Source organism: Helicoverpa zea, chromosome 14, assembly GCF_022581195.2.
Source record: "Helicoverpa zea isolate HzStark_Cry1AcR chromosome 14, ilHelZeax1.1, whole genome shotgun sequence".
Classification (NCBI taxonomy): domain Eukaryota; kingdom Metazoa; phylum Arthropoda; class Insecta; order Lepidoptera; family Noctuidae; genus Helicoverpa; species Helicoverpa zea.
Genome location: NC_061465.1, coordinates 1887241 through 2030502, shown reverse-complemented (window position 1 = coordinate 2030502; position 143262 = coordinate 1887241). Strand labels below are relative to the sequence as shown.

At 35.7% G+C, this 143262-nt stretch overlaps 3 protein-coding genes across 3 annotated transcripts; 1 reads left to right on the top strand and 2 right to left on the bottom strand.

The window, feature by feature from the left end:
- Positions 1-36237: 36237 nt before the first annotated feature.
- On the top strand, positions 36238-85706 carry LOC124636626 (fatty acid synthase-like). Its single transcript, XM_047172793.1, has 40 exons — positions 36238-36384; positions 36600-36792; positions 37470-37590; positions 38145-38348; positions 38691-38807; positions 39642-39808; positions 40856-40992; positions 43435-43638; positions 44254-44440; positions 44994-45156; positions 46802-46971; positions 47843-47994; positions 48387-48570; positions 50054-50202; positions 50570-50751; positions 51239-51358; positions 52246-52358; positions 52738-52928; positions 55013-55173; positions 61385-61642; positions 62230-62347; positions 63311-63571; positions 63992-64280; positions 64591-64736; positions 67051-67194; positions 67527-67630; positions 68098-68248; positions 69693-69864; positions 70584-70696; positions 71008-71172; positions 71682-71869; positions 73037-73189; positions 73496-73738; positions 74604-74739; positions 75017-75158; positions 82133-82283; positions 83455-83605; positions 83974-84144; positions 84637-84739; positions 85100-85706. Exons 1-40 carry the CDS (start codon positions 36238-36240, stop codon positions 85660-85662), a joined length of 6984 nt encoding a protein of 2327 aa, XP_047028749.1. The 3' UTR covers positions 85663-85706.
- Positions 85707-91079: 5373 nt separating this feature from the next.
- LOC124636348 (odorant receptor 4-like) lies at positions 91080-104446 on the bottom strand. Its single transcript, XM_047172415.1, has 9 exons — positions 104188-104446; positions 103643-103795; positions 101617-101805; positions 98642-98810; positions 98190-98286; positions 94179-94283; positions 92685-92773; positions 92522-92588; positions 91080-91142 (listed from the first exon to the last, which is right to left on the bottom strand). Exons 1-9 carry the CDS (start codon positions 104444-104446, stop codon positions 91080-91082), a joined length of 1191 nt encoding a protein of 396 aa, XP_047028371.1.
- A 5858-nt stretch (positions 104447-110304) lies between these two features.
- LOC124636625 (fatty acid synthase-like) lies at positions 110305-141957 on the bottom strand. The gene is made up of 39 exons (XM_047172791.1): positions 141805-141957; positions 141279-141349; positions 140214-140396; positions 132737-132940; positions 131862-131978; positions 129510-129676; positions 128960-129096; positions 128378-128581; positions 127427-127613; positions 126826-126988; positions 126225-126394; positions 125704-125855; positions 125215-125398; positions 124830-124978; positions 124389-124570; positions 123784-123903; positions 123479-123588; positions 123087-123277; positions 122803-122963; positions 122423-122680; positions 122218-122335; positions 121914-122141; positions 121390-121833; positions 121166-121312; positions 120951-121054; positions 120716-120866; positions 120047-120227; positions 119476-119582; positions 119023-119187; positions 118383-118570; positions 117807-117962; positions 117467-117718; positions 115681-115816; positions 115204-115369; positions 114167-114317; positions 113752-113896; positions 113215-113391; positions 111349-111451; positions 110305-110901 (listed from the first exon to the last, which is right to left on the bottom strand). The coding sequence occupies exons 1-39, from the start codon at positions 141955-141957 to the stop codon at positions 110330-110332; spliced, it is 6954 nt and encodes a 2317-aa protein (XP_047028747.1). The 3' UTR covers positions 110305-110329.
- Positions 141958-143262: the final 1305 nt, after the last annotated feature.

Genomic DNA, 143262 nt, shown 5'->3' with positions numbered 1-143262 from the left:
GCCATGCGTTGCGAGTTCCTGCTTCTGAGTAAGATAATTAAATTTTACATTCATATATCATATTTGCCTTCATACTCAGTGCTGTGGTTCAAGGATTGTAGGTATAAATTAATTTAATAATTATAATTGATATTTAAGCTTTTATTATTTTATTCTTTCTTACTTTTATAATTTAAAAGATATAGGAAGACAAACCACATCATTTTGGATGTTTCGTTTCATAACCAAATATACCAGACTAAGAACTGCTAAGTTTAACCACTTTACTGTCCACGATGCAGACTCAACAATAGTTAAACGATAGGTGTAAATCACATAACATGAACCATGGGACAGTTACATTATTAAAATAGCAGCCACCATCTACAAAGGAAGACAATATGCTTAACCTAGCCAAACCATTTTATTTAACCAAACATCTTCTAATATCTTAGCTAACATTCTTACCAACAAAATCCGACCCTGTAACCACCAAACGTGTCATCCAACAAAAATATTATGCCGTATGACACAAAAAGTATTTTATTTTAACCGCTTAATCTGGTCTCATGTGAATTTTAAATGTGACGCTTAAAAAGCTTGTTCCTTGTGTCTCGAGTGCCATGTAAATTTTACTTCGTCGGCGTTCGTTATATTGTTAGGACATATTTTAGAGTGTTTTGGTGCAAGACGATGAATTTGAAGTCGTGGTGGCCTAGTGGGTAAAGGACCAATCTCTCAAGTATGAGGGCGCGGGTTCGATCCCAGGTCAGGCAAGTACCAATGCAACTTTTCTAAGTCTGTATGTACTTTCTAAGTATATCTTAGACACCATTGGCTGTGTTTCGGATGGCACGTTAAACTGTAGGTCCCGGCTGTCATTGAACAACCTTGGCAGTCGTTACGGGTAGTCAGAAGCCAGTAAGTCTGACACCAGTCTAACCAAGGGGTATCGGGTTGCCCGGGTAACTGGGTTGAGGAGGTCAGATAGGCAGTCGCTTCTTGTAAAGCACTGGTACTCAGCTGAATCCGGTTAGACTGGAAGCCGACCCCAACATGATTGGGAAAAAGGCTCGGAGGATGATGGTGCAAGACGATGAATTTATGGGACTCAAAGAAGACGGATCAAAATTGCCCCACGTCCTATAACTATGTGACGTATCTCAAAAAAAAGATAAAAATGTTAAAAAAAATATGGCATACTCTCTAATTCATTTTTTTACACCTTCATACGAAAAAAATGCTTTAAAAATTGTTCAGGCGCTGTTATGAAAACATTGTTCACAGAACTATTAATGGACTATTTTATTAAATTGTTTTTTTGTTTGATAGGGTATACCTCACAGGTGGTCCCATAATCATCAGGTCAGGATCTGATGATGGAAACCCTGAGAAATCCAGGGCAACTTTTGAAAGTTGTAGGCATGCGCAGGATAAAAACTTGACTATAAGGTGTATGTCTTATAACAATATGCAACAGTGAAGGTTTGGAGCAGATCTGATGATGGAAACGAAAGAAGGTCGAGGGAACTCGACAACTGAATATATACACTACCTCGTGTTTGGGCTTGTATTATTTGTATTGAATAGACCTTTGCAACAGTGAAGGTTTGGAGCTGACCCGATGATGGAGACCAGAGAAGGGCGAAGGAACTCGACAACTGAATATGTGAACTACCTCGTGTTTGGGCTTATATTATTCGTATTGATGAGAACTTTCCACTTATGCGGATAGTGACAACTGTGCTTGTCACTGAGAAGCCAAAAACTTTTTACAATAAAATAAAACCGACTCCCATAAAAAACTAATCTTAGGAGCATCGGCCTAGAAGTCGGTGGGGAAATAAACTTAGGTACATCCATTAGACACCGACTTCTGAGGTAGTTTACATATTTTGTTGTCGAGTTCCCTCGACCTTCTCTGGTCTCCATCATCGGATCAGCTCCAAACCTTCACTGTTGCAAAGGTCTATTCAATACAAATAATACAAGCCCAAACACGAGGTAGTTTACATATTCAGTTGTCGAGACCTTCTTTCGTCTCCATCACCAGGTAAGCTCCAAATCTTCACTGTTGCATAGTGTTATAAGATATACACCTTATAGTCATGTTTTTATCCTGCGCATGTCTACAACTTTCAAAACTTGCTCTGAATTTCTCAGGATTTCCATCATCAGATTCTGACCTGATGATTATGGGACCACCTGTGAGGTATATCAGGTCCCTATCATCCTCCGAGCCTTTTCCCAATTATGTTGGGGTCGGCTTCCAGTCTAACCGGATTCAGCTGAGTACCAGTGCTTTACAAGAAGCGACTGCCTATCTGACCTCCTCAACCCAGTTACCCGGGCAACCCGATACCCCTTGGTTAGACTGGTGTCAGACTTACTGGCTTCTGACTACCCGTAACGACTGCCAAGGATGTTCAATGACAGCCGGGACCTACAGTTTAACGTGCCATCCGAAACACAGTCCATGGTGTCTAAGATATACTTAGAAAGTACATACAAACTTAGAAAAGTTGCATTGGTACTTGCCTGACCTGGGATCGAACCCGCGCCCTCATACTTGAGAGGTTGGTCCTTTACCCACTAGGCCACCACGACTTTTTGGCTATATCAGGTCCCTATCAAACAAAAAAATAATTTAATAAAATAGTCCATGAATAGTTCTATGAACGATGTTTTTATAACAGCGCCTGAACAATTTTTAAAGCATTTTTTTCGTATGAAGGTGTAAAAAAATGAATTAGAGAGTATGCCATATTTTTTTAAACTTTTTAATCTTTTTTTTGAAATACGTCACATTGTTATAGGACGTGGGGCAATTTTGTATGGATTGTGATCCGTCTTCTTTTGGTTAGGTCAGGTAAAATGCATTTGTTTTTTTTTCCTTTTTGCTACACCCTGTAAGTGTGAATAGTGTGTCAATTGAAATTGAACTGTATTAAGGGGACTTATGATTGAATTTACAAGTGTTACGGATTTCTGATTAGGGTCAATTCCCACTGAAAGAGCAGCTCTCGGCCGGCAGCGGCCGTAAATGCAAGTGATTGAGCGCGAGCGCGGCGGGCCGCGCGGCGCCGCGCGGGGCCGCGCCGCGCCGCGCTCTTACATTGTCCGTGCTTTTACGGCCGCTGCCGGCCGCTGCTCTTTCAGTGGGAATTGACCCTTAATCAGCAGTTTGATATAAATATTTACCCGGAAGAGTTTGTCAGGCACGGTGGAGTGATGACTTGCGCAAGACGGCTGGCAGGAGCTGGATGCGAGAAGCCGAAAATAGATCTCAGTGGCGTGCACTTGGAGAGGCCTATGTCCAGCAGTGGACTGCGATAGGCTGATGATGATGATGATGATGTTTGTCAACCTATTGCAGTTTTGATATTCGTAAAGTGCTGATACTCGAGATGATGAATTTTGATTTGATTTCATTGTATACATAGGACAGTTTGATTAGCAGGGTTATTAATTAAATAGCTTCAGAATGTAAATAAGATAATAATTGCTGGCAATAACAAATTTAATTAAGAGGTGAATGGATTGAAATTAAATAATTTGTATCAGCAATAGTATCAAGATAATTATTTATTTGTAAAATATTGTAGTGGAGTTAGAAATATATTAATAGAGTAATTCATCATTTATTTAAAGACGTGCTGAAGTAAGACTACGCTGTTATGGAGTACATACTTCAATAATTTAACATGACATACTTTATTTACACGAATCGCGTGATTCCCAATATCAGTTTGATTTCCAAACTTATAAATGTTGTTACCTTCTTAAATCATCCTACATTGTATATGTTAGTAAAGCTATCTCCTAAGAAACCACATTAAAAATACCAAGGTTGAATGTATATTTTTAAAAGAAAAATATCTCCCCTAATCCACCATATTATTACAGCTTCACAATAGTTGTAAATCACCAATAAAATGTGTGGATCATAAACCTTAGTTTTACGAGCTGCTGACTCGCGATGTTAGAAGCCAATCTCTTATAACGTGCGAGGGGTGAACTGCAAACATACACGGTTTTTGATATCATAGTCAGGTGTTTTTGTGTAGTACATAACAGAATAGTTTGATGGTGTTAATGTTTTTCATTACGAAAAAGAAATTGTATTAAATTGAAAAAAAAAAAACAATTCTGATATTGACTTGTGCATGAGAATGGCTGTCAACTCCCCTGTTTTCAATTATTACAAGGTATAATAGTCAGTTCAAGTAATTAATTTTCGTTTTTAATGAGAAAAGGCGTTTAGTCAACTTTGACATCTGTAATTTTGCTGCAATTGCTATAATCCAAAAAAACGTCTCCAAGCATAACTTACCTAAAACATATTTTTCTATTCTTCTAGTAACCACAAGTAAACTGAAGTTTCCTCACAATGTATTCTCTAGTTCCCGAGTACTTCGTTACGTACTTAATTTGTAAATTCTTCCTAGATTGAACGTTTAATTTTCTTATACAAAGTTTGAAAATTAAAACTAATTTAGTCGAGATTAAATGAGAGTTTTACACTTTTATTATGTCTACAAAGAAAATCTGTTTTCTTTTAATACTCCGCAGACGTATTTAAAATAAATTGTTCATGGTAAGAGCAATTTTAAATTAGGTTTTTTGCTGGCATCTTAAGTATCCGCTTTGAAATAATACACACTAAGTTTTGGTTTATTAAAGCGGCCATTTTTTTGTTTTAATTTCATGAAAAGCACGGTCGTAGTAAACACGGAAGCGAATTTAATAAATTAAATTAAATCTGTAACTTTTGAGGTATATAGAATGATTCATTGCACTTGCAAAGAACTCCAAAAGATGGTCACTTATTACTTATAACTTTAGATATGCAAACAAAGATATTCGATATTTTTGTTATTACTTTCAAGTTTTGTTACCAACATTTATTCCGGAAGAGTTTGGTATCAGTTAGTTTAGCTTAGATTACAAAAGTTAGGTGCATCGTCAATTTGACCAACTGGGGTTGTGATGCGGTGATCGGTATAGTTACATTGTGAACGGACCTTTGACAAAGCTTGACCTCAAAATTACATAAATAATTATTACTAAGTTTATTATGGTAGACGACCAGACTTTAAAAAGGGAAACCTTAATATCAAGAAGGATATAATGAAATGTACGTCGACAATATGCATAATGTCGAGCACACGTGTTTTGTTCATGAGTTGAGTTATTGCTGCATAACGTGCACCTAGTTGCGGGGTTTCACTGTCCTAAATTATGTTGCTGGGTAACAAGATTTTGTTGAAACAAAATGCAGGAGTGGAGGTGAATTTGGGCATCTTTTGTCTGTATTCAAAGTAAAAGGCAACGTTCAAAGTGATATTATTGATATTAGACTAATTATATTTTTAACCACTTCACCGTCTACGATATAGACACAATAGTTAAACAATCGTTGTGTATCACATATGACTCATGGGACAGGGAAGTTATTAAGTTGGAAAGACTCGTGAAAATTAATTTCGCAAGGAAGATAAATATGCAAGTACAAACCCTGTTTCAAATGTATACCCCAGCATTTATTAGAATGCTTTAGTTAATGGTATTTCAAGTGAATTTAATCAAATTCAGATGTCGATGAACTCAATTATCAACACATCAATATTCCGTCACGGATGGTTGAACACAAAATGCATACAATTATTTTATTTTGTTGCAATAAAATATCATCATCTGCCTAGCTTATTCCCAACTATGATGGGGTCTGCTTCCAGAGTAACACGAATGCAGCTGAGTACCAGTGTTTTGCAAGGAGCGACTGCCTACCTGAACTCCTCAACTCAGTGACCCGGGCAGCCCAAAACCCCTTAGTAAGACGATTGCCAAAGACGTTCGAATGATAGGAGGGACCTACAGTTTATCGTTCTTTCCGAAACACGGTAATTGGTGCCCAAGATACGCTTAGAAAGTACAAAGATAGAAAAGATGCATCGATCGCTATTTGCCTGACTTTTAATTGAACTATCCTACTTAAGAGGTTGGTTCTTTTCCCACTGGGTTTCACCAAAACAAAAAAAAAACTAAAATTAATAAGAGATAATCCAATTTTAAAAACCAGTCTCGTCCCACTTATATTTTCTGTAGAACTTTTAAAACAATTGTACGTTTTTATTAAAGTTAAAGCTTGCGCACACTACAAATTATTAGTTGGCCAATAGTTGATTCGGGCTCATTTGTTCGGTATCAGACCGAATAAAATTTTTGAGTAAATTCACGATTTTCTAAAAAAAAAAATAATTGAAAGAAAAATACGCTGTTCTTGTGTTGTCAACAAAACTCAGAGCGTGTACAAAATCTCATCCTAATCGAAGACCGATGTGGGTCAAATTAAGATTTTCTTACATACATAGTTACAAGTGAAGCTTTCTTACATACATAGTTACAAGCGACAGTCGGCCAACTAAAAGTTTGTAGTGTGCCCACGCTTTAAGAATGAACGTTGCTCGGTCAGTCTCGATGCACGTGCAATTTCAGGCTTTTAGGCTTTAGTTCAAACGTTAAAAGGAGGAACACCGCTTGTTACTTATTTTTGTTTTATTTCTACGGTTGCGGCTTTTGTTACTATTTCTACTATTCGTGTCATCACTTGTAGGTTAGTCAGTACTTTTATTTTGTTGGTAGTATTGCTAAAGTCTTATGATGGTAAATTGGTGAATCCAGCTATTTTTGATTAACGCGTAATAATGATTGATGATTAGGTTCATATAAACGTAATTAGGTATATAAAAAAGTTTGAAAATTTAAAGCATGATAATAATAAATTATTATGATCATTCACTAAACCAACAAAATTAATACCATAACTATCCTTGGAAAGTCTTTTAAATAACTTAAACTTTTAAGCACATAAGAAAAAAAATCTCAGTAACAGTTTAGTTTCAGGAAATTAAAAAAAATACCACCCTATTTTCATCTTGCTTACTGAAAAATAATCCTCTACCTAATTACAATCTTAAAAGGTATTTCCCTTGCTGTCTTTCACCTCAACATTTTCAAAAGCTATTTTTCAGAGTCCGTCTGTCCGTTCCGTTTCACTCATTAATCTACTGGTTGGACAGTCTGTGACGAACAACTGGATAGATGGGTTGAATGATGTTCAAACTTACTGGAATAACCTTTTTTTAAACATTTTAATAGCGTTTTTGTTTTTGCCTGGATTTAAGGATGATTAATTGTAGAAACGTACCTGTATACTTTGGCTCAAGACGCGTCTTATTTCCAATTTTGTATTTTTTTTTTTCGCGTGTAACTTTTTAAGCCGAATTAATTAGTGTGGTCAGCAGTTGTTCATTGTAAAAAACCAATATGGAATTAAAATAAATAGTATTTTTGTCAGAGTGGCTCAAGTTCATGTAATGTAGAGTGCAATAAAACTACGATTTTCTCTCACAAAAAAAAAACACACGCAGATTTCCTACGCACAAATAACTGAATTTATTATTTACTATCCACAATGCACCAACAACTAAATCAAGCAACTAATTCTTAATTTTCCCCAACCAAACCCAAAAAGCACAAACACGCCAACATAACTTATAACACAACTCCGCCTTCCTTTCAGCGAATAAAGAGAACACTTTTAAAATGAATAAGACAGTAAAATAAATGGCCAGTAACAAAGGGTAGGTCATGGAGGAAGGAGAGATAGCGGAGATGCCGTAGGGCAGGTAGGTCAGTCGCCTCCTTGTAGGTCAACCAACGTACGGGTATGATCAGTTACTAGAACTAAAGGCAGGTCTACACGGTGGAGCAAGTTAACATGCACAAGTGACAAGTGACAGGAGCACGCGGGTGAGTATTTTGATTTGGTACCTGCGCGAGTCGCTGAACCCACAAGTTTTTGAAATGCATGTAACCTGCACATATGCTTCAACATGCGCAAGCTACTTGCACCGTGTAGATGCACCCTTAGTTCCGGTTCCTTGACATTCAAAATAGCTATCAAAGTTAGTCTTAATTGAATTCATTTTGAAAATAATGGGCGGGTTCTAAAGACAGCATATGAAAGCGGAGCAAGTAACGTTCCTTCTCCCCCGAACATCCGAATTTTCACCTGGTACTTTCTTAGGTTTTGCTTTATGACATCTCTGCTACTCATTTTGTTCTCCATGTACAAGATAGACTACGCCCTCACATCTGCAACAACCTAAGTGCTTACTCGTGTCAAAGGATGTTGTCAAGGGCGGAGAACTTTATCCCTAACGAAAAAAGGCAGTAGTTATTTATACGGTACGTTTATAATGTTTGTTTCTCACGTTTTTTTGGGTGGACATGAGGTAAGAAAGTTGTTTTTCGGTATGATTGTGTTCTTGGGATAAGTATTATGTGAAGGAATTGTGTTGGTAGTATAATTGCTTTTTTTTAGTAATATAGGAAAATCAACTTCGTCTACGATATTTTTTTAATGCAAATATGGGTGCAAATAAATATTTATTATAATTGTTTTTTTGTTCTTTACTTACCTCCTCCTCGTGGTTCCATCCACACTTTCGGCACTCGAATAAAAAGTAGCCAATGTCTATGACTACTATTTAAATCACCAGTTCAGTAAAAGTTCAGAACTTTTGGCATTATAGTTTTTCCAGTCTACGTGACGTTTATATTTTTGTGCAGTTATAATTGCTATTTATTTATTTATTATTTATTTATTCCTTTATTTCAGGCAACTAAGGCCCATAGAAATACGATACAAAAATATAAAAAATACTTATAAACTAATACATATTATAAGATTATAACAATAAATACAATATTATAATATTTAACTTAAGTTACTATACATACATACGAAATAACAAAGTAAATAATAACTAAAAAACTAGTGCACACGAATCATCGGCGTCGTGTTACGCTGACTGGTGTCACGTAGCCGGCCACGAAACCGGCGGAACACAACACCTTTCGGCTAAAGGTCTTCCATGAGGAACTTGTCCAGATCGCTCCTCGGAACACGCACCACAAACGAATTGAAGTTCATGTTGTGACGCGGCTCCAACCTCTCTACCCTCACGGTCCATTTGGTCTTTATGCGCAGGTACTCCACGATCTATACCTACTCAAAATATGCTAATAGAATATGACATTATATTAATATAATTTATCTCATCAGGATAAAAATACTTTGAAAGGCCATACATTTATTATAACTAACTTCACTTCTAGAAAATTCCCTACATCTTCGCCCAAGCCTCAGTCTTGTTTTTGAAGTGCACTAAGATTGATTTACACCCACCAGGTGGTCTGTTCTCGGCATACTTTAAATTTTCCATTGTTGTTTTTATTTTCATTCTATTGTCTCATTCGCATTTTATCTCATTCATTCAGATTTTCGTCCATTCATTGATGAGTGCACTGTCAGCTATTTTTTGCCCAATTCTCTCGTTAAGATTGGTGGCTCTTTTGGCTATATAAAGCCCACATCAGATTTTAATTTGAAAAACTAGTTAAAAGTTCTGACTTTAATAATAATCATTTTCACAACTTCTGTTACTTCGTGATAATGTAGGATTTTGCAGACAAGTTACTTATAGACTCTTTTACACTTAATGACTTTTTATGTATTAATATTTTTTTGCTACAACAACATTTTTTCAATTTATTTATACTAAGGTTACAATAGTTTAAATCACAAAAAAACAAATACAATTCGTAAACCAAAATAAAGATGCACGATTGACTTCTAAAATTAAAACCTGTATATGTACATTTAACCAACGTTACATTAGAAGTTAAAACCCAATGTCACATACATAATACACGAAAACAAGGTCTGTTACCATCATCACAATAATCCAGTACAAAATCAACATGCGCTTGACACGCTCCATTAAGTACTACCAAGTTCAATTTAAGGATTCAAGCGAGCGAAGCTGACTCTGACAGGCGTTGACGAGAAATAGTGCACGAAATACGTCTGATGTAACTATTGAAAGCCCCGTGTTTCGGAAAGCACTTAAAATTGGGAGGCCAGAAGGTATGTTCGTTTGAACATCTTTGGCAGTCTTTATGGGTAGTCTGACAACCAATCTTACCAAGGGGTAATCGGGTTGCCCGAGCAACTGGGTTGAGGAGATCAAGCAAGCAGGTTCACCATGTAAAGCTCTGGTACTCAGCTGCATCTAGTAAGACTGGATAACGACCCCAGCCCTCCAATTTAACGTGCTATCTAAAACATGGAAAACTTGTCATGACAAAATGGTCACCCCATCCAAGGACAGGCCACGCCAAGCATTGCTTAACCTTATAATCGCTCTTACTGTGTGGTAGCTACTTAGCGACGCTTTTACGTCGTGTTTTTTAGCGCAATATATTCTATCTAACTACTAACGCTAATATTATTGCATCGTATTTCAAAGCTTAGTTGGCTAACATAACTGTAATTATTATAATAACAAAACACCGATTAGTTTGCGATCATAATTATGATCACTAACATCTAGATATTTGAATTTCCACGCATTATACTTTTTATAGTGTAAATTATTTGATGTTAATTGGGAAATAACGAAGTTTTGGTCTCTTAATCACCTAATATCCTTATTTTCCGAAGTAGACTCTTCGAACTTAGAATTTTCTCAAAGTTTTATGAGGTAAAAATTTTTGGACTAAAAGGTACCTTGTGGCAGATAGGTACGTTATCTATTTTAAATACTCTTGATAAATAAATATGTTTCCCGTATTTTGATTTTGCCTGTGGTAAAAAATCAATGAGATTTGAAGTTCTCCAAGTGACTTGACTTGGTATGACGATCTCAAACACGTCCATAATATAGCGATAGCAGGTACCTGCCGTGATGGTGTTTCGTCGCCGTATTCCGGTTCACTCGTAGTCTGAGAGTACTAATACTAGTAGTTTACCTAGTAACACATTTCTACACTTCAATATTAATCATAGTTCACATTCAAGCACAACACATACACAGAACATAAAACACTTACTTCAAATACACACAGCACACACACCAATAGTCTACTCGACGTCCGTGCGTCATTTTTAGGGATCCAGCAGAATACCAGCGTCAGGTATTCTACCTGACACATGCTGAGTTGGACTCCCATTCGGTGCAAACGTAAGACACTGCAGCGCGCCGTTAATCTCTGATTGACTTTCATATTTTATGTTTCTCTTTCTACCCACTTCTTGTTTTGTTTTATTTTTCTTATTGTGTATCTTTGTAGTGTCTTTTTGTTTGTCTGAATAAATGTTTTATCTATCTATCTATCTATCTATCTAATAAAAATAAATAAAAAAACATACCTGACTATGATCATTGAGTGATTGTCCGCTCAGAAAGGGCAAAAAGCACACATTAGATTATCAAGAAGAGATGCATTCGACACAGCTACAAATACAATCATTCCTATATATCAACTTTCACACTGAGCTACATAAAACTAATTCTGATTGGAAACTTGTAGGTTCGTCTTGCATCTATTGAATATTGAAATGCAATAATCAGTCGCCGGGGAGGCCCGTCCTGGCTCGAGACTTCCGCTGTCAATTTGTCCCGGGAATACTACATTTTGTTGGTGACTGTAGTTCACGTAGAGTTAAGAACATTTAAAGTGGGCAACGAATTTATTGTGTTATTTATTTATCATACTCCTCAGAACATGTTATAGGTAGTTAAGAGGAGAATGCAGACTAAACAGTCGGCCGACAGTTGATCGATAATAGGTAAATATTTGCCGTCTTACCACAAAAACTTTTAAACGTCAGTTTATGCCTTGTCTAAAAAAATGACAAATTATGACGTTGACATATGGTTCATTTTGCAGCCAATATTTTATTAGACAAGTGTAAAACAGGGTTTAAAGTTTTTGTAGTAAGGCCCTTAATGTTTAAGAAAATCACGATTACAATCAAAGTTTTCAGTCGATCTGATACCGGCTAAATACCTGATCTTTGTAATGTGTGTACTAAATATACATGTATTCATATTGATACTGATTAATTTACAAACTATCGGCCGACTAAAAGTTTGAAGTGTACGGGTATTCTAAATTGAAATACTATAGACTCTTAAAATGTCTACGTTTGACAAGCTTTTTTTTTTTGGAACTTTTATTTTTAAATGAGGAAGGAAAAAGTAATTATATTTCACTATTTTTAGGAGGAAATTATTTTCAAGATTGCTTTTGACAAGAGAGCACTTTCCTGTTGGTGAGTTTGGTGTTAGTTTATTTTTTATTTTTATAAAATACATGAAATATAGAAAATTATTCTAAAAATAAGTAGCCAAATCCTAGTCTAGACGTTTTATAAGTATCTTGATATTTTTGCAGCAAAATCAGTTTTTTTTTTTTTTCAGACAGCGTAAATGTGATTAATACCCATTCAGAAAATTAACAAAGACAATTTTTCCAATGATCTCTATTTATTTAAATTCAAGAGTGTTCATTTTAGTAGCTCTACAATCCATTTATAACAGATAGCTGTGCCTGTCAGTTCAGCAATAGCAATAATAGGTAGGATTTGAAATTATTTCGTTCCGAATGAAGCCATTGTTACAATCATTTCGATGTTACTTTGAGTCATCTGCCACTTTGAATTATAATTTGAATCTATTATTATTGACTAGAATATTAAAATGATAAATGAATTGAATATTAATATTCAAATGAGGAGTCAATCGATCATAAGGTTAAGCAACGCTTGTCGCGGTTGTTCAGTGGCACGTTAAATTGGTGGGTCGCTACTGACAATGAAACAATTTTGGTAGGCGTTACGGATAGTCAGGAGCTAGTAAGTCTGACAACGTTTTCCGGGAGATGGGGTTGAAGAAGTCGGATAACACATACACATATCCGTGTCACATACGATCGGGTTAACATTTAAATCGATTGGAAATTCGATTTTTCGAAGTTAATTTTCCAATTAATTTAAAGTATTGAGCGTATGTAGTCTCTCACTAAAAGAAAGTGCTTATTGGTCTTAATTAAGTGTGCCCTGGGCACAAACTATCGAGCTCTAACCCGATATGTCAAACTCGAGGTAACCTCAAACGCACGTGTTATAACTAAAAAAAAACTTAATAAATTCTAAAGTACAAGTAAATATTAGTTCTCAGCTACATTTGGTTAGATTTTAAACCGACTTCAGAAACTTTAGGCATGTATACTATCTGAATTATTTAATAAAAATTGAATTAACATCACGATCCGTCGAAATCAATAACAATCAAGCTTGATCTACACAGACCAAGTCATTCAATAGAATTACCACAGAGTACGTTAATATGACATGTAGAGGTATCACTGGACATAGTGTGGCCTCCTTAATCGTGTTCCAGATGTCCAGGCTGCGTCTCTGTCTTCATCAATTAATCTGTGTGCAGATTAGTCGAATGGATTGCTGAGGTGCAAGCCGCCATGATGGTTCTTAGTTTGAAATGGATTGAGTCTTGATTCGAAGAAAGACTGGTTAAGAGGAAGACTTGGTACTAGCAAAAACCATAATACAACCTCATTTTTACAATAAATTGTATGTAGTTTTTACTATATTGCAAGTTTCACTATTAATTTCCTCTCTACAATAGGTTGAAACGCATAAACTAATGTACGAAAAAAAATCGTTAATTGGGTCTTGAAGTACCATAAGACTGAAGAAACTAACTTAGAAAACAAATATGTACTTGCTGTTTTTCGCTACAAAATATTTGATACAATAAATATTCTATTAATCCTGATTCCTTCTACTCAATCAATGGATGTCAAACTCCAAGTTATCTTCAAGTAATATTACAGCAAACAAATTCGAATTTCTCAACAAAATTATACGGCGTCGATAAACAGAAGTTTAAAAGTAAATAAAACCAAACGAAACAAAGTTTTGGTAATAAATCCGAGGGATCCTTGAGAATAGGTCCCTCTTTAAGTTAATTTAAGTAAAGGTATATTCATTGGGACCAACTAAGTTTGATTTATCTTGTTTATTTACTAGAATTTATTTAAATAATTATAAAGTTGGCTACGTGACATGTTTGGGGGACTTAAATAAAATGTGTATCTTACAGCTGATGGATTAAAACTTGAATTATACTTGAAAATAAATAAACGAAATTTAAATAATGTTATCATGTTCTTGTTTTCAGTAGTAAAACTTTTCTATTATAATCCTTGCATAATATTCGATAAGTCTATATTTTTCAAACCATTTTAATATTTTTATCTCCCCTTTACTTCGAAACTTTCATACCTTTCCTACGAATTTAAGAAATATTTAGCAAGCTCAGGCTTCTTAGTACGAAACTTAATTTAACTAAATACTGAATCCAAGTTGTTTATTTTTACTTATCCTTTAAAGTTCTAAACAGTTTGTGAAACAAGGCTAAATTTATTAAATAGAAGCTTTGTGAAATTACTTCAGAATTGATTTTATTTTCTGTTTTTGCTGGCTTAATCAAATTAATTATTATTCATAGATGACTATGTACAGATTCATAGGATTTTATTTTTAATTTCACATTGACATTTTGAAGTAAAAAAAACACGTGTGGCACTCGGGGACTGCCGCGGTAAAGCTATTGCATAGCATTTCTGTATCAACTGTCACTGACAAAAGTCGTACAATACGTCTAATCGCACGACACACAGCGCCGTGTCGAAGACTGCCGAACTGACACGACGTTAGACGATTCACGGCCTTCAAGCCACACCTCCGTGCCCGTCGGAGTGGGGAGCGTGAGGTTTTTTCGTTACGGAATTTCTGGATTTGGTCCCCGCGCTCAAGGCCTGCGATAGAAGCTATGCAATAGCTTAAAAATTTAATGCTTATTACCCCTGATCTATACTTCCAAAAAAGCTTTGAGTAGTAGTCAAAAACGCGTTCTTTCTCTAAGCGTTCTCTCAGCACGTTTCTTTCTGATGGTCATCTCTAAGGGTGCGTCCACATCTGGCGAATGCGCAGCACACGAGCCGATCGCGAGCTGTCCGCGAGCTGCGCGCGTGCATTTTTGTTCGTGCGCCGCTTCTGCGCCGCCCGCGCGCAGCTCGCGCGCGACCTAAGCGCCGCACACGAGCGGCGCGCAGGCGGCGCGCGACGTCTGCCATCTTCGATAGTACTGAGCCAATATACGGAACTGTAAGGGCGTGAACTGATTGCGCGCAGATCGCGCGCCGCTCGCGCGCTCTATACGAGCCTTGCGTGAGTTGCGCTAAAGAGGCGCACCGAACTATTGCAGTGACTGCACGCGCGCAGCTCGCGGACAGCTCGCGATCGGCTCGCGTGCTGCGCATTCGCGGCGCATTCGCCAGATGTGGACGCACCCTAAGGGCGAGAACTGATTGCGCGCAGATCGCGCGCCGCTCGCGCGCTCTATACGAGCCTTGCGTGAGTTGCGCTAAAGAGGCGCACCGAACTATTGCAGTGACTGCACGCGCGCAGCTCGCGGACAGCTCGCGATCGGCTCGCGTGCTGCGCATTCAAGGCGCATTCGCCAGATGTGGACGCACCCTAAAATAACACCAATTCCAGTCCTAATCGTCTTATTCTCAGGACATGTGAAATTGTTTTGCATTGTGGACAGGTAACGTAGAGGACGTTACCTGTCCACAATGCAAAACAATTTCACATAGGTAAATACTTACAAACCAGTAGTGCAGTTACGGCACATACGTTTGGCAGTAACACTCGGCAGCTCACTTTCAAAACGTACCTTCAAGAACATACTTTCTATATTTAATTAAAAACAAATGACATTTAACTTAAAACATTTACAAAACAGTCACAAATTAATCCCAAAGTGTGTTTTTCATCACGAAATGCTCGTCACGTGCCGCGCGGAAAGTTGAAAGCGTTATGACGTCACGTACGTAATTGTCGTGCCGCGTGTCGTGTCCGACATGTTGCAACTGCGATTGTCGCGACATTTGTTGCAGTACACATTTGTGATTGTAGGATACGTACATTTTTAAAGGTTTGCAAGTTCAATGTCTTAGTTTATACTTCTGTTACTTTTTAAACACATTGTCTACATATATTGAGAGTTGTTTGCACACATTGTCTTCTCTGCTCACTTTGACGATTGCATAGGAACACAGAAAGTAGCTTAGTCATGAATTAATATCAGATTGATTACGACGCTTTCACTCCATGGTTACAGTTTTGATAATAATTTATCAATAGAGGAAAAGCCAATCTTTACGTGCCTAAATTATTAAGAGATTGATAAACCTAGAATTTCAGTAAAAGATCAGAAACTTAACACGATTCCTAGATGCCGTAATCTATAAGACTTATCTTTGACGAGACCTGAACACTAACCTTAAAACCTTGAAATAAATCCACGGAAAAAAATGTTACCTATTTCTTGAAAAGTTTTCTTGGAATAAAAATCGCTTTAAAAATCCTAGTAGATTTGAGTCGGGGTATAAGTGACAATTCTCACAATTCATTGAAAAAATATATAACTGACAGATTGAGTGAAGGCTTATGGAGTCAGGAAAATGCATTGAAATCTAAATCGGCAGGAAGGTCGACCCCTCACATACTGCAGACTATAATATTGTCAGCTAATAGTTGGCTCGATGGTTGGCTGATCGTATAATGTCCGTCGTTAATACCGATTATGATGTCTATCTATCGCGCTATCGGCTGACTAAAAGATTGCAGTGTGCAGAGGCTCTTACAGTAAAGTCATAAACCGATAATCCTCCCACCATCTTCAACAGAAAATAATTTACAACTTCTAAAATACATAAAACTAGAACTTGAAATTCTCTTACGATGATGCACTTAGCAACTTCTAAATTCACTTTCTTAATAATTCTATAAGCAACGTGCATAAGCTTATGAATTTAAATATTTTAGAAGCTATCGCCCTGCGGTTTCATCCATGTTCCTAGGAAAACTACCTTCCGCACCTGGTTAAAAGGTAGTCTGTATTCTGATCTATAAGTAATACCAGTTAAAAGTTTCATCAAAATCCACTTAACCAGCCGTTTTCGTAATCACAGATCCATCCAAATCCATATATCAGGGTGACTAGATTGAACCCATATCGTTATTTATAGCACCTATCCAAACATGTTTTTAAATATGAAAGTTCTATTAAATTGCAATTCCAAGATGCCGGAAAACTGTGTGCATTGAATAACTATCGTGATATTAGCCAGTAAGCACACCTCGTAGGCCAAAATAAAGATAAGTTCAAGAAATGAATCCACAAAACTTCACACTCATTTCATAACCCCACAATTTCAAAGCCAAAATTTACAACGTACTCCTTAAGTTAAGAACTTTATTACTGCACTGTGTACACGAACGGAACACTTAATTTTATTTTATTTTATTATTTTATTATAGTCGGAAAACATACAGTATTAACAACTAACAAAAACAACAAATTATGCAACTATTAACCAATAACATGTTTTCGCATTTAGTTATTTATGAAGAGCATGCTTGAGGAAGAAAAGTAAATACAAAAGGAAATATTAAAAGTAAAATTACTAATGATGTAAAAAAAAAAAAAAAAAGAAGACTTAACTTAAACAAAAATACATTACTACACTGTAACAATAATAGGTCTTACAGTACTAAATAGAACAGCTATCGAACCAATGTTTTGTCAAGTCGAATACGTCAAGTTCAGAAAAGTCGACCAGATTGTTGTAGAACTTTGCGCATCTTATAAAGAACGAATTCTGTCTGTAGTTAGTATAACAACGGGGAACGTTAAGAAGAAGGAAGGGTGTTCTAGAAGATCTAGTGGGGACGCGTAAGTTAATCTTTGAAAGAAGTTGCGGGGCATCGATATAGGACTGTGTTAACTTAACGAGAAAAGAGATATCCGATATATTCCTTCTCGCCTTGAGTGGTAGTAGATGGTATCTTTTGCATCTCAATTCATAATTATGGTCGCGCGTTTTACACTTATACTGCAGGAATCGAGTAAAGTTTCGCTGAACAGATTCCAGTCTTGAGTTGTAGATGTCATACATGGGATTCCAGACCTGCGAACAGTACTCGAGTGAACTACGGACGAAGGAACAGTATAAAATTTTAATTATTTTGAGATCCCTAAACTGGGAACAAGACCTTTTTAAGAATCCCATGGCTTTGTTAGCTTTAGTGACTATATGATCTACGTGCCTCTCATAGGTAAGTTTGGAATCATGTATCACACCTAAATCTCGAATGGAATCCACTCGTTTAAGCTGGCCGTTCTTTAGCGTATATGTGTAGGATACGATGTTGGGCTTGCGAGTAAATGTTATTGAATAACATTTCGACACGTTGAGTTCCAGATTATTGGACCGACAATAATTCTCAAGCCTAACGAGATCCTGTTGCAAGCAGTAGCAGTCTCCGAGGTTGTTTATGCATTTAAAGATCTTCATGTCGTCTGCGTAAAGTAGGAATAACGAATTTTGAAAGCATGTATGTATGTCGTTTATGAAGATATTAAAAAATAAGGGCCCAAGAAGTGATCCCTGGGGAACTCCTGAGGGGACTACATACCGCTTCGACACAGCGCCATTGACTACAACAGCTTGGGTACGATTCTTTACGTAAGATGTTATCCACCGGTATAAGTTACCATGAATGCCTGCATGAAAAATTTTTTGCAAAAGGATAGTATGGTCAATACGATCGAAACATTTACTATAATCAGTAAAAATACAATCTACCTGCCCCCCATGGTCCATACTTGCTGTAACGAAGTCGACAAAGGACAGAAGGTTAGTAGTTGTCGAGCGATTTTTAAGAAAGCCGTGTTGTTGGGGAATAAATGTCGAAGAAAAAGTGCCATAAACTTGCTTGTAGATGATTCGTTCAAGAATTTTACCAAACAGGCATAATTTGGAAATGGGTCTATAATTATCGATGGCACTCTTAATTCCACTTTTGTGAACCGGTGTTATGTAGGAGTACTTCCACATGCTGGGAAAAATTCCTTCAGTAACAGAACGCGTGAAAATAATCTTTAGAGGCTTAACTAAACCTTTGGCACACTTGACAATAAATAGCGGTGGTATGTTGTCGGGACCCGCGCCTTTAGTGAGGTCCAGAGATTCTAAAAGAATAAGCAGATGGTCAGAATTAATTTCAATCTCGCCTATGTTTAGTGCTGAGTCGGTAGGAGAAAAGGTACTTTGAGGAGCAGAATTTTGGTTAGAAGTAGGAAGGAAATTGGACTGAAAGTACGCTGCGAAAGCATCACTAATTTCATTATTTGTTGTATAGCAACAACCTTCAAATGACATTCTGGACGGGAGAGTATTGGTGCCCTTTTTGTTCGCTTTTATAAAAGACCAGAACATTTTTGGATTTTTTATGATGGAAGCTTCAGTTCTAGTAATGTAAGATTTATAACATTCTTCCTCAATTGCTTTGGCTCTGGTGCGAAGTAATATATAAGAATTGTAATCTGACGTGTTGCCGTAAATGCGGTATTTACGAAGGTATTTATATTTCTCCTTGAGTATCTTTTTTAAACTTGAGTTATACCATGGTGGGTAGTTTGAAGGATAAATAGTTTTGTGGGGTATGTACTCAGTAATTAAACTCTGAAGGTAGTTATAAAAAATATCAACTGCGTCGTCTAACGAACTGCAATGCAAGTTATCTTCCCAGGCGTACTCATTTAATAACCGATTAATATTATCGTAGTCCCCTGACTCATAATAAAGTTTCGTTCGGGGATTAGATTTTAATGGCACATCAAAAAGGCAACTAAGTTCAATATCAAGAGATTTATGGTGGTCATCTTCAGGAACAAAAGGGTTGAGACAGGCGTTAATAGTCAAATCCACGTTTGATAATACTAAATCCAAAATTCTTCCCTTGGACTTGTTACAACAGTTATTGTACTGAGTTAAACTACACTCGGAAAGAATATCAAAAAAGTATGTTTGGGACTCACCAGTTATACCTGAAGGTTTTAAACAGTTGCCTATACTTGACCATTCTACATTGGGCATGTTAAAATCTCCCAGTATTATAAAAGAGTCGTTGGGGTTTGAGTTTATAATAAGTGATAGACTGGAAGAAAAATTTAGTAATTGCGTCTCGTAGGAGTTCCCCAAATTTTGCTTGCAAAGGTAAACGACACAAATGTTGAGTTTATGTATAGTGCGGTCCTTTTTTTTGAGGGTAATTGTAACCCAAAGATCTTCGGCTGATGATGACCAGTCGGAACGAACTTCAGCTGATAGTTCACGTCGCACTGCCAACATCACACCACCGCCCAAGGTTTGTTTCGTTTTACTATAATCTCTGTCCCTACGCCAAACTAAATACTCACTATCAAATAGTTCACTGTCGCTAGTAAGTAAAAGTTAAAGTATGTATATATATATATTGTGTTGAGAAGACACTGATGAGCCACATGTTACGTTAAGGAACTTTCGTATGCACTTCTTTGTGTTATGTTCATAGCATGTTCGTGAATTTTGTTGCTTCAAGTTTGTTTGACAATTCTGCTGTTGCGAAGTTTCAAGGCGAGTTTTGAGTCGCTTATGTAATATGCAGTTCGTATGCTTAGTGTTAGTCGCTCTTTGTGGGAGCTTGGGGAAGTGCTAGACTACCTTGTCTAGGAAAGATTTTCTATTGTGGTATTTTATCATTACAAGCTCTGCGGACCCATAAGGACCCATGCCTGCCGGGGCTATGGGATTGTTGTAAGGAGTGCTCCTGAAAGAACAAATGGAACCAGTAAGTAAATGCAGTCTGCATATGATGATTTGTTATCTCAAGAAAAGGGTCAATTTAACTATTGCGAAATTATGTTGGTATGCTTTTATCTATCTTATGTATGTAACTACTTTAAGAACTCTTTTAAGTAAGCATTCATAAAAGGGAAAACATACTTCTGAACCTCTGATGCGATTTTTAAGTCAGATGTTACACAAAACAGTGTATGATAATTATTGACGTCGAGCCAACTCTTTAGGCGTACGACTCGTATTTTAAGTTCATGCAATCTTAACCTGGACTTGTTTACCACAGGATAAGACACATGTCAATTATTTTTATATAGTTTATAATTATTCTACACAGTCTACTTATGGGTCTGCTGGAAGATTCATTTGAAACAAGCAGAGCCTTTGTATATATTTTGTTAGTAATGGTAATTACTTTTTTGTCCTTTAACTGTATACATAGATGGTTAAATCAATAAAAAAATGATTTGAATTCAATAAAGACCGTAATGCTCTGTGACAACATACATTTCTGTATCTCCGCATTTTTGAAGCAGTCCAGTCCAAAAGTCTGCAAATTCCAGAAAGGCTTTCACATCCAGTGATTAAAATTTCCGTGAACGCTACACGTAGTAATGGGCGTAAGTGCACAATCCTGATGTATGAGTGCTGCGACGACTATGAGCTCTTAAAAGCATGCTATTGCAGTATGAGTCGTATAGCAATAAGTAAGTAGTGCCACGGATGAGAGAAACTAGATGGATATCCTAACAAAAATACACTAAGGATGTCTGTGAGTCGCCATAATTTTACTAAGTAGGAGAAGTGATTGAGTGTACATATGTCTTATGTATTGACTGTGGCAAATAAATATTTAACAAGAGTGAAATAAAGCTTCATGACTTTTTATGGACTATCTCTTTTCCAATTCATTAACGACTTATTATTGTTTCACATATAATACGAGTTAGCGGGATTAAAAATAAATAAGTTATAGGATCACCCAGTACCCATTAACGAGAAAATATCTAGGGTGTCAGTGTTCAAATCTTTATGTACCTGTTGTTCGGTATAATCTTCATATCATATCATGTCTCGTTCAATTTCTTCAGACCTAAAAGCATTATGATGTCCATATCTTATGTAGAAACAAACAAAACGAAACATGGAATGGATGAGTAACACAAAAGGGTACGTAGGCTTTTCACAGCATCAAAATTGAGAAACACACGAAACTACGTCCACATAAAAAGTAGCCTAGGGCCCTCCTCGGCTAAGTAATAATAATACTGAAATATTTTTCTAAATGGTCAAGTAGTTCTTGATATGAGAGTGTTTGAGCAAACAACCAAAAAATTTAACTTAACGATATAAAAAAAAAACGTTTATTTTTAGGCTGCATTGGCCCATAGATATATACCTTAAAGACTAACATACATATTATAGTACACAAAATATTATTACTACAATCAAAACTAAAATCCTCAATAACACAACCACTTATTACGAAGATAAATGAGCATTATATTCATGAGAATTCACATTCATTTTACACTCAGCTAAGCAGGTACGAAGAATCTTTGCACGCTTGGCACGAAGTACATACGTGTCTTAAACGGTAGTATGCATAAGTCATGCGTGCAGCAATAGTGCATTTGTATGCAGGTGTAGAATGAAAAACTTGCAGCGTTTTAACACCAATTTTGATTTTAAAACCTATGGTTTCAATTCTTTTTCAATATATATTTTTTTCAGTATGTTCTATCAGTGGGTTATATAAATCAGCTTAGTGAGCAAATTATGTTATTCGATAATTTATAATATATAGGAAACGTAATGTAGGACGTTTTGCTGCACGGTAGACCGACGATTTGAAGAAAGTGGTGTGTAGAGTATGGATGCGATTTGCCTATGATCGGGATGGTTATCATTTCTTAGAGAAGGCCTGTGTTTGGCGAAAACAAAATGTTTGATTGATCTGATCGTAAATTAAAAAAAACTGCTGTTGGTAATTGGGTATTGAGTGAATTTTAAATTATCTACCAGGAGTAACTTTTAATAGCATAAAAAACTATCGTCATACGCAATACTCGAATGACTAACTTTAAGAGCAACTAGCAACAGTTGTAAAACTTCGTGCAAACCTATTAAGTAGACTATTACGCTAAGCAAAGCCATAAAATCCCCCTAGGTTTTACATGATGTACAACTAATGCAGTTAACTACTCGTTCAAAGTTAAAGTGCCTGTATTAGAAGTTAATTTACCGCACTGGTTCAACTGGAGTGGGTTCAAAACTTTTTAACTACATTTCGATCAAAATCCTTGCTTGAACTTTGGCTATTTGGTGTTACTTCTGAATCAAATTAACACACAAACTTGAAACTATCTTGTGACTTGAGATTGAAGCAGTAAGGATAGGTATACAAGAGGTATAGTATATTAGAGGAAGTTTGAAAGTGACACCGGTAACAGAGGAGCTGCGTGGGAAAAGGGTACCACGTCATGTGAAGGAATACGGATCATGTTGTCAGAAAGGTCTTGAGTATGAATGACGATGGATAGATAAGAAGAGGACAACCAAAGAAATGATGGATGGGTTGTGTTGGTCGCAAAGAGTTTCTGGTACACTATGTTGAAAGTCTACAAACAAAGACTGAAAAAAAGTTCGAGTATTAAAAAGATGAAATTAAGTCTCCAGAGTTACGTTTTATCGGGATAACGGGCCAGAACGCTCATATCCCTTATTCGGGACACCAGAGCCTCCGAATACGTCCTATCTTATAAATTCTTATTCGAGAAAATGATGAAAGAAATATATCCTACATTTCATTGGAGCGTTTAATCAACTGGAGCCGCCGTGAACACTAATCTCATCAAGTTGCAATGCAGATCATAGGTATTTACAATCATAGTTGTATGCAAGAACTCGGCAAAAGTGTCAAACGCAAGCGTAAAAGAGAACTGTCAATTTTGCCTAGTGACGTAAAACGACATCATCATCATTATCATCAGCCTATTGCAGTCCACTGCTGGACATAGGCTTCTCCAAGTGCAAATAACGACATGCGATATATCATTAGAAAGGGTTCCTAGGCAAACCTCCATATGTTTTGGCCGTTATCCTTTGAAGCACACAGTGACCTGCCTTAAGTAGAAGGGCACACAAGACAATGGCATCACCGGTAGGTTAAATGATCTAAGCATGTTTCTATTGTTGTATGTGGTTCAGGGTTATTTTTGTAATATATTTTCCCTAAACATGTAGTTTTAGCGAAATGAGTACAAGATAACTTTGTCAAGGTACAAAGGGCTGAGGAAATATTTTGTTCAGCCTTCTCATTGTGTTATTTTTTTGCTTTAAGCCTTTTTTTTGTGAATGAAGACCATAAATAGTCTGCGTTGGAGTAGTACATCATCTAGATATACTAGGTATAACTTTTGGTACTAGCATCCATTATATAGTAACACTATTTTTCCATACATCTTATCATTCTCTTCCCTATTAAACACAGCATATTAAAATACGCCACAAACTTAATTATTTTTGGAGAAATGTATTAATATTTTAATCTTTTATGTAGGTACAGTCAACGCTCGTCACAAAGACCTTATTTACGAGGTCATTCGTGGTAGTGATGAAAAAATACAGACAAATTGGTCAAAAAAGAATCCTGAAATGAAACTAAATAAAATGTAAAATTTGCTGAAAGAGCTGTAAGTAATTAGTAAGAGATCGTGATATTTACATAAAGTGGCTGGATATGATAAATCAAATTTTATGTTTAAATAAATAATTTCTGGGAACGCCGGTTTTAATAAATTATAAATACCTTTAATTTTGTTATTACTACGCTAATTATTTGTTAATATATTATTTCAGTAGTAATATTTTGTTTATTGTGAAATATGTGAATTCATCTGTAATTCGTGTTTTTACAATTTATTACAGATATTTTAATTCCACAGAATTCTCCGAAAAATAATATTTTGCTGGTATGTCAACAATTGTATGTATGGGGAAATGGCGACGCCCATAATTTAAATTTACGACAAATTAATAACAAAATATGTATTAATAAATATTCAGTTTGTGGAAAGCCTTTTTGTCTAACCCTTCCTGAAATACAACTATGAAGTTCAGTTGAGTCTTCTATTTTTTTTTAACCCCGTACTAGCCACCTGTATTTAAACAATCAAAAGTGTAAACATAACCAAAAAGATCCTTTCACGCAAAAAGTACATACTAAAATCAATCAAAATCAAAATCAAAAGTCATTTATTCAAACTTGGCTGCAAAACAGCACTTTTCGAACGTCAAAAAAAAAAATTTACAAAAGACAGCCCCCAAAACGCCCACCCTTCACCACTTCCTATGTGTTTTTGCTGGGAAGAAGAAGTGGCGCAACAAACTCCCCAGCAACACATGTCTGTCTGTTCGGTTAGAAGAACCTTAAACATTGTTTGATATGTACATTTGTATACAATTTAATTTGTATATTACAAAAGAGGACAATACAGTAAAAATAATGTATACACCACATGCTAGCTAGCACTCACCCTACATACCTTAACTAACTCAAGCATTGAATATGTTTGATGAACAGAAAATTATAGCCTCCAAATATTTACACTTAATAGAATATCAGGGAGTGCCCACCTACATGTGCTATTCTTTTGTAAACTAGTAAATTAGACCGCTCAGCCAGAACATATGTAAAATAAAAAGAGTTTACAAATAAAAACAAAAAAACTAATAGATAGTCAGTAAGACGACCTGGCACCACAAGCAGCACCCGTTCACGAGCATAACGCGAGGATCAGCCATCGCCCCCCTCGCACATTTTTGAGGGAGGGAGGCAACCCGACCGCCGACGCTACCGCAAGCAGTGCCGTCTAAGGGAGCATGACGTACTCACTGCTACACAACTCAATATCAAGATTAAATTATCAGTTCCCGCTAGGTAGTATTATTTACTAAAATCCAAAACAGAAAATTAATACAAATAATTGTTGTCAATAATGTAAAAACATTAAAAAATAATAATTAAATAATAAATCAAAATAAAATAAATGTCATTGAGTCAAGAGATAGAATGGGAGAAATTTAAATTATCTAAATAATATAGCTAATATAGCTGTCTTGCGTTCATCATGGCGACCAACTATTTTTATCATTCAAATAATCATTGATGGTGTAATATGCCTTTTTTATAAGAACAGCCTTAATTTGTTCTTTGAATTTATTAAACGGCAGTTCTTGTAAGGTCAAAGGAAGCTTATTATAAAAACGAATACCTAAACCCAGAAATGTGTCATGCACTTTATGAAGCCGGTGATAGGGTACACACAGTTTATGCTTATTTCTAGTATTAATGCTATGGACTTCACTTTTTTTGGTATATAAATGTAGGTTCTGTCTAATATACATAATGTTGGCAAAGATGAACTGTGATGCAACAGTGAGAATACCAATTTCTTTAAACAACTCTCTGAGGGAAGTTCTGGTACCTAATTTGTATATAGCACGAATAGCACGTTTTTGTATAATAAATATATTCTCTATATCAGCGGCTTTGCCCCACAACAAAATACCGTAGGACATGACGCAGTGAAAATAGCTGAAATACACTAATCGCGCAGTGTCGACGTCAGTGAACTGTCTAACTTTTCTGACGGCATAGGCAGCAGAACTAAGCCTTCCCGCGAGGCTAGAAATATGTGAACCCCACTGAAGTTTTGTATCAACTGTTATACCCAAAAACACGGTAGATGCAACGGTTTGAAGAACCTCGTTGTTTAGGATAACATTAGGACCTAGGTTTTTTACATTAGGCAAAGTGAACTTAATGCATTTTGTTTTTTTAGCATTTAGTACTAAATTGTTTGTTGTAAACCAGTGCGTAACTGTTGAGAGTGCACTGTTTACGTCGTCAAATTGCTCTCTATTTCTGTCAACTTTGAAGATAAGAGATGTGTCATCTGCAAATAATACAACATCGCAGATATTTTTGAGGTGGTAAGGTAAATCATTAATGTACACTAAGAATAAGAATGGACCTAATATTGAGCCTTGTGGCACACCTAGCTGAACTGGAAGGCCCGATGATTTAGCACCATTTACATCTACACATTGCAATCTATGTTGGAGATAAGATTCTATTACGTTTAGAGCTCCGTTTTGGACTCCGTAACAGCGTAATTTGCGTAAAAGTGTATCGTGATGGACGCAATCAAAAGCTTTGGAAAGGTCACAGAAGACCCCAATAGCATTTTGAGAATTTTCCCATGCATTATAAATGTGTTTTAAAAGGGCAACACCAGCATCTGAGGTTGAACGACCTTTTGTAAAGCCATATTGTTCTGTATGAAGGAGGCTATTTACATTGAAATATCGTAGCAGCTGCTTGAGTATCAACTTTTCAAAAATTTTACTAAACGCAGGTAAGATGGAAATAGGTCTGAAATTAGTAATGTCCGTCTTGTTTCCTGATTTAAATAGAGGTATGACTTTACTGTGTTTCATGAGGTCAGGAAAAACACCAGTGTCAATGCACTTGTTGAATGTAATCGCAAGGTAGGGAGCAATAACGTCAATTATATTACCTAACAGCTTGATCGAAATATCCCAAAAATCACCCGTATTTTTTAATTTAAGAGTTTTAAAAACATTTAGTACATCAATTGGAGTAACGTGTTCAAAACTAAACAAAGAATTACATTGAGGCACACTAGCACGCATAAGCTGTTCAGCGTCTGTCGAGGATGAGTTTAAGGAGCGAGTCGTGGTTACAGGTATATCCGCAAAGAACTCATTAAAAGCTTTAGCTACATCAGCCGCATTACTAACAAGTTTGTCATCTAATTTAATTTCCAACTTATTTCTATTGTTCACTGACTTGCCAGTTTCATTATTTATGATTCTCCAGGTTGTTTTAATTTTATTTGAGGAGTTTTTAATTGATTCACTTAAAAACTTTGATTTTGCAAAGTTACAGACCTTTTTAAATATTTTTGAATATTGTCTAACATAGTCTACAAAATTATCATCAAATTGACAAGTTTTCATACCGTATAACTCATATAGTCTCGCTCTACTTTTATAAATACCTGGAGTGGCCCATTGGTTGAATTTGGCCGAGGTACCTTTAATATTTAAGGTTTTGGTCTTGAACGTAGAATTGAACTCTTTCTGTATAACACCAAATAGAGATCCGTAAATGGCGTTAGGGTCATCGTTATCAAGAACAGAAGGTTCCAGATTTTTTGTTACGTTACTTTTAAATCTAACACAACGACTAGCTGAATAGGGTCTGCATTCTATTTTAAGTGGCTTAGTGTGAACTAACATGGGAAAACTAACTTTTAGTCCACAGTGGTCAGACGAGAGATGGTTGATGACTAAATCATTGGAGGCCTCAGTGTCGCTAAATATGTTATCCAAACATGTAGAAGAAGTTGCGGTAATGCGAGTTGGTTCAAAAAATAAGTTAACCAGGTTAAATGACTTGAATAAGTTTAAAAGTCTTATAGTTAAAGGAGAATCTTCCAAAATGTTAACATTAAAATCTCCACATATAATTTTACCCTTGGTGCTTGATTTTAATTTATTAAGTAAATCATCAAAAACTGATTCGAATTTATTATAGTCACCTAAGGGGGGCCGGTAAACGCAAACAATAATATAGCGCTCAAGTTCCACGCAAGACAGCTCAATAGTGCGCTCGATAGAAAGATTATCTAAATCAGGGCGTTGTTTACATTTTAACAAGTTTGAAACTAAAACTAAAGACCCGCCTCGAATAGCATTCCTTCTTACAAACGCACTTTGCACAGTGTCATTATTATTATTAATAAATGAAACTTCATGTTCTTTTAGCCAGTGTTCAGTTAAGCATAGAACATGAACATTATGGTTCTCCAAGAATAAACTTAACTCTAATTCTTTGCCAGACAAGCCCTGCATATTTTGATGTACAACATTCAATAAATGAGGCCCATCCTTTGTCGCGCCTAATAGTTTAAACTACTGGGTGAATCAATAATTATGTTAGTATTACTACTAACAATATCCTTAGATACATTAGACATACCTGTGTCAGATTGTATAATATATGCTAAAAGATTAGCAATGAGTCTCCTACACCTGGCTGGTAAATACATTGAGTACTCTGTCAATTTAAAATCAAAGATATACTCGTTTATGTCAAAATATAAAATGGCGTTAACTAGTTGTAAAGTCCTATTATAAAGGAGCATATTCAAATCAAATATGTGCCTACTTTGTTCAGTCGATAACCTATAAGAATAAGGTAGTGCACATAATATGAAATTAATTTCATTTAAATTTACTATCAAATTTACATAGTCTAATATGTCTTTTTTAGTTACTGCTAAGCTATCACCATACTTGACACGCAGGTAGTCAAAGTATATATAATCTATCTCATTTGTCTGAAATTCCTATCTTCTGATGAAGAGTTCCACCGTAAAATTACCTTTCCTCTTGCAACAGAAATACGCATTAGTCAGACATTCGGCTTATCCAGAAAATTTACGTGTATTTTGAAAAACATACAAAAAATCCACTTTGACACCCGTTAGGCTTTGACAGGTCCAAAATTTGTTCAAAGGCAAATGTTTATACCGTGCGGTTTGCGCCAAAATACCACACAAAGTAGCGACATAGTTCTTCCTGGAAACCACTAGCGTAACAGGTTTTACATACTTTTTTAAATAATATTTTTGTAGGCTCTATTGTGATAATTCCGAAATGTTTTTATGAAAAATTGAAAAAAATACTTCTTTCTATCACAGCTTATTTTGCAGTATTGCTACTATTTTTTTAGCAGCATTTTTGTCCTCTTTTTTAGGGTTCCGTAGCCAAAATGGCAAAAACGGAACCCTTATAGTTTCGTCATGTCCGTCTGTCCGTCTGTCCGTCTGTCCGTCTGTCACAGCCGATTTACTCGGAAACTATAAGTACTACAGTGATGAAATTTGATGGGAATATGTGTTGTATGAACCGCTACAAAAATATGACACTAAATAGTAAAAAAAAGAATTGGGGGTGGGGCCCCCCATACATGTAACTGAGGGATGAAATTTTTTTTTTCGATGTACATACCCGTGTGGGGTATCAATGGAAAGGTCTTTTAAAATGATATAAAGTTTTCTAAAAAACATTTTTCTTAAAGTGAACGGTTTTTGAGATATCAGCTCTCAAAGTCGTAAAAAGTATGTCCCCCCCCCTCTATTTTTATAACTACGGGGTATAAAATTCTAAAAAAAATAGAGGTGATGCATGCTAATTAACTCTTTCAACGATTTTTGGTTTGATCAAAGTATCTCTTATAGTTTTTGAGATAGGTTGATTTAACTGTAATTTACGGAACCCTTCGTGCACGAGTCCGACTCGCACTTGGCCGGTTTTTCATGAGAGAAAACAGATATTGAGTGATTAATCGTTTAACGTAACTCATTCATTTATATACTTATTAAATCAATTATTTTCAAGCAAATATTAAGATGATTAAGATTCATTTATTATTCAATCGTTTATATTTTTGTAAAGCTATGAATGCCTTTGTGTAACACTGGATAAGAAAAATGTCTAATAATATTATACGTAATATTATACTACATGCCGAGAAATCTCATTACTCTTCCATAAGGTAAAGATTTTTCTTACAAAACCAAAAAGCCTAAAAGCTGAACCTATCTAGAATATTCCCATTTTTATACCAATTTACCTCAACCCATTAATTTTCATGACCATTCCTGCAAAGTTCTTGGTCTGTGAGCAACTTGCCAGCACCACGTAATTAGTCCGGGTTAATTTTACGCATTATTTGCCCACCTCCGCTCTCGGGGATCAATTATGATTAACCCAATTTTCGGGGAATGTTGGTATACTACTTCTTTAGATACCTTTTTTTCTTTCAATTATTTATTCGTGATATCTAGATTTTTACAGTTAAACTTGCCTTCTGCTCAAATCACGCAATAGTCTTGAAAAAAAAAATAACAATTTGCTTTCATGCACCGAGCTTGCTTTGTATCATAATATCATCATAGATTCAGGTGAAATAGCTACAAGTTCGACTGTTGATGGAATGATTATTAATTTTGTTACTTCTTCGACATGCCTTTTTGAAGGTAAGAAGAAGTTTATTTTGACCATAGCAATTGCTTTATACAATTACCACGAGAGGACCTATAAGTACACAAAAAGGCTTTGGCTTTAGGGTTATTTAAAGACTCCGTGATACCAAAAGGAGTGCAGAACTAATTTGGATCCGATCTAACGTACCTTGCCATGCTTACGTTACATCAAATGATGTACACTTGTTTGAAATTTAACATTACACGAGTTATATACCCTAGGTCATGGTAGTTCCCCAGCGGGGCCCAGCAGGACCAACGTCTGCCGGGGCTGCAAGATTGTTCGAAAGAGTTACCGCGGCCCTGGTATATAAAAGGCCCACGACGGAACACGACGGTTTTTAGTCAGTAAGAGTCTGAGACTCTCTCACCGCTGCTAACCCACAGCGGGAGGGGTCGATTTGATGATTTTTGACGTAGTTAAAAAAAAAGGTCAAGGTAGTAAGATAGGTCGGAGATATGGTCCTTAAATAACCATGTTACCTATTGATACCTATTGAAGTGATTTCAAAACTGAAAACAGTTTACGTGCCCTTGAAAATAAACTTCAAGTAGACACCTGCCATGTTAAAACATATTTTTGGAACAATATAGAGAATTTAAATAGGTTATTGTACAATCAAAATACCCAATTATATTTTAAACAATACGAGTTCATCGCTTAATTATTAAAAGGTGAAGGTCACGAACAATTGATTAGGTATGTAAAATTATAGAATATATTCCTTAGTGTGGCAACTGCTATATTCTCAACACTAAATATTTAGTGTTTACGTAGTACGTGCAAATAATTAAACGACTATACACATCATCCTCCGAGCCTTTTCCCAATCATGTTGGGGTCGGCTTCCAGTCTAACCGGATTCAGCTGAGTACCAGTGCTTTACAAGAAGCGACTGCCTATCTGACCTCCTCAAGCCAGTTACCCGGGCAACCCGATACCCCTTGGTTAGACTGGTGTCAGACTTACTGGCTTCTGACTACCCGTAACGACTGCCAAGGATGTTCAATGACAGCTGGGACCTACAGTTTAACGTGCCATCCGAAACACAGTCATTGGTGTCTAAGATATACTTAGAAAGTACATACTACAAACTTAGAAAAGTTGCATTGGTACTTGCCTGACCTGGAATCGAACCCGCGCCCTCATACTCGAGAGGTCGGTTCTTTGCCCACTAGGCCACCACGACTTTTAAACTAAACGATTATACGCATATTTAAAAAAAATTAAATACTCAATATATTGCGATAAAGTCCGAATCGTAATTAAACATGTACCCAAAACACACAGACACACTATAATAATAAAAATCCAAAACTAGCAGGCTATTCACACTTCTATATATTTTGTCTATTTTTACAACCGAACCTAAAATAAGTTTCTGAAATAAAATTAATCATACACACAAAGTATTTCATGTTGATTGTTTAATTGCTTAATCAAAGTCGAATACATTAACTCTTGAACTATATCGAACTCCGCCGAATACTAATATATGTACCTATTCATAAAAATCCGAGTTTTATTATCAATCTTAAATTAAACAGGGCCAAATAGTTTTTTATTGTTTTGTGACCTACATATTTGTATCAATTTGTAACAATTGACGAAAGTTACACTTCTTGGTCAAGAATATGAAAAATAACTCGGTAGACAAAATAATATTGTCCATACTATCAAAAAAATTCCAACAATATCAATTGCAAAATCAAAAAAATCAAAAGTCATTTATTCAAAGTAGGCTGAAAATCAGCACTTTTCGAACGTCAATACAAAAGACAGCCCCCAAAACGCCCGCCCTTCACCACTTCCTATGTGTTTTTGCTGGGAAGAAGAAGTGGTGGAACAAACTCCCCAGCAACACAATTATGTCTGTATGGTTTGAAGAACCGTATACAAATATTTAAATATCACTATACAACATTGTGTACATAAATTTGTATATAAAATCAATTCAAATAGTTAATCATGTTGGCTAGTACACACCTTACCCATACCTATTACTCAAGCAGTTACAAAATAAATCTATTAAAAAAAGAGTGAAAAATATAAAAAAAATATAAAGCCTCCATTCAGTGAAGATAGATATAGTTTAGGGTGCACCCACCGACATGTCAAAGAGTTTTTATGAAAAAATAAAATAACAACATAAACAATGAAAACGGTGAACTAGGACTACCGTTCAAACCAAAATCATATACATTATGTATATTACGGGTGTACAAATATGTAGTCAGCAAGACGACCTGGTACCACAAGCAGCACCCGTTCACGAGCATAACGCGAGGATCAGCCATCGCCCCCCTCGCACATTTTTGAGGGAGGGAGGCAACCCGACCACCGACGCTACCGCAAGCAATACCGTCAAAGGGAGCATGACGACTTGCAGCTACACTACAAGAAAACAGTTAATACTAATAGATTCGCAGTCGCTAGTAGACCATTTACAAAATTAAGGAACAACTCATCGTAAAAACAGAACGATGATGGTAATTAGTCAGTATACATAAAATAAAAAAATGTCACGTATAAAATAATATAAATCACATCAACTCATAATGATAACTTTTGAAGCTGTCCAGTGTTTAACATGAGGACCAACTATTTTTATCGTTTATGTAGTCATTAACTGTATAATAAGCTTTCTTCGACAGGATAGATTTGATCTGCACTTTAAATTTATCAAAAGGCAATTCTAAAAACGACTGAGGAAGTTTATTATAAAATCGAATACCAAGCCCCATAAATGTTCCATGTACCTTGTGAAGCCTGTGAATGGGTACGCACAGTTTATGCTTGTTCCTAGTGTTGATACTGTGGACATCACTTTTCTTGGTGTAGTGATGAATATTCTGCCTAATGTATAATATGTTAGCAAGGATGAATTGCGATGCCACAGTAAGGATACCTATTTCTTTAAAAAGTTCCCTTAAGGAATGCTTGCTACCTAACTTATATATTGCACGAACAGCTCGTTTCTGTAATACGAAAATGTTTTCTATATCTGCAGCTTTGCCCCACAGTAGAATACCGTAGGACATAACGCAATGAAAATAACTAAAATAGACTAGTCGAGCTGTGTCTACGTCAGTGAATTGTCTTACTTTTCTGACGGCGTAGGCAGCAGAACTAAGTCTACCCGCGAGGCTAGATATATGTGAGCCCCACTGTAGCTTTGCATCAACTGTTATTCCCAGAAACACTGTTGACTTCACAGTTTCAAGAACTTCATTATTTAGGATAATCTTAGGTCCTAAGTGTTTTACATTAGGCAAGGTGAACTTAACACATTTGGTTTTTTTAGCATTAAGAACTAAATTATTTGCTGTAAACCAGTGCGTAAATAAGGAGAGTGCATTGTTCACGTCATCAAATTGCTGTCTATTCCTATCAACTTTGAAAATGAGAGATGTATCATCTGCAAATAATACTACATCACATATATTTTTCAAATGGAATGGTAAATCATTTATATACACTAAGAATAAGAAAGGACCTAGAATAGAACCCTGCGGCACGCCTAATTGAACTGGTAGGCCTGAAGATTTGACACCGTTGATGTCTACGCATTGCAATCTATGATTTAAATATGATTCTATGACGTTTAAAGCTCCGTTTTGAACGCCGTAATAACGTAACTTGCGTAAAAGTGTGTCATGTTGAACGCAATCAAATGCTTTGGAGAGGTCGCAAAAGACTCCAATTGCGTTTTGAGAGTTTTCCCATGCATTAAAAATATGTTTTAAAAGAGCAACACCAGCATCAGTAGTCGAACGACCTCTAGTAAAGCCATATTGTTCGCTATGGAGGAGGCAATTTACATTAAAATAACTGAGCAACTGCTTGAGTATTAACTTTTCAAATATTTTACTAAACGCAGGTAGAATTGAAATTGGTCTAAAGTTACCAATATCCGACTTGGTTCCTGATTTAAACAAGGGAACGACTTTACTTTGTTTCATGAGGTCGGGAAATACACCCGCATCAACGCATTTATTGAATGTAACAGCTAGATAGGGAGCAACAATGTCAATGATATTACTTAAAAGTTTAGTGGAAATGATGATGAAAAATGATGTCCTCCTAGCCGATCGGCTACGGCGGCTGTTCTCATGTAAGGAGATTAGCCAACTACGCAGGACATATTATAGTGCACAAGCATTTGCGCAGACACAGGTGCACTCCCTATTCCTTCACTCTCATAGCCCGATGGGACGGCAATCCGACACGACCGGAAAGAGATCAGGCGCAGGACCGACATTTACGTGCTCTCCGATGCACGGGTGTATCAATCACCACCTTCCAGGCTCCGGGCTGCTATGTGAAAGTCTTCTAAAACCCACAAAGCGATTTCGGCCCGACTCGGGAATCGAACCCGAGACCTCGCGCTCAGCAGTCGCACTTGCGACAGCTAGACCAACGAGGCAGTAGTGGAAATACCCCAGTAATCACCGGTGTTTTTTGACTTAAGAGTTTTGAAGACATTGATGACGTCATGCGGCGTTACATGCTTAAACTTGAATAAGAAGTCACACTTGGGTACACTACTACGCAAAAGCTTCTCAGCATCAGTCGAAGAAGAATTTAAGGAGCGAGTTGTAGCTATGGGTATATCGGCAAAGAACTCGTTAAAGGCTTTTGCTACGTCGTCCGCATGACTAACAAGTTTGTTATCGACTAGGATTTCAAACTTCTTTTCATGACTGACCGATTTACCAGTTTCGTTATTTATTATTTTCCATGTAGTTTTAACTTTATTATTAGACTTTTTAATAGTGTCGCTTATGAATTTAGATTTTGCCATATTACAAACCTTTTTGAATAATTTAGAATATTGCTTAACATAACTAACAAACGCATCATCAAATTGATACGTTTTTATTTCATATAGCTCATACAGCCTCGCTCTACTTTTATAAATACCTGTCGTGGCCCATTGATTAAAGTTAGCCGAGGTACTTTTAATTTCCAAAGTTTTAGTTTTAAATGTAGAATCAAATTCATTCTGAACAATACTGAAAAGTGATCCATAGATGGCATTAGGATCCTCGTTGTTAATAATTTTGGGATTAATTTTTTTAGCTACATTACATTTAAATCTGTTACAACGACTAGCTGAATGGGGCCTGCATTCAATTTTAAGTGGACTCGTATGGATAACCATGGGAAAACTCACTTTTTGGCCACAGTGGTCAGACGTGAGGGCGTTACAAATATTTTGGGGACAATCCCTTCAAAATAATAAATGAAGAAAATATGATAAAAGACGACGAAACATAGGGACCCCTAAATGATTACAATACATGGAACATACCTAAGACCTTGCGTATAAAAGTGGTCTATATGAATCATTTAATTACCTTGATTCTACTTGAAGAATACAGACGTTTTTTTATCTTTTTTTTAATTTTGATCGTGATTACTATGGCTCCTTCTGAAAAGATTGAGGGTCAGGATGATAAACAGGTTCCAAGACCTTTATCTGGTAAAGAAGTGGTGATCAGTGGTATATCAGGAGTATTTCCAAATTCGGATACTGTTTTGGATTTTATGAACAATCTTTATAATAATGTAAGTGGCCTTGAATATTTTTCAGTGTTAAGGGATCATTTTAATTTTAATAATGTGCTTAACTACCTTCATTTAAATTATACTTCATTTGTGACATTTTCGTGAATATTCAAGCTATACTTAGATATGATGATTCTAAATAACAATAAAATTGTTTATCACTTATTTCATTTCACATATTAACTATAGGTACTGTTTCTAAATTTTTCACACAGGTTGATATGGTTACAAGTGAAGATCCAAAGTGGAATGTCAATGACCCAGATGTGCCGAAACATTTTGGAAAAATAAAAGGAACTGATAAATTCGATGCTCAGTTTTTTGGAGTGACGTTTCAACTTGCTTGTGCTTTAGAGCCTATGGGAAGAAAGCTGTTGGAACATGCCTATGGAGCCATTTTTGATTCAGGTTAGTTGTGTCATGTGAAATACAGGTTATTGTTAAAAATACTGGAGGAAAATTCATCCATCATAGAAACTATTAAACGAAAATCCAAGCCGAAAACTGCCAGACCTAAGGATACAGTGAGCTCGTTTTGCGTAAATCGGATTGTAAATAATCAACAAAATGTAGGGTAGCTGTTTGTAACTATAATATCAAGACGACCAACACCTTAGTCTGCACGTGACCATGGATGCTGTAAAGTATCCGAAACGTCAGGATTAAATAATTAACGGCCAGTTTCTTCATCAAAAGTTAAAGTTAAAGTAATGTCTAAAGTAAAAGTAACGGTCTAATACGTTTTTTCAAGGCTAAAGTGACAGCAAAACTAATAGAAAAATTGAATTTGACCGTTACTTTTACTTTAGGCATTACTTTGACTTTTACTTTGGCTTTAACTTTTGATGAAGAAACTGGCAGTAAATAATATTAATATGACAGCGATAAAATCCGTAAAAGTAGTTTTATTTCAATGTCAAATATTCGCGTAAGTGTCAGAAATTAACATGCAAGAAAAGTGAAAAACAAAAATTGTTTATGGTAACTTTTGGTTGGTAAATAGGTAGAAAGGTTTTAAGTTCCTGGGCGAACAAAAAATTGGGACGTTGTTTGAGAAAAAATATAATTATTATATATATTTTTAGGTACAAGTCCCCAATCACTGAGAGGCAAACGAGTGGGGGTATTCATTGGTTCATCTTTCGCTGAAAACAGTGCCTTGACTATGTATGATTTAACAAAACGCAGCGATTTTGTTGTCAATGGGTATGTATTATCCTACTAATCCTATCTACCAATATCCTACCAAAATTATAAACGTGAAAGTTTGTGAGAATGTATGGATGTATGTTTGTTTTCTTTTACGCAAAAATGGCTGAACCAATTTAGTCGAAATTTGGTACGTAGAAAGGTGCTACGCTGGATTAACCCATAGGCTACTATTTATCATCACACTACGCGAGTGAAGCCGCGGGTGGAAGTTAGTTTAATTATACTTGTAAAATCAGTTATAATCATCGGCACGAATCTTGAGCGCTGACCTTCATCTGCGCAGAAGTAATTTATTGGGTCCTTTCTGTGGTATGAAGTGAGGGCGCGGGGGCTTTGTAAAGCGGTGATTGGCCCGCAGCGCATCGCGTCATAGCCGTCACTCGGGATTAGTTCTTTGCTAATAAATCACTTCTGCACAGATGAAGGTCAGCGCTCAAGATTCGTGCCGAAGATTCTAGTTAAGATAAAAAGTCCAATAATTCTCTTTGAACTAAATAAACAACTGACGAACAACACAGTTCAAAATTCGAACTCCATTCTTCTTTCAGAGGCAGCAAAGCCATGCTGGCCAACCGCATATCCTACTGGATAGATGGCAAAGGCCCATCCTACTGCTTGGACTATGCCTGTTCAAGTTCCACCGCATGCTTGGAAATAGCTTACAAATCCATGAAATCTGGAGAATGCGATGCAGCTATCGTCGGTGGATGTAACTTAGGAGTCCATCCGACTTTGACTTTGAATATGAGAAGGTAGGTTTATGATTACATCATCATCATCTCCCGAGCCTTTGTCAATGTTGGGGTTGGCTTCCAGTCTAAACAGATGCAGCTGAGTACCAGTGTTTTACAAGGAGCGACTGCTTATCCGACCTCCTTAACCCAGTAACCCGGGCAACCCAATACCCCTAGGCAAGATTGGTTGTCAGGCTTACTGGCTTCTAACTACCCGTAACGACTAAAAGATGTTCAAATAACATGGTTTTGATTACATACCTACTTAATTTACAGCAGTTGTTAGTAAATTGAATTAATTGACTTATAAAATAGGTCATGAACTATTAAAAAATAAAACTACTTTTACAATTTTTTTAGAGCTGGCCTCCTCTGTTTGGATGGGAAAACAAAATGCTTCGACAAGAACGCAGACGGTTATGTGAGGGCCGATGCTATCAATGTAATATTTTTGCAAAAAGCGGAGGATGCACACAGGTATCAATTTTTATCTGATCAATAATTTAAAGGTAGAATAAAATAAAAATGTACTTGTAATCATTTTGAAGTTTTTTTGGCAGATTTGCGGTAAACAGCTTTTAGGGACTTTCATCAGGTTCCTTAAGACAGCCCTTATCGATATAGGTTTTATTATAAGTATGTATTATGTATGTTTGTATATAGGAAAATATATAAAAACTGTGCGAATCAGTAGTCACAATTTTGTCACGAAAGAATAATAATATCCAATATTATTCATCAAACAAACAATACTATAAATAAACCTGTGAAATAAACTGCCTTTCAGGTTTCATAAACAAAAATGGAGGTTTTGGTTTAATAAATGAATAATAAAAATATAACAATCTGCACATCCTTTTATGTCAGAACATATTTTATATTTAATTTCTCAATATTTTACTCAGTTATGCATTAATCAATTTTTGACAAAAAACTTTAGAATGATTAATGTATGTAAATGTACATTCTACAAAGGGGTTTTTTAATTCATCGGTAATGACATTTGTTTGTATTTATGTCATTCATACAAGTAAAAATCACTGAAATAAAATTGAAATATTCAAAAGCAAAGACTACGATGTATATCAAAAGTACACTCCCGGATAAAATATATTTTGATACATAATATTTTGACACGATTTTTTAAATCAGATTTTTTAAAGTTTCCTTCTAACTAAAGAATGATCATAGCCGTTTGATAGCATAATTTTCAATACAAAAGCTGTGAAAACATCAAACATAATTATTCTTCAGATAAAAGTTATATAGATTTCTAAAACACAGCCCTTAAAGTAATATTTTCTTACACAGAATCTATGCAGAAGTTTACCATGCAAAAGGTAACTACAATTTGAAGAGTGACGCCCAGTTCCTACCTTATCGTGAAACAGAAGATATTGAGAAATTCCTTTATGAATTCTATGGGGAAACTGATGTGGATCCTAAAAATGTGGAGTATGTTGAAGCTCATGGTGCAGGTAATATTATATATTTTTATTACTAAATAGTCGTAGCGTCTTGAGGGAACTACTTCGTAAATCCGGATAAAAGCCTACGTCGCCGCGTCATTTCTTACTTACTTAATTCCGTTGGCTCTACAACCCTTTGTGGGTCTTGGTCTCCTCTAGGACTTCGGAACATTTAGTTTTTTACCTTGTATAGTTGTTGGCCCTACGAAGAATCCTCCTCGTTTACCCGGGCTTGGGACCGGCAGTGCTGCGAGGTGCAGCACAGGCCGAGTTCCGCCGCGTCGTTTCTCAGGCTCTAAATTTACTGGGAAGGATATTTCGTTTCAATCGGTTCAGTAATTTTGGCGTCACGGGGCCACTGACCGACTTGTAAAGATTACTCTCGTATTTTTATAATACTGATATTATTATCAGTACTTTGGTAAATATTTTCATTAGATTTATCAAGAGATTATTTGATTTTACTGTAATAATTGTCAATCTGGACACAAAAACATATACATTTGATATTATAAATTAGATTTGCACAATGTTAAATTTAATTAATTTCATAATGACCCACTAAATGTTAGGTATGCTTTGTTTTCATACGTTGTACCTATAATTAATCATATATTATTTATATGAAAACAAATATTTGAAGTTATTGTTCACAATAATTTGGTTTGTTGTGACCAGTTGTATTAATTAGATTTTGTTTAATTTCCCACGATACTGTTAATTTCAAATTACACATAAAAAATATTTTGGCCACTTTGTTAAATAGGTCAAATATCTCATCGTTGTTATGTGTTCCATACTCCTCGACTTATCAAGCTCTCAATCATATTGCTGGCCGACTAAAAAATCTGCAATGTACCCGCACATTGCAGATTTTTATGCTTCATAACAAATTATAGACACCAGTCATATGAAATCATATAAAATCTCACAAAAACACTTTTGTCAAAACTAGTAGACCACTTTCCAGGCTGACTGTACCTATAATTGAGATTGAAAGAAAAACGAACATCTTGGTTGGACTTATTAACATTCAAATATATTTTATTTTAACAGCTATTGCAGCAGCTGATGAAAATGAACTGACAGCCATTGGAAATGTTTTTGCTGCAAAAGAAGCGGTTAAAATAGGGAGTGTCAAATCTAATATGGGCAACAGCGAACCAGCGTCCGGAGTATGTGCTGTTACTAAAGTAAGTAAATAAAGATTCACGTGGGTTTTATTTAAAGGACATTGTTCCGGCTCCATACATGTTCTGCCTAAGAACCGTTTGAATGGAAAGTGACTTCTATAAACTCTTAAAATTATATGGAATCCTATGAAATAAGTTTTCACGAACGGACACTTCAGGAAACTAAAATAATTACGAAAAAAGTTAATATTTTGAGGTTATAAATAAAAAATAACCAAGCTTGCGTGAAATATCAGAGTAGTGTTATCAAACTACACTATACAAAATATCAACAATACTATGTACAGCTCTATATGTTCTCTTCTAGATCTAGGAAAAGACTACTCTACTAGATACTAGGAAAAGAGATAGTAAATAGTCAAGTTTAAGATAATTCTTTGACAATGATCATTTTATAAAGTTGCATTTTCTGTCTGTCCCTATGAATGCTTTAGATCTTTAAAACTACGCGATGGATTTGGGTGCGATTTTTTTTTTATTTTTTTTTAATAGATAGAGTAGGTCAAGAGGAAGGTTAACACCAAGGTTTTATATTGCCACCGTGCGAAGACGGGGCGTGTGACTAGTTTTCATAAATGCTTAGAATTTTTATGAAAAACAACTACCTAAACGCTTTTGCTTTCAACGTTACGTTTCTTAATATATAGTGAATCCACTTTGGATTTGTAATAAAACGTATCCAAAATGGAAGAGTTCCATTCACCACAATTCATAAAATATCGATATTATTACGATAGAGAATTATTTATTTAAATGATTGATACTACTTTTATATTAGACAGTTACCTAGCTATCTACATGCCATAAGGCGGGAATCGAACCCGCGGTCTATTACCAAGAAGGTACAGACCATACTAAAAATGTCATTACCACACAAAATAATTTAACAGTTAAAGTAAGGTTTACCAATAACAATGAAAGAGGTTTTCGAGGATGTGCAATAAAAACAATATTTATATTCAATTAAAGGTTTTTAATCATCAATATTTCTCAATAATATATTATCTAAGAACTGAGCAGGGGGTTCAATTGAGTTTTGGTATCTCGCCCAGCTTAAATATCTACCAGATAATAGTCATTATGTGGGCACAACAGCCCACTGTTCTACGCCCAAAGATACAATTGCAACAGTATGCCTGATGGTAGGAGCTTCTTACAAAGTACACAATTGCGTCCAACAGTGCATTGCATCTTATTATGCTCGACTGCTTGAGACCAACACGTCGTACATATAAGGTCATGAGCTTCAACCTGTAATAATAAATACAAAAAACATTAGTAAATATCAAGTAACTTGCAATTGTGGCAATTGATTTGAAAACCGAGAAATTGTGTGCTTATGAAAACATAAGTAGGTAGTAACATTCTTATCAAAATTAGAAAAACACTTTCGTAGACCACTTACCATACGGGGAACGGTCCATTGTTGTATGCAACGAAGTATATCTTCGTTTTCTAATACCAAAGAACCTCCAGCAGATCCACAATTTATACAATATACTATATTCTGCATCCATTGTTGTAATTATAATATAACTAAATTCGATCACAGACAGAGCAATATCCGAAAATGCTAGTAAAATCCAGTTCTTCACTCAAAGCCGAGTCTACCAAGTACGCAATCTAATCGGAGTCCGTAATCAAGCCAAAGTTGTTAGAATAAAACCATGAAACGCATAGAAAATCACAAAAGAAACGATAGTCGCAAAGCTATCAAACTGACTGAAGTACACCAGTGTTGCCAATTACGAAAACTATAATCCTACTCGAGTGCCAAGCTAGAAATTCGCGATTTCGCTCAAAACCATCTTAAAACATTATACAAATACTAGTTTTTTTCTAGCTAGTCAGTTTAGGTATTTAAATGAATAAAGTGTTAGCAACTAATTTTAATAACCGACTTCGGAAAGGAGGTTCTCAATTCGATCCGTATTTACCGAAATCCCGAAAACTTCCGAAACTGGCAGCACTGGCCGACGGAAACATTTTATAAGGCATCAATAATTGTGACCCTACTTTTTATTTGGAATTTTTTTATTTGAAGTGTCCGTGGAATACTAAAATATGTTTCAAACAATATAAAAATAAATAAAAATTATAGTATAATTTATATTCACATCGGTTCTTAGGCCAAAATTGAACAATGTCCTTTGTTAGAGACATATTTCTTCTAGTCCAGAACTGACAATACAAGATCCTCAAAGTACCCAAATTTCGTTCATAGATGTTCTATGATATTCTTGTATTTAGATCGATAGCAAATGAACGTAGTTGTCAATACAATGTCAAAACCTATTAAACCTACTAAAATCTGTCTTTTTTTTAAAGAGTTTTAATTTTATCTTTAAAGCATAAAGTTCAATGTTGATTTCGAAAATTTTGCGGCGTGAGTTGCTGGCGTCTCTGTTGTGCTAACTAAAATAATATTATATTATTTTTCAGCTTTGCCTAGCTTACCACAAAGGCAAGTTACCGGCGAACCTTCACTATTGTGAACCCCAAGATCAGGTTGCTGCAGTAAAAGATAGAAGAGTGCAAGTTGTGACAGAAAATGCACCCTTTGACAGAGGGTTCACTGCCTTGAACAATTTCTCCTTCAGTGGGGGCAATTTCCATGTTGTGCTGAAAGGGCATTACAAGGAGAAGGTAATTTATTTCCATAATATATTTTAAGTCATAGGGTATTATTGGTACACATTGTATCAATCGCAATGCCAATAGATTCGAGCATTGGATTAGATCAAATGGTTATTTGATAGCGGTTCGCAACAAACTTCCGAGAACAAGAAGTGCAGGCATGTAGCCAACTAGCCATATATTTCCTCTGATTTGCCTTCGTACTACAATACTGCTTCATCTAATTATTGCCAAGCTAAAGGAATTGGTATACATAATTCAATAATTGGATTTCTCTCATCGGAGAATTCTCGGAAGCGTCGACTGGTTGATTACGTTGCTGTTTTCCTTAGTAACCATACCTTTGACTGTTTAATATAATTATTATTTGAACCCTCGACCTCGGTGGCGCAATGGTCCCGGGTTCAATTCCTGGTACGATCAGCTTTTGCATGATGAGCATGCTTATTGCCTGTGGTGTATAGGTGTTGAAATATGTATTTATGAGTCTACATATGTAAAGTATATGTATTTTATCAATTATACTAGCACCCGTAACACAAGCTTATAAACAGCTTCCCATGGAGCTAACCAACCATGTATGAAGGTGTCGCGATATTCATTTATTTATTCCTTCAATTCCAGCAGCTACAAAAGTATAGAAGCCAAATACCTCACTTAGTACTAGCGTCAGGCAGGGAGGAATCCTGTGTGCAAACTATTTGGGACATCATGAAGAGTCACCCTGTAGATCCAGAGGAGATTGCTTTATTGCACAAAGTGTATGAGCACGACATCCCTGGACACACTGGACGTGGTTATACTATTCTTGGTAAGTTTCTAAAGGTTTATAAAACATTTTTTCTTATTTACATACGCTACTTAAGAGTGCAATTGCTGTTATGTAGACAGAATTTCGTCAAAGATGTACGAAAGACTTCATGCAGTTTTCGTCAATGAAGCAGACATCAGGTTTATTTGTAACACTAGGTATTCGAACCTTCATAATGTGGTTCACTGTTATAAATAAACCTTTCCTAACGTCTGCCACATTGACTAACTGAGGATTGAAATAAACGATCCATCGGTTTTCGAATAGAGATTGAAAATTGATGGATCGGTAATTGTAAGGGTGCTTCTACACGGTGCAAGTAGCTTGCGCATGTTGAGGCACATGCGCAGGTTACATGCATTTTAAAAACGTGTGTGTCCAGTGAGTTTCGGGTCGTACCAAAGCAGAATACCCAACCGCGTGCTCTTGTCCTTGCGCATGTTAACTTGCTCCACCTACATACACCGTGTAGACGCACCCTAAATGAAGACAACGTCATTACTACTCAAGGAATTATCGTTGGTTTTCTGATATTTTACACTTTTGTTTTCAGAAACAAATGAAAAGCAAGAAACCATCAGCTTATCACAGAGTGTAGACTATTACCCGGGAGTGAAACGTCCACTCTGGTTCGTGTACAGCGGTATGGGGTCCCAATGGGCCGGCATGGGAGCTGATCTGATGAGGATACCAACCTTTGCTGCTGCTATTCACAAGTATGTACTAATTTTCTTAGTGTGGGGCTTATTTTAGGTGTTTACATAGCTGATAGATGGAGAAAATGACAAAAAAATATATTTGTGGGTGATTTCTCTGATAGGTAGGAATTTTCACACAATAAATAGTTAGAAAAGAAAAGGTGTACAACAATCATTATCACAAAGTATTTTAAGTTTATTTTTTTGTTCGAATATTAGAACAATAATTTATATCGTGCTAATTTAAACACGATGTAGGTATATGCCACACACAAAATTTAAATAAAATATTCTCAAACGTGTTTCACAACCTAATCTCAAGACACTTATCTCAAAAAATAACTTGAATATTCTAAATGAAAAACTAACAAAAATTAAAGAGAAACAAAATACTTTGAGAGCATTTTCATTTTTTGTGCTATGCTTTTATCTGTTCTGAAATAATTATTCACAACACTAGAAAGTTTACGTTACATTAACTCTGTATTAAGAAGCTTTGCGATGTGTAAAACAGTGATTATTTTATGTTCTGTAGAACATAATGCAGTTTTCATGAAGATAAATAAAACTTGAATTGCTTGGAATATTTACATTGTTTTTATTTCTAATAGATACGAAGAAAATTGAATAATATCAAGAGTCATCTCCAATAAACTGAACAATTCTGAAATTTGTACTTACTACTAATATTATAAATGCGAAAATAACTCTGTCTGTCTGTCTGTTACGCTTTCACGTCTAAACCACCGAACTGATTTTAATAAAATTTGGTACAGACAACAGGTAAGTTTTTATCCCGTACTTCTGAAGAATTCTCTTGGAAACGCGATATAACCGAACTCTGCGCGGTCGAAGCCGTGGGCGGAAGCTAATACATGAATATTTTGAATATTTTCAAGTCAATAGTAGCCAAAATGCACAAGGAATGAAACTAATGGCCAACTTTACTTTTTAATGGGCAATTAGGATTTTTTTTAAATTACGGTTTTGCTTATCCAACTTTAATTTCTATGAGTTATTTTCATTATGCCACTTGAAAATCCCAGCTCATTAGTAAAATGATACCAAAAACTTTGCCATCGCTATTTTTAGGAATTAAAGAGGAAACTTATTATGATAGATTGCCTTTGTTAATGTTTTGTTAGCCTCAAAACAGCGATTAAGGTCAAATACTTGGTCGCTCCTTCAAAAGATTTAAGGCTTGTAATATTTAATAATTTATCTCAAGTTGTAGTGAAAGGAAAATTACACGATGTGTCAGCTTTTATCTTTGTGAAGACTTTAGTCCAAGAAAGTGATGAATAAATTGATTTTGGGCCAGTAATTAATATTTCTGATAATGGACAAATTACCTTCTCATGTACATATTTATTCCTATAGGAAAATACTTATGCTATATTATGCCATTCATCTGGTCCAGAGAGAACTATATCTTTATGTAATTCTACCATGTAAGACATCATCAAGTTACATCAAAATAAACACAATCCCACTTTTGCCTTAATTCATGTGATATAAGTAGGATACTAATTAAGTACAGCTATTAAAATTATAACTATCTTTAGTTCATTAGTGTCCCATAGCAACAAAATGATCCTGCATCACACGCTTATATGCATCAACGTCAAACGCATTTATTCAAACCATTTCCCTCAATTTGCAGATGTCACAAAGTATTGGAGCCAAAAGGCCTAGATCTCATAAGGATTGTGACTGAACTCGACAATGCCATATTCGAAAATATCCTCAACGCGTTCGTAGGCATTGGAGCAGTACAAATTGGTTTGACTGATGTCATTAAAGAGATGGGTATTGTTCCTGATTATATTATCGGTGAGTATCACTTTAATCTTGTAGAGGAATCGAGATAGTTAAATGTCGTCCTTCAGATAAGCCAAATAACTGACATTTTCGAAATCAAAATACCTGGAAATGGTTATGATCTACAACAGCGATGTTATGCTTAAAATATTCATTTACCTGGAATAACCGACAGCAAACTATTCGGTTGTTTGATTATTAAATATCATAAAATCGTATTTTAGATATTATTTAGGTGAATATTTCATTTTCCATGGCCCTTATTGTCTTGATCCTTTTATGCAAAACCGATAACAAACTATGAATAAAAACAAATAGAGATTAAAATAAATAAAACAAATTCAAATCGGAAATCCAGTTTGATTTATGTATATTGTATGGAATGAATGAATTGGAAATATTCAGAATCCTAGCAGTTTATAACGATCCATCAAAATCAATTTGCTGATCGTATATCAATTTTGTGTTTAAAATTCGATGCGTTATTTTATTATGGTCAACACTATTATTTTCTGTACTTCCTCTTTTGTATGCAGTAAAATATTAAATGTGTGATAATGAAGTGGGATCGGTGGATATCTGATGAGCAATAAATATTAACCAATGCATCATTTTTGAATTTTAGAGTTATAAACAATAGCTCACAGCATGCAAACTACTTCATGTATCTGGATAAAATATATCTTATGTAACCCAAAAATAATGTCGTTTCTCAACAATTAAATTAGGTATATTTTAAATCCCTTGCGTAGTTTCGGAACCTAAAAACTAAATGAAATAACCTACGGTAAACAAACAAAACTTCTAGTACCTACCATAGCATGCAAATTTGAAAAAAAAAATGTGTTGGATACAATTTTTTTTATTATTTTATTTCAAACAGGTCACAGTTTAGGAGAGATGGCGTGTGCCTACCATGACAATACTTTCACGGCTGAAGAGTTGATACTGTCCACGTACAGCCGAGGAAAGGTCTGCTTGGAAACTGAGCTGATAAAGGGATCCATGGCTGCCGTAGGCGTGGGATATCAGGCGGTAAGATAATAATAAAAATTGAATTCTTGCTGTTATAGATTTAATCTGAAAGTTGAGGAAACTACACAGTCTGAGCATAACTCTTTTTTCTGAGTTATCAAAATCCGTTTAATAATTTATGCGTAAGAGTACCACACCGTCAATCGTGCATCCATACAGAAAAACATAAATATTTTTTTCACCGTATTTTTGTGGGATTATTTACTTCGTAGTAATTTCTCAGTAGAGAAACAACATTTTATATAATGTTGAGATATAAAAAAACCGTAAGGATTTTGTTCGTTCATATCTATAGGTTCAATATATTTAAAGCTTAGACTTATAAAGCAGTAAACACGCTCCTGGTACCACATTTTCCTTAGTCTAAAACAATGATTTATTTCATATTTCAGATTGTAAACCAATGCCCCCCAGAAATAGACATAGCCTGTCACAATAGCTTCGAGTCCTCCACGATATCAGGTCCGGCTGACAAAATGAAAGAGTTTGTAGGAGAACTGACGAAACGTGGTATATTTGCTAAAGAAGTACCCTGTGCTAACATAGCTTACCATTCGAGGTATATAGCGCACTGTGGTATGTATTTTTGTTTTGTATTTTTTTTCATAAATCTTTAAATATTCACATGTAAACAAATATGCTTTTTCAATCGTATTTTATTGAATAGTTGTTTTGCCCTTTGAACCATTTCCTGGGGGAATGTATACCTGTACCCAGATAACATATAGCTTTATGTCACCCAGGAATAGAGTGACTTCTCAATAGGGTTTTTTTCTCAAGCCGGTTCATTTGTTTTCGAGCTTTCAGGGTACAAATAAACAAAAAAAAACTCCTTACAATATATGTTTACATTTTGTTTTACATATATTAGTAGGTAAAAGTAACACCCTATCTAAATATTACGAACATTACATCAAAATACACATTCTGACAGTAATACCTAAACAGAAAACTTTTTAATGAGACAAGTTTGAGTTATCAACAAATTCTGAAACAACTGCTTTTGTTAAACGAATTATTTTACGTACATTTCAAAATGAAAGCAGAACTAATCTTGCAGCTTAAAATCCTTATATTACTTGCACAAATATTCAGATATATAAAGTAATAAAACCCCTCTACGGACCATAGTAATAAAATGTTTTTACGAGACAATAATCTCTTCAAATACTGAGTGAAAATCACTAGACTAGTACGTGTAACGGCATATAAAGGATTTGCGGATTATGTTCCATTACCTCGTATTTATTTTATATTTTTACTACGAGTGTAGAACGTAATGAGAAAATAAGAGTATGTAGTAATAGGAATGAGTCATGGAACAATTGGTGAGTAAATGAATGTTAATTGCAAGAAATTATAATTACTCGAAAATATATCGGGTGTGTCGTTCACAATCACATTAAATCATATTGCATATACTTTATGATATTCTATGTCGAATTGTAAAAAAAATAACCTAATCCATTCAGTGGTTTGACCACAGGAGTCATTTTTCGTTTTTATAATTTACAAGATCCTGTGTAAAGCAGAGATAAAGTTAGGAGTATCGTATGTTTTGATCAGTTGACAGCTGTCAGTTTTCAAGGGAGAATTTCAGTTGTTTGTAATAACTGACTTTTATATGGTGTTCTAATTTTTGCACATTTTTATTCCATTTACTTTGTTTGTAAAAATCATTTTTTTATTTGTAGGTATTTTTCTTTTATCTTTGTGTTAATCGACATAATATTAACCAGTATATTAACGCATTTCATTTAATGTGATTATGAACGACATACCCGATATAGGTAGCATTACATAATGTTCATACCCTGCTAAGCCGATTAGCATTCAGTTTTCAACAGTATAATTATGTAGATTGTAAAAAGTAGTGAAGGAACATCTTTCAGATGTATAGGTAAGGCGTACTATTACTGCCAAGTTTCATCAAATTCTGTCAAATAGTTTGCGCGTGAAGAAGTAACAAACATTCTAAATTTTTCGCTTTTGTGATTTTACTACTCCAATAAAAGCTGCGTTTTAAACTAAAAACGATTTAAATAATTGTTTCTTCTAGGACCTGAATTACTGAGACGTTTACGAGAAGTGATAAAAACCCCTAAGAAAAGGAGTAGCAAATGGATATCTACTTCAGTCCCCCAAGATAAGTGGGGTGAACCTAATGCGCTGTACTCGTCTGCTGAATATCATACTAACAATTTATTGGTTTGTGTTCTTTTATTTTAATTTCCTAATATAAGGTAACCTTCCAAGACTGATTACGGATCTAAAACCCTTTAACAATTCTTTACACTAAATAATATCCCTTTTTAATTTACCTAGTACTAAAAAATATTTTATAAAATAAATAATATCCGTAATTATTAGAATCCCTATAAAGATACTTTCAGTCTGCTAGTCCGATAATTCTACTTGAAAAGATTAGGTATAAGTAATTTATCGTTTATCAAAACAATACGCAGTTTTTTGTGTAAGATTAATACATAATAAAAAAATACCTTTTAATATTTACAATTTTAATTTAATTAAAAAGCTGATGTTATTAAATAAATACATGTTCTGATGTCTACAGAAACCAGTCCTCTTCGAAGAAATGTCAAAAATGATACCAGAAAACGCGGTGGTGGTGGAAATAGCTCCTCACGGGCTGTTACAGGCTATCCTGAAGAGATCACATAAAGAATGCACGCACATACCCCTCACGCGACGCGGTAACACTAACGGCGTGAAGTTTCTCTTAGAGGCTGTTGGGAAGTAAGTGGCTAGTAAAACTCTTTAAGACCAGCTTTAGGAGCTCGTTATACACCTAGTTTTTTCCTAAGATGATCATGGGTGTCCATTCTCCTCTTTTAGATAGGAAAACCATGCATAATAAATATTGGTGAATAGATTAACAGATATTTTCGTAAAATAAAGAAAATTATTGGGGGCTTAGTTTTAGCCGACTGCCAAGAATAAGTATGTGTGTTGTATGTATGTATGTAATTACTGTACGTTAACAACTCCGAGAAATGTTTTTACTTTTAAAATGATCACATCTTTGATATTGTCAACTTCACACCACGACAAGCATTCACAATGAGACACGGACTTATTTAATCAGACCTCGCCTTGTATGAAATTAACATACTACGCTAAGTCTACATAAAATGGTTATTACACCATTCAAATTCGTCTGACCGTCTCATGTCCCCTAGACTGTAGATACAACCTTTTTATTAAATTCCATATTTTATTTCAGACTATATGAAGCCGGTTTTAGTCCAAAGGTTGATGTCCTGTACCCAAAGGTAGAATTCCCTGTTTCAACTGAAACACCTCTTTTGTCTCATTTCGTGCAATGGGAACATAGTGAAGACTGGTAAGACTTTTTTTCTGATCCGAATTTATGTATTCCTTTTTCTTAAAATGTAATAGCAAATCTTTTGTAAAAATAAAAAAATACATAACGAATTAAATGCAAAATTAACGTATGCGAATAGTTAAAAATATCGGCAATGGCGAATGAAAAAATGAAGTGGTAACAAAAGCATCATGTGAACTGTGTCAAAATTAGATCTTTAATTGCAAATCAACGTCGAATTTGTTAGGCACGGATAGAATAAGCATGAAACAAAGCAAGAGCATTCATTTGTTTAAACCTTACGAGCTGGCTTCAGCCAAAAGAGTTAATGCTCATGCTCAGTTTAAACAAAGAACACGTTTAGTTAAAAAAAAAACCTTAATTCTATTTTCAAATTATTCACACTGGCAGCTCCTAATGTAACAGCCAGCCAGTACCGTCATAAACGGTTTATGGTTTAATTATCATGATGACGTCACGTTAGACCTGTGACGTCACGTCGTCCTCTAATTCCCCATGTCGAGTGGTAGCGGGTATCCCGAGTTATATTATGACGAGTGTTTTAGTTTCATATGTTTTTGTGAGTCACAATTTCTACTCGAATGAGAAAAAATTCAAAATATATTTACTTTAAGAAAAGTGATTAGAATTTACGACGAATAATTAAAATCAATCTAAAAATTATTTAAGAGACATTCATCCAGAATTTTCACGTCCCTAACTGTTCTACCATTTTTGACATAAAGTTTAGGCAAACGGAATTTTAAAACTTATTTTTTACAATGTTCAAAATCAAAATAATATGGATACGCAAAGCCTTCCAAGATCTCAAATGCTCTTTATTGTTTCCACAAAATAATATTCCATATGGTAGCTTATATTAATAAAACTCGCTTTGTTTACAGGCCACAGCTATCTTTCCTAGAAAAGGATGAACTGCGAACAGCGATGGAGCGGAACATACCAATATCTATACAAGACGATGATTACAGGTTCCTAGAAGGACATGTGAGAGACGGTGAGATTTTCAGAATATTACAAACAAAGGAAATAAATCCAGTTTATGAAAATAAATTGTTCTTATTGGCAATAGGTTTTTCTTATAAAACAGGTTTCCAGGAAAAATACGGATTAGTTTCCATACCTAATTGTGGTTGCAAGATTCTTTATGATTTAATTATGACTACTATGTTTAAGACATACAGAATCTTTGTAAACAATAGTTAGATTGCAGGAATATATTTTGTCTGCTTTGTAATCCTATAAATATTCACAAAGCGACTGGTCTGGTAAGAAAAGATTCACAGTGCTATAAATGCATAAAAATAAAGTTAAGTATCCCGATAAAAAGAAAATTGAAAATCTAGAAGTACCTCTAAATCTTATTTACTTTGCAGGCATCAAGGTGCTTCCAGAAGCAGCAATTCTAGTCCTTGTTTGGGAAACACTGTCTATGCACATAGGTGTAAATTACAAGGACCAATCCGTAGTCTTTCGAGATATACAATTTCATAGTGATGTAAAGATCTACTCTGAAAACCCACTCAAACTCTCTATATCTATAAACAGGGGTAGCAACAAATTCGAGGTATGTAACCTACTTTAATTTCAAAATCTTGTATTGAATCGTCAACCATTTAGGGGTATACTGTAGACTAAACAGTCGGCCGACATTTGACGCTATGTTTGGCAATTTATGATTGTATCCAACCAATTTTTCGGCCGCGTCGACAGCGGCTGACGCGGTGTCCTGCGTGAGCGACGAACGCGACGTGATGCGACGCTGCGAACGCGACGAACGCGATCAACTCAACGGCATACCCTACATGCGGCCTATGTGACAGTCTGCGGCGAGACGCGACGTAACGCGAACTTGTTTTGAGGGCGACCAAATGCGACACCACGAACTATTCAGAAGCGTTGATCGCCGCAGTGCGTGAATAAAGATTGTTATGGGACAAAAAACATAAACATTATAGAAATCGTTTATTAGTACAAAGAACTTGAAAGAATGTTGCTGTCTGTACTTTAAATATGAACTTTCAAGCAAAATTGTACTGTACTTCTCCATGATTTTGAGAAGTAATGACCAAAATCACGTAGGAAATTTGTCGCGTGTAGCATCGCGTCGCATTACGTCGCGTCGTGTTGCGTCGCGTCGCGTCGCGTTCGTCGCTCACGCAGGACACCGCGTAAACACCTGATCTTTGTATAGTAAGTTCAACTCAGTCTTGCGCGCGGCCTTATTTGTGGGTAACCCTTGTACATATACGGTGACTTTGTGTGCGTGACAAGAGGTACAGTCGGGTACAAATACAGTTATTTAGGGGTTACGGCTGTTTAAAGAAAACAGTTATTACGTAATTTAATGTTTATTTATTTATAACTAGCTTTTGCCCGCAACTTCGTTCGCGTGGAATAGTGACTACCAGCAGATTTTTGATTTGACCAATAGATGGCGCTATATGTCCGGAATAATTTTTTTTTTTTTTTTTTTGTAATAAAAACTATCCTATGTCCTTTCTCAAGTTTCAAACTATGTCTGTACCAAATTTCACACAAATCGGTTCTGTAGTTTAGGCGTGAAGAAAATACAGACAGACAGACAGAAAGACAGACAGACAGACAGACAGAGTTACTTTCGCATTTATAATATTAGTTTGGATGATTCTGAATCGCTCCTTGAAAAATCAAATGATGAATTTTGCATTTTTAGTCCACACTTTTATTTATTGTCCTCGTACCCCGAGCAAGAAAATATGTAAGAAGTATTTAATTCATCTCAGATATTTCACCTCATTTATTTCTTAGGTACTGTCAATGTCAATTTGAAAAAACGTATGAGAAAATAATGAAAAACTGTAAAATGTAATAATAAAAAGCTTTGAATGTTGTTTCATTTTTTGAAACGCTACCTGACTCCTTAAACATTTTCTCCGTGAAGAACTAGACATTTTTGTAAACGACTGTACCCATAAGAAAAAGCGATAAGAACACGTCATGCTCGGACGACGTCACTGTCACACGAACGAAAGTTGTATATTTACAAGCCGACGCACACATAGGGCCGCGCGCAAATCTGAGTTGAACTATCTATAATAATGTGCGTACTACCATTCATCTTCATACTGATTTTTAAGCACAAACAAACTATCGGCCGACTCAAAGTTTGCAGTATGGGTACTCTAAGACCTTGATAGTCAAGACTTTAATGTGGTAAAATTTTTAATTAAATTAGGGAACTTGAAAGCAATTTAGGCTTGTTTCAGAACTAATTTGAGTAATAGAAACGCCTGAAATTAATTGGGGCTCTGTTATAAAGAAAATAGTTATCAGCAATCTGTGTGTTTTGTTCTAAAGTTATGAAGTTAAAAGCATTTATTTAGGACACAATTTAAGTAGTAAAGTAGATCAATTTCAAAAAGATTTTTATTTACAAGGTCTTGTACTATTAGCACATGTTAAGGATTTGATATTTTTTAACCGACTTGCCAAAAAGAAGGAGGTATAACTGATTGAGAGAGATGTAGTGGTTGAATCGAAACACCAACTAGATCATAATTTATTATCTTCGTCCAAATTGTATTCATTTATGTAATCAATTTAATATGTATCCCCATTAAGATGATAAAAATTGTGACCATTTTGACTGTATATTTTAATTACTTTTAGGTCAATCAAAACGATACAAGAATTGCAAGTGGTATTGTGAGCAGTGTGAAAGTTGTGAAATTCTTCAAAGACTCGAAAGACCCTGAGAGTGATGAAGAAGAAATCATTTTGGATCATGATGATGTTTACAAGATTTTGCAATCTCGGGGATATTCGTACAAGTAAGCTATACTTAATAAGTTATAATAAATCTATACTTAATTTTATCAGAGGTGTTTTTTTGTTTTTGCCATTTTGCCAATTGCTAATTTTGTTTGTGCCACGGAGGACAAGTTAATAATAATAATAATACCCCCCCAAGGGGCCACCTTGACGTGGTGGGGGGGCTTGTGGGAAGGCATGAACAGTAAAATTGTCACTACGATCATGACAACCCTGTGCCATCAGGTAATCAGGAGGTACTAAGCTAAATTAAATTGTCTTTACACCTTGACACTACCCTTTCCAACTAACGGTCCCAACTTCCTAACCTATCCCTTCCCTTATCTTTATCTACACCCTCCAACTCCCTAGAAAACGGAAGCTTAAAACCTTTACCCTTCAGGTATCAGCAGGACTTAGATACCTAAAATTCTATTCCCATATAATTTGTTTCTTTCTTCCTGTCTCTTTAACTATCTTCTTAGGTATTGAACCTATTAAGTTAACTTCCCTATGCAATGCGACTACGTAATAGAGTATTACCCCAGGCGGGTACCGGAGCTATCCGCGATGGAGAATCCCGCCCCATGGCTTCCAGCCTGGGCTGCCCTTCGTATTCTGGGGGGGGCACCGTATCGCAGCCAACTGCTCAGTCCCAAACTGCTGCAGTTTCACATGACGATGAGTCATCATGTTCTTCACTTTTTTCATCAATCCCATCATCATCACAATCATTTTGCATCTCACCATCACCATCATTATCATCAGCTAGTATACAGTCGGTGGATGTTGTACAGGAGACAAATTTTGTCAATGAGCCTGTACCCAACACTAGCACTGCACCAATACGTAGAAAATGGACTAAAGAAATGAACGAATTCATCCTACGTACTTATCTTCATCTCACTAACATGGAAACCGATACCAAAACATATCTTCAGCCCTTACACACACAGTTTTCATCAAAATTCCCATACATGCAAGTAAGCCGACAGAGAGTGGGGGACCAACGCAGGGCCATAGTTAATAAGAAACTGTTACCACAAGATGCAATAAACCGTATTTATGAAGAAGTAAGAGGTCAATTACACATATTCCCCACTCAAACACAACAACACTCTACACAAAACATTACACTACACACCAACACTGGACAACGAATGAAATGGGGTAACGAGTTAAACGAATCAATCATGAGAATCTACTACACAGTAACAGAACTTGAAACAAACAAAACATCCTATAGAAAATACTTGCACGAAGAGTTCATAAACCAATATCCACAGTTATCTCATATTACAGAACAAAGATTATCCGATCAACAAAGAGCCATTGTCAACAACAAATATATAAACAATAGTCGATTAGCAGAAATTAAAAGACAGGTATCCGATCAGTTGAGGAGCAGCAGTAACCAAATTGATGACTAATCAAACACACAAACACAACACAACACAGAAAACTACAACGACAACTACCAAACACTTAACACTGAGCTTACAAACATACAAAACCCTAACTCACAAACTAACAACGAACCTCATATTACGTTTGACATAGGTCAGGACGATTTAATTAACAATATCGATATTGAAGCTTTTATCCCATCTCAAAATAATACTGACTCTGCCCCAGAATTTAACTCCGTGATAGAAGACACATTCACACAAGCAAAACAATACTTCCTAGACACACATCCTACCAACAGACCATTCATACCGAAACAAAAGACATCCAAAAAATTCTCAGTTATAGTAGACTACATAGATACCAAAATTCTACCCAACAACGTAAACGCTGACACCAACTTTAACACTCTACAGTCTATAATATACTGCGCAGCATGGACGGCAGCAAAATGCAATGGAGCCAAAATTTCAGAACAGATACAAAACCAAAATCGAAGGAGCGTACAGAACAAGCCAAAGTGGCAGATAAGACTAGAAAAAAAAATCGACAAACTAAGAGCAAACATCGGTAGGCTAACACAATACGCTAGAGGCAATAGAAGCCGCAAAGTAATAGCAGCAGTAGAAACAGTAAAATCAACATACCAATTACATGCACAACACGAAGATTCAAATACACAAATAGTACACTTTCTGGACACACTGAAACAAAAACTTAATGCTGCAGCTAGTAGACTCAGGCGATACATGACATGTACAGAACGTAAATCACAAAACACAAAATTTATCAATAATGAGAAAATCTTCTACAGGAACCTCACATCTAACAGCAACACTAATCAACACACTCTTGAAACACCTTCCCCTGAAGCCCTCAGAGAATTCTGGGCAAATATATGGGAAAACCCAGTAGAGCATAACAACAACGCTGAATGGTTAAACCAAGTTTCATCTGAAATCAGCGCAATGAACTATGAATTTATACCAATAGACACATTCATAGATGTCCTCAAACGTACACACAGCTGGAAAGCGCCAGGCACAGACAATATACACAACTATTGGTATAAAAAATTCACTCGCATACACCCATTCATACACAATCATCTGAACACATTCATTAATTCACCTCACTTACTTCCAACATACATCACACATGGAGTCACGTATATGATACCAAAGGATACAAACGACACCGTCAATCCAGCCAAATACAGACCAATCACCTGTCTACAAACCCTATACAAAATACTCACCGCCTGTATAAGTGAAGTAATATACACCCACCTAACTACACACAACATACTGGCTGAACAACAGAAGGGATGTCGTAAGAACAGCCAAGGTTGCAAAGAGCAACTTATAATCGACGCGGTCACCACAAACAGCGCAGTTAAAGGCAAAAAGGAGATTCATGCGATGTTTATAGATTATCAAAAGGCCTTTGATTCCGTCCCTCACAGTTGGTTACTACATGTCTTAGACCTTTATAAAATCCACCCGACACTTAAACATTTCTTACAATCTGCCATGCAAAACTGGCAAACCACACTTAAAATCAATCAAGGGCCTTCATCTGTATCTACCGATCCAATATCTATAAAACGCGGAATTTTCCAGGGAGATGCTCTAAGCCCATTGTGGTTTTGTATGGCTCTAAACCCACTATCTCACTTACTCGATCAAACTAATACAGGATACACACTATCTAACAATGACACACAACACACACTGACACACCTCATGTATATGGACGATATTAAATTGTACGCAGCTGACACAAACGACCTATTTAAATTAGCCGACACCACTCAACAGTTTTCCAATGACATATGCATGCAATTTGGCGTAGACAAGTGCAAAATCTTGTCAATAGTCAAAGGTAAAGTACAAAATAACACTTACACACTTGACTCTGGTGAAACAGTACAACCAGTCGATCAAGACAGTACATACAAATACTTAGGGTTCAAACAGTCCAGACAAATACAGCAAAAGATCACAAAACAAGAACTACGTAGAAAATTTGCACACCGAATCAACCTCATCTTAAAAACCAACCTTAACTCCAGAAACACAATTAAAGCTATAAACACATTCGCAATACCCATCCTCACATACTCTTTCGGAATCATACAGTGGTCTAATACCGACATTCAAAATCTACAACGCACTATTAACACTTCATTCACTAAACACAGAAAACACCACCCCAAATCATGCACACAACGCCTTACACTACCAAGACAAGAAGGAGGAAGAGGATTGATAGACATACACAACCTACACAACAAACAAATATCGACACTCAGAACATATTTCCACAACAAATCTGAACACTCACCACTACACAGACACATCACAAACACCGACACACAACTAACACCACTCAACCTACATGACCGAAACACACAAACTAACGAAACAATAACAAACACACAACAAAAAATAGCAACATGGTCCACCAAAGCCTTACACGGAAGACACCGAGCCTTCCTGTGCCAGCCACACGTCGATAAACTTAAGTCGAACGAATGGCTCAGGAGAGGCGAGTTGTTTCCAGAGACGGAAGGGTTCATGCTCGCTATACAAGACCAGATTATAGCTACTAGGAACTATAGAAAGTATATTATAAAAGACCAAACTCAACCGACTGATCTATGTAGACACTGCAACACTGCGTCTGAAACGATACAACATATTACGGGAGCGTGTAAATCCCTTGCACAGACCGACTACAAACACCGGCATGACCAGGTTGCAGCAATCATACACCAACACCTAGCTTACAGATACAAACTCATAGATAAGATAGTACCATATTATAAATACAAACCTGAGACAATTTTAGAAGGCAGGAATCATAAAATCTACTGGGACCGCACAATAATAACAGATAAAACTATTCATTACAATAGACCGGATATAACAGTACACGATAAAACTTCTAAAACAGTGTACTTAATAGACATTGCAATACCTAATTCACACAACATTCAAACCACCATTTCGGAGAAACTGAGTAAATATCAGGATCTCGCGATAGAAATAAAAACCCAGTGGAAAGCGCAAACCGTTCACATCGTCCCCATAGTCCTGTCATCTACCGGTATCATACCCAAATCTCTTTTACAAAGCCTCAACACACTACACATGCCTGCCCATACACTACACATGCTTCAAAAAGCCACCATACTTAACACCTGCCGCATTACACGTAAATTTCTTACATCATCCACACTATCATCTACATTTTCTATATAAGCATCCCTTACACGCTTGGCTCCGGCCCGCATGTAAGGTTTTATACTCTCTTTAAAGAGAAGAAAAAGAAATAACATAAGAAATAATAATAATAAAGCCCCGCAGGGCATCTGAGGCGGATGACGGGGAGTAGCGACCCCGCGGTTGCCCTCTTGTTCCTTTTCAGTGACTGATTCCCGGGGGCCCAGTAAGTGAGTTGGCGAGTCTCCACCTGCCATTTTAACATGTATTTAATACATTGTCATCGGCAAGTGCCATAGTTCCCGTAGTTTCCCCATTCCTAGTCCATTAGCATCCCATCACAATAGCCTAAGTAGTTTTCATCCATAGTTAGCAATAGTTTAGCACAGAACCGGGGATTGTCCTTGGGTACATTTCTATAGTGTATACAGGGATAATCGTCGGTTTTGTGTTACCACTTCATTAAAGTTGTCTCAAAAGGGCTTCAGCGTGTTGGCTTCGGCCCCACGTTCGCCTTCCAAAAATCCGGGACTCTGTAGTCCCGAGGTCAGAAAGAGACATACAAATAATAATAATAATAAATAATGTCGGGACACCTTTTCACACACGGTCGGTTAGCCCCATGGTAAGTTATTAATTAACTTGTGTTATGGGTGCTAACACAACTGATAAACTACATATAGCTACACATATACATATTTATAAATACATATTGTTACACCCAGACCACGGCCAACAAGCATGCTCATCACACAAATGTCGACCGAGCCGGGAATCGAACCCGGGACCTCAGGTTCGGCAGTCCGGCATGGTGACCATTGCGCCATCGAGGTCGTCAAGTTTGTTGACTGCTATGAATTATTTCACTGTAATGAAACTACTCTATTCCTAGTTGATAGAGGCTATATTTTATCACAATTTGGGAAATAGTTTTCATGGGACGAGTGTAAAACCGAGGGAAACAGCTAGTCTAAAAAGCAAAAATCTTATTCCTCGCATCTAAGATACACATAAAGTAAGTTTCCCGTTCAAGCTACTCATTATCAGGTAATGTGCGACTTCATTCCGCCTTAATACCAACATCAACATGAAAATACTAGCCAATTTACTTTTAAACCATTATTTCGACGCTACTTTTACTCCGCGTGAAACTTGTCCCATAAATTGAAGGAAATGAGGTAAACAGGAAAAGAGTATTAAATGAACTCTGAAAGCTTTCATTGACAAGCTTTGGCTTTAAAATATATAAATAATATATGTATTCTTTGGTAAAAAATATATATTACAGTACAGAATATTTCATTTATATTCTTACTACTTTTACATACTATATTTTTTTTCAAAATCCATTGACTATGATGTATTGATTTTTTGTTTGAAATAAAATAAATTAAGGAACTTAATTATGCGCTACCTATTTATAATCACGACAGATATGTATGACGTACCCACGAGCCATCTTAGTTTAAACAAACCATTGATACGATAGTATTACCTGCCTTATTGCTCAGAATAGCCAAAACTCTTAAATAATATGTTATTCCGAAGAGAAATTACCTACCATACATTTTTTAATACCTACATACTTTTTTTCTAGCGGAAAATTCAAATCCATACAGTCATCAGTTCTCGACAGAAAAAAGGCTGTCATCCAATGGAACAACGACTGGGTGACATTTTTGGATGCCCTGATACAGCTCTCCACACTATCCAGGAGTCACCAAGGAATCTCAACTCCTAAGTTTATAAGGAAATTGAGAATCAGTGTAATTGAACATCAGAAGGCAAATTCCTTTGTTGTGAATGGTGTCAATTGTTTTGAAGCACAGTGTAATGAGATCCAAGGAACTATAAGGTGGGTTGTTTTTGTGCAATTTTTACTAACATTTATATTTTAGGATAATATTTTTGTCGTAATGGAATATAATGGATGGCCGAGATCGAGTATGGGCCTATTGAGTTGGTTTGTGTAAAAAGTTCATTTAAGTGAAATTTTATCGACGTATTTATTCACTAAAATTATTTTTATTTCGCCATTAACATTAACAATTTGACAAACATAATGTGCCTTGAGTGTTTTTTAAAGCAATACAATAATTTATTGAAGTGGAATAAAACTAAAGAAATATAAAGTATAATGACTCCATTGCAAAGATTACAAAATGTATTCGTGGAAATCGAAAATGACAAAAATATTATACTAAACTATACCTAAAGTCGAAGTAGAGTCGTGCACTATAAACTATAAGCATCTGCATTTCGCTGTGGGTATAGCTCTATCCAAATTTTATGGAAGTTCGTATTATAATCTCAGGCCATTAAGTTTGAGTTTTATTTTCATATAGTCTAGAAATAATTCCTTGATTGGCATTTACTATGATAATTATGACAAATGTATATTGTGACAACTAATTAACTTATTTCAATTTTTTATTTTCTTAGATGTGCTGGTGCTGAACTAAGCAATATTACATTTATTGATAAACCTGTGATAGAACAAGGGCCTGGTAATTTGTTAACAAGGACTTTTTATCCATACTACGCTATGGATAAGGTTGATGTGAGTATAGAAATTATGTTTTATTTTTAGCTTTATATTAAGTCTTAATTTACTTACTTATTTCCAAATAGTGAAACGTTACTCAATTTTAAGTGCTGTTCAACCATCGTTCTGTCGCTGTCACACTTATGTGAATTGGTGCTAGTTTTAAGTAAAAGTTATGTTTAAGTATGTTAGGTAAATCTGTCAGTTAGTTAATGCAACTAAACATATGTATATAAGTAGTCATAAAAGTTTCGTAAATAAAGTTTTGCTGCTCACCAAAATATTAAAAAAAAACTTTCATTACTTTAAAATTATAAAGTGCCTATGCGACGTATTGCGTTACGACGCCTTAAAACTTGTGATTCGTTTAAATTGAAAGCTAGCTTAAAATACAAGTTTAGAGCCAGCACTCCCTCACATTTTCTCATAGGATAAGCAAGACTCTTAATTGAATGTCAATCACTTGGAGCGTTCTTGGCACAAGATTTAATCTGCACGCTTGCATCTAGGAGCTGAATTTATACTAAATTCTTGATAAAAATATTCTGTATGACACTTTTAGATAGGCAATTAGATATGACTATCTATTCCTGTTGGTCCACCTGTATGTATACAAAGGGACCTACCTCCCGTACTCGGATAAAGATAAGCATGTGTCCTATCCTAGGCTTCGGAATATCTGTAAACTAAAATTTCATATAACCCTGTTCAGTAATTTTGGCGTGAGAGCGTGACAAAGAGACCAAGTTACTTTCGCATTTATTATGAAGGGTACACGAGTGATCTGATCATTGCATTTTGTAAAATATATCAAAAATCGCAAAACCAAAAGTAGCTATGATATATAAGCTATCAGGTATCTTCTTTTTGTGTTCGTAACGTTATATTTTATTTACCTACATAGCTTCACCAAATTTATATTTTATTTCCAATATTTTACTTACATGTCCAAATAATATTCTGCACTTGTCATTTCAGTTAAAAACTGCTCTGCAAATAGTTCTTCAAATAATAGCTGACAATACCACACTGAGAAGAATTAAAGCTACCCAAATTGTGACGTCTAACACAAATATAAATTGTATTATCAAAGAGATATCGGGCTCTATACCTAACGTTGTTATAGACGTAGCTTCAATTATAAATGCCAATATTGATTTTGATACTTTTGTAGTACAAAATTCCGATGCCGGGAAAGCTAATGTTTTTATTGTCGAAGATTTATTGGGAGATGAGAAGGTAAGATTGGTTTTGTTTTGTTATTGTGACTAATTTCCGGAGTTTTTGTGGAAGTTGCGTTGATAATGATTGTTTTTTTTTTGTTGGATCTAAATAGGTATCACTTGTTTAATATTAAACCTGTATTACATTTCATTGTCTTATGGAACATAACCTAGCGTATATTTCGTGCTTTTGTATTCCATTATGTATTTGTTCTGGGCTAGTTATTGTTAACTTTTGTATGTTTACTTCTGTGCTGAAAACTGTACATTTCAGCTGCTAGCTGTTCCTATCGAATAACTAAAAAAAAATTACCTGCATGTAATGCATATTTTCTTCTACCATAAAATGCCTCATGTTACCAAGTACCTACCAAGTAATAGATTCACACTAACTTTAACCTATTCACTGCACCACATGTACCTCTTCTGCTTTCAGAAATTGGAGTCTCTACGAAACATTTCAAAAGACAGCTTTATTTTAACCCTAGAATCTGGGGTACCAAAGCTCCAAGGACTTTCAAACAAGTATTTTACCATCGTGAGTTCCATGTCAGATGGGAAGCAAATATTAATATTATTGAAAAGGCAAAATCAGAAGGAAGTTACTTATGTGCCTGTAAATTGTGATAATAAATTGGATTGGGTCCCGCGTGTGTATTCCGAACTGGAGAGAACTAAAAGGGTTGTGTTGGTGTCTGAAAGGCAGCCGTACTGTGGTGCATTAGGTAATGTTATAGTTTTTTGTAAATCGTTATATGGGGATGCGTTTAGACTAAACGATCAAAACAAGATCATTCAGTTTTCTCAATTGGTTTAAATGCACACCTTTATTTCATCACATCTTTAATTTTTACTCTTACAGTTTGAACCCAAAATAACACAAATATTTTTCCGTGACAGCTTTGATGGTGGCCTAGGAATCTTTAAAGTGGTGTTTTGATGTGTGCAAAATTTCCAATAAAATAGTTACGCGAACAATTAATATCAGATTTCAGGATTACCAGTGCATAAGAATAATTAAAATGCACTTTTCAGGTTTCGTCAAGCAATTACGAAGAAGTGGAGTCGACAATATAGGCTTACTAGTCATCGACGATTTCCATGCACCTCCGTTCAATCCCAATACAGCTTTATATAAAAACCAACTGGATAAGAATCTTGCAATCAACATTTTTAGAAAGGTATGTCACTTTTGTTTTTTTTTTTATATATTTTTGATCAGCGCAACTGCAAACTGAATAAAAAATACGTTACGGGTATGTCGCAAAAATATATAAGGTATCGACTTTTGGGCATTAAATTAATTTTATTACAACCAAATTAACGGATTTTTGTTACCAATATTTTCTATATTTCCTAGCAAAGAAACATGGAACCGTATTTGTAATTCCTCGCAAGTTTTCGAAATGCTTTTCCTTGACGCTTGTAGGCGACAAGCTAACGATCTGTCAATATGTCTTGCGCACAATCTTGGCCTTTTAACACATCGCTACATGGGGCGGGAATTTAGCAATGTTGAAACAGTTTTGCTGCCGTCGTAAAGGAAATAAGTCGAAAAATATTATTGATGTGCTTGGGCCATAATTTTTGTGGTACAATTTTCAAGTATCAATATGTTCCTATATACTACTCATATTACCTTTTTCTTTAAGGCGTAGGTATTGTACAAAAACTATTTGGGTCACATGAGAATTTAAAGTAAATTCAGTACAGAGCACATCTACACACATCAAAAGTGTCTAGGGATCAAGCATTTTTATGCGGATTTCTTGAGATTGAGATGTGGCTTTGTAATAAATTTATGATTTTATAAATTTATATGGATCCTTTTTGGTGCATTTCATAATTTGAATCAGGAACTGTGAATCAAATTCGAGTAAAAGATGAAAATCAGCTGTCAATATTTTCCCTATAAACACATACAACGCATTGAAGACATTATTAGTGCTACTGTTTCCCTACTACTGATTAAAACCAACGTTATTATGGAGCGGCGACGTCATTTAAGCAGGGAAGAAATGCTCAGAGCCGTGGGAATGATAGAAGCTGGTTCCCGGCAACGTACTGTGGCTTTAGCTCTGAATACAAGTCAGAGTGTTATCAGTCGACTTTGGACACGTTACCGAAGCACTGGTACCGTAGCTGAGCGCCATGGAGGACGGTATCGCTGCACCACACGGAGACAAGACCGATACATTCAAATCTTAACTCGAAGAGCTCCAACAATAACCGCCATGATGTTAGCCGTGAGGCTTCATCACTCTTCAGGGAACTTAATTAGCGACCAAACAGTCAGAAACCGCTTGCATGAAGTGAACCTTCATTCCCGAAGACCGCTACGGGTACCACCTATAGCAATGCACAATCGTAGGATTCGATATCAATGGGCTCTTGAACACAGAAATTGGGCAGAAGAACAATGGCGTTTCGTGTGCTTTTCTGATGAGTCTCGTTTTGGTATGAGACCGGATACAAGACGTATACGACACTGGAGAACCCCTGGACGCCAACAGCGATTAAAGTCCTGCCAGGAAGTCCATCCTTATAGTGGTGGAACCATCATGGTATGGGCGGGTATTTGGATCGGCGGAAGAACTGAGTTGATTTGGATCAGAAGCAACCTCAACGCTCAAATTTATGCTGAGACGATTGTATCAGACGTCATCGTTCCTCTACAAGTGCAAATCGGTCCCTTATTTCAGTTAATGCATGATAATGCACGACCGCACACCGCAAGAGTTGTAAGACAGACTCTCGCGGCAGCTAACATCAATGTCCTGCCCTGGCCTGCTCAGTCGCCAGACTTGAACCCGATTGAGCATGCATGGGATATGCTACAGAGAAGAGCTCTGCCGAATATGGAGGGTATCCAGTCGCAAGAAGACCTTTTTTTGTTGTTGCAACGAACATGGGCGGCCATTCCACATCGTGATTTGGATGAACTCATTTTGAGTATGCCAAACCGATGTTCTTGTGTTGTTAGTGTTCGCGGTAGAAACACGGATTATTAATTGTTTAAGTTACCCAATAAACTTTTAAAGAAAACTGTTATTTCAGTCTTTTTTTTCGAACTTTTGTGTTAGTGTTTCAAATGTCAAAAATCCCTTTATTAGGAAAATGGCAAATTTCTTTATTAGTGCAAAGGTGACTTGGTTTATCGTTACTGTGACAAACGAAAACACTTTATTTGATGAATCCTTAAAGAAAATTTTAATTAATATCAATCAGGAGAAAAGTTATTGCAAAAATATATGTTGATCCCTAGACACTTTTGATGTGTGTATGTCGGTTCAGCCGTCTAAAAGCTACGGCACCACAGACAGACGCACATAGCGGGCAAACTTGTAAAGATTTCTTTTCACATGTCTTTTAAGATGTAATTTTAATCCAGACGTAAGTTGCGTGCGACTATGCATGCCACACACGAGAGAATCTTGCTTTAGAATTTCACCTTGACAACTAAACTCGTAGTTCTATATTGATCATATTTCTCAGGGCCAATGGGGAGCATATTACTACACTGCAGCTACAAACTCAACTAACATCAGAAACGTGACTCTCACTAGTCCTGATGGAGACTTAGATAATCTGAAGTGGACTGAGGCACCTCCTACAAATGCTGGAAATAATTTGGTTCAGGTAAGGGAAGAAGCCACAGCCCTGCAGTATAGTAAAAATGGTGATGATGAAGCAATTATATAGTTCTCGTCAAATAACGTTGACGCTCTGAAGCAGATTACTATTATGATGTACATTACTGCAGTGACGTTACGATTATTCATATTTACATACAAAAAGTAGGTACCATTTGATGCCTGTCTGCCTGTCAAGCCATTTGTTCATACGTTTTGACTATGTTTTTTGCCCAGTCGCTTGTCGCCTTTTTTAGTATGGAAGAGTTATTTGACAAGAAATGTCGCATTACAGTTAATATTTTATTTACTTGTTATTATATTATAATTTTCCTTTAGGTATCATACGCTGGCATATCGTTAAAAGATGTACAAAAGGCAGTCAGTAATAACAGAGAAGATAAACAATGTTTCGGGATGGACTTCAGTGGAATCGATGGAGAGTAAGTTTTTAGCTTCCACTGCGATCTTACTTGTATTCTAGTCTCTGGTTTTTAAACTAAACTTTACTTGAAAACTTATCTGTGCAGTATTAGTAGTATTGTGCAGCAGTTTTGGCTTGAAAGTGCGGTACATAGATAGACGAATTGATCAATTATAAAATCTAACTGATAAATTATAAGGGAACTCTGTCTATATGTTTCTTTGTCACACTTTCATGACAAAACTACTGAACCTATCTAAATGGGTTTCCAGATAATGTAAACTTAAGGAAGGATATGCTTTTAACCCAGTTGAAGTAGTTTAGTGGGGGCGCGGGTAGACCCGTCAGGAAAAGTATTATTTTTTTAAATCATAGTATTCAAAAGTACCTAGGTGCTTTTTCTCCTAAAGTTTCAATCCGTTTCTTAAGCACGAGTATGTATGAAATAAAACCTTTGACTTTGAATCGAAAAATATTTCTTTACAGTGGTGACCGAGTAATGGGCTTAGTACCTGGTGGTGCATTGAGCAGTACTATTGAAGCAGACTCGACGTTGCTGTGGCCGGTACCAGATCACTGGACTTTGCAAGACGCTGCGACCGTACCACTGCCATTCGCTATTGCTTATTATTGCTTGGTAAGTGTTTTAGTATCATTTTCTGTACTTCAATTTATTAATAGTATGTTGAGGAACTCTCGGCTAGTGTCAGTCACATGGATCAATCGATCTTTAGATTAAAAAACAAATATCCTCTTATACAACTTCTAATTTTAATCGTCACATGCATAAAAATCTATATCAATACTCGTATGAAACTTTTACCTTGAATCAATCGTCCGAGGAATAAAAATGTACTCCAATATTATTAAGTTGATACGTTTAGTCTCAAAAACTACTGGACTGATTTGCAAAACTATTTTATTGTTACATAGCCTATTTATTGATAAAGGCTATACATACCTTTTGTAGTATATCCCATTAAACACGGCTGAAACCGCCGGCTGAAGTTAGTTATCTGATAAAACGTAATACACATATTCAGTATTCATTTTAATTAAACCTAACATTTCCCGAATTTAAACACAAAAGCGACTGACACTAGCATACCAAAATCTCCTCCTATTTTAAACTCCGTTAATAATTAAACATTGTTACATTTCTGAAAGGAAAACAGCCACCCACAACTAAACCACATCAGTATATACAATTTAATAAAACATCCTACCTTCAAAGAAACACATACATGAATGAACATCATCTAGATAGCATAAAGACAAGAAAATAAGATCTTACAAGACAAACGTCTAAAGAAAGTGAACGTCGGAAGCTACGAATATAAGTAGGATTCTGTTTGATAAAATATTCATTTAAATGGGTTCATTTTACTCCAGAGATACTTACTGTATATAACATGTATGTACAAACAGCTACTGAATGCGTAAACTTGAGAAGCGTAATCTGTGGACTGGCGTTTAATCCTTACTTAATATTGTAAATGTTAAAGTAAGTCTGTCTGTTGTGCTTTTATGCCAAATCTACTGAATCAATTAAATGTAGGTCAATATTTGGCATGCAGATAGGTACAACTTTTACGTGGGAAATCATCTAATGACACCTCCTGCTGTAGGTGCTACGTGAGGGAGTGGCCGACGCTTACTGGCTAAAACCCACCATGTTCCTTCTTAAGCCCTCTACGTACCAGAGCCACGGTAACTCTTTCGAAAAATCCCGCAGTTCCGGCAGGGGTTTTGGCCCTGGTGGATAGGTTATAGCTTGAGAAAGAACATATATAAAACTACTTGTTATGCAAGTACGGGTTTTAGCAAGAAGAACCGCGGGTAACAGTTTACTATAGCAATAATTCCCCATTTCATGGAAACCCGACTTGCCCTTTACCCGACCCTTTAATTACTGGATATTTTCATAGAAAACGTTCTTAATTTAATAAAAACATTAACTCAAATCTATTCCGATAATTTCTAAAACAGAGACTCACTTATACCGAACATGACACTACATAAACACATTAATTCATTTTAGACTTTGTTCCTTTTCTGATAAGGTATTATTTTCTTCGCAGGTTTTAAAGGGGAATCTATCAAAACATCGAACGGTTTTCGTAACGGGCGGAGCTGGGGCATTAGGACAAGCTGTAATAGCAATATGCTTGTCTATGCAATGTACTGTGTTTACAACTGTCAGTAGTGTGCAAAAGAAAAACTTGCTACTTCGATTGTTTCCTAAACTTGACGGTGAGTACTGCAAATACACAGAGACGAATACACAGAGACAGAGATCAATAAATGAATATGTTTTTTTGGTTGATACTGAATTTCAATAAAAATGTTAAAATATCCTCAAAATAATTAAAGCTGCGGCTGTTGGTTTTCCAAAAACAAATAAATAACAATTATTATATATGTGTCACCATTTCACTAAAGTCTCAACTTTCAGCCCCGCGTTCACCTCCCAAAAATCGGGAACTCTATAACCTCGTGGTGTCGAAAAGACACGAACGTTCATTTGTTTTGAACACAACATACAGTACCAATTTATTTACTTCTTTCCAAAGGGTTGTTATATTGATGTCGAGAAGAAATTGATCTCACGTTATAAAGGAATCACAAATCGGCGTTACTATGACAACTGTACATTATCGTTTCAATTTCCTATCGACATTTCCAAATCGGGAATTGGATAGCATGATGGAATGTAAACAAACTCCTTACTATTGGAATCAAGGATTTTGGAGAGGTTTCGAACCAAAACAATATTATTGTTAAATGTCAAGTCTGTTTATACCTTTATTTGTTTTTTTTTTTTTGTAATTTCAAACTGTATGCTATAGATAGATAATAATGCGGGGGTGACTATATTCTATTCTTAAATTATAAAGAAAAGGAGTTAATTTGTTTGGTTGTCTTTCAATTGAAAAAATATTTTCTTCATTAAAGTGCATTTGTTATTTCAGAGAACAATATCGGCTATTCTCGCGACGATTCGTTCTTGACGATGATAAAATATAATGCAAAAAATAAAACATGTGATTTAGTCATAAATTGTACTAGTGGATATCTGCGAGAGGTAAGTGATATCAAATTATCACTTTCCCAACTATATTTGGGTCCAGTGTAAATGAGTGCTTCTGAGCACCAGGGTTTTACATGGTATGACTGCCTATCTGACCTTCTCAACCCAGTTACCTGGGCAATCCGATATACCCCATGGTTACACTGGATATCTGACTTTCTGGCTTCTGACTAGCTTCAACGATTTCCAAAGATGTTCAAATCCCAGCCGGTATCCAGTATCAGATTTCATTGTTTATAGGGACCCCAAAATAAGAATCTTAACAGGTGTGGCTGGCAGATAACTAATATTTATTTTCGTTTTAGGCTGCGATGAAGTGTGTCGGATTTCTCGGCTGCTTTTTAGATCTAAGTTCATATGATATGAATGAAAATAGAGATATTGGTATGTCGTTCCTAGAGAGGGATAGATCTTATATGGCTGTAGACTTTTCTAATATATTTAGACCGAAGAACTCGAATGATAAAAAGGTGAGGGTGGAAAAAATCAGTTTCAGTAAATTTAATATTTACGTATTTAATTATTGTGTATATTTTTGACTATACTTAGTTAGTAGATACATTCTTTTAGTTAGTTTAATAAGTATAAACTCAAAAAAAGTGTTATTTTCAAAAGGTTTTTATTTTCTCAAGCTTCTTTGCTCAAAGGTCGTCCACCTTTGTAAAAGTAATTAATCTACCAACAAAAGTGGTTGTTTGCGCTGCGAAAGTATTTTTTGGACAAATTTAATAAAGATGTTTTTTACATTGACGTATTATTTAACAAATTTTCTTTAGCTGATAAGTAAGAAATACATAAGAGGAAACAAAATAATTGAAATAAGTACTTAGCTTTATAAAATACTTATATTTTCTCAACCGCGTGCTAAGCAATGTCTTTCCTTATTTTTATTTCTAATATTATTTTTAATAACCTTTTCATATTTCTTAGTACTACATATTACAATTACAATACATATACATATTACAATTTCTTCCAGATTCTTCAACGATTAATAACGGAAGGTATAGCAAAAGGCATTGTGAGACCAATCACTAGGGTAGAATATCTACCAAATGATATTTCAAGAGCATTCAGGTTAATTTCATCTAGTAAACACGTGGGCAAAGTTTTGATAAGAATGAGGAGTCCCGAAATCATGAAGCAAGGATTTGATGTGGAACCAAAGTAAGTACATATTTGGCTTTTGATTTATAAGACTTTACCTTTAAACATTCCAAATATGTGTCAAACTGACCTGCTGTAATTGTTACCGGTATTTTTGAGTCACTGCATTTTGAAATAACCTTGACCTATCCGATTTGAGACTTACTAAGAGGTAATAAAGTATACACCCTACATTCTGCAGTTTCTTCTTCTTCTTTCGTGTCGATGACATGTCATATATTGAGACTACACTATTCTGCAGTGTATCTATACTAATATTATAAAGAGGAAAACTTTGTTTGTTTGTTTGTTTGGTTGTAATGAATAGGCTCAAAAACTACTGGACCGTTTTAAAAAATTCTTTCACCATTCGAAAGCTACATTACCCACGAGTAACATAGGCTATATTTTATCCCGGTACGGGCAGAGGTTACCACGGGACGCGGGTAAAGCCGCGGGAAAACAGCTAGTTATTAATATTATTGAATTTCTCCTCAAACTCAATTGTCAAACGTCGAAATTATTTGAACTGTCATTTAAAAGTTTCAACAGTCAATATTGAAATGTGAGACACTAAACACTTAGGTAATTTTGCATAAGCGAAATATGTTTTTATTTGATTGCGAAGGTTATGCAATTATTACTTTGCTTCATATTTAATGAATTAAGTTTACTTATATTTTAAACTTCTATGATCGTTTAACTTTATAACTGTTATGTAAGGCCTAAGTCCTGAGTCTATCGACTTTCATTTGTTCTGTATTTGACGTCTAAATAAATATTTATTTTTAATAGTCAATAGGACTCTTTTATTCTTATGACCTTTTATAAAATGACTACGATAATACTATAGTTGATGTATTTCTCAAGAAAAGTATATTTACAACTCTATCTTTAAAATATTTTTGTGATTGATAGAATGAAGTGATGGAAATTTATTACAGCTTTCATTTCGAATCGGTTTTATATTTAAACGGTATTTTTATTGTTCGATCATAAAGTATGAATAAGTTATGTCATTATTTAAATTGAATTTAAAGAAATATTCCAAATTGATCATTCATATTTTTAGTCTGCTCTATAATGTATTGATAGCAGTACCTTCTTACAGACTAAATTAAACACATTCAGACCCAAACGGCCAAAGGAAAATAGACCTAATATTTACGAACATACGTTTTGTTTTAGAATGAACTACAGTCCCACCGGAGTCTACATCGTGGTATGCGATGAAGGTGGTATAGGAATCGAACTGGCTGACAGACTGGTCAAGAATGGAGCCAGAAAAATTGTATTGCATTCAAGACTTAAAGTTATTGGATATTGGCACACGAAGTTTTTGTAAGTAGAAACTACCTTTATTATGTACTTAGTTACCTAGTTAAATTTTTATGTGGAAACTAGTTCAGTGCAGTGCTATAGTACTTGTTTGAGAGTTAAACTATAAAGAAGTTTCTTTGATCTTGAAGGTTTTTCAGAGTATGTAAATGTAAGAAGCTTTTGGTTTCTGGGGTAGTGATTTAGTCTATAATTCGTATTTTGATCTACTTGCATAAAATTTTGTTGTGTTTTTGGTATGTTAATTAGGTATTCACACTCCTAAGATTCAATAACATTCATTATATTCATGTATTTCATAATTACCAGATCTTGGAACAAATACGGAGTAACAATAAGAATATCGACAGAAAACCTGCAAACACAACAAGGCTGCACCAAACTACTGAAAGAAGCTTCCAGAATTGGTTCCATAAAAGGAATCTTCATAGCCCCTGAAGCTGAAGACAAAAACCATGAGAATCCACAAGATTTCGTTCAAACGTTCAATAAAACCGCCACTGCAGTTATAAATCTTGACGTGACGTCTAAAAACTATTGTAATGAGTTGAGGTAAAATTTAAAGCTTTAAGAGTACCCGCATACTAGAAACTTTAAGTCGGCCGACAGTTTGTTTGGGCTCATCAATCAGTATGAAGATGAGTACTTTAGCTGGTAACAGACTCACTGAAAACTATTATTGGAATCAAGATTTTTTCCTAAACGAAGTTAAACATAAAAAGTAATTTATTCGAAGTAGGCTGAAAATCGACAGCCCCAATCTTCCCGCTCAATCCCAACCAATTCCTATGAGTTTGTGCTGGGAAGAAGAAGTGGTGGAACAAACTCCCCAGCAACACAATTCTGTCTGTATGGTTTTAACAACATCGGGTCAACTGTTGGCCAACTGTTTAGTCTGCAGTATGCCAGTACTTTTATTCTTGAAGATAAATTACTAGTGATTCTGCCAGTTTGCACAATGGTCCTATCTTTGACAATGGGGTACGAAAATGAAGTTATTTTAATATTAGCCTTTTGTTGCTCTGATAGGCGATTGTTCTTATTCATATGTAAAGAAGTACAAGTAATTGATTATCTCGGTATTTCTCAATATTATAATAATATTTTTGCAATATGAATTTTATCAAAACCAATATTGGACATTTTGTAGCAGTATCGAACGATTGAGTTTCAAAAAGTCAGCAGCTCAATTTATTATGAAACTTTGACACTTGCGCTTGCCATTTATGACTGGATCGAGGATATTGCTGTATACGATTTTTCATGTTACTGTTTTCAAACCAAATACTGCTAATATTCAACTTTCAAAATGAACGTTAAAAGATTGTGTCAACAGCTTATAAGCGAACCCAGTGTAATAAGAAATTAACCTGTTTGATTTACAAAAACAAATGACTTACGGTTTTATATATTTCAGCCACTTCGTTATTCTGAAACCATATTCACAAAGTGCCAGCCTCGAGTTTTCCCTTTCAGTATTAGAAAAGCTATGCCAAGGAAGGACAGAAACTGGCTTCCCAGCACTTTTTGTTCAAACTAATGTATTGAACGAGGTGAGGATCACATAATATTTGTTTTTAACTACAACACTGACAAATAAACAAACTTTTTCCAAAAATACATAAAAAAGACTTCAATAATATACTTGAAATCTTGAAATCTACCTTTGATAAAAACTATGCTGAAAACCGCATCATAATCGGTTTGGCCAAACATGAGATAATCACGTACAAACATACATACAGATCAAACTGAGTACCTCTTATTTGAGGTCTACGAAATACAGGGAAATTAACTAATAAGTAACGAAAATATTATTCAAATTTTCAGGCAAAAACATTGAATCCACGAAAATTGACAGCTTTATTCAATACAATGGAAAATGGATTGAAATTAAAACACACAAATGTGATGTCGAGTGATTTTAGTACGGAAGTTAATGATTACTGCACTAAATTAGCTAAAATATTTGGTAAGTTGGTTTTAACACTTTACATTAAATTATATGAGGCGAGGTTTTTTGAATATGTTTAAAACTTGAACACGTTCAAACAGCTATACCAATTTTGATTAAATTATGTTGGTATGTAGGAAACCATTACTCCATAACATCTAGTTACCTCTAGATTCTAGCCGTGTATGGTAAGCAATTTCCGAAAAACGAATAAAACCGCTATATACTTAAGAAAATATTTAAAGTGCTTGTTGCCAGGCTCTTGAGAGGTCAGTGTAATTATTTTTTAAACTAAAGCTGAGCTTAAGACGTACAAAAAACTATACATATTTTAACAAAACAAAAACAAGCAATGTTCGAGACAGGGGTCAATAACCTTAGTTATAATTAACTAGCTGTTGCCCGCAACTTCGTCTGCGTGGGCAATATAGAATCATCAATAGATTCATTGATCAAGGTTGTGTTGTGGATGTGACCATTTGTCTAAACAAAAGAAGTAAAGTTTGTGACGTTGTTCAGCCAATTTGGAAAATTATTACGTATGGTGCGTAAGTAATTTTCACAGGAAACAGCTATAATCTATGTCTACATGTTTTGAGTCTGACAAAGCTGTCATTTGTACATTTTCTGCAGCTGCTGCGACTAATCAGAAGCCAGAAAGTCTGTCAGTCTTACCATGGATATCGTCTTGTGTAGTTGACTGGATTGTAGATAGGTAGTCGCTCCAAGCAAAATATTGGTACTCAAACAGATTCGGTGACTGGAAGCCAACACCAACATACATAGTTGGGGAATAGCTGGATGGATGATAAAATGAGTCATCATCATCAGCAGGCGCATAGGGTAGGATAGTTTCACTTACTCACTATGGTAAGGCTGACCCCACATTAGGCGTGCGCGATCCTCGGGCGTGTGAGTAGCGCGGGCGTCGCGAGCGCGCTGCGTGAACGTCGCGTTTTGCTGCCCTGCGGCATGTGTGAAGAGTGCAAGCGACGCGCTCGCAGCGAGCACGCGGCGCTCGAGTTGCGTTCTTACCCCTTCGCCCGCTATCCCCGCCGCCCGCTAAACGCCTTGGCAGTTAAACGTCAAGGAGAGCGGCGCGTGCGCGCCGCGAGCGCGCTGCAAATGCCGCAGGGCAGCAAAACGCGACGCTCACGCAACGCGCTCGCGACGCACGCGCGGCGCCCGCGCTACTCACACGCCCGAGGATCGCGCACGCCTAATGTGGGGGAGGCTTAAGCCGGGACTCCACCGAAATGTTTGCATTAGTTCACGAATAGGCAAAATGTACGTATCTGTGAGAGTCCACTTAATGTGTTCGTACTTGAAACCTGCAGTTTTGCCAAGATTTCCAGAATGTACGCTCGCAATTTGTCATTTCTTGGTGGAGCCAGCAAATCGCTACCGTCACTACCGCACACCGGGAAAATTTCGCTCTTGCGGAGGACGTTTATATACCATATTTTGTGTCACACGTAAACAGGACGACAGTAAGTATCCACCGAAACACTTTCAAAGATCTGATGAACGAACAAATCAGACCTGACTTGGTCACCTGGGGCCAATCAGAGCTCTATGAAGCGATAATACGCTTTGGCTCCTACTGTTATTGTGGTTTCTGAAAATTTATTCACCTCATTCAACGATGAATGTAATTCTGATGGTACTATTAAGAACACTTGCTTAGCGCAGAAGCTGACGTTGGCAGGTCAACTCTTTTGACTTCTCGAATAGGATACCATTGGTTTTTGTGCAATGCACACCTGAAATGCATTCTGGATTAGGATAGGATATAGGTGGATAGGATTTGCAACAGAAAACAATTCTGTCTTTGTGATTAAATGACATCAAACGTAGTTTTATATAAAAGGTGTTTTTTAGGGTTTTTAGACTTGGCTCGGGTCTTACTGAGACTGTTCGTAATCGTGGACAGTGTATTTGCGATCAGAAGTTGAAAGTAAGCATGTCTCTGGTATGCGGTGCGTAATTTGTACGTTTTCAGACGCATAAAGCATTTTACGTGTGTATGGTATTAAATAGAGAGAGCTCCCATTTCTTATCTGCACTTTGTATCTGGGCTTGTTTTTAAAGCTACAGAATCCTACATTACCTACCTCACGCTTAGCAGCGCTTGCGAGAGATAGATCCTCATTTCTTCTAGGATTAAGTTTACATATTTTGCATCAGAAAAAATAATTAAGGTCTACTTAATACTACTCACTCAAAGTAATTTGTTTTAAGGCCACCACATTAGTGGAAGATAAGCTAAACTATGTTTATGAAAAAATCCTGATATGAACACCATCTGTAACTTTAAATGATAATTAATTGTTCCACTAAAGTCATCATTTTTGACATAATGTTCAAAAAATAATTTAGATGGCACCGTTTTAAATTTGGCTGAGAACTATTAATTTTCTTTTCATCAAGGTAATAATTATAGTTGGATTTTGATGTGGCACGGCAAACTGACAAACACTATTGAAATGTCTATCGAAAAATTACACTACGTGTTAAATATTTTAACACGTAGTGTAATTGAATTGGTGAATTACGGAAAATACACAACTCCATCTGTTGAAATAATAATCCTCTATAAAGGATGTATGGTAATATTGTCATTTACCACCTCGCTCCTTTGACAAATTTGATGTATTTTATTTACCACAGATGGAGCTACTTTAACCTTGGCTAAACAAAATTTTCATTTTTTTTTCTTCCGAAGTTACTTACAAAGGTGTGATTTTCTGTGTAAAGATTAATAATAGGCCGATCAACTAATATAAGTACAACATTCAAATGTACAGTTTTGACAAATAGATTGCGTGTCGTAATATTTTACATCTTGAATTCACAAAATTAATCATATCTTTTGACAGAGTGAATCGATTTCGATGAAACAAAAACTAAGTAATACCCCAAGTTACGTAGAATTTTTGTATATAAGCATTGTCTGCATTTAATTCGTAGATTTTACGTGAATCGCGAACAAACAAACAGATAAACAGACAAACAGACAAAAATGACAAAAATGATGGAAATGGGTTTTGTTAGTTATCCTTTAACATGCTGGTTATTTTTTTTGTCAATTTCTTCAATGTACAAAAAATACTTTTCTACAGATTTATTATATGTATAGATTAGTCTGGAGTATGGATTATAGTTGACGCCAAAATTCAACGAAATAAATTGTCAGATAAATCGCAAAAACTACGATAAAGTCGCTTTTATTTTTTAAGAGAAACTTGTGACTTGACTTTGGAGAAACTTTTAGTTTCGAGTACTTGGCCTAATTAATCTTTCAAAAATATTTGAATGTGAAAGTTTGTGAAGAGACGCGCTGATGATTGTCGGTGCCCTTTAGTGACCGTTAGCAATAAGTAAATGGATTTATATTTTCATTTGTATGATATTTAATAGTTTTAAAATAAACTATAACTAAATTATTGTACTTCTATGTTAACCTATTTACATTCAGACCGACAACATAACGGGAAAACATTTAAAATCTATTCCAAAAATATAAAGCTAAAGAGTTTGTATCTTTTGACATCCCTCTTGACATAGATGAAATGATAACCAGACTTTCTTCTTAAAAATAATCTACAAAACAAGTAATAAAACATATCAAACCAAGCCTAAACATCCCACTACAATGTTAAACATTATGAACCAGTTTGTCGCGCACCTATCCAATTGGAATTAACGCATCTAGTTGTACTAAGTGCGGTGCAATGATCGCCAATGCTGCAATATTGGGCATTGAACACGTATTTAGTCTCATGAAGGGAAATGTGGAATTCGTAGTATCAATAATCGAATCAATGAAATAAGCTGTGCCTTTGTACTATGTATTTGTTCTATTTTTATTAAATAAATAAAATAAATAAGTCTATGTAGTTTTGAAATAGTTCACGTTCATATTTTGTTATTTGCATTTCATGATGTTTCGGATTTTATTCAAGGACTAGCTGTTGCCCGCAACTTCGTCTGCGTGGGCAATATAGAATCGTCAATAGATTCATTGATCAAGGTTGTGTTGTGGATGTGACCATTTGTCTAAACAAAAGAAGTAAAGTTTGTGACGTTGTTCAGCCAATTTGGAAAATTATTACGTATGGTGCGTAAGTAATTTTCACAGGAAACAGCTATAATCTATGTCTACATGTTTTGAGTCTGACAAAGCTGTCATTTGTACATTTTCTGCAGCTGCTGCGACTAATCAGAAGCCAGAAAGTCTGTCAGTCTTACCATGGATATCGTCTTGTGTAGTTGACTGGATTGTAGATAGGTAGTCGCTCCAAGCAAAATATTGGTACTCAAACAGATTCGGTGACTGGAAGCCAACACCAACATAGTTGGGGAATAGCTGGATGGATGATAAAATGAGTCATCATCATCAGCAGGCGCATAGGGTAGGATAGTTTCACTTACTCACTATGGTAAGGCTGACCCCACATTAGGCGTGCGCGATCCTCGGGCGTGTGAGTAGCGCGGGCGTCGCGAGCGCGCTGCGTGAACGTCGCGTTTTGCTGCCCTGCGGCATGTGTGAAGAGTGCAAGCGACGCGCTCGCGGCGAGCACGCGGCGCTCGAGTTGCGTTCTTACCCCTTCGCCCGCTATCCCCGCCGCCCGCTAAACGCCTTGGCAGTTAAACGTCAAGGAGAGCGGCGCGTGCGCGCCGCGAGCGCGCTGCAAATGCCGCAGGGCAGCAAAACGCGACGCTCACGCAACGCGCTCGCGACGCACGCGCGGCGCCCGCGCTACTCACACGCCCGAGGATCGCGCACGCCTAATGTGGGGGAGGCTTAAGCCGGGACTCCACCGAAATGTTTGCATTAGTTCACGAATAGGCAAAATGTACGTATCTGTGAGAGTCCACTTAATGTGTTCGTACTTGAAACCTGCAGTTTTGCCAAGATTTCCAGAATGTACGCTCGCAATTTGTCATTTCTTGGTGGAGCCAGCAAATCGCTACCGTCACTACCGCACACCGGGAAAATTTCGCTCTTGCGGAGGACGTTTATATACCATATTTTGTGTCACACGTAAACAGGACGACAGTAAGTATCCACCGAAACACTTTCAAAGATCTGATGAACGAACAAATCAGACCTGACTTGGTCACCTGGGGCCAATCAGAGCTCTATGAAGCGATAATACGCTTTGGCTCCTACTGTTATTGTGGTTTCTGAAAATTTATTCACCTCATTCAACGATGAATGTAATTCTAATGGTACTATTAAGAACACTTGCTTAGCGCAGAAGCTGACGTTGGCAGGTCAACTCTTTTGACTTCTCGAATAGGATACCATTGGTTTTTGTGCAATGCACACCTGAAATGCATTCTGGATTAGGATAGGATATAGGTGGATAGGATTTGCAACAGAAAACAATTCTGTCTTTGTGATTAAATGACATCAAACGTAGTTTTATATAAAAGGTGTTTTTTAGGGTTTTTAGACTTGGCTCGGGTCTTACTGAGACTGTTCGTAATCGTGGACAGTGTATTTGCGATCAGAAGTTGAAAGTAAGCATGTCTCTGGTATGCGGCGCGTAATTTGTACGTTTTCAGACGCATAAAGCATTTTACGTGTGTATGGTATTAAATAGAGAGAGCTCCCATTTCTTATCTGCACTTTGTATCTGGGCTTGTTTTTAAAGCTACAGAATCCTACATTACCTACCTCACGCTTAGCAGCGCTTGCGAGAGATAGATCCTCATTTCTTCTAGGATTAAGTTTACATATTTTGCATCAGAAAAAATAATTAAGGTCTACTTAATACTACTCACTCAAAGTAATTTGTTTTAAGGCCACCACATTAGTGGAAGATAAGCTAAACTATGTTTATGAAAAAATCCTGATATGAACACCATCTGTAACTTTAAATGATAATTAATTGTTCCACTAAAGTCATCATTTTTGACATAATGTTCAAAAAATAATTTAGATGGCACCGTTTTAAATTTGGCTGAGAACTATTAATTTTCTTTTCATCAAGGTAATAATTATAGTTGGATTTTGATGTGGCACGGCAAACTGACAAACACTATTGAAATGTCTATCGAAAAATTACACTACGTGTTAAATATTTTAACACGTAGTGTAATTGAATTGGTGAATTACGGAAAATACACAACTCCATCTGTTGAAATAATAATCCTCTATAAAGGATGTATGGTAATATTGTCATTTACCACCTCGCTCCTTTGACAAATTTGATGTATTTTATTTACCACAGATGGAGCTACTTTAACCTTGGCTAAACAAAATTTTCATTTTTTTTTCTTCCGAAGTTACTTACAAAGGTGTGATTTTCTGTGTAAAGATTAATAATAGGCCGATCAACTAATATAAGTACAACATTCAAATGTACAGTTTTGACAAATAGATTGCGTGTCGTAATATTTTACATCTTGAATTCACAAAATTAATCATATCTTTTGACAGAGTGAATCGATTTCGATGAAACAAAAACTAAGTAATACCCCAAGTTACGTAGAATTTTTGTATATAAGCATTGTCTGCATTTAATTCGTAGATTTTACGTGAATCGCGAACAAACAAACAGATAAACAGACAAACAGACAAAAATGACAAAAATGATGGAAATGGGTTTTGTTAGTTATCCTTTAACATGCTGGTTATTTTTTTTGTCAATTTCTTCAATGTACAAAAAATACTTTTCTACAGATTTATTATATGTATAGATTACCCAAAGAACAATTATAGGCTCTATAGGGGCGTAGAAAAGATAACAACGAACAAAATTAACAGGTGTTAAGAATGATATCCAGCAAAATCACTTGTGAGCCAATGTATACCTACTTATCATAGTGTGTGATGGTCAATAATATTATTTCAATGTAGGGCAAAATAAATATTTTGGTAATCCTTGAAATAGGTAGATCCCAAACTTTGTCAATTTGTTCAAAGACAAAGCTCTTCATGTTTTTAATAAGTTCCATTACCTATAAATCTATCATTGTAGGTGCAGAAAAAATTGAAGTTATCGATTCTGATAAGATTGTCAACAATTTGAAACTGAACGAAGTGAATTTACTAGAATTACAAGCTCTCGTCAGAAACAGATATAAAATGGACTATCCAGTCGAAAAGCTGCAGCAACTCTCAATAGAAAGGTAAGCCTAATAAGTAATGATAAGAGTAATTTGAAAATTGCTTCACTGATTTTTGACTAAAGGTGAATTGAAATCCTAGAGACCGTTTTGGTCTAGACCACTATAGGTTTGTTATATGAGCTTATCCTTGTTTAGATTTCGTAGTAATACATGAGTGATATAATGAGTGTATAATGTCTCGGGCTTCTGAATTCAGAACACAGAATGCTTATATTATTTAAATACACACAGATAAATATAAAATAAGAATACGGGTCAGCTACCATAGTAATGTGCTAAAGTCAAAAGACAAAATTATTATCATCATAATGCATTAGGTAGTTTACCTCAGAATTAAGTCCACTGCAATATGGTTTAAACACATACGCAGTCCGCAATGCAGATTGAATTATTAAGTGTCCCAAATAAGAGACGATTGTCTGTCATCGTGTTAAAAAGCTAAGTAGATGATAATTTTAGTGAATTATCATCTGTTTAGGCTTTTTCCAGCTATGTTATAGTCGGTTTCTGGTTTAACTTGATGCAGCTTAGTACCAGTACTCTACTTGGGGTGACTGGCTGTCTGACCTCCTCAATCCAGTTACCAGGGCAACTCAATACTCTTTCGAAAGACTGATTGTCTGATTTTAATTAATTGTTAGGTACACATTTATTTTATCAAATCACCAATGAAAATTATTACTAATAATACTGTCTATAAACACAATGCGATAAAATAGTTGTCTAACTATCCTTGTATAGACAAATAAAGGAAAAGCTGACCTAAGCAACTTTTTTGTGTCCCTCGTAAAATTTTACAGAAAATTGCTTTGTGAGAACGAAGTTTTTTATAGTTCTCATACGCAACGTGGTACGGGTATTGATAGAAATACTATTTAGTACTATGTTGTGATCTAGATTATTATATCTATAGGTATGTGGACTCTGATTGGGTCCAGCTTCTATGACCGAGGTTTGATCTTTTTGGACGTATTTAAGTTTGATAGTTTTTGGACGCACTAAGTTCTTGACGTAGATTTCGGAGGTTCCAAAGAACTGCTATTCAGATATCATATAAGAAATATAGGACCAGTTTTTAGCTTGTCTCAAATTTTCCTACGAGCTCACGAGCTGAAAAAAAAATGAATACATTGAAAAGTTTCTATATTTAATTTGTTAAGCTTTATTCCAGCCTCAAAAACATTGGAAATACCGCAACAGAGAAACCAAAAAGCAGTACCGGTTTAGGGGCATTTTACACTCACATTGATGACGAAGAAGAACATTTAGAAACATCACATCCTATTGTACCAATGGTTACCTTGCTTAATAATGGAACACAGGTATGTTTTAAAGTATATATACCAATTATTAATTAATTTGGTGAGATTTTTAATGGTTAAGGTTTAAGCTCATCATATATATCATTGACTTTGCATATCTTTCGGCTCAGTGTAATGATGATGATAGCCTTAGATTATTATATTTCTATTGAAAACTGTATTATATGCTACATTTCAATTTGATTAATTTATTATTCAATAGAAATAAAATCTTAGCTAGAATTGAAACTAACAAACTACACGGTCCTTATGTTTGCTTTAGGTTCTTACAAAATGTATCACAACTTTTCCTTGAACAACTTTTCTATTCATATCCATTGAAATAAATTCTCCTTTTGAATGCCGTAATAATCCAGTTTTATTTTCAGAGTGACCTTGACCCTACAGAAACTTACTTGACAATGATACCAGGGTTTGAAGGTCGTCACCAGATCTTCAGTTCCGTGGCTGAGAGACTCAAAGTACAGGCCGTGGCTGTTCAGCTAGCCCCAGATATAGAAGGCAATAGTATTCCAGAAATTGCTGCTACTGTTCGGAAGGTAATATGCAATTCAATGATTTTTGTTTAGTATTCAATAATTATAACCAGCCTTAGAACAATAACTTCAATGAAATTTTACGTATTTTCTGATATCTATCTACTACTACACAATGATCACAAGACAACGACAACTACAATATCGGGAAGGAGTAAGAAATGTAAATAACTGTATCTGTAAACTATTCTGAAAACAAATTTAAATAAACACCATTAGGATAGATTTACTTAGGTACTCACGTTTCAAATCCAGTTCACTGTCCGATATAAATCTTATACTATTCGTAATAACATCATATTTCAAAACAATTGAACATCACAATTTATTAAACTTAGCTCGAAAGAGACTCGAACCTAATTTCACTAATATTTTTTTTACTTTGAAAATACCTCCGAGAGCTAACCTATTACACTAATGGCCAGCTATTTGTTATATCAAATTTCTTATTATAAATGAAACGTCTTTATGAAAAATTCTTACAAATTGTTTCAGTTCATGAAAACTAAATTCGAGAGCAAAACCAAGTTCTATCTGCTGGGGTATTCCTTTGGGGTGAATATAGCTTTGGAGGTGGCTGCAATATTGGAGAAAGAAGGTAATTAAATATCCATTCCTTTACATTATTTTGTCGTCAAACTCTCATTTAATTACTTCTGAATCCAATTAATCCAACAATAACACGTTCAATGAAAGTTGGTTGCAAATACCGATTACCGTCTAATTTAACAAAAGTACTTTTGTATTTTTAAAGCAGTTTCTAATTCATATTAATGCAGTATTATTTCTTGAATTCAAAAGTCTTCCATTACCATCTGGGCTTGTTTACTATAAACCCTGTTTCATGCTCCACCCTCGAAACAGTATTACGAATTCCCTTCATAAATTATTCTCTAAAGCGCTCAAACAAATGGTTGGTTTCCATTCAATTAATGTTTACACTACTTGAAAATTACAGGTTACACTGGCGTTGTATATTGTTTGGACAGCAGTCCCGATGTATTAAAAATACAACTTGGGTCTGATTTGGGCGAGTTGACAGATTCCGAGTTACAAAATGTTGTGTTGAAACATTTGTACTTTTTAATGGCTGGAGGTGTATCAGATGAGTTGAATCAATATTTGGATCAGGCACAAGATTGGGAGACCAAGGTTCAAGCTTCCATGCACGTATTAAGGGGATGTGGGAACTTTTCCAATCAGTATAAGTGGTCGATATTGGAATCTGCGTACCGAAGGATCACATTTGCAAGAAACTATGAACCTAATTTGAAGTTGAATTCGGAAATAGTTCTGATAAAAGGTTTGTCAGATATAGAAGAAAGTTTACCTGAGGATTATAACTTATCCAAATATTCAACAAAACCTGTAAAAGTCTTTCATATCGAATCAGACCACGTAACAGCACTTTACGATAGTAGAGTATCAAACATAGTGAATAAAATGCTTGATCCTAAATTACTGGAAGAAATCAAGAAGAAAAACCTTTGTGAAACGTATACTATTAAGTCTAAGCAGTAAGTTAATTTTAAGATGCGGCCATTAAAATATATTTTAAGTACTTATTCGTTGCTTTCATTTATTTTTGTCCCAGAAATATTAAGTTACCAAAACTACTTCGTAGTTCCGCCTAATAACAGCATCATTTAGAATTCATTACTTAAAATCTGAACATACACAATTCGATATTGAACAAGAATATTGCTTAAGGATTAATTTTAAATTAATGAAGATATTTCACTTTAGGTACCTACTAAATTCTTCTTTATTAGTTACTTTTGCATGCATAGTGCATATAACATAGTTGGGAAAAGGCTCGGGAGATGATGATTAGTTACTTTTGTAGATTTTCAGCCAAAAAATCAGAAGATTTAGCCTACGGACATACATTATCGTTACGTGGATTTCAGTTACAAAATTATCTCTACTTAGTATTTTGCCAAAGAATACTTGGCTTCTTGGGTCAGATCCAAATTAAACGCAGCCTGGCCTAAACCATTCTAACGGTAAAGGAAAATAGCGTTTGTGACTAAAGCTTGAACTGTAAATGAATTTGAAATCGGAGGATATGTAGGTTTATATCTGATTTAAACCTTATGGAAATTGGAATATAATAATTTATAAGGTTTTATTAGGTAAAACATCCCATCACATTCCATAGTTAGCTGTGTTTTGAAACTCAAGTATACATAGTTACGATTACAAAAGAATTTTATTTCATGATGCATTTTTCTTCATCACAATAAAAAATACTCGAATTTTGTATAGATCTCGACCAAAACAGAATTAAGTGGTCAAGTTTCTAAATCCAAATGAAAGACCTCGTATTTTTTTCAAAAAACAATTGTATGCTAAAAACATAAACAAGCCCTGTTTAAAGGATTTCATTTGGAAGTTAGCAACAGACGCTGAATTTGGAGTCGCCAATATTTACTTTGTGTAGCCGTTATTTATTCTCATCAGCAGCTGTTATATACGGGTACAATGTTGGGACGAAAACGTCAGAATCGACTTGAAACGCAACCAATACTTGAAGAAAATGCAATGTAGAATGCATCACTGTTTAAAAGCCATTTTGCGAACTTTTCAGGTATTTATGTAAAATGTAAAACATTGTTAAAAATAAACATCTTGATGTTCATTTTTGCCAAGACATTGAACTGCATTATTTACCTACCACCAACGACTATTATACCTAGGTTTGGCCTCTTCACTGATTTAATTATCATTAAGAGTATATCGTAAGCAAATAACTAATGTTAAAGACACCATCAAAGCGACTATATCTTATTATGCATACAAGGAAGAACCACCATGCAACGGTTCAGCACCCCTAGTTCCCATAACATCCAGTAGATGGCGCTGCACGTTCACAAGCCATAAACTTTCACACAAAATTCGAGGTGTTCAAGAATGATGTCAAGCGAAAACAGGTCGTTACACTTTATTACCTGTGCTACTAGAATGTCGTAAAGATGAATATAGGACAAATATTGGTATATTATATTACTTCTGCTTATATACGTTCAAATACATATAAAGCATCAAGATCTAGTTTAAAACGCCGGATCTTTGTTCTTCTCTTTTTATATCTTTAGAGAATAAGAGTCCTCGTAACATTCCAATTGCTATCTTAGGCGTCAAGCCAATTGTTGTCAGCGACGCTCGACGACGAAATCAAAAATGTAGCCTGCCAGTCTGAACCAAGGAAACGATGAAATTTTAAATTATTTTTTAACAGTACCTAAAACGTGCCTCCACCAATTCCCAATAACGTAAATTTCCACATTTAGGCATCTGATTGTTTTCACTTTTGTAAACAGAAACAACTTCAGAGCGCTCGGATCAAAACTTTCTTTATTTGCAATTAATTTCCACTCTTTCAGTTCGCCAAGAAGAAGGTTTGAGCTGAAATCAAAGTTCCCTGGTTCGGCCACTCCGCTTTGAAGTTAGTGTATTTATTTAAGAGTACCGTTGTGTCGCAAAATTATTTTTGGGAGCTGGTTAATTCATGATTGGAATTGATTTCTAGAGGTTTGTAAGGTAAATTTATTGGGGATTGGATTTCTTGTAAAGATTTTTGTGTTCAATTTAAAATGTGACTAGTTTAGAATATAACACAATTCAGTTTTAGGATAGTAGTTGATTGATTTGTAATATTTGAATGGGTATTTTGTGTCTGTCCGAAAAAAATATGTCAACCAGGCTCAGATCACTTATTTATCTTTTACTTTAGCAACATCAACGAAAAATAAATACTAGTATAATAGTAATACGTCCCCATGACACTAATCCTTGATCAACATTCTTCGAGCAGAGAATAGGCTCCTATCAAAACAAAGATGACAATAACAAATCAAACAAAACAAAAACAATGCTCCTCACATCCCGAATCACACTTTCCCTTCCCAAATACCATAGTCCAAACAAAACAATAAATAGATTAATCTCAATTTTCAGGTCACGTCGCCTTTTTGGACATCGTCCCAGACTTCGTACAACTAACGCTTACGTAGGTAATTTGTCATGACCGCAGCTGTTAAACACTGTTACACAGTCCATGTATCGACTTCTAAATGGATGTTGAAGTCGGTGAAAATTGCGGCTTCCGAAACCGCAGTTGCGAAGTAATTACTTGGTTTAATATGCGTTAGCTTTTGAATTGGGGTTAGTTTTATGTCGATGATTTTATTGATGTAATCGACTGTGTGTTTGGTCCTTTCAGTTTAATTAAGTGGTTAGCCTATTACGCTGATTATTGGCCATTTGTGTTTTGGGTCTATTAGTCATAAACATCGTACTGTTGACAACTTTACTTAACTTTGAGGCATTCAAAATACCTTTTACTCGTCAGTCACACACAGAAGGATTGAGCGCTCACCACGCTTGCTTAATTTGCGTGGGTAATACTTTTACTCAACGAGGAAATTAATATATCGTTAAGAAAAGTAGGTTTAAAGTCTATACTTAGGTATTATTTCGATTGAACTTAAATATCGGTAACTATTTACAAAATTAATTTAGTCAAACTACCAACCTCGAAGCTGCATATTAATTAGTAGCTAAAATAAAAAAAATCTTACTTAAAAGTGTGACAGAAGCTGAGAAACTTCTTGGGTCACTTAGAAATTAAAATCTCGTGAAACTTTTATTTGACCAATATAAAATTCTTCCAACCGTCAGATTGGCTGTATTATTCAGGAATACTAATAACGAAAGATCGCTTCTTCGCTAGAAATGGTAAATCAAATTCTATCAGAATTGCTATGCTATGCTATTCTGTGTGCTTGTGAATTCAGGTCCCTTCTAGTCACGTAGACTATTGATCTTGGTGCAATCACATACAAGTTGGCGGGTAAAAATGGAATTAACCTACTTTATTTTCTGGGTACGTATGGATAATTTTGACTGATTCATTTCAAATTGACGCATTTATCTATGATGATAATGAAAATGTTGATTTACCCGTAGCATCACGGTCTACAGTGTTAAAATCTGTTACTTGAATGCGACTTTTTTGTAACAGAGTAACCATTACTACGCAAAGCTACATGAAATATACTGAAGATATTTATCAATAACCTTATTTAAAATCATTATTTGATAAACAGTGAAATGTTTCATAGTTTGTTCAAAGACATTCATCTATTTATTGTACATTGAATTTACCTATTATATTTTAATGAGAAAACTTTAGGCCGAAAGTTAAAGTCAGCTTCTACGAATAGGAAGATAATATGAAAACTTGTACTGAGATGTTGATAGAAGGAAAATTTTCGGATACTTAGCAATCGGCAATTTGTTGAGTGTTTTATCTCAATGTTTTGGGAGTTCCTAGAATTTGTACAAGTTTCTCTTAAACTTACATTTAGTAACATTAGCAAATTGTTTTTTCCTGAAGTATTGGACTAGAGACATTTAGAGGACTTTTAGGGATAAAATGTATAGTGAAGCATTTTACTTTGCATGAATTATTTTGGATGGGGATTTAACCACCAAAAATATGGAGAGAACTTATACTTAAGACCAGAAAAAGTAAGCTCGAAATTTTAAGCACAATAAGATATTGAACTTGTCTAACTTTCCCTTACCTACCAGTTTTCAATCTCACGTATAACTATTATTACTTTTTAATACCCCATGGTGTATTTCCTACACTGATATACAGTATGTTCACCTTCTGATATGTCCTCGTAAATTATTAGAGCGTGACCAACATGGGATGCTCCGTTTGAAGTGAAAGCAGAGCCGTTTTTAAAGATACCAGAATATCTAATATAGAAATGATGAATGCTTTGAGATTTTTCATTTCCCCTTTTTATAAGTGGTTTTGAAAATAAATAATATCGGATAAACATGGATAGGTATAAACACATTTCGTGTGGTGTGGTGGTTTCTAATATTTTAATATCTACCAAAGATTTCTAATATCAAAGATCGAGATTTCTTCATTAGGCTAGCCTAGGTTTCGGAGAAAATTATATGATTTGAAGTTCATTCATTACATAATTTTTGTAAAAAAAAAATAGCTTGGTTGAATATCCTGTGAACCATTTACAAAATCATCAAAAATCAACATCATCAAACTTCCTTCAACTAACCCAATTAAAAAGATCTTCCGAACCGTCAACAAACATCTCCAAAAAAAAAAAGAAAAACGCAAATCTTTTTTGTTCCATTCAGAACAGCAGATAATTTGCACAATTATTAAAAAGCCAATGAACTGAAATCCAATTGTAAGGGGAAAAAACGTGGAAAAAAGTCGCTGGGGCTTCGAGTTGAATAATTGAATTTATTGGCCTTACGCTGACAATAAAAAGCTTCTAATTAAAAGGAATGAGGAGGGCAAATAGTGGATGCTGTGTGCTCGTAATTAGATTATGTGGCAATAGTGCTAACGGAACTATTGTTTCTTTTCGTACGGAATAATGGAGGCTTGTATTGTGTTAACGATGTAGCTTCGTAGGGGTAATTTAAGATGACGTGATAGTGATGGTAGAAGTATTTTTATTCTATTAATTTAAGGATTTTTTCGACAGCGTGAGCTGAGGAATTATCCGAAAACTTACGGCGCTCGGTATTTAAAACACTCCAGAAAGAACACAATCACATAAAAAAAATCTTCAAATCGTGTTTATTTGCGTATTTTAAATTTTACGTGAAAATTCAGTTCAGACTCTTTATTTACATTCCAGTGAAAAATAAATACATATTCTACTGTGAAAACTAAATAACATTTTTTGTGCTTGACGATCGGGTAAAAAAACATTATAATATGATGATAGTGATATTTTTTATTGAAGACCACTTAATCATAAAGTTACAGTAAGTGATTTATTTCTAGACTTTTCTATTTTTAAACTACTGCATTATTATCAGAAACATTATTCTAAAATGCGAAAAACTGCCGTGAAACTTTAGAGCTAATTAAAAACTTCTTAATTTTCACCTTCATACAAACTTGAAGCCAAGGAGAAGTACGACCAGGTTGTGCTCAGTACCTGAAATAGAATATCGAAAGAAAGTTTAAGAAAAAAAAATAGGACTTTTCAGCCAGCTTTTATTGCAATAGATTGAGTCCAGAAGTTCAATAATTACTTAATGATTAGCAATGTAATTTAAAATTGTTTACTGTATTTTATTACTATTTGCGACTAGCTGTTTCCCGCAGTATCAGCCATGTGTTGACGATTTTTTAAGACCTCAAAAATCATTGAGTGACCCCTCCTGCTGTGGGTTAGCAGCGGTGAGGGAGTGTCAGACTCTTACTGACTAAAAACCGTTGTGTTCCGTCGTAGGCCTTTTATGTACCAGGGCCGCAGTAATTCTTTCGGACAATCCCAAAGGTGTTTAAACTGAACTTTAGAATATAATATACACTTTTTTAAAACTGGATACAAAATAAAATCTAAAATTAAAATACGAGCAGCCATTTTGCAGCCGCTCAAGGCAATGTTTAACAAATAACTTGTTTAAACCAATATAATAATACGATATGTACGTAGATCCACAATATCACGTCCCACCAACTATTCTCCAACTAAACTTTCCCATCGAACGAGATATTAGATTTTCAATATTATTTGAATAGGGCACGTACTCTTAGAGTACCCACCCAAGAGCACACTGGAGACTAAATAGTCGGCCCACAGTTGACCCGTTGATACCTAGGCAACTTTAAAAAAATATAATCATGATTCCAGTCAAAGATTTCACCAGTGCCAAAGCTTGCCGGTGCTACGGAAATATTTGAAAGAGTTAACGCGGCACTGGTAAATAAAGGGCTTAAGAAGGAACATACAAGATTTTAGTCATTAAGAGTCTCAGTGAGAAACACTCCCTCACCCTGCATCTGACCTGCATTTGATGATTTCTCATTAAAAAAATAAATAAAGATTTCAGTGGGTCTGTTACCAGCCAAACACCCTGATCGTTGATAAGTGCTTACTACTATACATCTCATACTGAGTTATGAGCCAAAACAAACTATCGGCCGACTAAAAGTTTCTAGTGTGCGCGTACTCTTAGGAAATGGAATCAGATGTCGTGTTTGCTTAAGAACAGAGCGTTTACTCTACTGTGTATCTTTACGCATATTGCTAGAAAGATTCTAAGGCCTTTGCGTCCGAAAGTTCTAGAAGTTTTCATGTTTGGTGATGAATAATTTCGATGCTAAAATGTAATTTTGAGTATTATTTTTAGAGAATGATTATACCTGCAGAGACTGTATCAAGCAATAAGTTTTAAACAATCTTCCACTCGTAAAATGATGCAGCTTTATATTACGTAAATAATTATCATGTAGCTGATTTGTTATTTTTCTAAATTATCATTATAGGAGTATAAAATACGTAAATAACAATTCAAAATATATAGTTACCGTTGTAAAGGTAGTTAAAGCAATAGGAGAAAACTTGTATGACGTCATACAACATGGTTTTTGAGATCTGAAACAACGACAAGCCAAGGTTCTATCAATTGCAATTCATACAACTAGTATATAAATAGCACTAGGTAGGTCTGTACTGATGGGTCTCCTTTACCTTCTTTGAACAAAACACAGAATTTTCTGGAAACGAACATCACCTCGATACCATAGATTGTGGTAGACAGAATCGGAAATACCAGCACTCTGAAAAATAACTCAAAATAAATAATATGACCTCAGTAGGTTTTATAAATACATGGTCATGCAATCGATATCCCAGTTGCCGGAAAGATTTAAATATTTTGTATCACCAGTTTGTTTCATTTTTAACCCCCGACGCAAAAACGACGGGGTGTTATAAGTTTGACGTGTCTGTGTGTGTGTGTGTGTGTGTGTGTGTATGTGGCATCGTAGCTCCCAAACGGATGATCCGATTGTAATGCGGTTTTTTTTGTTTAAAAGGTATGTCAGTCGGGAGTGTTCTTAGCTATGTTTGGTGGAAATCAGTTCAGGTCTTCAAGGTCATCAGCTCGTTTGATAGGTGTGATAGGAATGTTACACGCTCAGTTTACTTGCAAGTATATGTGGGATCTGAAATTTGAAACACTAATGTCTTTTGGAACCACTGAGCTGGTCTGCTGTTAGGGCACGAAGGTAGGAGACGTAACCCTGAACTGCCTTTTAGTAAACCCATCGAGTTTGGGCTCGTTGAATTTGTCTTGACGAGTTCTCTTCATGTTTCTGATTGACGAGAACCTGATGCTGGAAATGGGATGTGGCGAATGAAACCCTGGAATGCTGGAATGAAACGGATAAACCGATTTATATTTTTGCTGAAAATCTAGAATGTCCAAAGGTTAATCTTTATTGTTTCTCAATCTGTGCAATTCTCCCAGAGCCAGTTTGTCATGAGGATTGTTAAACAGCTTCCTTTGGCCGAGATCGCATATAGCGACCCCATCTTAAGATAAAATAAATTAAATGAAAGAAGGAAAAATTAAGGAGCTCCTTTAAAAAGCATGAAATAAAATTAAATTATAAATTAAAAAAAAACCCCGACCCAAAAAAAGTACGCAATAATTATGACAAAAGGTTAAAAACGCTAAACCCTATAAAAAGCAAAAAATAACTTTTAACACTACGTAAACTAAATTTTGACGTGTCGTGGGACCGCTTTTTACCTTCATAAATACTTACATAAATCAAATGATACTTACCTAATTACAACATTCGTTACCTAATTACAACATTCGTTTAAAAAAAAAACACGTATCTAAAGTAATGAATTAGAGCGGTCCCCCGACACGACAAAATTTAGTTTACGTAGTGTTAAAAGTTATTTTTTGCTTTTTATAGGGTTTAGCGTTTTTAACCTTTTGTCATAATTATTGCGTACTTTTTTTGGGTCGGGGGTTTTTTTTAATTTATAATTTATCAGTTGTGTTTCGGAAAACCGGTCCTACAAAGATGGTTTGTTGAAATTAAAATGAATAAACAGGTTAAATATTGTAAGAGGGGCACATAAATAGGTATGTACACCTACAAAATAATAAAAAAATCATCAGGCTTTACCAAAACATTTTTTTTTTCTTTTTATAAACATACTCACTGCTTCTCGTATTTGTTCTCCAAAATAACACATGTTGAATAATGGCAATATCAAACTAATTACTGCAGCGAAATTGTTCACCATCTGTAGAACACCATGGGCTACCTGAAAAGTATACAAATTTCAACTGTATCAGCCTTTTCACAAAGGCGGATTTTCTACAGATACCGTTCATATGAATCCTGCGATCTCTCTAGGTTTTTCAGCTCGGAAAATCCACCAATGTGAAAAGGCTTTACTAAGCCTAGCGATTTTATGTTTCGGTTAATTCAATTAAGGTAGATCTTGGAACGGCTACAGAAAAAGCAAAACAAACTCAGTGAGTGATGAGTGAAAATTTTTGATGAAAGATCATAAGATTGTTGTTAAAAACAATAATAAATAATACTACCGTTAACAATAATAAACCAATGAAGGTTTAGCTACATCGATTTAAACGAAATTATTGAAATTTCAGTAACATAGTTTTACGATCTAACAAAATTACATCTGGATCTCCGATGTAAAATATTTTATAAACTCCACGGCGAACTGGACAGCTCCAAGCTTTACTGGCCGGCGAGGCCTGTGCCGAGATGCCGCTGCCGGTACGCGGTGCGGCGGCGCGGCCCCTGACAGCGCCAAAGCGACGCCGTCAATTTGACTTTTTTCTGTGATTTTGTATTTATTTTTCTTGTAATATTAGTGTTTTTAGTGTTTTTAGCCTATAAGTGTAAATAAAACGAGCCGCAGCACACAGATGCGCATCGGGAATGATATGGATTATAGTGCATGTCAATCTTCTGGATCACTGGATGCCCTAGAGAGATGCCCCCTGTGCCCCCAAGCTCGTTTCTTCAGAGGTAAGCGAGGCTTGAGCGTGCACATTGGGAAGATCCACAAATCCCAATGTGCAGGCTCTGCTAATGCGACCGCTACAAACCCGACACCAACCACCGATCCTTTCTGGCAAAAATTATCTAAATTAAAAAACTCAACTCCGGTATTAAAGCGAGTTCCCCGTGGAGCCAGGCCCCTGGTTGCTCAACACTTGGCAGGTTGTGTTCGCCTGGCTGCACGGGAGAACTCGCAACGTGCTTGGGAGCAATTGCTCACCTTCCCATATAGAGTTTTACACGTTCAGAAAAATTTGGCAAACAAAAAGTCCTTGACAAAACAAATTAAAGACAACTGCGTAAGTTTAGGCCATGAAGATTTCGATACCAAATTACCGACCCAAAGAATTTCTAATATACCCCGCCTAGTGGAATCAAAGCTAGGCGAGGGTGACATTCGGGGGGCTGCTAGAATTCTCTTTAGCAGTGATGTGGTGGCTCCGTGTTCTCCAGACACGCTCTCCGCTCTGGAGAGTAAACACCCAGCCCCAGCAGATGGCCTCTCTTTTCCCGACCCTCCTGATTCAGACGCACATACCCTCACAATTTCAGGTCGACACCTGGTCACAGCCATAGGCTCCTTCAGGAGCGGCTCCGCAGGCGGCCTCGATGGCTTGAGTCCGCAACACCTGAAGGATCTCACCTGCCCAAGCGCCGGGGAAGCAGGTGAGTCGCTCTTGAAGGAGCTTACGGCCCTGACCAACCTTATGCTCTCCGGCAAGGTGGACGAAACCGTTATAGACGTTTTGTATGGAGCAAACCTCTGTGCTTTGCGCAAGAAGGATGGCGGTATTCGTCCAATTGCCGTGGGGACCACTTATCGTCGTATGGCAGCCAAAATCTGCTGTAAATTTTATAGTGAGGACGTTTCGGAAAAATTTCAGCCCCTGCAGCTAGGTTATGGCTCGAAAGGGGGCTGCGAGGCTGCCGTACACGCCCTGTCGACCTACCTAAATTATGGGAACGGAGATGTCATCTTGAAGGTTGACATTAAGAACGCATTCAACTCGGTGAACAGGGACACCTTGCTGGCAGAAGCCAAAAAAGAAATACCCCAAATTTTTAGTTTCCTCTGGCAGTGCTACAGACATCCAACCAAATTACTTTATCGGGACAACCTATTAGAATCCGCTGTTGGCTGTCAACAAGGTGATCCCCTCGGGCCTGTGATCTTTAGTTTGGCAATTAACCCAATAATTCGGCAACTAAATTCTGAATTTAACGTCTGGTATCTCGACGATGGGACCCTGGGAGGCAACAGAGATACCGTACTTAATGATTTCATTTTTCTAAGAGACAAACTCCATAACATTGGCCTTGACCTAAACATTTCCAAATGCGAACTATTTATATCTGACACAACCGACAGACAGACGACACTCCGAAATTTTAACGCAGTAGCCGATGGCATAAAAATAATAGACAAAAGTTCTCTTTGCCTCCTGGGGTCACCAGTACTAGAAGAGTCATTTTCGGATTTTATTGAGAACAAAATTCAAAATTTCAATGATATTTCGGAAAGGTTATTCAAAATTAATATACATTCAGCCATCACCATCCTACGATACTGCTGCTTTGGCCCCAAATTAACCTACATCTTGCGTGCTTCTCATTTATGGAAGCACATCAACCTTTTGGATCAAATTGATAAAATAATTCGACACACACTTTCATCAATTTTAAATGTGGCCTTGGATGACAAAGCTTGGTCTCAAGCTACACTTCCCATCCGTATGGGAGGGCTTGGCGTCCGCAAAATTTCCAGTATTAGTTTACCGGCATTTATTTCCTCCGTCCATGGTACTGACAAATTGATCAGGAAAATCCTACCTATTACACTGATCAATTTTGAGGTGCCATGCCTGGCGGAGGCTATTAATGCCTGGAAAGTCACATGCCCGAATACCGATCTACCCGCCAACCCATCCTCCCAGAGACAGTGGGATGAGCCGCTCTGCAGAGTAATACGGAAAAATCTCATTGATACGTCAATTACTTCTGCGGAGCGAGCACGCCTACTGGCTGTGGGTGAATGGGAGTCAGGTCTTTGGCTTCACGCATTTCCGTCGGCAAACATAGGCACCATGTTTGACGACACCACTTTCAGACTCGCTGTCTGCCTGCGTCTGGGTGCTTCGTGCTGCACTCCTCACCGCTGCCACTGCGGGGAAGCTGTCAACAGCCTCGGTCACCACGGCCTGTCGTGCAGTCGGAGTGCGGGCCGCATACCACGACATGCGAATATCAACGACGTGATCCGTCGGGCTCTTGTTGCCGTCGGCGTGCCAGCCGTACTTGAACCAAATGGTTTGGCACGCGACGATGGCAAGAGACCAGACGGCATGTCGCTATTTCCGTGGAAGATGGGTAGGACTTTAGTGTGGGACGCGACCTGCGTCGACACTCTTGCGCCATCCCATCTTCCTAGAACTGCGTGTTGTGTCGGCTCCGCCGCTTCACAAGCAGAGGACCTCAAACGGCGCAAATATAGTAGCCTTATCGGGAATTACATGTTTGAGCCGTTTGGGGTCGAAACTCTCGGGCCGTGGGGTCCGAGTGCTCACGCGCTTGCGAAGGAAATTTCTAAGCGCCTTGTTGACACTTCCCGTGACCCAAAGGCTGGCTTTTATTTCGCACAGAGGCTGAGCATTGCCATCCAACGTGGCAATGCTGCCAGCCTTCTGGGTACATTACCCGGTGACAGCGATGAGGAGCAATTTTTTGATGCTATGTATTAGTTTTAAGTTGTATATAGAAGTTTATTTTTAATTTTTAAAATTAAGGTAAATATCTATGTGTGAAAATGGGGATAGTTTCATTTTTTTTAGGTATTAAATTTCACCTGCTGATTTAAGTGTTTATTAACATGCGGTTAAACCAAATAATGCTTTTTTAGATACAAAATAAGCGTTACTTTTTATCGCCGAAAAAATCTAATTAACTAAGCAAAAATGCAATAAGAGCTTTTTTATCTACTTCGACCTAGACTAAGTAAAAAGTCTAGTTTACCAGCCTTTTAAGACAAAAATAGAAATAAAACTTTTACGACCGTACCTTCTAATTAAGTTTGTTTATTGTCAGCCAAAAAACACGCTTTTAACATTGTAAGTAATGGAAAAAAGGTTCTTATTTGTACCTTAGCACTGAATCCAAAGAAACACAACGGAACGGCAGCTGAAGTCAAATTGACGAAAATTACTTTGTCAAAAACATTGTCCAGTTGTTGAGATAAGCTGTAATAAACATAAAGTTTTATTCATCAGTACCTACAGTTTATTGAGTTATCACTTACTACTTGGGTAATTGTCTAATTTTGATAGTTCCTGCGCTTTCACACAGACGGATTTTGTTCGCGCGACAGTCATTCTTAGCAGCAGAAATCGTCGCTTGGTTAGCGTCATCTTCTTTGCACTAGTTGTTGTCAATTGTTTGTTAGACGCTAGTTTTTGCAACGCATGCCTAAAATACGTTGGTCTTAAAGAGTTGTCATTTGTGCATACGAGTAGCATACGATATTATCTGTACATAATGTTTTTATGTTGAAGTAAAATTGGTCACTAGAAAAGAGTTTTTGAATGCATAGTGTACCTTATCAGCTTCTGATGATCAGCAATGATGGCCTTTAGAGCTAAATTGTTATGCTCCGGTTTGACGTTTTGTAAATCTTCTTGAAGCAGAGTGAATTCCGTGGCTAAGTTGGAACAAAGCGATATCATGAGGAATTCCACACCCAGGTAGAAATATACGATACGAAACACTGGAAAAAATTAAACTTCTTCACTAAATAAAAGTATATGCAACCTATATACTATAGAAGATATGGTAGGATACAAATTTTAATTTTTTCTTGCCTGTAGGTACTTCTCTCTAGGAAGCCACTTTTGGATTGCGCAAATAGAATATGTTTTTCTATATATTTGACTCAGACTTTGATGTAACTCTAGAAAATTATCACACGCCAATTTTACTTGAAAGTTGACGTCAGATAGAAGAGTACGGAAATAGGAAACATGTCCTTGGGTACGTTTTTATAGTGTATACAGGGATAATCGTCGGTTTTGTGTCGCCATTTCATTAAAGTTGTCTCAAAAGGGCTTCAGCGTGTTGGCTTCGGCCCCACGTTCGCCTTCCAAAAATCCGGGACTCTGTAGTCCCGTGGTCAGGTAGAGACATACAAGATATAATAATAATAAACTTCTTTATTCAGATAACTGAGATCCATACATTAGGTACACAAACAATACAATTAATATATAATAGTAAGCAGGGACTTAGTCCTCTGCTCTAATTTTCACATAAGCGGGCAGTCGTGTCTACTGGCTATAGCACTCAAGATGCTGTGGCGACTTCCACGCAACCGACTGATGAAGGATGCGGTCTTTTTACGCCATATTGCTGCGCAACAGCAAACATTGCTGATGCACTGCAGAAACGTGGAAACCGCAAAAACGCCCTGAACGCGTTATTAAATTGGACCCGCAGAGCATTGTATGTTCTCTGAGTATAGTTAGCCCACAGAGCTCCCGTGTACAGTGAGGTACAGTACGCTTTGAATAATGTAATTTTAACTGCGTCTGTACAACGGGAGAATCTGGGCGCCAACATATTCGTCCGAACTGACAATGCTCTGCCTTCCCTCTCCATATCGACGTCATCTTTTAAATCGTCGGTGACCCAATATAAAGGTATTTAAATTGGCACACTCTTGTTAAGGAGGTTCCGGAGAGCTCCGATTGAGGGGGCCAGCAGCACCATGTCGTCCGCGTAGCTGAAGTTGTTACAACAAACACCATCAATGTAACAGCCGACATGCATGCCGCTGAGCTCCTCAACCAGGAGTTTACGTACAGGTTGAAGAGTAAGGGTGAGCTCAAACCCCCCTGCCGCACCCCACACTCCAACCTGCTCGGATCCGAAAGTTCACCCGCCCATTTCACACGATTCTCCTGGTGGAGATACCAGTACCTAAGGACTGATGCCAACTCTGGCGGCACTCCCGTCCCGGCAAGCTTCTCCCACAACACATCATACGCGACTAGATCGAATGCCTTACTCAGATCCAGGAAACAGGCATAGACGGGTGTAGGGTGTTCGTCTATCCGTATAATACTTGACAGTGTGCTTCAAACTAAATACAGCTGCCTCAGTGGACAACCCAGGTCGGAATCCGAACTGAGCGTCGTGCAACTGAATGTATTTGGTGAAATGAGAGTTGAGTACACTGTCAAGTACCTTGGCAACGATGGTCGCCAAGGAAATTGGTCTATAATTCGTCTTGTCTGCCATGTCTCCTGTCCTGTTCTTAGCTATTGGTACCACCCAAAACTGAAAGGGTTTTGTCAGCACACTCCATTTACGAATTGCATTTTCTAGTCAAAAAAATACGAAAAAAGCTTTGAAAACACGGTTAGAATTGATACAGGTAAATTCCATGAAAGTGTACTTTATAACTTTGTGCACTCAAAGGCTCAGGTTTTCATTTACTATGAAATATTGTTTAATGGAAAAAAATGTTTATAGACACGCTTTTTATTGGAGTAATTGGTAGCGCATTTTTGTAAATATTGCTGTAGGTATAAATAAATCATAACTGTGTTTATTGGAAACTATTTTTTGATAATTTTGTAAAAAAAAATGCGGGTCAAAAAAGTTACATATTTCACACATACTTATACCAAAGTCAAACACTATGTAAGAATTCATAAAAGGTCTGCCGCGATTAATCAAGCTTTCCGGGAACCGTTGACTCCTGAAAATTTGAGGCACACTTCACTCATTACATGAGAACGGGGGAAGAAAGGAATTTTTGAAATTTCGCCTCTCAAAATAGTTCAAAAGGGTTCCGGAGTCGGGACCAAATTAAGTCCGTGTGTTTGAAATTTTAATAAGATTTTATAAATTTCAACATCGCAGTATGGAAATATTTGGCAGGTAATTTTAGAATACTGTTTTGGTTAAATTATTTGCTAACGTTTGGAGAATTCGGGAGAAGTTTGGAAGTACGTGAATGCTTTGATACCACGCGAAACCTATTTGTTGTGCAGAAAATTCTTGTTAAATTCTTGTTTGTTTCGAGGTATGTAAAATAAACAAGGTTTAACGATGTACTGAGACATACATACTCTCTAGTGAACAACATAATTCATAAAATTAATATTGATTTTATTGACGTCAAAATAAAATACAGGAATTTATGAGCAATTTTAACCGAAGTGAATGGGTGAGGTTCTTTCAGAACTCCTTTATGCCAAACCTATTGTGTCTTTACAATACTGTTCAAATAACCAGCTATTAGGCTCTGGAGTGCAGTCACCTATTATACAGTCTGCGACATTTACGAAGTATTAAATTACAAAATTTAAAGCAGGAAACAAGTGCAAGTGCCGAAAACACCACATATAAAAACAAATGAAAATCGAATCAACAAATTCGCTTACTAGCAGATAAGCCAAAACAAAAACGCCTCGCGCGTACAATCTAAGCAACAAAAAGCAACACAATGATAAATCAAGCACCATTCCCTAAAGGACAATAGTTCTCAAGAACAATAAAGCCCCACTTACTGCTGTAAGTCTCAAAAATATATACACCGATATATCTTCCCCAGCTCCCAGAAGGATCAAATGGGAAACTACAAGAGAATGGCAGTAACAACCCGCATTCCTCGTGTAAAATAAATTTACGGAAAACTGTTTCCAATAGTGGTGCTAGTATATATTGCCAGGATCCAATCATATTAATCCAGTAGACAACTGAAAAGAAAAAAGTATTAATAGTGTTGCGGAACCATGTAGTGCCACACACTGTACTCGCGGTTAGATTAGAATATGTTTTAAGGGTAAGAGGAATCCTATGCAGTCCTTTTTAGATCGAACATAATTTTTATGCAATGTTTTACTATGAAAGCATTAAACAATCCTTGAAACCTATTCGAGTTTATAATAATAAATAAAAAAAAATCGCGTTTGATTTTTTCACGTTTCAGCTCTCAGGGTAAAACAACATAGCCGATTTTTCGTAAAAAATACATACCCAGATAATTGGAGAATGCTATAGATTTATTATTTACTTGGATGCATAAAGTACTTTTTAAGAATAAGGGTGAGAAATTCTAACGAATATTATAAACGTGAGAGTCACTTGGTTTGAGCACTTTTTACGCTGAAACTGCTGAACCGATATAGACGAAACTTGCCATAGAGGCAAGTACATAGACACAGCTACCTCAGGTCTCAGACAATACCTTGTTTGAAAATAAAATCAACCGTACCTATACATCGTTCATCACAAGCAAGGCGGGCAGTGTGAGATACGCCATAATATGCAATAAACTTGCAGTTGCTTGTTGCAATAAAGTAAGAGATTCTTGTACCCAAGTCTCGGAGGTTGTTTGTGATGTAATTATTCTTGAAGGCGATTTAGTACGGGTAAATTGCAAATGGTACCTCGTGTATTGTTCGCTTCAAATTATGAAAGGGAACTCTATTGAAGCGGGGAAATAAATTAGGTATTTCTATGGAAGATCTTGTTTTTAGTCATCATAAAATTTATATGTAATTTTGCAAGGCACCTCAAAAGGTATCATCCGAAAGTATCTTCTCTTTAATAAATATAAAATTACCGTTTCAATATCTTTATCTCTTTAACCAAAAAAAAAAAAACGAGACTAAAGGAGTAGTAAGATTTTGTGAAAGAAGAATAATAATGTCCGCAATTTTCATATTGCAGAAAAATCTTCAGTGTCACGGCGTTTTATGAAACAAATAAAATACAAAAAAAAAAAATACAAAATGGTATTAATAGTGCGTTTATCACTTTTCTACTTCTTTTCTTCTTTTTAAAATAAGAAGCATATTAAAAATTAATTAACCCATATCATTTTTGTCTCCAAAACATAACATAAAATATATAAAACATAATTTTGAAAAGTTAGGTATTCCGTTTTTCTTTTCATCGTCATTTCTTTTCAACTTATTGACTTTTCAATACTAGGCAATGACTATCACCTAAAATCTAAGAGGCATTTTAAGCTACCAACTTCACAAACCTTAGCATTCAAGGACAAGAACAACTACACTACAAGACAATAATAAAGGAATAAGGTTTATGCTACCAATAACTTCAACAAAAGCTGCGAGTTATGACGTAAGGCTCGTAACCCGTCCATTGTCGCTCATGTACTCAGTGACTATAATGAGTTGAGAGAACGATAGACTGATAAAGTGACGTCACAGATGCAGAACTTTCTAGAACGTATCATTTTTCTTCAGAAACTGTTATTTTTAGACAGAATCTATTTATATGTTAGGTAAATAGCTGTGAACTCCTATTTTATAAAATTAATTTTCTACTGAAAGGTACTTCTTCTTCAACATTTTTGAAGCTATATTTCACTAAAAATGCTCTTGAAGGCCACTCAGCGTAATCCTTTTCGACCTAATTAATTTCAAGTAGGAACACCTGCCTGCTAAAGTTTTAAGTACAAATCTCAATTAGCAATACACCCAACGACGTCACTAAGAGCTCCCTTGGTCAAAATTGCTAGAACTTTAGTTAACAAAAGTCGTATATTAAAATGCGAGTTCCCACCTGCATAACAAAACTTTAGTCTCTTCAGTTGCGCATTCTTCTTGTTAATCTGTTCTTCGGTGAGATCCTGCGTCCTCCACAAGCGGCCTAGCTCTAGGATTATCGACCGTATTTCCTCTTTGTTAAGGGCCGCTATCGCTGCTTTGAGTATAGCTGAGAAATTCAGAGTTCAGTTAAAAGTATACAGCATGTTTCCGTATGCAAGGTGTTGATATAAATCGTTGGCGCAAACGTCTTTTGTTCTTTGAATTCTGAGAAAATATGGAGGAAAAATGTAAGGGGAAATTGGGAAGCTCCTGTGTATTCGAGAGTTTTGTGACGTGTGAACAAGGTAAAAGTATACGTGATGTTTGAATAGTAATGCGGGAGGATAAGGATGGAATAACGGTGATGCTGCAAAGAGTATTTTCTGACTTTAAAAAATGTTGCAAGCTTTTTGAAATATTCGCCACTCTCACAAGTGAGGTAGGTGGAAACAATTTCTTACAGGATTGGAGTTAATCTAAAATATGAGATTACTTTCCTTAAATAATGATGAAACTTACCTTGAACACTGACCATATAAACACTAACAACATAAGACAATTCAGTCAACTGAAGTTCTCCCCGAAACACCTTACCCAAGTACATGGTCAAAGAAGCTAGGTAAGTCACCACAGAACATATTACGACATAGGGACGAAATCTCTTTTCAAAAAAAGTAGTGGGTTTATGGAAAATTAAAATATTGCCATTTGTTAAAAGGTTTAAACTGTGTTCAATATTCTCTCTATATTCTTCGGGCAAATTGTGAAATTCTTCCATTTTGAAAACAAAAGACTAGCGATTGAAGTCACTGAAAGAGTTGAAAATTTGAATATATTTTGTTATTTGCCTTCTTAATAAACCTGTTGTATATCGGAGATATACGCGAGGCACAATTGATTTTGTATTGCGATATATGTGAATTTGTATATAATTAGTGGTATGCAAGCAGTTAAGTATTTATTTTTTATTCTTCACTTATCAAATTGTTTTAATGATTGTTTTTTACTTATGTAGTTAATTAGTAAAGTATTTTGCCAATCCTGCCAGCGTTCTACATGCCTTTTAGTAATAAGTTTTAAGTGTTCATTTTAATACCTGCTTTACGATTTAATATTTTTGTATAAACTCGTAAATAAGTTTTAATGCTTTAGTTTTTTATATGTGCAAAAGACGACTAACAGTTACGAGAAATAATACGAGCTGCTTTTATAGGTACTCCGTATTCGTAAATTGCTACTTTGTGTCAGACTAGTATGTTTCCAAGGTTTTGTTTTGTATCTGCCTTTATCATTCCTACAAAACAAAATAAGTTAGCTAGTAAGAAAGTTCTTGCGTTATAAAAGTCTTGATAATACATGTACTATGTAATAACAATCACATGGCAAATAGGTAGACATATAATCCCATTTACTGCTTTTTATGGCACTTTAAAAAAATATAAATTTCCAAGTAATTTTCAGCATTATTATTACATTTTGTACTTCAAAATAAATCAACTAAAAATATTGAAAATGCCATCCAAACCCATCATGTCATACTTTAAAATCAATATTATGAACAAACATAAACCAAAATGTTGTGTTAAAATAATATGTTGGTACTATTGCATACGAAATTATATAAAACACACACCCAGTTATTTAAATGATCACTTAGTAACTCTCGCCTATAATATTCGCACAAGAAATATCAAACGTTCTTTTGTGAATAAACAAAAAACATTAAAATTGGCCCTAATAGAAGGTTCTTTAAAGTATTTATAATTTAACAATATTTGTGCTTAGAAGTAGTGTTTTTTGTAGATATGTTGGTATAGTCTTTTTCGCTTGGAGTTAAAAACATTTTGAATTGCAAAAGTCATTAAACATCATCATCATCATCATCTGCCTAGTCTTTTCTCAAGTACCTATGTTGGGATCAGCTTTTAATCTGATAGAATTCGCGTATACTTGTATAATTTCCAGTAACATTACACTATATGGATAGGATGTTTATTCAGGAAACTAAAAGTTCATTTTTAAAGATCTAAAATAATAGCATACTTACAGCCAAAATACCTTTGCATTGCTATCAAAGAATTATACTAAAAATACAATAAGAGAGCTTTTATGACAGAAAACAATAAGACTTGCCATCATAGAATGGTGAAAACATTCGCAATCGAGACATGTAACAATTTGAATAACATGACCAGCCAATGTAGACACCTCATTAAAAGAGGAAATAAATAACTTTTGCTTCATGGTCTGAGCGTGTAGTGGCAATCAGGGAGGTAAAGTTACGCTGGATGTCATGGCAATATTGCAGCAAGGAAATGGAGACAAAAGAATGTAGATACGGCGTAAGAAGTAAGCTGTAGCGATGCTTATCTGACATATTGAAATATAGAGCGCATTTACTGCCTTCTTATGCACTACGAAGTTTGTTTTAAATCGAAACGATTATTGTTTATGTATACGAGTGATAATATCTGTAAAAATATTTTAATTTGTTTGTGAAGGATTAGCAAGTAATAATAGTGGTATTGAATCGATTTGAAAAACTCTTTAATATTTGGAAAGGTATACTATCCTCAGTTGACAAAGCCTATATTTTTATTAGTATATAGAAATTAAGTTCATCGGGACGCGGGTAAAATTGTGGCGAACAGGTAGCAGTAGGTATTTAAAACAATAATGCAAAAGAAAAAGCTGCCTGTTTTTGGATCGCGGTTAACGTCCGACATCAATTCAAATTAATATTGGTATTCAATAATGATCAAGATCTTCTTGGGTCTTATAGAGCATATAGTCTTAAGTAAAAAAAAATCTACTGCTTACTTACTGCTTGCCTAATTTTGCCCTTCATCTAAAAACTGGCAAAACCATCCCTCAAAACTTCGTATCATCATGAAACGAGTCCTCCTATTCAGATATCCATTTTGCTGAAAAATAAAACGGCAAATGAAGAGACAGTTTCAAGTGAAGTGGATTCATTAAATGAAGACATTGCTTTTAATAAAGCTGTCTTAATTACCGTTGCTATTTTTGTCCCGAAAGCGGAAAATGGACGTGTTCGTGTTAATTTTACTTTGAAGAAAATAAAATGTGTAATTGGTGCTTAAACATTGATAATACAAATAATTTATTGCCATTTTATCGTGAAAAGAGATGTCAAGTGGACCTCAGAAAGGTTTGGTTTCGTTTTTTATTTCCATTTCTTATTTCGTTTTTTGTTTATAAAAAATATAGTGTGTTTACATACCTGATGTCATGAAACTGGTTATTATTTCCCACATTAAAATTTGCTCTTCTTACAAGATCATCATAGAAAAAACTTAAGTTCTGGTTATAATTTGGTCTAGAATCTGTGATTGATATCGATTTTTTTCCATTTTTATAGGTAAATAAGTAATGCTCAAATAGGTAATTCTTCAATTTATGAATATGAATTTCAGACATGTTTTTTAGATCTTGTTATTTAAAAATTTTTATCCAAAATAAACTTTGAAGCTACAAAAATGTTAACTGATATTTGGTATATTAAATTGCCTACAAAAATGAAACAGCAGCTTCGATCTCAAACGCCCTGAATTCGCTGGGTTACATACGGTACTCTTAAATCAGGTGGAACCGACCCTACTAGGTTAGGCAGTGTGCTCATGCATCTCTCGAACCATTTACCTAATCCTTTAAAGTACGACTGAATTTTTCACGTAACCCATTTTACTGCACTTTTAAATAGCACTCCGGATTCAAAAATAGTTTTAGCAGAATTCTAAAATGGTTTAAACTTGTAAACTGGAAGATAGAGGTACTTGAAACGATAGTTTCAGTATCAAGTGGTATATCCTGCTTAGTCCAGTATTTTCGTAATAAAACGTGTACCTTATTTCCTTTAACAAACCTGTTTTTTGTTGTAACTTTTTCACAGTCTTTGAGTTGGTTTGGCTTTCTAAAAAACATGTTTTGCGCACGACGTTTTTCTGCTTTGATAACACATTTCTTAAGTTAATTGAAAATTGTTTTTGCTTAGATTGTGGACTGTTTTGAAAATGCAGTCATGGTAAGGTAAAGCCGCAGTGTTGGCATAGACGTGTGCTTTGAAAACCTGGTTAATATTTGTAACAGGTACTAAGGCTACTCTTTTAAAATTCTAAACTAATATAATACACAGGAAACCTTTTTTGTTTGTTTGTTGATTTATACACTAGAGGCTCTGACAATACTGAGCCGATTTAAAAAATTGTATCACTGTTAGGAAGGTACATTCTTTCCAAATAATATAGGCTGTATTCAAGATTGGGCAGAAGCTCCCACGGACGGACGGGGTGAAACCGCAGGAAAATGGCTAGAAATAAATATTGAACAAAATTATAAAACACCCGAAGACAAATAACACATTATCTACAACCAAAAATGCTTGTTCCAATGAATATTTATGAAACTATAAATATACTTTTGTTCGTTATTTACATCCACACAACGCAATTATCAGCTGATAAATGTTTCAATAATGGAAATTTACACCTTAACACCTCCCGTATTCTGGTTTCATGCAACATTCAATAATTTTATTTGTGTAAACTTTTATTATAAAACTGTTTTGATAACCCTCAAGTAGAATTTATATCAGATATTAAAATTAGAAATCTAACTCCCATAATATGATTTATATTTTTTTAATATAGAAAAGTACAATTCTAATATCGTTCTAATGCGTTCAATTTGTGTATAACGCTGCGTTCAAACCAAACTGACTGTCAGCCACCAAATGTCAGCGTCTATTCATTATTGCGCTTACCGTATCGTCGGTTAGATGTAAACCAAAAAGTGAATATGTCTGGAAATACAATAAACTGCGTGACGTTTGCTCACATTCGGCGGCTGACAACCATTTTAGTTTGAACTCAGCCTGAATATGCGTTATATTTATATAAGCAAACTGTTACTGTTACAGCCTTTTTATCGCCCCACGGATTGAGCATTAATCACCACGCTTGCTCAATGCGGTTGGTGATTTCAGACTATATAAGGAAAAGATAAAAAAATATACCCAAGGTATGGATAGCTGCACCTTCATTAACCGTTATGCGATTTTACTTTCAGTTCACCGACCGAATCAAACGCGATGTAAATAAGGATAATTATAAGGAAATTCGTGGGAACTTAATTGTTTTTCATCTGAGTATAAATTGCATCAACCGTTTAGGAACTCATTTATATTCAAATTAGATTTCACTTTTGTTTGAAATTTACAGCAAACTTTTGTATTTTTTACTGGCCTTTTAATCATTTAAGCATGATTTGTTTACTCTGATTTCGTGTATGTTATGTAGTAACATTCTCTGAATACATATTAATTTACTTTGTAAATATAATTATCTGTATGTTTAAAATTTTGTGATGACAAGTTGTGGTGTTTTTTACGGAACCACTCCAAAAATATGCACGCAAATACGCGCACAATAAAAAAAGTAAATAAAAAAAAAAAACGATCAAAGTTTCCACACCAGAGGTTTTCCGGTGTAAATCTTCTGGGTACCCTTAAATCGTACAGATAAGTCAACAAAGTTAGTTAAGATTGCCCAGCTTTTATGACATTATCTGCTTCAAGATCGCTACTCGAAGAACTTAGTTTTGAGGAATATTTTAATACTTATTTAGGTACTCACCTGGATATGTTTATTGTTTTTGTTGTAAATGTGGGTCATCTTTGTTTGGGCTTTCAATTGATAACACCATAGATAATTTTTCAGTATTAAACAGACCGTTTAGACTTCTGTTGAAACTGGATAGACTGGAAGCCGACCCCAACATAGTTGGGAAAACGGTTGAGACAGCCCGTTTATCGAAGAAGGCTATAAACTGCCTCTGACTAATTCCATCCTACATCGTTTGCATCGTACATTAGGACAATTCTTTGGTAGGCACATTCTCGTTAAAATTCAGTCTCCACTAAGTTAGAATTTTAAAAGAAAACAACTAAACTAAACTGAAATTCTCACCCAACCAGAAACAGCTCGATCCTTTCTAATCTTAAGACTTAGAGGTAAAACTGGATATTCTTTTTACATGAAAATTTTCCTTCTAAAATGAAGGTAAACTCCCCGAAGTGGCTTCAGCGGTTTCGTGGCCATTTAAAAATTCATTTCGTTATAAGGAAAATTGAGATTTTTAATAAAATGCAACGCAGAAACCTCTTGAGATAAAAATAGGACTTAATTGATTTTAAAATGTAGAAATCTTTGGCAAATTACCTAATCTTCTATACTTATATTCTGGAACCCGCAATTTCTTGTGCCCGTATTTTCAAAAGAGTTTACTGCAATTTCTGGCAGCCTTACATAATTTTTGTCCAAAAGTTTGTTTTTTTAATCGATACAATTCAGCTTTAAACTTTTTAGCTCACTAATTGCGTATCACAACTTGGTAACAAACTTTTCGTGGAAAACTTTGTTCAATTCTAAATCAATATGATGCCTGAACAGCAATTAAGAGTTTTTAAGCTTAATAATTAATTAACCTTAATCTTAAAAAAGCCTCTCAAAGTTTTGATTCAATGTCAATCATTTACTGATTGATTTTCTCCCTTTTTGTCTCTTAAAAGGATTAAAAAAATACATTAAACAATTTAAATTAAAATTATTTATTTACACCAGTACAAAACAAAATAAATAAACTACATCATTTTAAATGATTCCACCAGGTACGTATCACAAAGAACTTCTTTCTCGAACTCGGAAAGTAGGTCAGGAGCTAAGAACTTATTCACAATATTGGATACTCTGCAATCGTAGGGCGCTGATGCATGATCAGATTCTATTTGGAACACTTTCACTGGCTTCGTGGTATATTTCGATAGGTTGTAGTCTTCTGGGAGTGGCTTAGCCTTTGGATGTGGTATTCCTTTTATCAGAATTAATTCTGACTGCAGCTTCAAGTTTGGTTCATCCTGTCTTGCTTCAATGATCCTTCTATACGCTGCTTGAAGAATGGACGTCTTGTACTGGTTCGAATAGCTAGCCAGCCCTCTCAGTCTCCTAACACATGCCTTAATCTTCTCTGCCCAAGTCTCGGTTTCCTCTAAATCCTTCTTCAGTTCTTCGCTGTCTGTTCCAGTCATCAGCCGGTACATGTGTTCCGCAATGCTATTCTGCAGCTCAGTATCAGTTGAATGGCCGATGTAAGCGTCGAGTTGTTCTCTTAATGCATCTGGGCTGCTGTCCAAGCAATACACGGTTCCCACGCGACCTGATAAAAATACGTTCAAATAATTATTATCCAGATTATTGCGACAAGGGAATTTTAATTTTATGTTGTTGCAGTTAAGGTCCAAAACCGCAGAGTTGAGGATACAGAAGCGGTATCTTAATAGACAAGCAAGAGGATTTTTAGAAAATTAAAATGAACTCATAAAAGTCAAACTCTGAAATAATGCGACGCAAGGGATTCAATCCATAAAAGTCGTATCCCTTTGTTAATGTTGTCTTAATAATTTTAATATTATTTTCTGAAGAAAGGACAAAATGGAACTGAAATTCTTCGAAGGAATTTTTAATTTTACTTCCGAGAGAAGAGCTGCCAACGCGTAACGAGACATGGACGTTCTATTTTTATTTTGAGGAACAAACCTGGGGGGTAACGTTGAGCTAAAATTAGAAGATAATTAAAATATAATATAAAAAAATGGGTGCACACCTTCTTTCTCAAGTAGTGCAGCTAACTCTAGAGCAACATTAACGCCGAAAGAGTATCCGAGTAGGTAGAAGTTAGATTTCAGCTTGAACCTCTTCTTCATGAACTGTTAAAGAAAGTATGTAAATTGCTTTAATATTTTGTTTTTATAATTGCACACATTGTTAACAATTGATGTTAAAATAATTGCGAATAACCATAAAAGGGTCTGTTCGTTTTGCAAAAGTAAAAACAATTGCTCTTAAAATTATATGTGACAAACGAAGAAAATTGGTCACAAGATCAATTGTAATATTTACCTCATAACGAAGTTATTGTAATTTTTCTATTCTATTTTTACAAAGTTTTACTATACTATTGGTTACGTTTCTTTAGCAGATATTAAAATCATAACTAGGCAATAACTTATGTTAAACAATTCATTTTTCGAGTCATTGAATATTTATGATCAAATTTCACAAAATTTTGGAAAAGACAAACTTTAACAATCGAACTTCTTACAACATCAATTCATTTGTTCTTTCTTTTATTGGCAATCGAAGTTTTAACTGGAAAAATACTTATGTTCGATTCGATGTTAGAAAGAAGATGATGAATAACTTAAAATCAATTCGTAGTCCTCAATAATAAGAATAAATAATATTATATTGTTATCGGCAGGTGCCATAGTTCCCGTAGTTTCCCCATTCCTAGTCCACTAGCATCCCATCACAATAGCCCAAGTAGTTTCCATCCATAGTTAGCAATAGTTTAGCACAGAACCGGGGATTGTCCTTGGGTACATTTCTATAGTGTATACAGGGATAATCGTCGGTTTTGTGTCACCATTTCATTAAGGTTGTCTCAAAAGGGCTTCAGCGTGTTGGCTTCGGCCCCACGTTCACCTCCCAAAAATCCGGGACTCTATAGTCCCGAGGTCTGGTAGAGACATACAAGAGAATAAATAAAACTAAATGTCGTGGTGGCCTAGTTGGTACAGAACCAACCTCTCAAGTATGGATTCGATTCCTGACAAGTACCAATGAAACTTCAGAAAGTTTGTATGTAGGTACTTTCTAAGTGTTTATTGAACACTAATGACTGATTAAAGGTGAAAGAAAATATCTTGAGGCAAACTGGACTGAACCGAATCGAGCAAGCGTGGTGATTAACGCTCAATCCTTCTACGTGAGAGGAGGCATGGGCCCAGCAGTGGGCCAACAAAAAGTATGATGATGATGAAACTCAATGTAGTATACATTGTATTATGTACCAATCATTGTCTTTCAATAAAGAAGTCCAAAGTTCCTGCACCAGTGTTCCTTCAGAAATATCAATTGAATTAATTCAATCTTTTATAATAAAAGAGAACGACAACTGTTAGGCAACGATAGTACGGTTCGAGCAAGCACGAATGGCTCCCAATACTAGGTCAAAACGTTCAATACTTAATAAATATACGGGAAATTGTAGATGAATCGAGACGTTGGATTTTCTTTAGGAAATATAAAGAGTAAATGCAATATTTTTCGTGTTCGCTTGCAGGGATGAAAGAATTGTTTTCGATGTTCTGTTGGACTGGACAATGGGTATTGGAAAAGTTGGTAGATTTTTAATAATTCTGCTGCTGGATTTTTGTTTCTTTGTTAAAGTAAAATTCAATGATGTTGTTAGTAGAAAAGTTTTGGTACTTTGTTGTGGGTCAGTAACAAATGTTGTCGTGTAAAGAAGAATGTTATGGATAATTGTTGCAATATTCTTCAATAACCCCTACTAGTTACTAATATCTAATACTGAGAAAGCTATATAGTAGCACTGGGAAAGACTGCTTGATTAGTTTTCAACAAATAAATTAGGTACTACACTTTTTGGCATTATGTATCTTTTTACCTTTAGAATATTGCCAGCCATTTTCTGAATATTGTCATCAGCCATGTCAGGACCAAGCTGGAATGCCATAGCTTGCACTTTCAATCTTTCAGAAACTCGAGAAAAGATTTGGTGGTGACCTTCAAACCCTGGCACCAAAATCAGGTACGTTTCGTTTGGATCCAGTTCTTGTTCTTCCTAGAAAATTAAGTTATCAAATTACTAAATGTTCGTATTGTCGTTAGTGCAAACTTGGGAACTTAATATTATGTTTACAACTTATCCTTACTAGGTAATATAATAAATTAAAGTAACTTTGTTTGTTATGCTTGTTAAAACAGCGTCAGTGATTCAGAGGAAATTGGCTTGTAGCTCACGCTGCTAACCCACAGAGGGAGGAGTCATTTGATAATTCCCAATAAAAGAAAAGGATAGGCGTCTAGAGACGGAGGCAGCCCGCTTTTTATTTATATGCTAGAAAGTACATACTATCCACACGACTCAGAATACGACATGGGAAAAATACAAATATGCTTATAATAAAAGGTATATACAAACCTCAGAACCATTGCTTAGTTTAGTCGGCATTAACACCATGGGTTCCGTAGCCTTGCACTCGTCTTCATCAGTATATGTGTAAAATGCTCCGAGACCAGCATCGAACTTTGTATTATGTCTCTTCACAATAGTAAAGTTTTTCAAGCTAAAAACAAAAGAAAATATGGATGATTAAACATTAAAATTGTAAACAAAAGATTACTTTTATTTTTTTGTAAGGAAGGAATCTTGAAGGGATTTTAAATACAATAAACTACTTCTTATGAAAATAGTTTACCTCGCGGGTGAAACTGTGTTTTTTTTATATAAAATAGTTAAAGGAGTAATTAATCAAAAATTATGAATTGATGAAAAAATACTCCAAGTCCGTAAATAAAATAAGGTACAAAGGCAATTAAGTAAATTTTAATCTTACCTGGCAATATCGAGTTGTGATAGTTTCTCAGTAGATATAATCATATCATAAACTTTATGTAGAAGTTGCTTTATTTCTTGTAAGCCAATATCATTGACGTTCAGCCTTTCCAAGGTCAAGTTTTCGTCAATATCATCAATATGCTGCACTCCTATAAAAAAAAAAACTGATTTTATAAGGTTCCTAGGGAATTAGGAATTAATATACTTTACTTATCACAGGTTCAAAAAAGTCGTGGTGGCCTAGTGGGCAAAGAACCAACCTCTCGAGTATGAAGGCGCGGGTTCGATTCCAGGTCAGGTAAGTACCAATTTAACTTTTCTAAGTTTGTACGTACTTTATAGGTATATCTTAGTCACCAGTGACTGTGTTTCGGATGGCACGTTAAACTGTAGGTCCCGGCTGTCATTGAACATCCTTGGCAGTCGTTACGGGTAGTCAGAAGCCAGTAAGTCTGACACCAGTCTAACCAAGAGGTATTGGGTTGCCCGGGTAACTGGGTTGAGGAGGTCAGATAGGCAGTCGCTTCTTGTAAAGCACTGGTACTCAGCTGAATCCGGTTAGACTGGAAGCCGACCCCAACATAGTTGGGACAAGGCTCGGAAGATGGACTTATCATAGGTTCACGAAAATATATTGTTTTTTTCTTTTTTACTCATTAATCACTTGGGTAACTAAATGTAATGTAAATTAGAAAGAGTAATATAGTTTATAAATATAGTTATTAAATAAAACTTAATAAAGCTCTCTTCCTCTCTACTTTATTTTTACTTTTAGTTTTAGTCTCTCCTACTTTTACTTTTAGTTTTACTTTGCTGTGCCCGACAGGGTCCATGATGATCTCATAATTCATAATTTACCACCTAAGAAACACATTGTGGAATGCAATAAATAAATTGAGAATTGAGTATTGAGTTTTCAGTAAAAAAATGTATACATTTAATATGAATGATACACACACATTTCTATTTGGCAAAATATAATTTATCTTTCTTATTGACTTTAGTTAAAACGCAATAAAAAAAAACTTTACTTACCAATAATTTTGGCGACTTTTTCGAGGAAATCATAATTGTTTTGTTTCTTCAAATCAAATGTCACGACATTCGTGTAATTCAGTTTCAAACTAGTTTCCAAACCGTTCATAACTGTTGACAGTTTCTGTGGTCGTGTTTTCGTTTCATTGTTTACATTATTATCGAACTGTAATACAATAAAGACATTATTATTTCTGCTTTGTCAAAGAAAGTTAAAATTATAGTTATTGCCAACATATTGAGTACTAGCTCAAAAAAAAACATTTCGTTACAAAGGGTACTTGAACTTTACAAGCTTTATTGCGTATGTGAAAGATTTGTACGTGCTATCAATAAACGTCAATCGTCATTTGTTAATTTTCTACCAACAATAATTGGGTATCATAAACATCTCAAACTCCTACTGACACCAATATCATTTTTCTATCCTTACTTCCAAATGAAATGCAAATATTGGAATAACTAGACTGGCAATACCTCAGTGACTGCGTGACTGCGGAACGCGAGAGCGGGTAAGCGCGCGTCATTACGAGCTTCGCATATTTTCTCCATCGCTTCTACTGCATATGCATCGCTTGCACTAGTAGAAGAATTGTTCAGGACTACGAAATGCCTGTTGAAGTAATTTTTTTAATTAGTTTATGAAAGGTAAAATAAAAATTCCCCAAAATATTGACCCTTCAAAACTTACTCCGTCTTACCACAAAAACTTTTTAACGTCAGTTTAAGACTTGTCTAAAAAAATGTCAAATTATGACGTTGACATATGGTTCATTTTGGAGCCACATTTTTTTTAGACAAGTGTAAAACAGTGGTTAAAGTTTTTGTAGTAAGGCCACTTATGTTTTATTTTTGCTAGGAAGAAAAAGTGACGCAATTAACTGTAAAGCTTTGGTTTCCTAGGAAAGCGGTGCCGTCATATAGCGGCCGTAATACAGCGGTGAATGACGTCACCAGAACGTTGTCTATGTAAACAAAATGGGGCGGTTTCCTAGAGAGCGGTAAAGCTTGGGTTTCCTAGGAAAGCGGTGACGTCATATAGCGGCCGTCATATTACGGACGCAAATAGACGGTCGTCTTTACGGTGATGACATGTGGAAAGTTCTACGGCCGTTTTAACACACCGTCATAAACTTTTTGTTAGTTGTATCATACTTACTAACCTGTTTTATTTAATATTTCTCAAATTACACGACACCAATTCTGTTTTAGTTGTCTTTTTCTATAATCTTTACTTTTTATATTATATATTGCTTCGTGGTTACGAACGAAATCTAGTAAAATTTCGTCGTCCTCGCTGCTCCAAGAGTTGTAACAAATTTTTGACGTTGTTCCGAAAAAAAACACAAATACGTATTAAAAAAGCTTCACCGCTTTCAATAAAACGTTCACCAAACTATCTGACACCGTCAAGATGGCCGTCATGCAAATGGCGGCACCGCTTTTTGAAGTTACGGTGTCAGTTACCGCTCTCTAGGAAACCGCCCCATTTTGTTGACATAGACAACGTTCTGGTGACGTCATTCACCGCTGTATTACGGCCGCTATATGACGGCACCGCTTTCCTAGGAAACCAAAGCTTAACTGACGCCGTAACTTCAAAAAGCGGTGCCGCCATTTGCATGACGGCCGTCTTGACGGTGTCAGATAGTTTGGTGAACGTTTTATTGAAAGCGGTGAAACTTTTTTAATACGTATTTGTGTTTTTTTTTTCGGAACAACGTCAAAAATTTGTTACAACTCTTGGAGCAGCGAGGTCGACGAAATTTTAATAGATTTCGTTCGTAACCACGAAGCAATATATAATATAAAAAGTAAAGATTATAGAAAAAGTCAACTAAAACAGAATTGGTGTCGTGAAATTTGAGAAATATTAAATAAAACAGGTTAGTAAGTATGATACAACTAACAAAAAGTTTATGACGGTGTGTTAAAACGGCCGTGGAACTTTCCACATGTCATCACCGTAAAGACGACCGTCTATTTGCGTCCGTAATATGACGGTCGCTATATGACGGCACCGCTTTCCTAGGAAACCCAAGCTTTAGGCTCAAGTTCACCGACAACATAAGCACTAGTTTTCTTGAAATAACTGCTTACTTTTACGTTGTCCGTTAACTTGGGCCTTAGAGTTGTTGTGCTATTTTTTTTTCGCAGTAACAAAAAAATATAATTTAAGTATTTTCCCAAGAAAAAAGACCTTTTTATCCTACGTAACATCATATAAAACCGCCGTAGAAACACGAATCCTATTGATACTTACTTCAAATTATTACAAAGCTTCCTAGAAGACACGTCTAAGCTGGCAACAACTTGAACGTCGTTATTAAATTTCTGTAACATATTTTCTGGTTCCAATGTTAGTTCTTTGGTCTCCGTACTATAATTTTGAACAACAAAAATGCCGAACACAGGAGCCATTTTTGTTCCTCTTTTGATTAAATTGATACATTCCTTGTCAGATGTTAAATTTTCAGACGAAATTTTCACTGATACATTGAGGTTTTTCCAGGACCTTGAAAAGTAATAAAAAATTATGGTTATAAAGTCACCCAAAAAATATTTTTAAAGGTATAAAATTCTTATTAGTATGTAAAACTTACGTCAATTTAATATGCAAATACCCAGTCAAAGAATTAGGATTTACGTGTAACAATAGTTTTCTAACACCACGTTTCACTAGTCGGTCAGCCACTTCGATACCAAACTTAGTATCGCCACATACAACTATGTACGTCCCTTCGGCAGAATACTTGAACCTAGAATATAATAGTATTTTTTTATGTATAAATGATAATAAATAATTCTAATAAAAAAAGTATCTTTAATCTCCAGTTAAATATATAAAAAAAACCTTTTTAATTCATACAATAAATTGTACACAGATTTAACTGAATATAGGTTATACAAACACAGAGTCTGCAAGTTTTTTGTTTTTATACATTGGTTATCTCTAAAACTACTGAATGTATCAAAAAAATTCTGTTAGATACCTTCAATCTTCTTTTGTTTTAGTACCTTTTGCAGTTTATGTTAAATGATATAATAAGCTCTCTAGCTTATAATCATTTTGCATTCCATTCTGGCTCTCTAGCCAGAATGGAATGCAAAAAGATTATGATGAAAATTGATATACCGAAATGTATAGGTAAAGATACTAAAAAAAAAAAAAAAGTTACCTGGGAGTGACGTTTAGCACTTCATCAGAAACTTGGACATCTGTCATATTTATCAACACGTTGCCACTGAACAGCTTCAGTGATTGGAGTCTAAAAGCCCTGGACACGTCTTTTGGAGAATACACCACTCGATGCAAAGGTCTTACAATACCTTTTGTGATACCTTCAGCAATCTGATATTGGAGTTTCTGAAAAACAAATTCATATTTAACTTTTATATAATAAAAAAAAAAATAGCTGTCTTTAATATTTTTGCTTCTAAATGAAAATGTACAATTATTCATTAAAATACATATTAATTAAATTTATTTTATGCAATGTACCCACTATACCTATATACACACTTAAACTACTTATCTTTATACAAATCTAAAAATAAATACTATATACAAAATATGTACAAATATTAAATTTTAAAATATAAATATATAAAAATACTTCTAGAATATAAAAAAATTGCTGGTCACCGATATCGGGCACAGAGTCCATGTTACTGAAGGTTAGGGCTCTAGATACAGAAACGTCCTTAAAATAAGAATTGTCATTATTCTTAGCATAATGGAGCATTCTTATTTGCAGTAATATAGTGTAAAAAATAATAAATGCATTATAATTGGTAATTAAATAATAATGTTCTTACCTTCTTTTCGTCAGCATATTCAGGTTTGAATAAACTCGCTGGCCGAAGGGATTTATAATGCCTTGCATCCAACAAGTAGGACAAACCGAAGTCAACATTATTTTTCATATCGTCTTCACTAAGGTCAAATACGTATCCTTCTATCGCCACACATTTCATGGCCGACTAAAAGAAAGGAATAATTAATAAATCTTATTTCCATTTTCAGTCTTGTAATTTACACTTTTATGTTTTTTTTAATGATATATAATAAATAAATTAAATAAATATCGGGATACCTGTTGACGTGTTAACTTATGTTAGTGGTACTAACACAACAAATGAACGACATATTTTATTCATATTTGTAAGTACATATTCTGTATAACACCCTTTCGTTTCTATGAAAGTAGCCTCCCATAAGAAGGTAGCTATGATAATGGAATTTCTAAAATCGAGGCAATTTCTACTTACATCTCGCACCTCTCCACTGGCACAATTGATAACAATACTGCATTGCGACTTCGAATTCCTGATGACCGTACCGTGAGAATCCGTTGGGTCACAATTAATGTTTTTCTCTAAAACATGACAGCTTTGTTAATGCATCACTAAGCAAAAGACTGCCCGGCAGTGGGACAGCATAGGCGAAGAAAAAAAAATATCAGTAAACGGAGTAAACGTAATAATTGGCAATACAACAGGGATGAGTCAAAAGTTTTGAGATTAAACTTAGTATTTCTGCAAACTGCAAACTTTTAGTCGGCCGATACTTTGTTCGGACTCATAAATCAGTATGGAAATGTATGGTACCACGCATATAAGAACGATCAGGTATATAGCCGGTATCAGACCGACTAAAAAGATTGATTAAATTGTATTAAAAAAAATATTACTTTTTTCCAACATTTGGATCAACTGTCGGCCGACTGTTTAGTTTGCAGTGTGCTGTGCATACTCTAAGGGCTAATAAATACATGGGAATCATAATAAATAGTCCATCTACGAAATCATAAACTTAAAACATATATAGTGAAAGGCTTACCAATAAGTTGTGGGAACATTTTGAGTAACATCTCTTTTTTCTTTGCATTTTCAACACTAGCGTATATTGGGTATCCCAAATGCAGAATTAAAGATATCATCGCCTGACCAAAAGGTTCTGTTGCTCTATTTATAAACACTGATACTTCTCTCACCGTGCTTTTCACATTAAGGATTAAGTTCTGTAAAGTATTAACAATGTTAATAAACTGTGAAAAAAATCATTTAATTTTCACGCTTTATGCTAATCTACAGAATTGTATACAATAATGACTAATGACCCATGACCACGCCTCGACAAACGTAGTGTAGGACGTCCTCAGGCACGGTGGAGTGATGACTTGCGCAAGACGGCTGGCAGGAGCTGGATGCGAAAAGCCGAAAATCGATCTCAGTGGCGTGCACTTGGAGAGGCCTATTTCCAGCAGTGGACTGCGATAGGCTGATGATGATGATGATGTATACAAGAAAGTCGTGTTAGTTACACTACTTATAAATAACTCAAGAATGGCTTAATAGTTTAAGATGACATTAGAGGATAGGCAGCTTAGAGCTTAGAAAGACATGCAGGCGAAAGCGAGTCTTTGATCAAATTAATAATTGTAATCATAATCATCATCTATCTAGGTAGCTGCGTACCAACTCATAAAAAAAAATCTTAGAATCTTACCGTACAGTAATAAGCGTTAAGATAAGCCAGTGGCACAGTAGCGGCGTCTTCTAAGGTCCAATGCTCAGGAACTGGCCACAACAGTGATGGATCAGCCTGAACTACACTACCCATTGCTCCTTCGGGAACTACTCCCATGACTCTTTCACCACTAGAGAAAAATACATCATCTCAATTACGATTATCACATACATTATAAACAAATGCAGATGAACATAACTTATATGAAACATACTTAATATTGATGCCGCTAAACTCTTTTCCAAAGCCTTTGGTAACATCTAGAGAAGTTCCAATTGCGTTTTCTGCATCTTCATTTGAAATTCCGACATACGACACCTGTAAAACAGCATTCATATCATTTTCTGTATTTTTTATAGTAAGATCTTGAGTTTTACCGGCATTAAAACCAGCCTTTGTGTGTTCAAAAGAAATATTACTAAGTCTTACATGAACTGTTGTATTGCTCACAACTTTTTCAGGTACTTCAACCCATTTCAAAGAATCAAGATCTCCAGGCACTGTACTGACTAAAGAAATGTTGCTTAAATTGGCATTTTTAGAAGCCGGTATGCTGTAGTAGCCTCCCCATAGTCCCTAAAAAGCAAATGTCAATTAGAATAACTTTCTGTTGAAATCTAGGACACTACGAGTCATACAGGGGTCATATTTACCTTCTTCAGAACATTAATGGCTAAATTCTTTTGCATTTGATGTTTGAAAATGTCAGAGTCTGTGTTAGAGTTGGTCACATCATCATCGTCGACTAATATCAATCCTATTTTATCGCCATAATCTTCTCGAAGATTCTTGACCATACTTAAGGTACCTGAATAAGGTTGCCTGTCTGATACTAAGACGACTTTTCTTGTCTTTTCTATGTCTGAACGAACTCTTGAAACCCAAGTAAACTTGTCATCAGTGCTTATTGGTATATAGGTAATATTCTCACTATCACCGGTGTTGACTGTGTTTACTAAAACTAATGTATAAGTTTTGGTACTCATTGTTGCTATAACGTTAAATAATTTATATTTTGGATAGATCCTGGCAGATGCATTTTCAACTGACAAAATGAACGCGGATTTCGGTACTAGTCTTGACATTGTTTCCATTTTCTGAAAAATATACAGTGTCATATTAATTTCAATATTACTGGAGATCGATTAATTAAAGGTTTTTGGCGTAAACAACTCACATGATCGTCTTCTAACAAATTGTCGACTACAAAAACAGCAGGAGCCTCTTCTTTATCTTTATTTGATCCAGTAAGGATAAATTCTTTATCAGGAATTTCATCTGTTACTTCCTTGAGAACATCAGATATTTCTGGATAATCCATTGAAAACAGTTGAGACATTCTTATTTCATTTTGTACAGTATTTTCAGCCACAATTTGCATGTTCACGTGAAGAGCTGATTTGAGCTACAATAAAACAATGTTTATTGAAAGAACTGAATTACTAGCATCTTCTTATGTGAATCAGTTTTGTAACACTTACGTCAATTTTGCCTTGGAGAATATGAGGTACAAAACATTTAGTTTGAATGATGTCAGGATCAGTGTCGACGACTGGTTTATCAACATAAGCAGCACCTTCAATTTCTATTCCACCACATCTAGAGAATAAGACATCTACATTACTTTCTATTATTCAGGAATTTAATGCAAAATTAGGATGTACAATATCTGGATTATGGCGTTACCTTGTTCTTTTGTATACATCATAGTACTCGGCTACTAAATATTTATCACTATGTACATTCTTATTATTGGCTTTCCAATGATTATCAAGGTTGATAGTGAGTTTGTTAATACGATTTAATTTTGATATTCCATTGTGGTCTCTTTGTAGCACATTGAATTGTATAAGGGAGTCGATAAGTAGAATCCATTCTTCTGTGTATTTGATATTTGCTGTTGATAAATTCGATGCTATCGAATGGATTGTTTGGAACATATCCCTGAAAAAAAAATAGGTTTGAGATGTGATAATCTTTGTATAACTGTGTCTTTGGGTGTCAACCAACTACGTAATTCACTGCTATTTTTACTAAATGCACAATTTAGTTTTCCTCATACTTACTCATATAAATATCCTCTCATGCAAAGGGTTTGGTATATATCTTCAGTATTAAGAAGAGGGCTCTTGTCATCTGTTATTTTTTCTAGTTCGCGTGCTTTCACGTTTTTAAGATCCAGTTCATTTATGTAGCCTGTAGCTACTGTTGATAGGTTATGGGTTATCTGTAAATTAGGAACTCATTACTAAGTATCAAGCTCTAGTCTTGTATCATAATTATGTATCTATGCACTTTTTATGCAATTTGAGGGTATCCAGTTCTTATTTTCATTTAATTTAAAACTTACTTCAAAATATTGTTTTCCTTTATAAATCATAACACCGAGCTTGAGAGGTTCGTCGGCCTTTATTTCAACTTCCTCATTGAAATGCACGTCTGTGAATTCAATCGACATGGTTCTGTAGTCGACGCCTTTGTACATTGCAAAAGTTTCCCAAACAACCGTCAACAATGCTGCTTCGGGGAACACATAGGCACCTGAAATAATAAAAGTAATAGATTCAAAGCTGGCACGGTGTAGTAAGAAATGAATAACACATAAAATGTGAAATGTTGGATATTTTTTTGTTTTTAAATTAAATCATGGACTCTCGTTTAGAAGTAAAAACTTAACTCCAACATTATGACATTGTTTTACTGTTTCGTAATATCTGTGTTTATCTGAATTCTGATACTCACCATCCCTTTTGTAATATTTAAAGAATTTGTAGTCGTCATCATAGATAGATAAGACAAAGTCTCTGCTAGCTGCAGTAATCCTATTCTTTGCATTATATCTCGCTAGGGGCCTGAAATAAAGACGAAACGTTAACTTTTGTTTTGATCAAATTAAGTGGTTAAAACCGAGCTTATAAAATGATAATCAACAGTCTAGAACAAAAATTAAGTTTAAACTGTTGAATTTAACATCAAAATAAGCTTAAACATGCATGCCTTTTTTAAAGCATCGTTGAAGTTTATAAAAGTGGAAAAAAATAATTTACCATTTTTCGCTGTGTTCCCACTTCACTAAATGGGATAGTAGTGGAGTTTCTGTGGCTACAGGATATTCTACTCTTGGATAGAGTGACTTGACTTTTGGTGTGAGGCCCAAAAAGTATAATCTAAAAACAAAATCATAATAAATAAGAAGCTTGCGTCTATGAACCGCATTCCTTGGATAAAATCAATCAGAATCAAGATTTTCTTTCAAAAAAATTGCTAACAACCGGGTCAACTATCGGCCGACTGTATAGTCTGTAGTGTATGGATACATTACGTCATTTATAGTTCGGCCATTCAGAGAATGCGTTCCTGACACGTCGCGATTGAACTGACGACGTAACTTTGCAATGGCGTTGCAGTTACGATAAAAATATTTTTGCTGGTTGTTTACCGTTTTAACAATTGAGGAGCATTAAAACAACATTATTATATCAATAATCAATGAATGTAGTTACGTCGTCAGTTCAATCGCGACGTGTCAGGAACGCATTCTCTGAATGGCCGAACTATAATGAGAGACAGTGATATGACTTCCCAATTAAATTTTAATATTTTTGTTTCTATTATCAACCATCTTATTGATGGAAACCATATATTTACTTACTTTCCAACAGCTTCCAACAAAAACTTCACAGGATTGGGGTTACCGCGTCTGGTTAGTGGTACATGATTACATTTGTCCAAAGAACGCTTCAGAATGGCTTGCAGAAGACCGTGCGGAGCTATTTCAATCATTATAGCATTTTCTGATATAAGCTTCGATGCCTCTTCGAAAAGCACTGAATTCTGTTAGAAAAAATATATAAACCTTAGATAATTACTGTCCCTTTCTTCAAGAAGATTTTCAGGCCAATTATACATACGCACTTATTGAAAATTAATAAAAATATTGTAAAATTGTGTAAAAAATGAAGTAATACATTTATTTATCGATATTTCGGATTATTAAGATTCGCGCCCAAAATAATATGCCATCGATAAAGCTTTGTAACAAGAGTAGACGATAAGTGATTTTTGGTCATAATTTAAAAATGTGTCTACTTACCAATAAATTATTGGTGTGGTATTCAGCCGAAGAATATTGAGCTGCTGGCTCGTTCCATTGGTTCTGTGGTACAGATGTGGAAACCCATTTGCTGCTGCGTTTCTTTGGGTTTTTAATTACCTCACGCAAATACTTCAGAAGACCAGGTCCTAGAAAATTATACAGTTTTTAGTTATATCAGATTATTTGATTATTAAATTCTACTCTACCTGATAGGTACTGACTTGAATTAACTTTTGTTGACTTTATGACTTTTATGTTTTCCTTGTATTGTTATTCATGTCAGAAACAGCGAATTGGAGTATTAAAATTTAAATTTATTTACATTCGTACCAAGTTGTAAATACTTAACTTGTAAAGAAGAAACAAAAAGTATACTACTTACCAGCATCTTTAATATATCTTGAATGGTAAGCGATATTGGAGCAGGGTACTTCTTTAGCAAAGATACCACGTGATGTGAGGTCAGCTACAAAAGTCTTCATTATTTCAGCTGGACCTGATATCGTTGAGGAGTCAGAGCTGTTGTGACAAGCTACTTCAATTTCTGGTGGGCACAGTGCTTTTACCTAAAAAAATAACCTCTTATAATTTTCTGTGAATTATCATTCATATTAAATTGTCAAGGAACAGCCTTGAAAGTCAATATTGAAAAAAAACTAAAGTTAGTTGACCTGCTCGTTATTTCTATCAATATTATTTTGGAATACTTAAACTTTCTATTCTATCCTATTTCAAGTTTGTAAATACCTTATCCAGGAATAGGCAAAAATAAAGTAGTTAGTTGTAGGTCAGCCTTTATTATAATCTACATTATCGGGCCCCGGAATTTTGGGCGATATGCCCAGCAGTGGACATTTTGAAAGTCACTTACAGCTTTGTATCCCAATCCAACGGCAGCCATAGACCCTCTGATGAATGCAGTCTGCAGAGAGACAAGACCGCGACTGTAAGCTGACAGTATCATCTCCTCAGCTGTGAAGCAACCATCAGCGTACGCGCAACCTAGTTCACCAACACTGTGCCCTGTGGAAGGTACAAAGGATAAAACACATGACAAGTTGTCAAAGTCGAATTATTTTATTTTATTTAGGCCTCTACAAGCATTCATAAAGGATCTGAATAAGCACATGAACAACTTTTCTAAGGTTCATAGATTGTTCATATCTTTTCTAAAAATTGGCTCAGCAACTAGAGCTTTGTTGATTCATTTAACAAATTCATCATATTTTCAAAATGTATAGGTATCAGCCAAGCTCTGGGAAAAGTGATAAATTATTTGGAAAATTCTAAGTTAATAATCAAAGCAACATATTTCTATTTTTACATTGCAAGTTATCATATAAGCATTATAAAATGGCAGTTAATAATTCCATTCTTGTATTCTCAACATACCAATAATATTATCCGGAACAATTCCCAGTTCGCGGAGTATGTCAGTCAGACCAATTTGTACGGCAGCGATACCGACAAACGAATGTAGAATATTGTCGTAGATAGACTTGTCTGGATTGGTTAGAATATCCACGATGTCTATGCCTTTGGGCTCTAGTGCTCGGCGACATCTGAAAATCGAAGTTATTGTTACAATTTTGAATGTCAAACAGATGAATATTTTTATTTTCTGAGCTCAGGAGCCTCAAGTATGAGCAAGTTTTCTAAGTTTGTATGATTTTCGGAGGATATTTTGGATACCAGTGACTGATTAAAGGTAAAGGAAATCATCTCAAGGAAACCTGGATTCAACTCCTGAAATCACCAGCCTGCAAGCGCGGTGATCAACGCTTAATTGTTATCTATGTAAACGATAAAAACCCGAATGAGCTTAGGTTTTAAACAAAATAAACAAGTTAGTAATCGGCTCATTAAAATGATCGAACCACTATTTTTGATTGTGAAAACTAAATGAATGTAATGATAGGTAATACCATAATCCGCTGTTCAATCATGTCATCCATATAAAATTATTTATAATTAATACAGTTTTGCTACTAACTTTTCAATAGCCGCTGCAAATATTGGAATACGCATCAACTCTGCTCCCATGGTGGCCCATTGTGAACCCATGCCGCTGTATACAAACCATACAGGTTGTACTGTCCCGTCTACGTACTCCACTTCTTTTGCAATACATACTGTTTCATTTTTGTCATTTGTTTCTGAAAATATGGTAGTAATGTTAAAACGTTCTAGGTCATACAGGGTGATTACGATAGAGTGACTTGAGTATGAAGACATCTAATCTATCTGAAGAGATTTGTTGAAGTTTGAAACGTATATTAAGGTAAGGATTAATGTTGCAAAGCATTACTTCAAGAACATGGCTTATGAGAACATTAGGGATTACATAATAATTATTAGGGAAGTAAATAAGATGAGTACATGAGAGAATACATAAGGTAAGTACATAAGCGAGTACATAAGGAAAGTATTGGGAAATAATTCACTGCGTACACCCAGTGGTACTTAATGAACCGGCTGTTATTTCATGGTTATTTCCCGGAAAAAATTCAATCACGCAGTAAATATTTGATTTCCAAAAACAACATTTATCTTATTCAGCTTAACAGCATTTTTTACAAACAATGATCGCTTACCAAGTATAGTATATCCTCTGCAAGTATGACCAGCTACAGCCTTCTCGTGAATATCATGTAACAGGCCAATCTGTTCAGGGTCTACTGGCAGCTTGGTTAGCTGGTCAATCATGGTCTTCACACAATCATCTTGTCTCCCAGATGTTAGGATTATATGAGGTATACTGCTACGATAACGTTCCAGGTCCTAAAAGAGAAAATAATTTAGTTGAGGTGTGATAAAAGACGGCTTCTTCGTTCTTATGCGCACCCTTCCAACTTTTAGTCAGCCGATAGTTTGTTTGGGCTCATAAATCAGTGTAAAGGTAAATGGTAGTACGCATATGACAACGATCAGGTTTTTAGCTGGTATTTGATACCCGACTAGAAACTTTGATCGAATACACGATTTTATTAAAAAAAAGAATCCATCTGGCCAGCTATAGGCTGACTGTTTAGTCTACAGTATTTGGCGGGCTTACTTGTATCGATTTTTCTTTAAAAATCTTAGACAAGTGTTAATTGTTATTTCAACATCTATAATAGTGTTAAAGACTTTTTATTAATTAACGTTTAGGCTTTTGTTGAAGATAAAGGTTTTAGGCAAAGATAATGAGAAATCTAAAGAAACTTATGTTCTTTTAAAGTATTCATTGTTAAACAATTTTAAAGGTTTATTTATTATTTAACATAATTTGTGATAATTAAGGCTAGCTATATAATTGACAAGCTGTTTTTCTGTTGTTTCACTTGCGTCCCGTGGGAACTACTGAGTATCTGGACAAAACATAGCTTATGTTCACCGGGATTAATGTAGCTTCCCAATAGAGAAAGCATTTTTCAGACTGGTCGAGTAGTTTCGGAGCCCAGTCATGTCAAAGAAACAAATGATTAGATCTTCTTTATAACAACTAGTATAGAAAGGGGAATTAAAGGGGAATATTAAGTATAGAAAACATCATTTATGTTTACCTTAGGTTTATAATGTCCTTTCATAAGGACATGAATATTGGTTCCACTGTAAGATAAAGAGTTCAGTGCAGTAAAGCCTCTTCCAAATGGCATGTTCTCAGTGACCACTTGTAGCCTTCCTTCACGAACCGAAGGAATTTTATCCTGAGGGTCTTTGTAGTGCAAGTTTGCAGGAATTTGACCAGACTGGTAGGCGAGACAGACCTGTGAAGAATAGTTCTATTAAACAAACTAATAAATTCAGACAAAATTGCTTCGTAAATGCGGGTTGTGTCCAAATATTATCTATTCCATATACGGTAGGATGTGCATCCTAACGGGCTATGAGAGTGAGGGAACAGGGAGTGCACCTTAGTCTGCGCAAATGCTCTTGTACTACAAGTTCTACGCAGCTGGCTGATCTCCTAATAATAATAACAACCGCTTTGGTGGGAATTGGTCTTGGAAGCCGATACTACTCATGTCCTGCAGTTATAAGTCTTTCCAGTAGATATCGAGCTACTTTTAAACTTAGATCATAACAATAGTTTATTCACTATTCACTAAGGGTGTAATTTAAATAAATAATTTTGGAGGGCTTACCTTTGTCAACGAGCACGCTCCCGAAGCCGGTTCACTATGTCCCATATTAGATTTGACGCTTCCAACTTGAATGATTTTATCTTTGGCGAACACTTTACCGATCGCTTCTAGTTCTGCTGCATCTGCGTTAGCGACTCCTGATAACACAATTATTATGATTTTCATATGAAAATCCTCAAATGACAATCCCCTCCCGCTGTGGGTTAGCAGCGGTGAGAGAGTGTAAAACTTTTACTGACTAAAAACCCCGTCGTGTTCCGTCGTAGGCCTTTTATGTACCAGGGCCGCGGTAACTCTTTTGAACAACCCCGCAGCCCCGGCAGGGGCTGCTAGACATCTGACAACTAGTTTTTACAAAGGAAATATAGTTGCCGAGGAGCGGGGTTAAGAAGGTCAGATGGGAAGTAGCTCATTATAAAGGCCTAGAACTCATCTGCATCTGGTCAGACTGGAAGCTGTGTGTGAGTGACATTGTTACAAACGTCAGTACATAGCTTCACAACTGTTCACAAGAGAATATATCTAAACTGCGTATATATGAACTCCTTACCCGTAGCGCTAGCTTCAATATATTCTACATCACGGGGTGAAACGCCAGTATCCTTGTAGAAATCTTCAAGAAACTGTTGAATTTCCTCCGGCTTCCGAGTTGTTAAGAATTGTTCTGCCATAGTAGTGCTGTAGTTGGATTTAGCATGGTACACTTCAGCGTAAATCCTGTTAAAAATAGTAGGATAACGTTAATAAAAGACTATATTTTAAAATACGATTATACTGAATAACTTCCGAAAAATTTTAAAAAATAACTGCAGGAATTTTTTTGAGAGGTATTAATAACAACACATATTTCCAAATTCTAAAATCCAATCTCACTAAAACCAAATTCAGCCATTCCAGCACATTTCACTCTAGATTTGTTCTACATACGTATATTATTTTAACAAACACTAGTCTATATTCCAGTACGATTCAATTCATCCACTGTAAAAATACGTTGAAAATACCTGGTACAAAGAGGATGATACAAATGCATGAGCCCGGTCACACGGTCGTCACTCGTGGATGTCATGTCACGGTACAATTTCAACGGTACCGACAATTGGACAAAAAATAAACCACCCTTTTAATGGACCTTGCAATTTTAGTTGCTGCATCTCTATTGTATTTTTGTTGAAATAAAATCGGTACAGAAGAATGCGTTTTAAACCGACTTCCCTACCGACATCACATAGGTAACCAATTTACAAAAATTTATTCGGCTTTAAAAAAAGTAATATAGCACGGGAATAGGAAAAACCATTTCCGTATTTTTTTTTCCAACTCGTGAAAAGTCTAGTACTGTCCTCAAAAACATATTACTTTCTCTCAAATCAAAGAATTAAACAACTCAATAAATCACGTCCCAACTGACTTCCAGATGGATGTGAGCACAGAAAACCATACGTTAATTTGAAACTGAAAATAAAATTTACTTTAGAAAATAGAGGTTGACAATGAGAAAGTGGACGCTAACACTTGCTTGCAGAGAAATGGGGTATGTCGCCGTTCCATTATCGCGTCACAGCATAAGGACTTTCAGTGTAAATAAAGGGAACATATTTTATAAGGAAAATAATTTGTTATTGTTAGACTTGGCTTCGGTATGGGAACTTGAGAGACTTTGCTGCCCAATGCTACGATTCTTTACTGTTATGGTAACAGTTTATGATAAGGATTTACGGCTAAAGGTTGGTTTAAAGTTTTCTAGGCTTGAACTCAGGTAGACGACATTGACAAAAAGAAAATACTTAAAAGACGGATCCTTTAGAGAAATCATAAGTGTGTTTAGAGTTTTCCATTAAAGTACTTGTTTTAATATCATTTTCTTTATATTATGTACCTTAATTTAAGTTCCAACATCCTTAGCTCATAATTTCTTTTACTATTTTATCTCCAAAGATTTGGTACCTATGTAACTTTATAATATAAGCAATATTATCACACTCAGAGCCACAAGATACAAGCTGTGCTTAGTTTGTGGCTCAACGGTAACTACCACAATGTAAAGATTTTTTTTTTGACAATAAATATTATTTCATTTTTTTTTTTTTTACTTATAGACAATTAGACAAAAAGACAACAAGCCGGTAAGTAATTTAAAGTCATTCACTGTTAATGAATTCATGGATACACTGTAAAGAAACATAAGTAATATTTTTTTTGTGCAATACATAGTTTTACTGTTATAAATAATATTTAAAAATCAAATATGAATTGACACCAAGCGAATTTATTTTAAATTTATTCGCCCATTATCCAATCAGGATGTAACGACTGTGTAATGAATCATTTAAAATCAATTCATTAATATGTAATGAGTTTTATTTCCGATAATGTTCGTACATTGCGAGGTCCATTGTCACAATTTATTTAAACGTATCGATTTATTAATTATATTAAAAGTAGGGACTGTGAAGCTTACGTAATTCAAGTGAATAAACCAGACGTTGAAAAGATCTTTGTTACTGTCTGCAATAGTTAAGTTATTCGGTATTTTGGCAACAAATGCTATATATTCGTTAGGTCATATATATTCATGTACCTACAGAGTTATTGAGAAAGAGAGCATGACGATAGAAGATAGAAAGGTGTGGAAGAAGAAATTTTGCTGCACCGACGTCAAACAAAATTGGTACAAGGGCAGAAGGATGATGATTCATATACCTAACGGTATTGAATGCGTGAGTCACCGTTGTGGTCCTCTTCTTCTTGTTGAAAATATTGTCATGGACTGTTCTAGAGTACAAATTTTCGTGTCGCAATATGTGCATCAATACAAAGATAAACTTACAAAGCTGCTCTTGTAAAAAGAGACCGAACAGATTTTAGCATAATGTTAAGCCATAATTGAATAAGATCTCACCTCTTAGCGTCCTTAGCTTTCTGTAAGAATAAGACGCTGATGGCATCGGATCTAACGTAGCCATCTCCGTGATTATCGAAGCACTTCGTCTTGCCGTCCAAGCAGAGGAATCCATATCTGAAACAGATTTCGTAATGATAACAATTCTGGAAAATCTGTGCAATGTTACGATATTTGCGATTATTTCTCATCTGCACTATTCCTGGTTGCATCCTTAGCCTTGGGGCATGGGAACCGTTTTCAGGCTTTTTCTTCTTCACTTGACATAGTAGTCAACTTATACCTATTGACAACTTATACCTCTGTTTTGTAAATATATACCCATGTTTTAACTAAATAAATTATCTTGTTTAAAAAAAAAAAGATAAACTTCTTTGATAGATTTTATAACACATAAAGGCTACTAAACACATGCTGGCGGCAATGCCGCCGGCAATACAAGCCGCCAGCACAAGCCGCACAAAGCCGTCAAGCATCATTCGGGTTGTGACAGTCACATAGAACGCTAGTGAAGGAACTGATGCCGATAAGCCGCGCAACCCGCACACCCCGGCGGCCAAGCCGGCGGCTCCTTTGCGCGGCAAAGCCGGCGGCTTACCCGCCGGCACTGTGTGTAGTAGCCTAAAAAAGTAACACTCGCTCTATAGCAAACCAAGGAATTGGAACTGATTTACTGATCTCGAAGTCGGGCAAATTCAAAAGAGCATCTGACAGCATTATCTACATATTATTCTGTCGTATATTCGTATCTACCAGTTTTAATATAATGACGTGTTCACGGGCATTGTCTTTCCGTAAATTGTATGGTTAAGAAGTGTTTACTTAACAGGTAAATAAGCCTTTCAATAAACAATGTTCTGTTTAAGTGTATTCACCTCCTCATATTCAAAGCCACATTAGGATGCATGCACAAGTTACATCCCCCAACGATGGCTGCCTCACAGACGCCGCTAGTAATACTCTTGTAAGCATGTTCAAGACACGCCATGGAACTCGAACAGGCCACATCCAGAGCATATGAAGGTCCTTTGCTGTCCAGCCAGTAGGAAATACGGTTGGCGTACATGGCTTTGTTGCATCTGAAAAAAATAAAGATAAAATAAATAAAGAGAAAGATGTGGATTGATATGAAAGGTTGGAAACATCGGATGCACTGTTGTTATGTAGATGTCCTTATTGCTTTTAAATAAATTAAAATTAGTCACCAACGAACGTACAAATGTTATGAGGACATATACAATAAAAACGAGCTAAATAACATGCCTAGAAAGCACAACGATTAATTTGCTGTTTTAATAAAGACAGATAAAGTTTATTGATCTTTAGCTACAACTAGTTATAACCGGTACGATGGATACAACTGAAATAAATTAAACACTAGGTATACTTTTCGAAAATTCTAGCGAAACGGAAAACCAAACTGAACGTTTCAAACAAACATTTCAATGAAGCGTAAAGAACTGAAACGCATATTTTTGAATAATGGTTATGATGCATTCTTGAATAAACTCTTTTGACACTGTTTGTTAATATAATATGATATATTCAAAACGAAAATAATAGATGTCTGTATTTGGAAATTGTTTGTTAATTTACCCTATATTATAACCAACGAAGACACATGATCTCAGCTCATTTGACTAATAGTTTTCTCTCTAACCAAAGCCTGTCAACAGCCACTTCATAAATCTCTTGTAATTATTATCACCTTTAAAGTCATCCATTTATCTTTTATAGCTTCGTTCTCGCTCATCGTCAATTAATTGAAAGACCACTTCATCACCTTATGTTAAGTAATTTTTATTCACATTGCCAGTAGAGATTTATGTTAGTCATACAATTTGCCTGTCTTATTTCTTATGTATTTTGAGTTTAAAAGCTTACATGATGTGTGTTCCTTTCGTATTAATACATGTAAATATTACCACCAAAAAATAGGAATGCCAAGTTTCGTTTCTACATATGCTTGCACTTAAGGAGGAGTTGTGTCAAAAGAAGACACAACTGACTGTAACATCAGTTTTTTTTCTATGGTATAAGGTATTATTATTAGAACTAAATATTCAATAAAAGTTACACCTTCCTAACTAACAATGTGAGTTAAATTAAAGTTTGATGACGATAAACAAAATAGCAGCTACTCTACCAGAACTTTTAATTCAACTTGACTGTTAAATCATATGTTAAAAACCTAACTGTTTCTTTTTACAATTGAATGTTTGAATAACTGTCCATTGTTTTTCCCGCCAGTATGACTAAACTATTTTGCTAGAAAACCTCTATAGTACCTAGAGTACGCTTGCACTAGCTAAAATATTCGCCACCGAAAAACACAAAAAAAAAAATCCACCTCGCGACCCCTTTCGTAAATAGGCGTCCGTATAAATAAATATTGACCAATGCATTCGGAACACTCGTTAATGTATGTCGCCGTAAATGTTTTATAGCATTTGTCCATCGCAGAGTCAATCGTGTACATCATGAATATAAATATGTTCCGTTCCGGAATGTATTTCACTATATACGGAATGTATTCTGAGGTTTTAATAATAAGGGCTTAATAAGCTTACTATTTTGCATGTTTTAATTGAGTAGTGGCGGATATTTTTGTGTTGTTTGACGAAATCTGATGCGTGAATTATCTGTTATTCCTTGATATTCTGAATCATTTCATCAGTTTTTTTCTTAGAGGAAGGTGAGCTTTATAAATTGCTTCACAAATTCGATCAGTATTTTGGTGTTAACCAACCTGACAAAAATGCTTGATTCAAGTCTGGAGAATCAAACCCAGGATGTAATTTAAATTCGGAATAAAATATTAACAGGATGCCGATTTCATCGAGTTTTTTGTGAAAGAGCTTTCAGTTCCCGAGTTTAAGCATAAACCCGATTTTTCTTCGAAACTCGACACTGAAATAAATAAAGCTGAAAGAGAAAAGGCGAAGGTACGAGTATCGTTAAGCGAAACTATCTCGAATGGGGGCGATCGGATCATATCAGAGATTTATTGTTTTACATCAAAAATAAAAAGTTACTCCGCTAAGTCTTTTTTGGGATCATTGATAGATCAAAACAGAAGTTCAACAACAGGAAATGAAAATGCTTAAAATCCGTGTTTAGTAGTTTAAGAAGTGATTGCATTTTGTTTTTTTGTTCATGATGCATGTTGTTTGATATTTTGAAGACGTAAGCAAAAACATGGCTACACAAAATTCTCTTAATAAACTAAAAAATATTTTGCGTGAGCTGAAATACAATCGCTATTGTTTATATATTTCTATTTAACGACTTAATCGACGATCTTATTAATCGACGACCTCTGTGGCGCAAAGGTCACCAAGCCGGACTGCCGAATCTGAGGTCCCAGGTTCGATTCCCGGTTCGATCGACATTTGTGTGATGAGCATGCTTGTTGGTCGTGGTCTGGGTGTTACAATATGTATTTATAAATATGTATATATGTAGCTATATGTAGTTTATCAGTTGTGTTAGCACCCATAACACAAGTTAATTAATAACTTAGCCTGGGGCTAACCGACCGTGTGTGAAAAGGTGTCCCGACATTATTTATTTATTTATTTATTTATTTATTTATTTGTTTGCAAATATGTTATATTATTCGGCAGTAGGCTAGGACACCATTAAAAACATGAAGACTTACAGTCGATTAATAATTTGTACTAAACGAACCTTCTTATTCCCCTACCTATCATATCAGAAACACTACAAATGATGGTATTCGTCAAAGTTACGAGCACTTCCAAGGTTAAAGACACGATACTAAGTATAATGAAGGGATGGACGTGCGTTAGAATCAGTTGGCAGAATCAATCGATCTTGTGGGGCGTGAGATCGTTTGTCATATCTGGAGTGTTACGAGAGATTTTTTTGGTCTTTGGTGTTATAATATTTTGTGTTATTGGGGGCGGAATGTGGGTTCGTTTCTGGGTTGAAGTCAACGAAATAGGGTCAAAAGGTTACAATAAGTAGTTTCTATGATGATTAATAAATTGTGATTATGTTGGTGTAAGTATAGCATAGGAACCTATAGGTTAAAAAATAAGTAAAGTACTGAATATTTTTATAAGTACTGTATTTATTTTGTGGTCAAAGTACGTGTGTGTGTGAGATTTTCTGAAAAAATAAAATGTCTTGTTTTTCTGACGAACATATTTAGTTCTAAAAAACGGTAACATCTGTTATTTATTTCAAAATCCAGGTCCATAATATTCAATAACGAGCCATCACCCTATCATAACGCTCACTATACTCCGCTTAACCTTCAAACACTACATTTGAACTCGCATTATAAACTTCAAGGCAGCTCATTAGCATTTTAATATACGACCAAAATTGCCAAGTGGTCCGACCTTTATTCATAATTATTTTCTTATTAGCCAAGTGCGGAACGCCACCTGCGCACCACGGTTAGATTGAGATTCATTTTAGGGTTCTTTTGGGTTTTATGGGAACTTTTAATAAAGTACCCCGTCAACTAACTCTTGACATGACATCTAGACACTATTTTGTGGACCATTTATTCGGTTTGACCCTATTTAGGGTAAGAAAGAGATAAGGTAAGATAGTAAAATTATCCTGATGGTTTACAACTTAGGGTCCATAAAATATAATGGTGTCATTTAACGTCAAGTAAATATCAATGATGGCACTGATATTTAAGTATTTTTGTGGATTTGTTGCAGGTTTCAGTTACAATAAGACGAAATATGTGGAATATCTTGTAATTCAATTTCGTTGCTGCTGCTACTATTTAGCATTTAGGACTCTTGGCTGATATAAATGCATTATATTTGCATTATATTTCGCAGTTGTAGTCCGGGAAGTATTGAATTCTTCTCCTGAAGGAGTTCGTATTCGTTATCGGACTGACGGCAAACTTTTCAACCTGAATAGACTCAAGGCGACCACAAAGGTGTCCTTTGCACATATACAGGACATTATGTATGCAGATGACCTCTGTTTCGTGGCTGAATCCCCTGAAGTCCTGCAACAGCTAGTCACGAACCTTCACAAGCAGTGCTGTACATTTGGTCTAAAAATCAGCATCAAAAAGACAGAAGTAATGTCTTCAGACAATCACGGACGTCAAGAACTGACCATTATGCTTGGTGAAGATGTCCTGAAGCAGGTCGATAAATTTCGATATTTGGGGAGCACTATAACAGCAAAGTGCGACCTTGACGCCGAAATCAATAGCAGAATTGGTGCTGCAGCCGCTGCTTTCGGCAAATTCGACAAGAAGGTCTTCAGCTCCCATGACCTAAAGATATCCACAAAGGTTTCTGTGTATATGGCAGTTGTGTTGCCTTGTATACTCTACTCAGCGGAAACATGGACACCGTACCGACGCCACATCAAGCAACTAGACCGCTTCCACCTCAAATGTCTGCGCAAAATATTAAATATCCGTTGGTTTGATCGTGTGCGTAACACAGAAGTGTTGAGGAAAGCCAATGTAGGTGGCATTGAAGCATACCTCATGAGGAGACAGCTTCGTTGGTGCGGGCATGTACTGCGCATGCCGGATACTAGAGTGGCCAAGCGCATCCTCTACTCCGAGTTGCAGGAGGGCAAGCGGAAATGTGGCGGACAGCTGCTGCGATACAAGGATGTGCTGAAGCGTCACATGAAAAGCTGTTCCATTGACCCGTCTCAGTGGGAGAATCTGGCATCCAACCGCAGAGACTGGAGAAGCCGCGTTAAAGCCAAAGTCTTTGACTTTGAAGCACGCCGACTTTCTGAATTGGATGCCAAACGAGATGAGTTGAAAGCTCGACCACCTGTAGCTATCAACTACAACTTTGTGGCTGGTACCCTGACATGTCCGCAGTGTGCGCGGACTTTCACGCACAAAATTGGATACTCCAGCCACATGAGAGCACACGCACGCCATTAGGGTCGAAGTGGTCGCCGTTGCCGAAATCGGCGTGGAAGATTATTATTATTAAATGCTACTATAAAATTCCCAAAGAAATAAATACCTGCGGAACCACACTTTAAATAGCTCACACCTACTTTCACTCTTACCCTGTAAGCAACGAGTAAGAAAAAAAGGCCAATTTTCGTCCGCGCACTACGTACGTAATGTAATAATAAAAGTGTGTCCACAAAATGTTATTTAGTTTGGGAAAGTTCCTTCTTGGCTAAATAAGGAATTCGGTACCTTTACAGGAATAATAATGTGGAAGCAAAATGCTCTAGTTTCCTGAAACCGGATCGTGGCTTAGTAACAACCTTCAGGCTTTATCGATCAGGGGTAAGCATGATAAAAATATGAATAGGGTTTTCGTAAAATATTAATTTTATTCTAGACTACAAAAAACAATTTATTTTCTTTGACACAATATGCAATTTAACCCTTTAATCCAACTTCTAAAACAGCTCTCATCAAAATGCAATTATTTTCTATTAAAGGGATTTACCCTCTCAAGCAAACCAGCGTGTAAAATCTAGTCTAAAATAAATTTACTCTTAAACGAATTTAGTCAAAGCAAATATGATTTAAAGGGTCATCAAAATATGCCTGGGGCTAAATCGACCCATCTATTAGAACATTATAACATTGTGTCTAGCCCAACCATGCGTAAGTGTAAATAAGATTTAGATGCTAAATAACCCTGAAAATTTATTGGCGTTCATGGTCCAGCTATCAAATTCACAAATGACACCCGAGGGTGTTGTCGAAATAAGGGGTAGTCCGATTTATGGAAAAGCGAGTATATTTTTTTAGTTTCTGCTTAAAAGTATAAATCTAAACACTCAAAGGTGTCTACGCTTTATATAATTGCAAGAATTTCTTATTCCATAGCTTTAGAGATTATCTTTATTCATAGAAATAAATACGTATTTATGTACTGCAATTTTTTCAACTAAAGGAAATTATGTTTTCTGTAACTTTTCGTCAGTATTTTCTTTAGCCTGTGTTAGCCCGTATCTGGCCGTAGGCCTTCCCCCATGACACGTCATTTGATGCAACTTCACACACAACACAACATCTTCAAATCTGCTTTTCAAATCCTGGGCCAATACCATCGAAATGTCATTATCCTACTCAGTAATTTATTCTGATACTGATTATATCTACCTATATTATAAGTATCACTTTTTTTTTCGAATTATTTATTGTGTTCGAATAATACTTATTTAGTCTATATTTATACAATTTATAAGGAAAATGTCTTTCCTTGCACAGATAAAAGGATACTTTTTTTCACAATAGGATGCTGATAAAGAGGACATAGGTGGCCTCGTAAATCTTTTAACCCACATCTGCGTATAAATTGTGGGGTCTAAGTGACCTTAGGCCTTCAGCGGACGAAAGGAAGGTTAATTAAGAAATACGGAGCACTTGTCGCAATATAGTACTTACTTTTTTTTGGTAGGATATAAGGAAATTAAAGCTAAGAATAAAAGTAAATAGGTTTGCACCCTTTTCAAAGTATAGCGTGGGTTTGTCTCAATTATATTTTGTCCGAACGCATTATTTTTGTAACTTTTTTCAACAATAAGTATATTTGGGTACGCGGTTATTGAATGTTACCTCCAACACTAGCAAAAATATTTTGTTAGTAGAAGTTAAAAAAATATCAAAACTGTTAACTACAACAGAATAACAATCCTATAAAGTGCCACTAGTTCTATAAACATTATTTTTTATCTTTTTTAGTGACATATAAAAATATATGCTACACGTAAATTTTTTATAAAGATTTATTTTTAGAATCCTAACAAATCACTCAAAATCATTACGAACACAAAACTTTCGTCCATTTGCGACTAACGCAGTTACGCTAAACACGTCCAAAATTCATTTAGAAAATAATTTACTACATTGAATTAAAGTCCTAATAAAATTACACCTAGTTTCAACGGCGGCGTCGCTTCGTTCTGCTTAATTTACTGCTATCGAAAATAAATTGGGATGCTCTCTAAATCAGTGTTGGGTTTCCTTCAGGCATAGAACGCGATTTGAAAGCCTGATAGGCTAATTTCAGGATATAAATCTCTTCTTCTTTTGTAGGATTGATTTATGTTTTCTTAACCGACATTATGGGCCTAATTAAATCTTTGAAATTTTGCTAGATATTGTTCCTAACCAGATTTCTGATGTTTAAGTTAAATTTTCTTAGAAAAGGGATTATACTATTATGCATGCTTTACGTAATATAACCCTTTTCCAGCTTAACACATGGTGGCAAAAAATTCTATGGTCCTTTATAGCCAGATAGAAATTCTATCCAGAATGAAATTTTTCTAAGGAGGTAACTAGGCACCAGTTACGGAGAATAGATAAGAGATTCCCTATAAAATACTTGCTTAAAAGGTACGTACCCAGTAATACCGAATCCGTTGCGCTGAATAGATTCGTAGACGACAAGCTTCTCTGATTCGGAGAAGGCAGCTCCTATGAATACACCAATCTTCTTTCCACGAAGTTCTACCGGGTTGATGCCTGGTAAAATATAAGTAAAGTTTGTGAGTGTGTTTCGTATGTATTCGTTACTTCTTCTAGAGCTGAAAAGCTTTCGATGAAAGTTGTCAGTTATGACAGTTATATAGGTTCAAAGATTTCGAAGAGCAAAGGAAATCCGCACTGGATGCGAAGCGTGATGCTCTTAAGGCTAAAACACCAGTAGCCATTCATTATAACTACGTGGACGGTATCCTAACGTGCAGCCAATGCTCGCGCACGTTTACACATAAAATAGGGTACTGCAGCCATCAAAGGGCGCATAGAAGAGCTGATCATCCTAGTTCTTCTCTCAATGATAACTGAAAGCAGTCACCATAGCCGAAATCGGCAGGGAAGTATATATAGGTTATGTATGAGAATATCAGTCAAAAAAAAAAGTCGTGGTGGCCTAGTGGACAAAGAACCAACCTCTCGAGTATGAGGGCGCGGGTTCGATTCCAGGTCAGGCAAGTACCAATGCAACTTTTCTAAGTTTGTATGTACTTTCTAAATATCTTAGACACCAATGACTGTGTTTCGGATGGCACGTTAAACTGTAGGTCCCGGCTGTCATTAAACATCCTTGGCAGTCGTTACGGGTAGTCAGACGCCAGTAAGTCTGACACCAGTCTAACCAAGGGGTATCGGGTTGCCTGGGTAACTGGGTTGAGGAGGTCAGATAGGCAGTCGCTTCTTGTAAAGCACTGGTACTCAGCTGAATCCGGTTAGACTGGAAGCCGACCCCAACATAGTTTGGGAAATGGCTCGGAGGATGTTATGAGAATATCAAACTGACTACTTTTTGTCCTGGTGTGAGAAGCAGTTCTCTCAGAGAGCGGGTGAGATCGCACATCCTCATTATCTTTATTTTTTTCTCTTCCTTTTTTTTCTGTACTCAGAATAAGATATGAATGACCATAGACCCAATTAAAGTATGGGTCAACTAAAATTGGAATCTCGGAATCTCTGGGTGGTCGATATCCCAACGAATGTCTTTGCTGGTTACCATGTCCACCTGTAAGAAGAATTGGGAATAAGAAATGTTATGGTTGTTATCTCCGCTGTTAAAAGAGTAGCCCGTAATTCTATGTAAGACCAGGTGAATAGACTCGTGAAAAATCTGAGAGTTTTACGTGTTAAAAACATTTTTTTTTTATGATAACTGCATCATAAGAAAATTGCATTTTTGGACAGCCCTGTCTGAAAGGGCACGTAAAGCCCGAGTCTCTGATTGCTCCTCAGTAGCAGTCGATGACAGAATTCGACATCAGAGACAATCATATGGATTAGAGAAAACTGAGACACTAAGTTTGAAAAGGAACGGTTATAAACTATGTTGCTTTTACGAATATTCTTTTTAGGAAATCTTTGCTAAAATTCTTCGATCCCCCTAGAGATTAAAAACTCTTGATCTTACTACTATGATACCGTATCAATACTTTCACACAAGGCAACTATTTACACACTCACATTATTATAAAGGTTCTCCTTGAACTCCAAGACGCTGTCAGACTTTGGGAACAAGCCTGACATGCCACTAATCACCAACTCTTCACCATTCAATCCTCGAGGAACCGGTTCCCCACGCTGCACCTCTGAAGATTCTTGCGGTGAGGGAGCCATTTTGTATTAGTTTAAATTAACAATGTTAACAAAAATTTAAGTCTGGCAGCCGGCAACCGTATCTACAGTCAAACTGAAAGATGTAAACATGGAATAGAAAAGAAAGTGTCTATTTATATCGGCTAGACATCATTGGAAAAAATATATTTGGGTTGGTTTGGTTCCGTAGGTATTTGTCTTGTTGTTTGAAGTGTCGCTTGATTGTCCCTCTCTGTGTTTTCAAAGGAACGCAAAATTACGAGAAAGATAACCTTATTTTTGATTGCTTAAAATGAATAACAGAAAAATGAAGATCATTTATTTTTGCACGTTTTCTGATGACCTTCCTAGAAACCAATAACTAGCTTATGTTAATCTAACTACTATTTGTAGCTATTTCGCATTCAACCGATATTACCATTAATTGCATTATTTTACTATCTGATATAATAATTTTTATCTTCACTAGGAATAATATTTAAGTAAACGTTACGGACCCCTAAAGAAGAAACCAGACAATTACTATTATCTATTAAAAGTTCAGAATTAAATGCTATTGAATATTCATAAGATGCGTTTTAGTTATGCTATCGGCCGACCTATTGAACTGAACCAAAAAGTAAACAATTAAAGAAAGTCTTTTAGCAACAAAAGTCAATTCATCATCTGCCTAGCCTTTTTCCAACTATGTTGGGGTCCATCCAGTCTTACTGGATGCTCCTAGGTGCTCGTATTTTACAAGGAGGGACTGCCTATTTGACCTCCTCATCCCAATACCCACTGGTAAGACTGGTCGTCAGACTTACTGGCTTCTGTCTGAAATATGTCTTGTCTTGATACTGAAATCTAAACCATAACCGTCTTACCACAAAAACTTTTAAACGTCAGTTTATGCCTTGTCTAAAAAAATGTCAAATTATGACGTTGACATATGGTTCATTTTGCAGCCAAAATTTTATTAGACAAGTGTAAAACAGGGTTTAAAGTTTTTGTAGTAAGGCCCTAAGTAGCTATCATGACTACGGAAGAAAATAAACCAGACATCAGAAAATCTGAGCAGATTCTTGGTACTTGTGGCATCTATGACTCAAAAACGGCTGATAGGTATTTTAAAAAGGTGGTTTGAAGTCCACTAGAAAGTTTTTTCATTGACGTCCTCCTAGCCGATTAATGGCCAAAGCGGCTGTTCTCATTCAGGAGATAAGTCAGCTGTGCAGGTCATATTATAGCTCGCATTCCGTAATTTACACGCTCTCCGATGCACGGGTGTATCAATCCCCAACTCCCAGGCTCCGGGTTGCTCGATGAAAATTTTTAAAACCCACA

Coding starts and splice junctions, on each gene's coding strand:
- LOC124636625 (XM_047172791.1), bottom strand. CDS start 141,957: ATGGCTCCCTCACCGCAAGAATCTTCAGAGGTGCAGCGTGGGGAACCG. Junction 141,350..141,804: donor AGGAGAACCTTTATAATAAT/GTGAGTGTGTAA, acceptor TTCTTCTTACAG/GTGGACATGGTAACCAGCAA. Junction 126,395..126,825: donor TTTGCAGCGGCTATTGAAAA/GTTAGTAGCAAA, acceptor TTCGATTTTCAG/ATGTCGCCGAGCACTAGAGC.
- LOC124636348 (XM_047172415.1), bottom strand. CDS start 104,446: ATGGAAGAATTTCACAATTTGCCCGAAGAATATAGAGAGAATATTGAA. Junction 94,284..98,189: donor TCTTTGGATTCAGTGCTAAG/GTACAAATAAGA, acceptor TATACTTTTCAG/GTAGCCCATGGTGTTCTACA. Junction 92,589..92,684: donor CTGTGTTTTGTTCAAAGAAG/GTAAAGGAGACC, acceptor TCGTTGTTTCAG/ATCTCAAAAACCATGTTGTA.
- LOC124636626 (XM_047172793.1), top strand. CDS start 36,238: ATGGCTCCTTCTGAAAAGATTGAGGGTCAGGATGATAAACAGGTTCCA. Junction 36,793..37,469: donor TGGAGCCATTTTTGATTCAG/GTTAGTTGTGTC, acceptor ATATATTTTTAG/GTACAAGTCCCCAATCACTG. Junction 64,281..64,590: donor GCCGTACTGTGGTGCATTAG/GTAATGTTATAG, acceptor TGCACTTTTCAG/GTTTCGTCAAGCAATTACGA.